Here is a 137,733-nt window from a genome sequence, read left to right as displayed (position 1 = left end):
CCAGGTTGTTTATTGTTCTATTATGAGGTATGCAGGATGCATCTTCTTCAGTCTTCTTTCTACTATTGTTTTATTCGTTTCAGCAACCAGCTGATTTGGGTGTGTTGCAAGTCTTTCTTTATACTTTTTTGCATATCTGGCGATTTTCTCTTTGACTGTTGGAATTTTTAAATCTTTTCGTATGTCTTCATTTCTGACGTACCATGGAGCGTTAACTATTGTCCTCAAGATTTTTGCTTGCTCTGTTTCTACTTTATTTTTGTGACTCATTGCTGCCATCCCCCATAGTGGGACTCCGTATATCCAGATTGGTTTGATTATTGTTTTGTATATATTTAGTTTATTCTTTATGCTTAATTTAGATTTTCTATTGATTAACCAGTACATCTGCTTCATTTTTTCACGTATTCTGTTTGTTACTGATTTTATGTAATGCTTCCATGTAAGGCGTGTGTTTAAATGTATTCCTAGATATTTGACATACTTTGTTTGTGCTATGTGGACGCCATTTAGTTGGATATCTGGAGTTTTTCCTTTTCTAAGCGTAAATGTTATGTGATTGCACTTACTGGTGTTCACTTTTATTTGTTTGCTTTGCAGCCACTTTTCTATTTTTGTAATGTGTTCTTGTAGTAGTGCGGCAGCCGTTTCTGGATTTGCGTGTCTCGTTAGTAAGACCGTATCGTCCGCGAACGTTAGAGTTTTGCTGTTGACAGTTGTTAGTATGTCTGCTGTATAGAGTGTGTATAGTATTGATACTAGGACGCTTTCTTGCGGTACTCCTGCCTTGATATCCTTAATTTCAGAATATGCATCATTTATTTTTACTACAAAGGTTCTATTGTTTAAGTAAGATTTGAGTAATTTGTAGATTTGTTCTGGAAATTGCTTTTTGATAGTTTCAAGAAGTTTTTCACGCTTAACTTTGTCAAATGCTTTTTCGATGTCCATAAAGAGTGCCGTGCAATATTGTTTTGTTTCCAATGCCCGTAAAATTTCATTGACGAGTCTATGCATTTGTTCTATTGTGGAGTGTTTATTCCTGAATCCAAATTGATGGTCCGGTATTAGTTTTTCTTTTTCTATTGTTGGCTTTAGACGGTTATATATTATTTTTTCTAGTAGTTTGGAAAACGCAGGTAGTAATGATATTGGCCTGTAGGATGCAGTTAAATGTAGGTTTTTGTTTAGTTTGGGTGACATTACGATCTGTGCTATTTTCCATAGTGCAGGAAAGTACTGTATTCTTAGAATTGCATTGAATATTATCGTTGTTAGTCTTATTGCCTTTGGGGGGAGGTTTTTTAAGATTTTTCCATTGATCAAGCCAAATCCTGGTGCTTCACTTGTCTTTGTTGCCTTAATTAAGTTTGTAACTTCTTGCGCTGTTGTGCTGAGTATGATGCAGCGTTTGTCAGTTGTGTTATTGGCATTTTCCACTTCTTTATGTGTTTGCCATCTGGGAATGCTGTTATTAATTTCATACGGTGAAAATGTATTTTGTAAGTGCTTCGAAAATTCTTCTGCCTACTCTTCGTTACTTCTGGCCCATGAGTTGTCCATTTTTTTGATTACTGGGATTGATTTTATTTTTTCTTCACTTTGTTGGTGACTTTCCATAGGGAGTAGTTGGTATTTTCATGCGCGGATAGTGATTCGATGAATTTTGAAAATTCGTTATTATGAAGTTCCCTTACTTTATTCTTTAATTCCTTTGTAAGTTTATTTAGGTTCTTCTTGTTTTCTCGTGTTTTCTGCTTTTGCCATTTTGCTTTCGTTTTTCTTTCTTCCCTGATTTTATCTAGGATGTCCTGTGGAATAATTTTTGATTGCCTGCTATTTGATTCATAGATGGTTGCTCACGCTGCTTTCTGTATTATTTCTGTCAGAGTTGCTACTGCCTGCTCAATGTGTTCAGGTGTCTTCAACGGGATATTGCAGTTGATTTTGTTTTCGATTAGCTCTTTAAAAGTTTGCCAATTGGTGGTTTTATTGCAAAGCGACTCTGACTTGTTATAAAGTAGTGGTTTGCCTGTATATTCTAATGTAATTGGTGTATGGTCGTAGTTAAGCTCAAGGATGGTTGTTACTTTTAATTTGTATACGTTTAGTCCTTTTGTTACTGCAAAATCCAACAGGTCAGGTGTTTTATTGAGGTCTGTCGGCCAGTACGTTGGTCTTCCTGTAGATAGCACGTTGAGGTTGCTGTGTCTAATATATTTTCTAGTGTTCTAGCTCTTGGTGTGTTAGTTCTTGAACCCCATAACGTGTGCTTTGCATTAAAGTCTCCTGCTGCGATATATTTGTCGCCTAAGGATTGGAAGTACTCTTCCCATTTTTTAAGCGTCATTTTGTGTCTCGGTGGTGCATATACTGCTGATAGCTGAAAGTAATTGTCATTAGTTTGTATTGTGACAGTTGTTGCTTGTAGGTGTTCTTGATTTGTTTGACTGCTGCATTGCTGGGCTTCCCCTCACTATCACTAATCGTTAATTTTACTTAACTCTGAAATACTTCTCTAAATCACTACACCGGAGCACACGTCTGTTTACCTCGGTTGCCCGGGCAGAACTGCGCAACAATATAACAAAAAATAAAGAAAATTATATTTTTCGATATCATATCGAGTTACGTCAATGCAACACATATCTTACGCTGAGGTTTGCCTCGAGAATGTCTCGCGGTTGTGTCCGGACAAATTTCTGGTCACATATTCATGGTATACATATATACACAATACATTTGTGTGTTACGCGAAGGAAAATATATATTATAAAATATATATTATAAAATATATATTACATCTTATATGTTAAAAAATTTCATATTTACATATAATTGTAAATGTAGATTCATACTTGAAATTTTAATTGTAGATGAACAAATACAGTACATATGAAGTGAGTTATTGAAACAAATTTGCGAAAAAGGTATTGCCTTCTCACAAGCCAACATGTTAGTGCGATTGCTACAATTATTATTCAAATTGTTTCTCTGTAAATCAATAATGCAGGATATATTTTTACTAATTTTTTAGGCCAGTCTAATATTGAAATCATCGAGCCGTTCCGAACCCGCTATTCCGCTGTTAATTATTACTTGTTAGTATTTATAGTAACTAAAATTTATGAAAATGGTTTAAACGAAAAATTTAGTAATAAATATAGCAACTGAACCAATTACAGAAAAATTCTCAAGGAAAGTACTATTTATTTTTAAATAAAATTTGAAATAATAAAAATTATCATTGTTATTTCCTTGATTATTGTTTTAGAAAGCACAAGTTTTGAATATTCAAAAGTCATAGCAAACGATATTTTTAGAATAACATCATAAAGAATAGACTTTGAAGTAAATTAATCTTGTAGAGCAGTCATTCTCAAAAGTTGCGCCCTGACGTAAAATTATAGATGCGCTGTAAAAGAGCAAGGCTTTATTTTCTTCTTTTTTAATCGCACAGTCATATCTGCTATTGTAAATTTTAAAGTTTGTATATAAAGAACGCCAAAATATCTGTACCTTCTCTAAAATGTGCCATGACTAAAAAGAAGTTGGGAACCACTGTTGTAGACAAAGGCAAGGTGTTTACTTCAACATAGAATTTTCGGTTTATATCGACAGACCTTACTTAGTAGGACGCTAGTCCAGAGCTGCTATTCGCAGTGTTAAGACATGCAGCGAAGAGTGTGGTGTCAGCAAACATAGGTGCTGAATTGTTAATACGAGGTATGGCAACCAAAATTAATAAGCGAAGATAAAGATTAAGAAGAAAATATTCTACATAGTTTGAAAACGACGTGATAGAAAAACGGTAACGACGGCATGTGGCATGTTCTTGCAAGTTCACTTATATTGGTAAATTTTCCATATAAAATCTAAATCAGTTTATATCGATTTACACGTACGAAAACTGTAAATTCGAAATATTGATTTTCAAGTGTATATTGAAACCGATTTGTCCAACGCGTATTTAATTTTGTTACTTTCAATGGACGGTTCTTATAGACTTTTGTAAGCTAAACACGAATCTGCAAACCGTTTTTTCCTAGAATTCATAGTTTTCGGAAAAATTAATTTTATAAAACATTGCAAATCTTCGAATTTGCAGCCATAGTAGTAGTAGCAGCCATCGAATTGCTGTTAAGATGAAAAAATTTTGTGTACTCTCCCGAATGAAATGATATATTTTGCTATTGCATTATAACTATTTAAACATGTTTAAATAATGATCAAAGCGAAAAGAACACCTAAAACACATCATTCTTTGTTTACATTTCTCAATTTATTTAAAAAACTAAAGGTCTAGGAGAAAATCTCACCTTAGCACGCGGTAGAGCAGGCATTTTTGCTAAAGGAAAACACCAAGAAAAGCTAAAAGGTTATGTTCTAATTCCAATGTAAAAGCGAAATAGTGTGGCAAAACATGTAGCGGTAACTAAAGGTCGCACGCGTTTAATGGTTCCGTTGTGTTGAGCAACAGACAAGGCAACCGTAAACATTGTGTATCATTTCCATCGTCACGTATTTTGCCAAATTTTTTCGCTTTACGTTGGAATTAAAACATGATCTTAAATTTTTCCTCTCGCTTTCCTTAGCAAAAATGTCTACCTTCTCACGTGATATGGTCAGATTTTCTTCCAGATTTTCAGTTTTTGAGATAAATTGGAAAATGTAAGCAAAACATGCTGTGTTTCAGGTATCTCTTTCATTTTGATTATTATTTAAACACATTTAAATGGTTATAGTACAATAATAAAATATGTTATTTCATTGGCTGTTATCGTAAAGATCCACAAAACATCTTCAAAGTTGAAAATTTGCAATTTTTTCCAAAATTGGTTTTTCTAGAAACTGAGAGTCCCAGGAAGATACGCTTTGCAGATTTGTGTTTAAGTTATAATATCGTACGAGAGTCACTTACTGAAGATTGCAAAATTGAAAGAATGGTAAAATTTAGTGAATGTTATCAAATACAGATTGTCGACACATGGCGACACTATCGACCAACGAAAAATAGACGCACAACTCGCACAAGCACGAGGATTTCTATGCATACGTAGGTAAGCGTCCTTTCTTTGAAAGTATACTTTCATTGATGGCATAACTGATTCTCTTTTCTGATCGTGAATAACATAAGATGATTATGGGATTGAATCATGTTATGAATAATAAATTATATAATTGTTCTTCAATATTCAATGGATTGTGCCATGTTCAGATAAACAATGTTTCTTCTTTTAATTTTCCATGAAATTTAAATGTACATATTCTGAATAAATTTAAAAAGAATTACTCATTTTTAAAATTTATATAACTCAAAAACAAATACATATCGTTGTTTAGTATATATTGATATATATTTGAATAAGGTCACTTTCAGAAATATTATAAATATCGGTTAATCATAAAAAAATTAGGTTTACCTATTGTTTTTTATAAAACGTTATTTATTGTACTTTAAAATTACAATGCTGCCAATTTAATCAATTTTTGTAATTGATATTGTAATATACCATAATTGCGAACATGTTCAATTATTACTGCCAATGTAATCAAGGGTATTTGGAAAAATTACACACGATAAAAGGATCACATAACTAATTTATTAATAATGAAATAAAGTTAATTATGTAGTTATGCTCAATTTATCCAGAATATACTAAAGCACATACTATGTTTATTCTTCAGCATCTGCACAGCAATCCAATAGTCTAACTTTTTGTGCATCAGAAACCATACACACTCTGCTTAGATTACAGACTGTCTTATTTTAAATTAATATATAAAACTATTAAATGCATAAATCATATGTATTTTCAACACACCTTCTTGATTTTATATTTATAACCTTATGAACATCTTTACACGTTATCTAGTCCTAGAATTTTTGAAGCTTTGAAATTTTATAACGATTTAATAAGCATGTCTGCAATCTGATCATCAGTAGTGATTTTCTGTATATCAATCTTCTTTCTCATAATCAGAAACAGAATGGTAACTGATACTTATATGTTCAGAATGTTTAGAAAATTTTCCCCCCTTTGTTAGCTATTGCTCTAATATTATCCTCACAGATATTTATAGGTCCTTTCACATTTACATTAAAAATTTCTTTACTAGGCAACATCTGTGCAATTAACTAAAGCATAGCATTCAGTATGAATTGAATCTCTGGAGATAGTCTTCTGTTTCTGCGACCTCCATAAATCTATATTTCCAAATACACAAACAAATATTCCTTTTGTGGATTTTTTGTCAACTATACCTGCTGCCTACGCTTCAACCAAGGTCAGTCAGTGTTTACATAAGCATCCATTTCTTCATTATAACTTGAATTATACATTAATTTTATAGAACTAGTGTAAGACAAATATTTAAGAACACGTAATGAATATTTGTAGCGTGTACTGCTTTGACTATTCTGATGAGTTAAATAATTTACTAGGAAGGATACATCCAGGTAAGTTTCATTTGCTACATACAGATAATGAAGTTTCAATTGAATTTCTATATATGCTTCAATTGTTTATCTATACTTTCTTTGAGTTCTAGTTTTAAATTTATTTCCATACGACTATCATGATTTCTGAATTCTAATTGCATATTTTTCAGCACAGCCTTTATGTAATTTTTCTGACTTAAAAGCATTTTCATTTCATCTTTATAATATCCCACTTCAATTCCTAAACATTGATTTACTAGGCATAAATCATCAACTTAACATTAACTTAACTTTTTTATAGTTTTTATATTAGTACTAGAAATCAATAGATCATCTACATATAAAATTATGGAAATCTTATTTCTATATATTTCTTCTATATAGAAATAATAATCACAGTTCCATCTTTTAAATTTTGAAATTTTATAATTATTATATAGGCTATAGTTTATATATGAAATCGTGAAAATGACAGCATTCATGCCAATCATGTGGACTTTCTCTGTAAGAAAACATACATCGTTTGTTTTGATTTTGTAATTATCAGGAGAGTAAACGTATACCTTAGACTTAACTTTAGAAATGGCGTTCGAACATCCATTTGCTTGCAGATTAGATTGGCATGAATTATTACCTTTTCGAGTAAATATTTCATGTAAAATAAATTTTGAGTGCTCCTTAAAACCTTTTTCGCGGTCTTACAGATTGTAATGACTCCTTCTATTTTGAGAATTTTCATTTTCATTATTGGTTTTAACAGAAAGTATTTGATTTTTTATCCTTATCAGTTTAGATGAAATTTCATCGTTCTCTAACTGTAGCACACAGTTAACTTCTTTTTCATTGTTCTAACTATGTAACCAATTGCATACATAAGAGATTATTTCGGCGCTATATTTGCGGTATGATCATTCGTTGAATCCTACATAATCATGCTCAAAAGAAACAATGCTGAGAAAGTTTTTTTATATTTCCCTTTATACTTTTCTATGTCTATTTTTAAATGATTAATAGTGCGCTGTCTGGCCTTACGAACATTATGTTCAATATTCTCCGAAATAAGAAATCCGGAGATGTAAAACACGAATGCCATTATTCCTTGGGAGGTAATTCTATTTTCAAAGAATTCTCTAACCATCTCCGTTGTTATTGATGTCAAGCCGTGTGCATTAGTGTGCAGTCCATCCGACTGTATGTAGCGATACTTCTCGTTCTCTTGAATCAATGAAATCAATTGATGAATGATTTCTCATAGATCGCTGTTGTGATCATTACCATAAAAAATGTAGCCCATTTAATATCGGTTTTGTGAAAGTCAAGCGAAAGTGGTTCTGGGAATCTTTTCCCTGATGGGTAGTCTTATGAAGTCGTAGATTATATTTAACTTAATTCCGGAGTGACTGTACTTCAGCTGTGCCAATGCTGCTCGTTTCCTCGCGACAAAACTGTCCATCGGCGTGGAAACATATTGTTTTGTGGCGAAAAATTTCATGTAAGTCTGGTAGGTTTCGTTCCGTGGTACGAATGCGGTTCGAAGACGCCTTGTTTCACTCGTCGACGTCCTTCTTGGCGCCTTGCCACCAGATTGTGGTTTCCCTTTACAGTAGGAGCTGCAAGCCTCGTAGGGAGTTCTCTCCGCTAATATTTCCGATATCTTCATATACTGCCACGCTATTGATAAATTCTTCCACAGTGACGCGAATCTTCTTTTGTATTGCGCAAAGCTCCCTTACTGATTCCGGGTTTCGGATTGGAGTCTGGAGAGTTGCTCTTCCGTCATCTCGATAGCTATAACTCTTCTTGGGCTGATCCGTGTAGGTGCGGTTGGTTCCCGCGGTTTAACTCTCATACTCTCTTTCGTGTTGGCGGATTTCGCGGGTCTTTAGTTGGGCGCCAGTTATATAACGTTATCACGGTAGTTCGTGGAAAGAATGGAGAAAGTGTTGCCAGCATGGAACGTTCGGTTTACGTTTGAAAAATATAAGAAGTCGCCGACTCCCACTTTCCTGTTTATAATAAAATGAACTGAAACATGTGTAATATTTATTAGATATAGAAAAAGACACAAAATGTTCTGTATTTGCATAAACATTATGTATTTATGCACTTATTTTGCTAAAGCCAAGTAATATTTATCCTATTATAATATAGGTATAAATACTACATAGAGAATTACGTTTTATGGTGATATAGTTTTATCACGCAGTTTCTTCTACGTTGGAAAATAATCCGGGAAATGTGGGTGATTAATAAAATTATTTATTTCCCACAACTATCCTCTATTTTTGCAAGTCGGTGGATTTTTTTCAAAGAAGGTCTTGAGGTAGTTGTCGACAGTTTCTACGGAACCAAAACTCTTACGTTCAAATTATTCTGCAGAGGCCAGGACGAGGTCGATAAGATAATCATTTTTTATATGAAGATTCTGTTCCATTATTTGAATTCATCGAAGAGGTTTGTACTATGATACCATTATTGAACGCCTCTGTATCGTAAGCAGCCCGGACAGATGCTAGCGATTGTAATTTTGCAGACTTAATCGGTTCACTACCTTCTTGACTCATGTCTGATGTTTCCACCGATCGGCTGTAGCGAATAATCTCAGAAATCCTGAGCTCGTCTGTATGTACGTACACGATAAGAGATTAGGATGTGTGTCCTCTCTCAGAGGATAAATATCAGATTTCGATTAGGTCATCCCATTCGATAATTGGCAACTAATGCAGACGCGCTCGCTACCGCGGATGTACAATTATTGGTAGAATGTATAGTAGTAGTACGATAATTTTTGCGAATTTGTTGAAAACTATAGTCGCTCGATATTTTCATGTATAAGAAAAAGATGCTCAAATCGTTAAGTTTTGTAGGGTACTAAAAAATCATTAAAATCGATGAGAAAGTACCTTTTCTACAGTTTTATCTATATATATTTTTTTTGCAAACGCCAAATGGGTTTACATATTTTTCTCGCTTATCACGGCTTTTTTTCTTTCTGTACTGCTTTAAAATTCATTTTTTTAAGAGTCCCACATACGGTCCAATGACTGTAACATACTGCTACATTTTCTATTAATTTTCTTGCTATTATGGCAGAGTACTTTTTACACCTTTCACGAGCTGAAATTCCTTTCTTCAGTAAGAAAATTATCGCATCTCGTTACGAAAATTATTGTATTTCGTAATAGATTACATTGTGACGAAGCTTTCAACTTTGATACGTTGTCCCTAACGATTTACTTAAAATTGTTGTTAATGTCCTTCTTACAATATATGCTTGACAAATATAAACAAGCTTGATCTTTATAGGTATAGTTTTAAAATTTGCTGGCCTTGATAAGGTCCCATAATTTGATCTACATCTATACTAAATGCTGAAGATGTTCTCCCCATTTGTTTAAACAAATCCTTTAATTTTCTGATAATAAATCTTGTAATTGTATAGATCCTTTAATTTTGTTAATGGTATTCGAGCGTTTGGTTTGCGAGCGTTTCTTATATACCTATCTCTACGAGGAACCGTCAAATTGACGGGTAAACGAAAATACACATTTTCTTTAAAAAATTGATTTATTCAAATTAAGTCTGAATTGAACAATATTAGTCTTCATGTTTAAATAAATTATTAATAAGTGATAAGTAATAAATGATAACAATAATATTAACGGTATAGAGTAATCATATTTATTGAGCACATTTTTTACAAATATACTGAATTTTGTTTGTGCATTTTCCGCATACGATCTTTTTTGTAATATATGCAACAATTATTGCTTCTATTTTTTATGCAGTAGTCCACTTGGCAACTTTTTCGCACTTCTGACGTTGAAGATGACAGAAATGAAGTGTCTGATCTTTGGCAAAATATGAACTCTGGATATTTTCGATCTGGTGCACTCTTTACATAATATCCACGTGTTTATCGCTGCCAAATCTAAAATATTGAAAAAGAACTTGAAGGAGACTTCGTCTCGGAAACTTCGTGCTTTCACACTATATTTGCGTTCCTTCTGGTCAACAACGTCCACACCAAACTTTGTTTTATTATAAAAAGCAAAAGCAAAAAGTTTGGCAATTATCAATTCGAAAGCACTAGTTACACAACCCATAATATTACCTCCCCCCCCCCCCCGACACAAACCTCCGACATAATATTTCTCTTAGGATAGCCAGTAGGGCCTGTGATATCCTTGAATATTATACGAACGGGCGTCCTACCCCTAGATCCGCCTGCTTTCAGTTTTATCCACTGTGTCCTGTCAATTGCAATTTCAATTTCACCCATTACATTTTGGAATGTGCTTGGAATACTCGTCCTTTCATCCTCGGAGTCAGAACTAGAAAAATACTAGAAAAAATAGAAAAAAATGAGTCTTTCGATAATTTTCTCATACAAGGATGCTTATCAATATCTCTTTGTTTACATGTTACATACCTCCTTATATATTTAAATCGTTGTGCGGATTGTTTTTGTCAACTTCGTTGTTCGATTTTGATGCTTCAGCTCATTATGTTTATATCTAATGCAGTTTGTAACACTTGTGGTATTTGCTACTTTTCCAAGACCACCACAAGAAATCACTAATTGATATTAATTAATACTTATTATACTGATATCTCCTTATACTGATCTTCTTCTATTTCATCGCAAAATGTCTAAATACAAATAAATTTTCTTCTCGATATAATAGTAAGAATCTCCTTTTATTTGCTATATTCAGGGAACAATTACACACGAGTAAAGTAAACAGAACAAAACACGAATATTGTGCGATTGCCACCTTTGGCCTTTTCCATATGATCGTATATTCGTCGGAGACTACAAATGACTCCACGTCCGCTTCCAGTCCACGTGTGTGCCAAACAATGTGTATCATTCCGTATTGATAGGTTGCTTGCTATTCTGTAATTAATTAAATATTAAATATATTAAATATATATAATATATAATAATAGTAATATATTAAAATAGTTCTCCCTTTGTAGTATTCTCGGTATGGCAACGCAGACTTTAATCACGATGACCGAAATTGCACTTCTCGATATCTTAAAAAAAAAGCAAGTTGTCTGAAGGTCGCGCCGGTTGCTAAGTACCCAAAATGGAAAAAGACGTCTTTCTTATTTCACAGGAAAAAGCGACGGCGGAACGATGTAATTCGCAAGACCAATTCTATTGGGAAATGAAGAATGTTGGGTGCCCGGTTATGGATAGGGAAAGGTGGACATATTACGAAGTACTCTTCTTCTTGATAGACATCGTGATATCAGTAAGAACGGAGGACAATTTCTGTATTCAACGTAGTCTTCAAGAGAATTCCGGAATTTTGCGACTCGATAGTAATTGATTCGACTGATGATGTTTGCATGGGATAGAATAAATCATCACGTCTCTCCGTCTCATTTCTCTCCCCTGGGATCCTTGGAATTCATTGTAGTATATAAATACGTTCCGTTCCCGATTTTCTAAGGGATCGATAGGGAGCGGTAAGCTACGGCACTTTCGAATTTCCAGAAACGATTATTGTAAGTGAGGATAGGAAAACTTTCCAAAGATGTGAATTGGACGAAGTCATTGTCGTCACTCGAGTCGTAAGTTTCATTCGCTCAGTTAATTCGCGGCAGTTAATAATGAAATGCTGAGTAATAATATGTAACAGTTTATTATTATTATTACTTAGTCCGTGCCTTTCGGCTTTGGACGAGCTTTCGGTTTTACATCCCGTTTAGCTATTACGCTTTTTACATTCTATCAGTCTTATGGCGTTACCACCTTATTGCCTCCTCCCTTGTATCCATCTACACTCTTTTCCTCGTCTGTCTTTTCTTATATATCTACCTCCCCTCTTATCCACTCTATTATATTGCACTCCATTATATATTCTGTCTCTAGAACTATGGTAACTTTTGGGCTTTTGCCTCCTTGCTGTGCTTCCTTATTGTCGTTCCTCCCTGTCTTGTACTGCCCTTCTCTTCTCCATTATTGTTTTCAATTCTATTAGTTCTTCTCCAGTCTTGTTTAGTATTTTTTCTGTGTCCTTTGGTCCTCCCGTTATTTCGCATTCTTCTATTACGTGTCTCAGGTCTTCTTCTTTCCTTTTACATAGCCTGCATCTATTTTCTCCCTTTTCTTTCCAGTATTCCCTTGCTTTGGTCTCGTTTCCACATCTGAATCTAGCTAATATTTTTCTGTCCTTCCACTTCATCCTCCCTTCTAAGTATTATCTAAGAAGTAACTCTTCTTTGGCGATTTTTCTATAATATTTGTTGTATTTTCATCCCCTTATTCTTTTCCCCCTCTTTTCTGGTTCTCTCTTTCTCCTTTCTTCTATAATTTGGTCATCTGTCTCCCTTTTTTTGCACATGGAGAAATCCTCATGGACACTCTGCTGCTGCTAATAATCAGCAACAGCAGAGTAGTGTCGGACTCTTACCGACGATGACCATTTTACGCATGTGACAGGAGTGCCTCTAACGAATTATCTTTCCGTTGCAGTCCCTTCTCACATCCTCTTGATCGAGCCAGTCCTAAAAATTTCCCTAACTGTTGAATTTGGCGCTAGGGGGAGACCATTGCTCCTAGCGCCATCCCCCCTTCTAGTCATGGTCTGTTGGGACGACGATAAAACGGCTCTAGGTCGCCTGACCGCCATCTCCCTCCATCGCGTTACCCTACAAGGGTTTTTTTTTATTATTTATTTAAATTTTACAATTTGTTCAGCAGGACATTTGGTAAAATATTATAGCTTAAATATACATAGCATGTGGATGGTTACCCCCAGCGAGGTACCATCTTCGTGTTTGTTAGGTTATATCCTTTGTGAGTCCTACAAGGGTGAGAGTTTCTCTTCCTCTCCCTTTCTGCCCCCTCCTCTGGGAGCATAACTCGCTCGCAAAAGAGGCGGACAGCCTCGTATTCCTGCGGTCCGCTCAGCATCGCTTCTACGATTGCCGAGGGGGTCAATCTCTCGCGTATGACGTGACGCAGGGTGTAGCGGGACAGCTCCCACGCCGGACAAAACTCCAGCGTGTGCTGCGCTGTGTCCCTGCCCTCCCTGCAGTGGTGACAGATGTCCGTCGTCTCTCATCCGATTTTCATCAGGTACTCGCCAAACACACCGTGTCCCGTGAGCACCTGGGTCATCTTGTAGGTAAGCGGAAGGCCGCGGCGTCATATCTAAACCTAAGATCCGTTTCACATGTCTTCTTTGTATTCTATCCTGTCTTTCTTCCATGTTTCAGTCCCATACCTCTGCTTCAAACATCTTTATTCTCCTCTTGCAATCCTGTTTGGAAATTCTTTCTCCCATGCTCCATGTTTTCTTCATTGCTATTGTTGCTCTCATTTTCATGTTTTGTATGTGTTTCTCACCACTGCCGTTTTTCTGTAGTATGTATCCTAGGTATCTTATCTCATCCACTTCTTCTAATTCTCGCTCTCCCCATTTCCATTTTCTTTGCCTCCTCTTGTTCTTTCTTTTTTTGAAAACTACTATCTTGGTCTTTTCCGTGTTCAGTTCCAATTCGGTTTCCTTTAAAAATTTTTCGAATCTCTTTAGCATTTCCTTTAGCTCCTCTTCTCTATCCGCCATCAGCACATTATCGTCTGCATATGTCAATGACCTTCCTTTCTCCTACCCGACTTGTCCTTTCCTTAATTCTTCTTCCAGCCCCGCCACGTAGATGTTGAATAACGTCGGGCTCAACAGGCATCCTTGTCTGATGTAACAGTTTATATTTATGTATATTTGTAAAAGTTAGTAATGAAACAATTACGATATCTTCTTAATAGAAAATTCTTCTTCTTTCTATCGTTGAAATGCTTTTTCTATTGTTGCTGGATTTCACGCTTGACCCAACGTTTTTTTTTTTTTATTATCAATGCATACTTGTATTTTGTTATTTTCTTTCCTGGTAGTATAGGCGTAGCATTTTACTTGATATTGGTCGAGTCAGTTGTAAAGCGCGTCTCCCTTATGGTTGTGTATTCGGTTGTTTCATGTTTCGTGTTTGACGTTCAAATTATTCGGTTTATGCGGTTCAAGTTGCTGGGAGACTATTTTGAATTCATTCATGAATTCTTTCTTGCAGCTGTTAGTTGCATACACTGCTATCGATTATAACTTTTTATCATCCTGTATTTTGATTTACACAATGCTGGTTTCGAATGTTGTTGCTTTGATGCCCCGTAGCTAGACGGTTTCGCGTTTAATAATATTTTTTATCGGTATTTTAATCCTTATAGTTTATTTAGCGCTCGGCTCGCTGGTCCATATATAAACTTTTAAACATTTAAAACTAATGCAGTATCTCGCGTTTAATTTGGGCCCACAAAGAAAGACCATATGTGGATTATATTTTTCTAAACATTTTTATTATGTTGCATTTTATTATGTTTTATTATGTTGTTTGCTGTAGGAGGTTTTTCCTCGCCCCATACCCATATTTCGCTCTCTCCTTCGTTGTACTAGTCATCTATGACCGTGTCGTTTGTGGGATGACGCGGCATATGCAGGATCCAAGAAGTTTGTTGGTTTCAATTTCATTACCTCGCAGGGATGATGGTTGCTTTTTCTTTTGTTACTGGATTTAACGCTTGATCCAACGTTTTCCTTTATTGTACTTTCGACCATTTCTAGCATTTTCGTATTTTCTTTCCTGGTAGTATGGGCGCTGGATTTAATCTTTTTGCGTCTTTTTCGGCTTCGCAAGTAATTTTATATTCTGTCACTGTTTCGTGCCGGTTATTTCTTTGATCCTATACTCATATTGCATGAAATAGGTTGTTCTGCGCTTGCTATACATTTCTGTTGTTTCTCTGCACTTTGACTTGAGATTACATAGTTGTTTATTGTTAATAAAGAAGCTGCTGTGTTTTTCTTGATTATTTTTTGCCTTAAGCATTTCAAATTTTATCTGATTGTTCACTCTATGGTGATATACTTTTTCTTCGCGCATGCATAGCTTACTTTACAATATACTAGCTCTTGATGGTTATTACAGCGCTATTGTTTCATCAGTGTACAAACCTTCAAAGGTCATGAGAGGAATGGGGTACTAACCGCTATACTTCCCAGTAGCTGTGCTCTTTTCAGCCCATTTAATACTTGCCCAAATTACGCTGCTGTATTTACACGATCAAATGGAAATGGAATTGCTTTCGTAAATGCTTCATCAATATATGAACCTAGTTTTGGCTCTCGTCCGAAGTAGTTGTGACGTTGTTTCCAATGGTAATGTGACGTCTTAAATGACTTTTGGAAATCATTTTTTGTAGAAGATGAAATCATTTCATCTTCCAGCCCTGCCACGTAGATGTTAAATAACGTCGGGCTCAGCGGATACCCTTGTCTGACTCCCCTCACCTGTCCAAAAGGCTTTTGTGTTACGGTTCTTGAATCTCACCACATTATTCGTTTCTGTGTATAGTTCTTTAATTCTTCTGGTTAGATTTTCGCTAACCCCCATCTTTTTCATTTTCTCCTCCAGTTTCTCTCTATTTAGCCTGTCGAGCGCCGCTCTTAAGTCCGCAAAACAGGCAAACAGCTTCCCTCTTTCTCTACTCAACTGTTTGTCAATGATGTGACTTATCACAAACACTGCGTCGATTACTCCTCTTCCTTTTCTGAATCCGAATTGGCTCTCTTTCAGTTTGGTTTCAATCTCAGCCTTTAACCGTTCGTCCAGTATCCCTGCATAGATCTTATATGTTGTGTCCATTAACGTTACTCCTCTGTAACTCTTCGCTACTCTCTTGTCTCCCTTCTTGTATATCGGACATATTACACCTTTTTTCTAATCTTCCAGTATCCCTTCTCCACTCCAGATTTTCCTTAATAACTCCCATAACGCCTCCCCCACTTCCTTCGGTGCATACTTCCATACCTCATTTTCTAACCCGTCTTCCCCCGTTGCTTTCTTCCTCTTCAGTTTTCTTAGTTGGTATATCACCTCTCTTCCTTCTCTATATTGTCTTCCCTCTCCTTTCTTATTTCCTCCTCCTCTCCCTGCTCTTCCGTTTTTCTGTCCTCTTTGTGCTCTTTTCCTTCTAGGATCTCCATAAAGTGATTTTTCCACTCTTCTTCGCTTATTTCTTCATCTATGCCCTCTCTTCTTCTTCTATACCTGTTTATGTACTTCCATGCTTCTTGTTCTCTGCTGCATTTTCCTTTCCTGAACTTTGTCATCTTTCTTCTCACCTCTCTTTTCCTCTCTTTCCACTCCTTGCCATACTACACTTTCTCTCCCATGCCCCATTTCCTTATCTTTACTTTCTTCTTTGGTATTGCTTTGTTTACCTTGTTTCTACTTCTAATGGCATGTGATCCGACTCTGTTCTTTTTCCGACCTTCATGTCAATTATTTCTTCTGTCACCTCCTGGTTTCCAATCACATAGTCTATTACTGAGTTTCCTCTCTTCCCAATGTAGGTCCACTCCTTTCCTTCTTCATCCCTGCCGTTAATTATCGTCCAGCCTCTCTCGTCCAGATACCTAAGCAGTGTTCTTCCTTCCGTGTTTATTGTCTTGCCTTTTGATCGCCTGCTTCTTCCAATGAGTTCATATCACCAATTAATTTTAGAGGCGTGCGATGAGGATAATATAGTATTTGGTGCGCCTTTAATTTTTTTTCGGTGGATATAGACCGATGGAAAAATCGAACAATAGCTCTGCGTTTCTTTAAAATTCCCATTAACCTTGCCGAATGATTTGCCGCACATTTTATTACCAATTGAAAATAACTTGTTACATTCGGATGTGAAATGTCCATATTATTTATTTCGATATTTGCAGGTATGAGCGAAAGAGACAATACGTTTCCACGTATCAGATAACGGTATTGCCTTTTTACTATGTTTGCATTGATTATAAATTGGGTACACGTTAAAGTTAGTGTTATTGAAACCCCATTCATTAAAGGTGCAGAATATTAATTCTTAAAGTACCTGTAATTCTTAATATTAAACGTAGCTTTTAAATAGCGCACTGTTACCGATATGATATATGTGAGTAATTCTGTGTGCGTTGTCCATTTATCCCTGATGAAAGCGCATGAGTTTATGTCAAAACAAAAACATTAAAAAGATGTTCGTAAATCCTCTAGATGAGCGTTTCGGAAGGTTCCCTTTTTAAATAATACAGAAGATACTGGTAGATATCGTCAACGATATTACGTTGAAGTAAGAATGGTGGAGTATCTCAGGAGGGATTAATGCTATCACAAAAATGTTTTTGCAAAAGTTATTTCGCATTAGTGGGGACATTATGAGATACGGATGAAACGATGTGTAGTGGATCATGGGATTCATAAGAACGTTATTATGTTACGTATAAAGAAACGTAGAACGTACGAATTTATTTATTTCTAGTACTATTATAAACGGGACAAACTCCTATTAGTGTACAAACACTATATATCTATATGCAAGCAGTTGAAAGATTCATAGTAAAAATACATAAAATTAAACTGGCAGGAATATTTTAATTGTTAATTTTTAGAAATAGAAAATATCACGTGCATAATGATTTAAATATGCACAAAACATATTCGCTTTGATACAGATGTGATTTAGGAGGTAAGAGTTACCTAATATAAAAGAATAGCAAATCGGATGAAATGCACGCGTAAATCTCAGCGTCGAAGTTCGTATAACAAAAATCTATCTTCGATGGAAGTTGCGAACAACTCACAAAGCCATTCATCAACTGGAATAAGAACATCAGGTCAGCATTTACGGGTCAGTAATTCTTCGTGACTCAAGAGATCGCATGTTAATTTTTTTCATGATGGGAAATAATCATAATCTGCTACGGCCATTTCCGGACTCAGATTCAAGGCTGCAAATCTGAAGAAGATATGTTGAACTCTTTCGATCGACTGTTTATACGTGATCGGATGATAAAACGGAATGGCAGATATATATTCTAGACGAGGTCACGCGAAAAAACAATATAGCATTTTGATAATTCGCAAGCTTCGAAGGTACACCGTACAACGCTTCACAAGTCCGATTCTTTTAGAGGTCTCGCCAACTACACGCTGTCGGTGAAGTAGGGAATTTAACAGTGCTGTAGCGGACACCCAAATTGCTTAATTTCGAAAGCTGAGAAATGACAGTGTCACCAAGTAATATTTGTCTAAAGTGAGCGACGTATCGTTTGTTCCGCACCAGTTGTCAAAGTTATCAAGGTTCAGTTGAGGCGAAACGCAAGTCATGAAATGATCAAGGGATCAAGAAGTAAACCCTGGAGGGATACTTGAGTAACAACCGACGACGTGAAGAACCTGCTTATGATCGCTAAAGTAACTTGTCAACCAAGAAAGCGACTGATTACAAGACCAGTGCAACAATTTTGAACTCATAATATTGTGTAGTACTATGTGAAAAGTCTTTTTAAAACAGCTGTACACTCTATCCACTTGGTTATTCTCTAGACTGGTTGAGACAAAATTACGGTAAATAGAGAGATTAGTTACTGTGGACAAAGCTGGCGTAAAGCCACGTTGCTCGTTACAGATCAGAGACGTGACATGAAGTTTAGCAATGTCAACAACTACGCTTTCGAATAACTTTGGCATTACATCGATGATGCAGACCGGTCTACGGTTCATCGCATCGCCAGATTTAAATGTAGAAGTAATTGTATTAGTCTTCCAAGCATCCAGAAGAATTCCTGTCGTTAACGAGTTGTTAAACATGCTGCAAAGCACGCGAAATAATACGGAGCTACGTTTAAAAGCAATTGGGAGAATTCCATGGAGATCCGATCTGTGTCGAGCCACAAAAGTATAGATGTTGCCGCATGCTGGCTGCATCCCAGAATAGAGATGGTCACGGATTCACTTGATGTGAAACTGAGAGGATTAAAGACGCCGAATAGAAATATATGTAATATAAACATAAATATGCAACCAACTGAATACAGATCACCAACCTCAATAACGTTGTCGGTAAATTCATAGTATAAATGCGGTATTAGCATACAGATAGCACGAAGGTAGTAGTAAAGGTAGTATGAAGACGTTGGTGAAAGGTATACCGCCACCACAACGGTAAACATTGAACAAACATTGAATCCTGACGAATTGGTGTTCAATGTGCGAGATATTAAGACGAACACATGAGCTACAAAATTGACTTTTTACGCCAATAAGCGCAGCACTGCCTCTAGAGAAGTTAGGCCAAATCTGTCATAAGAATAAACATTGTAACCGAAGAAATCCAACTCTGCGGAAGAGATATCTGAATGTAACCAGATCTCCAGAGAAAAAGGAAAAAGATGATAATGTTGTAGTCTTGTTGCAATTATACTATCCCGCGCTACAGATGTACATGTAATCTGTAATCATGTAATCTTGCTTACAGATATTGGTGCGAAGGCTTCTAATATTCTGCTAATACACCAATGGTGAGATTAATCGTCTTTTGGACTTCGAGTGATACAATTCTTGGCGCGCCACGAATGTATCGAATAGTTTTCGTAGCGTCGTTCATCGCACTCAACTCGGATCTTAAATTACTTTAAAGTTACACGCTGTTTGTCCGTCTGTGACATTTGGTCGGGTCTTTCACATTTGCGTTTGTTCTTCGATATTAATAAAGGAAGATCTGAAGATTTGAACGTAACGCAAACTAGTAACGTTCCATTAAAGAAAGACTTTCTTGATTTTGAAGCCTTTACTATTGAAGTCTCCACTGATTTACCAACACGAAAATTATTTATACATCATAATGTCCACCTTCGTATTAGAAACAATTTTTGTAACAATGATTTGTTAACTTCAATCTCTCGTAAAATATTCCATCGCTCTTATATTTCACGCAACATGCTGACTTGCTATTTTCATATCTTTCATAACATCTTCTTCATTTGCAGGCATCTAAAATTTATAAATCTGTAACAGCCCATTATTTAAACGATAATTATACGATAAAGCCTTTGGAAATTAATGTTTTATCCGAGGCGAATCAAACGAGTTACTGAAAAGAATCTTAGATGAACGGGGTTTATAATGTGACATTTTCTTTTAAGAATTGCACAGAAAGAAATAAAGAGTAAAAGATATTTATAATAAATTTGAGATAACATGGAACATCCGATCTTTACTATGTTTCAAACGGAAGTATATATTATACTTATCCCATTTTTCCCAATCACTCTAGCATTCCTCATGTAATTCTATTCGTCCGATTAGGACGACATTTAAATGGATATAGTTGATTCTATTATTTCTCTTTTAACTGCCCTATTACGGAGTTTTTTTATAGTTTGCTCTACGGGAGTGTTATGATTATTATTATTGTTTATTTAATTTCGGTTTCATCAAGCTAGAAATGGATTTGGTCTACAATGTCTTTCACTCGTCGTTCCTTAGTTATCGTACTTGCCTTACTATCACTTCTTAGCTCACTAACTGCCGGGAGTTGATATTGATACTTCTATTGATTCTTCTATCCTGTTTTTACCGTTTATTAGAGAACTGAACGAGATACCTGGTCTTATAAACTGCGGGCTCTTGCCTAGGATGTGTGACCTCTTATAACTGATGTAATTTACATTGCAGTTGGATGTAACGTGCTTTATTCTCAGACAACACATGCAGGAGGGGTGTTTGTCGGATCTATATCTTTAAAAAAAATTGTAGATTCTAATTTTCTTAAGGCGATCTTCTAGTTGAACGTCTTTTTACATTTATAAAATCTATGCATTCTATTTGTTTGGAGAGCAATGCTCCTAGTTCTTCTTTGCAAATAATTTTTGCGAGGTAACCGGTCCATCATGTATAGCGGAGTGATTCTGTATTTGACTTGATATTGGTCGAGCCTTCTTATCCTAATGTGTAAATAATTACTTCTGATATAGTAATTAATTCTAATCCTAATACGTAAATATCGGAGTATCTTGGAATTAATTCCCATTGCATAAACATCTATTTGTTTAAAGAAAATCTCTTAAATTTATAGCCTCTTCTAATATTTCTCGCGCCGTATATCTCAAAGTACCGACCTAATTTCCAAATTAGAGGCATAATTATTAATTATTTAAAATGTTTTATATTTTTTATGCTTAAGATATCATCTTACATCATCGATTGATTCTATCTCAGTATGTTCTGCTTTTCCGTTTGTATAGTATTTAGAACCAGAAATTCGAACTAACTTGATAATCCTAAATCGCATACACAACAAATACCATCAGCTTTGATTAATTAATTAATGTCTCTCTGTGCAATGCACGGCTTAAATTTATCTGTAAATTTTATTAATTTTTTAAGAATATTCCACCAATTTGAGGTGGAGGACGTACAGTGTGGCGAACTTCTTCAGGTTCTGGTAGAACTGGGACGGCGCCCTATCTCCCATGTGTTCGCCCTCTAGTAGCTTTAGCACTCTGATGGAGTCCCAGTCAGCTAGTCTTTTAATGAGTTTCTTTTTCAGGTCTTCGTATCTGCTCTGTCTTCGGCGGGTCGCAATACGTCCCGGACTAGCTGTATATACCGTTCGGTAAGATTCACGACGGTGGTGTGGAATTTTGCCTTGTCGCTTATAATGCGGGCATTTAGATCTGATTATTATTTGATAATTTGACAGATGTAATTCTAGTAACAAGAACCACAGCATTACATCGTGCGGCCAGAACGGCGGTATACGGAGCGGTGTACACACTGCGTTTACGCTGTCGTTCGTGTTCGTCGCGTGCTCAGTTCCGTTGGTGCTAGTCATTTCGAAGATCGTTGATTCGTGGAAACACATTTTACAAAATGTGGTCCAATCAATTACATACGTTTCTAAAAAAATCCGTTAAAATACCGCATGCTGCAGAACTACGTACTGAAAGATATTCACTATTACCTTCCGTACTGTTTTTTCATCAACACCTAAATGGAGATTACGTATATTTTTCAATGTTATGTTTAAGTAAGTAATACAATATCACTCAAGAATAAAACAGAATATCAACCATAATAACATACAAGAAATGGGTGTTCCATAAAGGGAAGACAGAAAGTATCTCGTTCCTATTGGATAACTACGATAATGGGAAGGAAATATTTTTACAGCAACATCTTGATCTTCCATGCTGGCTTGCCATATCGGTTCACTGCGCCCCTTTTCTGAAATTATACAATGTATTATAGCCAAAAATATTTATTTTGCTTGTAAATTCAATGGTTTAATTAACAAAGAACATATATTTTTTTTTGCACGTGGAAACATCCTTGTGGACACTCCGCTGCTGCTAATAATCGGCAAAAGCAGAGTAGTGTCGGACTCTTACTAAAACTCCACGATGACCATTCTATGCGTATGATCGAGTCCCCTCCCGGGTTCCACACTCTCACGAGGGCGTGTCTTCTCTTGAGCACCAACGTCCGAAGCTCCCAAGGGGGAGACGCGGCCAGAACAGTCGCTGACGCGTGAGACACCGTTCGGGATCAAGACCAGAGTGTCGTTAGCGTAGCACACCATGGCCGCGCCCGGAGGCAGCGGGCAGCGCAGTACCTCGTCGTACGCGATGATCTACAGGATCGGCCCTAATACCGAGGCCTGCAGAACGCCGCACTCGATGGGCCGAACGAGGTAGCTGGGAATCTCGGCCACCACTATCTTGTCCCACGGCATAGAGTTGAACGCGTTGACGATTCCCAGAGACATCACCAACGCCACGCCGTCCCGGGAAACCATGTCCAGGCAACCACTATTGCGGCCGCTCGAAGCAGATCGTCGTCCCTTTCCTTGATATTCCACCTTGGTGGTGGGTGTGCGCGTCCTTTTCTCGGCGGGTCGCGACCATCACCCGCGGTCACCGTTCTAGGTCCAAGTATGTCTTTCACCTTCGTGAATATGTAGAGGTGGTCCGAGAGTGCCTCGACCTCCTCGGCCACTCTCCAGCCTGAAATCCGCCTGAGTGTATCGGGGGAGGCCCGTGTGATGTCAACGATGGAGCTCCCCTTCCACGCCACGCAGGTGTTGGCCGAGCCCCTGTTCACCAACAGGAGTCCAAGTCCCGCGGTCTCGCACGCGGCCGCGCGCGGTGTTTCTGGGGCTTTCCCATTCCGTGGAGTGTGCGTTGAAGTCTCCTTTGACGAGCATCTGCCTAAGAAGGTGCCGCTTGACGCAGTCGCCAACCCCATCCAGGAACTCCTAGAACGCTGCCCATCCGGGACGTATCCGTTGCCGCGCTCCAGCCGGATTCCGTGGGCGAACGCCCCCGGCGTTGATGTCCAGCTGACAGCTACCATTTTGTCTGTATCTCTGGCCCAGTCCGGAGCATCCAGAACTCTGTATGGTTCAGCCACTACCGCTAGGGCGACCGTGCTCTCTCGAATGGTTTGGTAGAGCAGGTCTTGTGCTCGTCTTGACGGTCCCAAGTTGGTCTGAAGGATGCGCATTTTCTCAATCACCTAAGATCATTACTTCCATATTCTCCTGCATGCCAGCCTCCTTGCTCGCCGGCTTAGGGTCGGGGATTCCCTGCGGCGGCGAGCCTTTTTCGTTGCCACTTGCAACCGTCGATCCGCGGGTGGTTCCTCTTGTTTCTTTCTTCGGGGGGGGGGGGCAGGCCGGTCTCTTCATCCTGTGTACCGATGGTGCTCCGAGCGCCTCGCAAAGCAGGCATTTCGGGTTCGCGACAGTGCATGCTCTGGCTTGGTGTCCAGAATAGCCGCATCTGTTACACAGGTGCCCCCTGTTCTCCTTGGAGGTGCATATCTTGCTTATGTGTCCAGTTTCCAGGCACCTGTAGCATTGCAAAGGTCTTCGCTCGATGGCTTCGACCTTCGCTATCGACCAACCTATGGCGACCTTGTCAGCCTGGGTCAGTTTCCCCGCTGCACCGGCCAGGCCTCGTATCCATACAGATCTAGGACTGTCTCGAACGAGGCGGATCTCTCCCAGTTGGACGTCCTCCGCCTTGCAATCGCTCTCCTTTGACAGGGTATTCCTGATTTCCTCCTTGGTGGCCGAAATGTCTATTCTGGTCACCCGTGCTTCCTCATCTCGGACGGGTGTCGCTACGCGGACCTTGCTTGAATCCAGAGTCTGGGCCAGCCGTGCTGCGATTGCAGCGGCCTTCTCCTTCTTCTGGTGCCCGGAGACCTCCAGAACGACCATAATTTTACTCCGGTCATAGTTTACTCCGATCATAGTTTTACGCATCCTTATCGCGTTGATGCCTACCTCGGCCAGAGAGACGCTGTCCTTGGCCGCGGCCAACACCCTCGCGTAGAATTGGCCTGATCTATCCTTCAGCGTAATCATCAACGTCGATGTTCGCGGTGTATGTGGGGGGGGGGCAGTTTGTCTCCCCCTCTTCGTACGTTTTCCAATCCTCCCTCTGGGGCTTTTCTCGAGCTCTTCGCCCCTGTCCCGGGAGTTATCTTCGCCGGTTGTTCCTCCGCTGGCTCCTTTTTCTTCCTGTTTCATCTTTCGACGGTCTGCCTTTCCATGGTAGCCGCTTGTCCTCCCTTGGTCGCTGGAGCATTTAGGGCTCCAGGCTCTACCCTTCTCGTGGTCTCGTCGGGGACGAGACCTCCTTTACTTTTCTTCTTTCAATGTTTTGGAAGTGTTTTTCTATCAGCTGGATCAGCGAGGGGTCTAGCACCTCCATCTTGCGTTCAATCGCGACGAGACGCGCAGTCTCGCTGCTCTTTTTTGCTGTGGAGCGCGAGGAGCGTGCCAGCTCTTTTCGGAGCGCCTTGTTTTCCGCCTCTAATGCCGCTATGCATCCTTCCATTATCGCGAAGGCGCCAGAGGCGGGATCCATCCTCCTCACTATCTCTGTTGCACCAGAGGCGATGGACCTCGCCGCTTCTCTGAGCGCCTTCACATGTGTGCCCTTGAGTTTACGGGATGTTTCAGCAACCTTGGTCACTTCAGAAGCTCAACGGATTAGTTCCGCTCATATGTCCGCCGTAGTAGATGTTGTCATCTCTTCGGTCAGGTCTGTGGAGAGCTCGGAAGATCCGCCGGCCTTCAACTGGCGGCGGCGACGACTGGTTACGACGAAGGAGGAGCGGAGTAAAAATAAATTATAGCGGATTCTCCATCCGCTATAACCACATCGGGGTTATATTATCTTTCTTTACTTCTCATATTTCTTGTTATCTTCATATTCTCTTCCCCTTTCATTACCTCCACCCCTTTCTTTCGTGTCTTTATAGATGGTTTTTCCTCCACGGTACCATCAGACGTCGAGAGTTGTTTGGTTTCCGCAGATCATTGGACCGTTACTCAACCAACGGTCACTACACTACTTCTTTATCCATGCTATTTAGCATCATTTATAGCGTATTTTTCATGTATTGTGAACATTTTAAAGAAGGCGCTATGCAAGTGACACGCGCCATTACATGCAGGGAATACGTTCCATTGCATGGCAGGACTTGATTCCTCAGCACTTCTTGGAATGCTACATTCATCCCTGGCATAATATGTTTTTTAAGCGTCCTTCTATTGACTTTTCCTTTTTTTGATTTCATAAATTTCCTTGTTATTGGTTCTGGGTTCAAGTTCTATTAAGAATAATGGTAATAGTTGCTTCGTATCGTATCTTGTTATATTGTTTATTGCTTCTGTTTGATGGCCAATTTTTGCTAGTTTATCACTTAATTTTTTTGTGCGGATTTTTGGATGCAATCCTCATATGGGCAGTGTATTGTTAAGTGATTTTTTGCACATTTAACACATGCCGAGCTTCTGTTACAATAATTTTTTGTGTGACCATACTGTTGGCACCGCATGCATTGCGGTATATCTTTTTTATAGCGTGGTGGTTCCACTGTTACTATTGTGTTTAGGATTTTTTTGATTTTATAAATTTCTTTGTTGTTGATTCTTGGTTCGAGTTCTATTAAGAATAATGGTAACGGTTGTTTTGTATCGTATTTTGTAATATTATTTATTGTTCTTGTTTGGTGTCCAATTTTAGCTAATTCATCACTTAGCTTTTTCGTGCTGATTTTTGGATGCAGTCCTCTTATGACTATCTTGTAGCTCCTTTCCGTTTTTAGCTGATACGTGTGGTATATAGCATTTTTTTCCTTTAATGCTCTTATCACATTCCTATAAATTTCAGGGGTGTTTGTTTGAATTTAGCTTGATCTAATTTTGTTTGTTTCATTGCATAATTATCCTTCTCTACTAAATTGTTTAGTAGTTCAATAAGCTATTATTTGGGCCTCGACAAATATTGGTGGCGGTTTTGTAATGTAAGTTGAATGAGTTGTGGCTTTACTTGTTGGATCAACGTTTCTTTCTTCCATTGGTAATGGTAATTCTTGCAGCCATCGCTGCTTTTCTGTATCCAGGTTTCCTGTGGCACTTGTGCCTGGAGTTATTTTACGTTTTTAATATCTTGCTGTTGTTGCTTTAGGCCTGGTAAATCTACCGACCTATTTATATAATTAACCATGGTTATTAATATAATCATTGTTGGATTTCCCCTCACTATCACTATTCGTTAATTTCATTTCACTTTGAAACACTTCTCTGAATCACTTCACCGCAGCACACGATTGATTACACACGTCTGTTTACCTCTGTTGCCCGAGCAGAACTCGTCTCTCCCTGTGATGTCTTATCTTTGGGCCTAAATTGATATTTCCTCTGAAGAGAATTCTTCCAAGGAAAGAATTCTCCTAGAATCTTCTTGTATCTTAACTGTTAAAGTTTGAATATTTTTCTCGTATCTTTGATCATTGATTACAACTTACCTATTGGGCTGTTTATTGACTCTGCTTTGTGCATCTTCCACGTGCAAGGTTATCCAGAGGCAATAAAAGCAAAATTATTTTTGTCCTTTTTTCCTTGCAGATACTTCTGCCCATACCTCGCTATTTCTTTCGTTGTACTAATCATCCATGACCGTGTCGTTTTGTGAGATAACACGGCATATCCAGGATGCAAGAACTTTGTTAGTTTCAATTTCATTTCCTCGCAGGAATGCTGGTTGCTTTTTCTTATGTTGCTGGATTTGATACTTGATCCAACCTTTTCATTTGTTGGCCCTTCGTTCATTTCTAGCATTTTCGTATTTTCTTTCCTAGCAGTATGGGCGCTGGATTTAATCTTTTTACGGCTTTCCCGGCTTCGGAAGTAATTTTAGATTCTGTCACTGTTTCGCGTCGGCTACCTCTCTGTTTCCATACTCATGCTGCATGAAATAAGTTGTTCTGCGTTTGCTGTCTCGTTTTTCTTTGTGGTTCCCCTGTGTTACATTTTGAGGTTCTATACTTGTTTATTGATAATAAAGAAACTGCTATATTTTTCTCGATTGTTTCTGTATTGGCTGTTCGCGCATAGACGCGACCGCGAAGAAGTGTGTCAACGGGAGTCGTAATCCGGAAGTCGTACTCCAAACATACCGCTCTCCTTGAACGGTCCCGTTAAAAAAATTGCTGGTAGTGGTATATATATTTTAAATAATTAAATAAATTAATATAATATCAATATATATTAATATAATATAATATAATTATAAATTAAATAAATTAGATAAAAACGTCCATCCCGTGACCGTAGCTACGTTCACGCGAGATTTCTTTGCGCTGGAATTCCTTACACTCTCAAAGGCTGTTTAATTGACAAAGTTTTGTAACGACGAATTACGAATTCCATCCAGTAAAAATTCTTATTTCAAAATTCGCAATTCTTTCTCGTTAACGGTATTCTTGCTATTCATTGTTCCATAAGAACCTGATACGAACACATTAAAATATGTGGATTAACGAGAAGCGTAATATAAAATTTTCAAACTCCAATGAATTTTTAATTAAACCTCTTTAATTTGTTCTGTTGCGGTCTGAGTTGGCCAGCCTTAGGCCCAGTTTCCGTCTGGTAGGTGTCACCATGCTGGAACTGTGCAAGGAATGCACTGGTTCGTCCTTACTAGCGAGTTCATCTGTGGGAGTGCTGATCGAGGAAAAACTGCTCCTGGATAGTTTGAACATCGTGAATTTCAAAGCATCTGCCGAAGGTTTCGACTCGAGATTGATTTTGTTGTCCTGGACGATACTCAGCCTGTTACTTTCTCTTTTCTTTTCGTGGAGGAAACCTTCATAGACGCCCCGCGCCCTCCGGGGAGCGGGCGCTGGGTAGTGCCGGATTCGTACCGGCTAAAACCTCCACGGTGATCGTCCTGACGATTGGTAAGAGAGCCCCGGGATCATCTATTTCGTATTGTTGCTGGGGCTTCTCCCTGATGGTGTAATCGGGAGTACTCCTTGGTTGATTGGGCCGTTAGGAGGGATCACTCCTCCTAACGCCAAGCTGCCTAGGCCGTCGTGCAAGTCCGAAGGGGAGACCAGACCCTCTTCGCCGCGACGGCACTCTCGATGGATGTTGTCTTCTTACCCTTTCTCTCTTGGCGCGCTCCTTTGTGAACATGACTTGCTCGCAGTAGGAGCGGACGGCGATGTACTCCTGTTGTCCCCTCATCATGGCTTCTACGATCGCCTCGGGGGCCAAACTCTCGTCGATATCGAGTCGTAGGACACGGCGCGGTTCCTCCCACGCCGGGCAGAACTCCAGCGTGTGCTGCGCCGTGTCTTGCTCTTCCTCGCAGTGGTGGCACGTGTTAGTTACCTCCCGCCGAATCCTTAGCAGGAACTTCCCGAACATTCCGTGCCCGGTGAGCACCTGCGTCATCCTGTATGTCAGCGGGAGCCCGCCACGATCTCTCCAGGCCTCCCAGTCCGATAGGACCGCTCCAACGGTCCGATGAGGCCGCACCGTATCCTCGGCGGCGAACTGAATGCGCCACCATTCCCAGGTCTCGAGCCTCGCCTTCCCCCGGACGTCGTGGACTGACTGGCCGGCAGAGGGCGCATCGTCGCCCGAGCACAGACCCCGCAGTTGATGGTACCCCCGTCGGAGCGCTAGGGCCTGGAGCTCGAACGGATATCGTTCGGTATCCCCTTACAATCCTGATAGCGGTCGTCTTATGAAGCCTCCTCAGCAAGAGTAGACTGCGTCGACTTTTCATCAGATCCTCTGCCCACAGCGGAGCCCCGTACAGGACCCGAGAATCAGTCTCTTTATCGTTGCGATAAGCGCCCCAAATATGGTCAATTTACCATCACTTCTCCTGTATTCGAACGAGAATATAATTGAAAGTCTTTTACATCGCCTTGGTGTATTTGTAAAATAAATCGTCCTTTTCACAAAGCTCAAAGTAAAGATGATAAAACTCTCTTGTCCAAGTATCCAATACATCCATGTCAGTGGGAGTTCCTTCATCATTATTGTTAGTATTAAATTCCGTTTCTTCTGTTTCTTTCCCTTCTTTTTCTAATTCGTCAATAGATGCTGTGATTCTCATACGCTGCGACTATAATTTCTTCATCGTTCAAAATTTGACGACATATTTCTACCAATTCCGATCCATTCTGTGGTGTCCTTTGTTTCATAATCTGCATAAGAAGAAATGCATCTCATAATTTGATGAATATCTGACATTTCTTTTCTATCGTTATTCCTTTCCATTATTTCTTCTTCTATTTTCTTGAAACAAAGGAGTTTCCTCCATGCTTTACGAAGATTTTCCGCTGTCACTAAATTCATCGGCGTTATAGGTGCAATTTTTTAAATAATTTTGGTTGCGTGTAAGATCGTACAAAGTTTTCTCGAATGCTTTAACACTGTCTTATTTTGCAGAAAGATTTTTAACATAAATGTTTAACATCCTTTCGTGCTTTAAACTTCTGTAGCCATCTGTTGTTAGCTCTAAAATCTGTATTGCATCCCATTTTTTTTTATTGAGGTACAAAACTTTTTCTCATAATGATGCCGCCAATTGGCATGCTCATGACACGCTGTTATATAAACCATCGGAAAAATGCACTATCCAATTCAAAATTCCCTCTTGATATTTCCATATTTATCATTTCAATATTTATCACGTTTAAAAATGAAAAACATAAAGGAATTCCCGTATACGTAATTCGTTCCCACGCTAATTAATTTCCTGCAATCAATGCAAACTCATACTCCTCAGGCCTTCTTCGATTAGAATGGTGTAACCCAAGCGCATTTGTTCTCTTTGATAACGTTCGCTTTTAATATTTTCTGCAACTCTTGCATTATGGTGCTGATGCATTAGCGGATGTCGTGTCGTATGTATCACGTACAGGTTGTTCGGAACCATTAAGGTGGACGAGTTTGTCCACGTGTCGCATTTCGCGAGATCGTACATCGGAATCAGTAGTTTGTCGCCCGATATCTGGATCATGCATATACATACGTCGGTGTTCACGCATGCGAACGCTCAAATCCGCAAATATTCGTTCCAAGCGATCCATCGCCGGTCAGTTTTTGTTGAACCAATCATTTTTTACTTTCGCGTATATGTCTGCTTCAGGCATTTTCCGCAACTCCTGTTGCAGAAGCATCTTGCTCTCCATTGAAAGGCGATATGATGAGCAACTTTCGGCGAAAGGTTGCCTGTATCTGTTCCTTCTACATGTTCGGCATATGTCGTTCAGATGTCCGACGGATTGGAAGACATTGAATGAATCTCCGACAAATGTGTCTCCAGGGTCTCTCATTGAACGTTCGAGATGCTGGATGTCCCTCCGTTTTATTTATTTATTTATTTATTTAAATTTTACAATTTGTCCAGTAGGACATTTGGTAAAATATTATAGCTGCAAATATTTGGTAAAATATAGCATGTGGATGGTTACCCCCAGCGGGACTCCATCTTCCAGGTTGTTTATTGTTCTATTATGAGGTCTGCAGGATGCATCCTCTTCAGTCTTCTTTCTACTATTGTTTTATTCGTTTCAGCAACCAGCTGATTTCCTCTTTGACTGTTGGAATTTTTAAATCTTTTCGTATGTCTTCATTTCTGACGTACCATGGAGCGTTAACTATTGTCCTTAAGATGTTTGCTTGCTCTGTTTCTACTTTATTTTTGTGACTCATTGCTGCCATCCCCCATAGTGGGACTCCGTATATCCAGATTGGTTTGATTATTGTTTTGTATATATTTAGTTTATTCTTTATGCTTAATTTAGATTTTCTATTGATTAATCAGTACATCTGCTTCATTTTTTCACGTATTCTGTTTGTTACTGATTTTATGTAATGCTTCCATGTAAGGCGTGTGTTTAAATGTATTCCTAGATATTTGACATACTTTGTTTGTGCTATGTGGACGCCATTTAGTTGGATATCTGGTGTTTTTCCTTTTCTAAGCGTAAATGTTATGTGATTGCACTTACTGGTGTTCACTTTTATTTGTTTGCTTTGCAGCCACTTTTCTATTTTTGTAATGTGTTCTTGTAGTAGTGCGGCAGCCGTTTCTGAATTTGCGTGTCTCGTTACTAAGACCGTATCGTCCGCGAACGTTAGAGTTTTGCTGTTGACAGTTGTTAGTATGTCTGCTGTATAGAGCGTGTATAATATTGGTCCTAGGACGCTTCCTTTCGGTACTCCTGCCTTGATATCCTTAATTTCAGAATATGCGTCATTTATTTTTACTGCAAAGGCTCTGTTGTTTAAGTACGATTTGAGTAATTTGTAGATTTGTTCTGGAAATTGCTTATTGATAGTTTGAAGAAGTTTTTCATGGTTAACTTTGTCAAATGCTTTTTCAATGTCGATAAAGAGTGCCGTGCATTATTGTTTTGTTTCCAGTGCCTGTAAGATTTCGTTGACGAGTCTGTGCATTTGTTCGATTGTGGAGTGTTTATTCCTGAATCCAAATCGATGGTCCGGTATTAGTTTTTCTTTTTCTATTGTTGGCTTTAGGCGGTTATATATTATTTTTTCTAGTAGTTTGGAAAACGCAGGTAGTAATGATATTGGTCTGTAGGATGCAGTTAAATGTAGGTTTTTGTTTAGTTTGGGTGACATTACGATCTGTGCTATTTTCCATAGTGCAGGAAAGTACTGTATTCTTAGAATTGCATTGAATATTATCGTTGTTAGTCTTATTGCCTTTGGGGGGAGGTTTTTTAAGATTTTTCCATTGATCAAGTCAAATCCTGGTGCTTTACTTGTCTTTGTTGCCTTAATTAAGTTTGTAACTTCTTGCGCTGTTGTGCTGAGTATGGTGCAGCGTTTGTCAGTTGTGTTATTGGCATTTTCCATTTCTTCGTATGTTTGCCATCTGGGAATGCTGTTATTAATTTCATACGGTGAAAATGTATTTTGTAAGTGCTTCGAAAATTCTTCTGCCTGCTCTTCGTTACTTCTGGCCCATGAGTTGTCCATTTTTTTGATTGCTGGGATTGATTTTATTGTTTTCTTCACTTTGTTGGTGACTTTCCATAGGGAGTAGTTGGTATTTTCATGCGCGGATAGTGATTCGATGAATTTTGAGAATTTGTTATTATGAAGTTCCCTTACTTTATTCTTTAATTCCTTTGTAAGTTTATTTAGGTTCTTCTTGTTTTCTCGTGTTTTCTGCTTTTGCCATTTTGCTTTCGTTTTTCTTTCTTCCCTGATTTTATCTAGGATGTCCTGTGGAATAATTTTTGCTTGCCTGCTATTTGATTCATAGATGGTTGCTCACGCTGCTTTCTGTATTATTTCTGTCAGAGTTGCTACTGCCTGCTCAATGTGTTCAGGTGTTTTCAACGGGATATTGCAGTTGATTTTGTTTTCGATTAGCTCTTTAAAAGTTTGCCAATTGGTGGTTTTATTGCAAAGCGACTCTGACTTGTTATAAAGTAGTGATTTGCTTGTATATTCTAATATAATTGGTGTGTGATCGGAGTTAAGCTCAAGGCTGGTTGTTATTTTTAGTTTACTTACACTTAATCCTTTTGTTATCGCAAAATCCAACAGGTCAGGTGTTTTATTGAGGTCTGTCGGCCAGTACGTTGGTCTTCCTGTAGATAGCACGTTGAGGTTGCTGTGTCTAATATATTTTCTAGTGTTCTACTTCTTGGTGTGTCAGTTCTTGAACCCCATAACGTGTGCTTTGCATTAAAGTCTCCTGCTGCGATATATTTGTCGCCTAAGGATTGGAAGTACTCTTCCCATTTTTTAAGCGTCATTTTGTGTCTCGGTGGTGCATATACTGCTGATACCTGAAAGTAATTGTCATTGGTTTGTATTGTGACAGTGGTTGCTTATGAGTGTTCTTGATTTGTTTGACTATGTAGGTGATGCTTGATGTCATTTTTTTGTTATTACTGCAGTTCCTCCATGTGCTTTACCTGAGGGGTGTTTGGTGTCGTAGATGGTGTAGTGCGGTATTTTTCTGTAACTTTTTAGAGTGAATGTGTTTCTGAGACAAGTAGTATATCAACATTATTTTTATACAAAAATGTTTTAGTTTCGTGGGCTCGCTGTTGCAAGCCATTGGAGTTCCGGGCTGCTATTTTCAACATGTTCATCTCTATTTTTTATTTAGCAAGTTTGTAAGTAGTTGTAACATGACTGTTGTTTGTTGTACTTGTTGCCTTAGTATTGTGTTTGGCTCACTTATCATTTTTTCCTAATATCTCCGTACTTTTAATGGATTGTTTGAGCATTCCTTTGATTTCTGTAACGCCTTCGATGTTGTTGCTTTGATTCTGATTTTTTATGAGCATTGCTGGGCTAATGTTTTGGGTTACTTGCGCATAGCTTCGGTTACCTTGGGGATTAATATTTCCGTTTATAGTGTTTGGTTCATATCGTGCTATTGTCACGTAATAAATGACGAGGTTTTATAAAAAAAAAAGGCGAATGAGCAATAGCCCGTTCGTATACTTTATTAATAGGATAATGTTACACTTCAATAGCGAAACACAGACTGACTTACTGACTAAAGGACTGGAATCCTTACCTCCTCACTATCATTCGCATATGCCACGGGTGGGAATCCGGCAACCGTCTGTTCTCATCGCTATCGCATGACCAGGTGTTATCTACATATCCTGAGATCGGCAGATCCCCGGTTTTTAGGTGACGTTACACTATCAATGTTGTATCATTATCCGTTATATTTTGTTGTGGTTGGTAGTTATTTAATGATCGATTGCGAAGTGGTGGAAACAGTTTACGTTGTAATTTTTTTCCTGATTTCACATCCTTTATAGCTGGCTGGGTGGTTTCCGTTACAGTTATAGCATCTATCTTCTTCTATTTTTCCTGTGTATGGGCAGTGTATTGTTAAGTGATTTTTTGCACATTTAACACATGCCGAGCTTCTGTTACAATAATTTTTTGTGTGACCATACCGTTGGCACCGCATGCATTGCGGTATATCTTTTTTATAGCGTGGTGGTTCCACTGTTACTATTGTGTTTAGGATTTTTTTGATTTTATAAATTTCTTTGTTGTTGATTCTTGGTTCGAGTTCTATTAAGAATAATGGTAACGGTTGTTTTGTATCGTATTTTGTAATATTATTTATTGTTCTTATTTGGTGTCCAATTTTAGCTAATTCATCACTTAGCTTTTTCGTGCTGATTTTTGGATGCAGTCCTCTTATGACTATCTTGTAGCTTCTTTCCGTTTTTAGCTGATAAGTGTGGTATATAGCATTTTTTTTCCTTTAATGCTTTTATTACATTCCTGTAAACCTCAGGGGTGTTTGTTTGAATCTTTACTTGATCAAGTTTTGTTTGTTTCATTGCATAATTATCCTTCCCTACTAAATTGTTTAGTAGTTCAATAAGCTATTATTTGGGCCTCGACAAATATTGGTGGCGGTTTTGTAATGTGAGTTGAATGAGTTGTGGCTTTACTTGTTGGATCAACGTCTCTTTCTTCCGTTGATAATGGTAATTCTTGCAGTCATCGCTGCTTTTCTGTATCCAGGTTTCCTGTGGCACTTGTGCCTGGAGTTATTTTACGTTTTTAATATCTTGCTGTTGTTGCTTTAGGCCTGGTAAATCTACCGACCTATTTATATAATTAACCATGGTTATTAATATAATCATTGTTGGATTTCCCCTCACTATCACTATTCGTTAATTTCATTTCACTTTGAAATACTTCTCTGAATCACTTCACCGCAGCACACGATTGATTACACACGTCTGTTTACCTCGGTTGCCCGAGCAGAACTCGTCTCTCCCTGTGATGTCTTATCTTTGGGCCTAAATTGATATTTCCTCTGAAGAGAATTCTTCCAAGGAAAGAATTCTCCTAGAATCTTCTTGTATCTTAACTGTTAAAGTTTGAATATTTTTCTCGTATCTTTGATCATCGATTACAACTTACCTATTGGGCTGTTTATTGACTCTGCTTTGTGCATCTTCCACGTGCAAGGTTATCCAGAGGCAATAAAAGCAAAATTATTTTTGTCCCTTTTTCCTTGCAGATACTTCTGCCCATACCTCGCTATTTCTTTCGTTATACTAATCATCCATGACCGTATCGTTTTGTGGGATAACGCGGCATATCCAGGATGCAAGAACTTTGCTGGTTTCAATTTCATTTCCTCGCAGGAATGCTGGTTGCTTTTTCTTTTGTTGCTGGATTTGATACTTGATCCAACCTTTTCCTTTGTTTGCCCTTCGTTCATTTCTAGCATTTTCGTATTTTCTTTCCTAGTAGTATGGGCGCTGGATTTAATCTTTTTGCGTCTTTTCCGGCTTCGCAAGTAATTTTAGATTCTGTCACTGTTTCGCGTCGATTACCTCTCTGTTTCCATACTCATGCTGCATGAAATAAGTTGTTCTGCGTTTGCTGTCTCGTTTTTCTTTGTGGTTCCCCTGTGTTACATTTTGGGGTTCTATACTTGTTTATTGATGATAAAGAAACTGTTATATTTTTCTCGATTTTTTCTGAGATATAGGAAGCTCTCGCCTACTTTAAAATAGTTGTTCGTTATGTTATTTCCAATTGTACTGTAACGTCTCAAATGACTTTCGGAATTCATTTCTTGCAACTTTATCAAGTACCCGTTGCGACACCTCTTGTTCCTTTTTCACGCTGCCGAAACATTGCCCCTTTCCTTTCGATTTCATTTTGGGAAATAAAAGGAAGTTACCAAGGGCTAAATTTGACGAACGTGGAGGATATGGGACGACCGTGGTGTTGTCGGTTAAAAATTTTCGTGTTTCGTAAAATCGTAGTTGCGGGAAAACAAAATCTGTGTCCTGTAACACGACAATACTGCTGTACACACGGCTTACGACTTCAAAAACATATAATTTCGTAGAAGATGGTTTGATATCTAGATTAAGTGATATGAAAAATTACCATACCAGTCTCTGATCGATAATTGAAAACTCCATCTGTTTCTTGAGGTTTCTTTTCGTGCTGCCGATTACATCTTGCAACATGCAGTTTTCCAAAATGAATTAAGAATGAACCAACGACTGCATCTGCGATTGCTCGATCATCAATTACTTAGTCGGAGTCACTTCCATTCTCGCTTTCCACTAAATTTCGATTTCCCATTTCCTGACTCGTCGAGGTAATACTTAATCGTAAGACGACCACTAGAGAACTGGACTGCCATTCCAGAAAAAAATTCGAAAAATCTGATCGATCTCTGCACAGTGCAGAACGTTACTGTGAGCATCAGCCATTCTTGAGAGAATTCGCGAAACGTAATAGAGCGTCTGTACGGACTTTGGTTAGTGGGAACGAAACAAGAGTTTGTACAGTGCATAGACGTCGTTCCTGATTGGTTACAGGATGGCATTGCATTTTTGACGACTTCGAGATCAAGTGTGGATTGCTCGAAAAATTTTGTTTCTTGTATTCGGGTTGTTTAGAACCAGAATTCTTCGGTAGAAGTAGTGCGTCTAGCAAATAGAGAAGAATATAGATATTATTACGTTCAACTCATTGTCTTAATTTTGCATATTGCATGGAAGATCATAGTGAGACACGGCGTCGCTAATAACGGAGGATAATATATCACAATGTGACACAACCGTGTCATAATCTGATGTCTCATTATAGTTCATGGAAGAGCATAGCGATGATGATAGTATTAACGCTGATATGATTCTTGATGACCTACCTAACATGAAATTAATGAACTATCAACATCAGTTTGCTTCTTGGAATTGTATGCCATGAAATATTTTGCTGGATATATGGCTAAGAAAATGACGTTAAAAAATCGCCATGTCGTAAATGTTACGGCAGATTCGCAGATAAATGTGTCAGTTTTTGTCGCAATGAGCAATTTCGTGCATACAACGTCAAAGAGAATTGTCAAATTTTGAACGCCTATATGTAGCAACCAACGAACAGATTTCCGCAAATTTTTAGATTAACATATTGCGAACCAATCGTTTTATTGCTATACCTAAGCATCGGGGAAACTTCCTTCTCTCGTGTTATTTTTTTTTTTATATAAAATTCAGGTATTTATCCCGGCTAGGTATAAGATATCGAAAACTACTTATAGAGGTCATCTGCGAGATTTAGATTTTATAGCGTATTTTCTGAGCATATCATCGGTCATATCTATACCGAATTTGATCCGTATGCATCGAACTAAGAATCAGTACTTTCTTAGTTAGTATAGTTTTGTAAATTGTCAGAATACAGTTATTTAAACGATATAACAGTAAATCTACAGCGACCGGTCAAATGATCGATTTTTAAATTCCGTTTAAAATTTCTTACGTACAACATTGTTACACCGCCTTTCAACTATAAGAAACTTTACGACGTTTCTTGTAGTATACTTACAATGAATTTTTTAACAATAGTGTAAATAGATACAGTGTAGTACATGTAATGCGTAATTTTGTAACTAATGTAAGTTGATTTGTCTCGGAAGCTACGTGTTATTTTTTAATTAATACGAGTTTAATGACAAACGATAAACCGAATGCATAAGACGAAGAAGAGAGATATCCTTAGAAAAAAGAAAATTTGTATTATTTTCTTGTTTCATATGTATATTATTGTTTTAAAAATAAATATATCAAAGTACATCAGGTTTTACAAAACTGAAAATAACAAAAACATACAATTAAGGAAAAACAGTTTCTTAATTTGGTAAATGCCCTACTTAGATTGAGTAATCTCATTGAGATAATGTAGTATAATTCATTCAGTAATGTAGTTGGGATAAGCAACCAATGAATAATTTATATCCTTCAGTTTAGAAACTAGTACCACTACACTTGTTTATTTTAGGTTCGTAATATGATAGTAACCATCGCTTGTCTATTATAATTAATGAAACATTCGTAATTAAGAAATTAAAATTTTCAAAAATGTCAAACAGCTATTTGATGGTTTGAAAATGTATAAAAATTATTTTCAGATATCTTACATCCTTTTGTATGATGTATCATTTTACATATCTATCAAGCAAAGTTTGAATATAAAATTAATCACAAAACTATAATTCTTCTTCTCGATAATTAATTTGTGTAAATTGCTCCGTTTATGTTAACAAGTATTCTATAGATTTGAATGAGATAATGAGATATTACGTTTAATTATTTAATAATAATCGTTTATTAATCTTTTCTATTTAATACATTTATCTGTATTAATAAATTTTATTTAAATCTTAAAAACGGACAAAGTTACGATATTCTATTGTCACCTTGGTGTAATGAGAGACGCTTATGAGTTACTTGAAAAGTTTATAAGGTAATCGGTGGGTTATGCTCAAAATACTAACTGCTAACCAATTCGTTCAAGTTTTAATGTACGTCATAAGTAAGAAGAAATGTAAGTTTTTATTGGATTTATTTTCTTTAATATAAGGTACATTCGACATGTACATATTATCATCGGCGAGGTACAGAATCTCCTCTTGGTAGCTGTACCTGTACCTGGTATCTGATCTATGGTGTCTGTACTTCGCCGGTGATATTATAGCGAGTATTGAGTTTCGGTTGATAACGTAGACCAGTCTGACCTATTAAAAGCCGTAGCAAGTGCTGCTGCGTCGATAAGTACTACTTACGTAAGTATGTACATTGTACATATCTGCGAAAATTGAGATCGAATATAAAAAATATACACGTTTTGTCGCATTTCGAAGGTATTCAAGATGAATATTGAAACGTTGAAATTACTTGAAAAGTCAGTTAGTACCTGCATACAACTATTTCTCGTTAGAGATCGTTAAATAGATTTGGAACTGAAAGTTTTAGAACAGCTACAGAAATTATTTTTTCACGATTTGGAAGCGGTAAAAGATACAATACACAAGCTGCGTTATATTTCCATCGCGCTATGTAGGGTAGAAGTATTTGAAGTTATACGGAAATTATTTCGAATAAAGAAGGGCAGGAAATGGAGCACGGGTGTGTGTAGTTGTAGACAATATATATACAACGTTCGATCGCATATTTTTATTTCGAAACATCGAATTTCCTGACGTCTAAATATCCGCAACGCTGATACCAATGATAAGATGATTGTGAAGTATTATTATCAACGTCTCGTTAAGCATTATTAGGAAGGGCCAAGCTGCTTCAGCGTTTCCAAGTCTTGTATTTTTGGCGGTGCGTCGTTCCATTGATTCGCCGATTCATAATCGACGTTCAGCAAAATCAATTGCAAATCTAAATGGGCGCATACATTGACAACATCCATTGATCTAAAAATGTTTTCGACATTTGAAAGTAGGAAAGGGAAATAGGAAGATGTGGAGAACGCGAGCCTCCGTTTTATTTCTTTTTTCTTTGGTTCGCTGTTTCTTATCATTCACACGGACATTCAAATAATTCGAATTTTCTGCTTTTTTCTTTCTTTTTTTCTTTTTTCTCGAATCGAATACTCTCTTTGATTTTGTATAGGTTCAAACATACGCGCGCACACACGCACAAACATTCTTCCTCTTTTCTTGTCCTTTGGCACAAAGTTATCCGGCACTCAGCTTCGCGGTGACCAACAGCAGATGCCTTCTTCACCGCGGCCACAGTAGCACTGGTACAAACAGACATATCGACAAGAAGTGTGATAACTTCTTCCAACATCCAAACAATCGTCTGCCGCCGCTATTAGCGCCTGAACTTTGCGCTGCTTCCGCTAGACCTAAATAAACATAATCAACGTTATTCCATTCTCCTCGTTTTCTAAGATCATTGTGAGAGGAAAAGGATTAGCTTACCACCGATTATAGATACATGATCCTTGCCGCGCGACGATCTATCGAAACCAATTTTTATTTCTAAAAACAGATGATATACACGTGAGTGCACTGCTATTATTTTTGCTGCAATTATTTTATTACTATCGAAGTATAAGAATATACGTGTACCATATATGTATTCTATGTACCATATATGTAGATTCAAAGTGACGTGTATGGGATAATTTAAGTAGAGATGGACTATTACGAAAGACGAATTATGTATTTTCTAAACAAGTGTGTAGAATACGTCGATATTGTTATGCTAATTGCAATGGAACGTATTTGTGAAACGAAGATTGAAATCGCTTGCAAAAATGTAGAATCCATTACGATTGTTAACACAGCAACGATTATTTACATTTATTCAGTTTATCACGTTATTCTATTTCATTTTAGTAATATCTCATTATTCATTTATTACTAGGTCATAGGTTTAGTAGATTAGTATTTTCAAGTCCTTAAAAAGAGTATATTTGTACGTCCATTCCTGCACTCGGACATCGAAGAAAACGAGTGTACACGTAAAACGTTGATCAAAATTTCATGTCGATCGATTACTATTTTAAGAAGATTTTGATGCACTTGGAAATGTTTAAGAAAGGGAGCGGCTTTGAGGAAGAAAGTGGCAGCGGAAATGTGCAAGGAAGAAAGCGACTTTGAGGAAGAAAATGACAGCGGAAATGTTTGTGAAAGAAAAGAGACATTTTTGATCAAACCTTCGGTACGAGAAGTCAGAAATGCCCTTGTTGATTTCATTATAAATATACGCTATATGCATTTATATATTACAGATACACGTTACAACTTGCAGTGCAAGTTTTTTTTCAGCAAAGTAAAATTGAGATCGTAAATTGTGTACGTAAATGTGAAAAAAAATTAGGGATACTGAGATAATTATATTTATAGTAATTATATTTAGCAGTCTACTCTACTGATAACGTATTGCTTTTTCAGATACTACTCGTAACATTTGAATCTAAAGAAACCACAGGCCGATGTCCCAACTCACTGCAATTTTACGTTCGAAATGTTGCAGCGGCTTTTAGAATGCAGAGATTTAGAAGATACTTGTAGATTTAGAACGCGGAGATTTGTAATGGAAATTTAAAGAGGCCTTTGGCGTTAACGAAAGAGGAATGGACTACGATCCCAGATGCATACATATAGTTCATGGACTGAACCCATTAAATGGAACCACGCTAAACTCACAGAAAAATCAGTTATTTTTAGAAGACTTTTATAAATAACGGTTAGCTTTTAAAGCACATGCTATGAAAAAGGACTGGAGCTGAGTTTATAAAAGTTTTATTAAATCAACCAATCTAAATTTTGCTTCCACTCCCTTGAAAATAATCCTTTCCTGCAACAATATAGCGATCAGATTGGCTTTACCGTAGCCCCAATGATTTCTGAAAGCAAAATTTAGATTGGCTCACTTAATAAAACTTTTATGAACTCAGTCTTTTTTTATAGTACCTCGTACAATTCAAATCGATAACTTGAGATACAGCTGCGATGGTATTTCATTACTTAAACAATAGAAAAATACTTATAATACTAATTATTAGACGGTTGGTCTCAGAATAAAAACTAAAAGAGAAAAGGCACATAAAAACAGGTAAAAAATAACGTAATAATGTAATTTTGTAAAATAATATAACTTGCGCATTAATCTGACAAATATTTCAGTCGATATAAGAATTAATGAGCTAGAAAGTTAAGCCACTTCTACGTTCAGTCGCAACGGAAAAACTGACAAAGTGTCGCGTACAGGTGACAGTTCTTCCTTTTTATCGCATGAGTCTGTAAGAGAGATGGAAGCGAACTCATCTTCCGACGAGGAGTCGCAAGATCTCAGCTTTGAAACGCTTGGTAAGGTATATAAGAAGATCGAAAATGAGAAAGAAAGGCGTATGAACATTGATATAGAGACAATGACGAAATACAAGAAACGTGTCATTTTATATCTAGCAAAATTAGCTTCCATGGTACAGTTACGCTCTTCCTGCGACGCAAGTTAAACGAGCTTTTTCAATTCCGAATCTAAGTGAACGTCTCGAGAGGTAACTTATCTTCACAAAATTAATATAAATTTATGTTTCTGAAATTTAACTTGGATTTTAGGCAATAGTTATATATGTACAAATATAAAATAAAGAATGGAGTTGTAATAACTTTTGTTTTATTCTATGCTTTAACATTTGCATAAGTTTTTTGTTTATTAAAATGATATAAGTCTTATAATTCATTTTATGTCATTGATAAATAAAATGCATCAAAATTAGACTCCATTGTTTGATATTTCGCAGGAGACTTTAGAAGAATGTTTGAGATTAATATACTTGTAATTTTTATAAATAAAATTAAATGAAGAGACTCTCTCATTTAGTTAATTGTAACACGCAAAGATTATTTCTCGCTACAGACTCAACGTATCGAAATTTATTTCTGTTAATTATATTTATATTGTAAAACATACATGTGTTAAAATAAGTCTTCTGTTACATACCTGAAGTTTATCTTAATGTACACGAAGCTTATTTTAATATTTCTAAATAATCATCCATGTTGAATAGCCTGAACTTGCAATAAAAAAGTTCAAATGTTCAAACTCGTAGCATATTTATAAGACCACCATTTTCTACACTTCTTCCTATATTAGCTTCCTGTAATTTTTTACACGTTTTCAGATGGAACTACCTTTCTGGTAACTAGCTTAGGAATAATTTTAATAAGATACGAATCGTGGGTCTGGCTTTTTTGCCATACTTTTAGGTGTTGATTCTCAGTAATGTAAATACAAGTTGAGGATGATTGAAATCAGAAAAATGGCTATCGGTAGGAAAAAATCTCCTATTACTGATAATGGTTATTGCACCAATATATTTTTATGTCATACACTTTGGGAGTTGTAGAACCTCTTTACTCCTTATCATTTCAGCGTTATTTTCAGCGTTACTGATTCAGTTGAAATTGTAACTAAAAATATAAAATTATAAATAAAGTACAAGACAGTAAACGAAGTATACAGTCCGCGTAATGATGTATTTAAAGCGAAAGAACATCAAAGTAAGAAAATTATAGAAGAAATGTGATATTCGCAACTTGAGTTAACATATATAATCGATATACTGTGAATAATATTAGTTTCCATTCTTCCCTTTAACTCGTGAAGGTCTATACGCGAAACGGAATATTTTCTCTGTCCACGATGATAAGAAAAATATTTCTTACGTAATTTAAATGGTTTCAGGAGACGAATCAGACCGAAAAGATATCTTTTTATAAATGTTATTTTTTAACATTTCTTTCAAACTCGGTTTTAATGTTTTTTTACGTATACATGATTTTTTTATACGTTATACCGCAATATCAAATACGCAAGAGTATAGTATGTTCACCATCGTGTCATACAATTTTTGTCGTGTTTTTCGAAATGTTTGAGCGATTCGAGACCAAACACACTGTATATGTATGTATATATAATAAAATACTGCTTTCAGTTTCCATCTTGCAAGCCCAATTGCAACGATTTGATGTTTTGATAAAATTGATATTTGTCGTTTACCCAACCCTTTAAAAATCAAAATCGCGCACGTGAAAACCGTAGACCGAAATTTCGTTCTATTATTTGATGAGGTGGCAATCAAAGTGTTTAGATTTCCATTCAATTTCCTTCCTACCTTGTCTGTATTATTGGTAGTTAAACGAAACATTCCAATATCGATACCGGTGAATCTTTTTTACACGTCATCTAGTAAACTAATTCTTTTAACTTATTTAAAAAAAATTCGTTTTAAAAAAATTATTACAATTGTACGCATGTCCATTTATAAGCAATTACTTGAGGAATTGCTTCGTTAAAAAGGGAGATATTATACAGAACAGGAAACACAGTGAGTGATTTACGTGGCGTAACGACGTAATGTAAGACAACAGAAAGATACAGAGGGAGATGTCTCTTATTATTTCCACTCGACTTATATTTTTTTCAAAGAGTCAAAAAACTTACCGTATAACCTTAAGGTTCCATCGGCCTTGCCAAGACTATTCGTCGATACGCATTTGTAACTGCCCACATCTTGTTCGGTAAATCCTTTGATCAACAACCACATCAGAACTTTGTATCCGGATCGTTCTTCTCGTACATTGTACTTGAGCCTGTGTAATTCGATGACAATAAGTTTTACCAGCCTTTAGGAAACGAAGCAAGAACACACGAGATTAAAAGAACACATAATCTCACCCTTCGAGCAGCATTTCGTCGTCTGAGCCTCGCCGGTTCTTTACCCAGTAATTAATTGTATTTGGAAATGCCTCGACATAGCACTCGAGCTGCACATCCGTGCTCAAAGGTGCTCCCAGAAGCTGATTAGGAGCTTTGACGACAGGTGCAACTGTGAAAGCGGTTTCAAATTAATTAGCCGATATTCATCGCGTTATACGGCTCGCCAAGATTTTAATTAACGTCCTTTTACGGACAACATAGGTAACTATAATTCGTTTTTTCCCTTTCTGATAGTTGTACGCACGATTTTTCCTTAGAGTTATCCGATTTAATGCGACAACTACTGTTCCACTGTTTGCTAACATTTTGTTTCTCGAATGGCTGCGTGTAGAGTATTCGCGTTTATAGACGTCGTTCGTTGAAAATAAATTTATATTCAGTGATCATGTACACGTGTAAAGACCGCCATTTACGACGTTTCAATGAGTATTATCCTGCCATATATACATAATATTATGTAAAACATTCTTCTAAATTTGATTTTAGATTTACGCAACATTTATTTATGTAGCGATCATGTACACGTATAAATGCTGCATTTGTAACATTTCAGTGAGTATTATTGCGCCGTGTATGCATAACGTTATATAAAAAGATTCTTTTAACTTTAGTTTTAGATCCACGCAGACAGGTAATTTATTATTCAATCGCGTACTTGGAAATACGTTGGCTCATGAAAGTATTCAAACGTTTACTGTACAAAACTTTTATCTCGATATTGTACGTGTTATGCAAAACATTTGGAAATTTCATTAATGCTGCAACGAGACACGATAGTCATAATTGTATTGGTCGAATTTGAAACCAATTTGAAAATGTATATACAAGTTAGAAGATATTCATTGCAAGCACATATTTAGTACAAAATTAGTACACAGCGTAAATAGCGATCTTGACCATATGGTGTTAAATATGGTTCCACTGAATATCGAAGTTTATTAATACGCGTATAATGCATGATAATCGACTGTTTAAATACTTTTGCGATCTCTGCGAAACATATGCATAATTACATTAAATACTTCGTAATTTCTGTATATATTTTCAAATTCGTTTCAAACTTTACCAATATAACTACGCGATAGTCGAGTCTTATAACGGTGCTAATGTTTCAAAATGTTTCATACGCTACGCACAATATATTCATAAATGGTATCTAAAATTGTTCGAATATCTCCGTGAACCTGTGTATTTTATTTCGGACAATAGTACGCGCAAACAATCAGATACGAGTGGTATCTATAACAAGTTAAATCATATTTGAAGATACCGAATTGATAAACATATTAACATTTATTTTTCTACTTCTTTATCATTTTCTAGTGAACGTGTTTTAGCGTATTCTTCTCATGCAGAGATAACGATATTTTAAAGAAAATAATACCGTGTATTCGCTATGACCAAGTAAATTATATGATACAACTTGTTATTTGGTTGTTTTGGATCATTATGGATACATTAAGGATCATTAAGGGAAATTTACGACTTTAGAAATATATATATGTATAGATTTACAAGAGTATGTAATTACATCTTGCGTATGATAATTTCATGCGAGCTTTCCCGCTATAATATCCACTCCAGAAATAACATTTGTTACTGTATTATTACGTTTGACACTATTATTAAAAAAGTAGCAAAGTTAAAATACAGTACTTTGTTATTAACTTCGGTGAAACATGTGAAATTATGCAATCTACGTTACGTTATGAAAATTGAGGAGAATTAATTCTCGGCTGGTATCTTTTCTTTTCAAATAATTTAGTCAATTTAACCCAATTGCGGGATATTGATTCAAATCATTTTGTATTCGAGAGAAGCCACATTTGCATCAAATTTCGAATTTAAGATCAATAAAGAATTCAGTGACGCATGCAAATGAACACGTAACATACGACGTTAAAATTACGAAGTTCCAGATACATTAAGTTTTCCCAAACATATCTTCCGCTTTATAAATAAATAATGGATGCGCGATATTTTGTTTTACGTCGTGTTATTGAATTCTGTACAATCCATGCTGATCTATTACTTTCCTGCATCTCTCCGGAAGCCTCATAATGTCATTTTTCCAGAATTTCTGGCGTTTGCTAGCAAAATGTTGTCTTTTATATCATTTATTTTTTTTCCAATTTTTATATCATCTATCGATCCTATCACTGCGAATACAATTGTTTAACGACAGAAATAAAAGATAATCACGCGGAGCAATATCCGGAGAGCACGGAGGACGAGGTAGAGCATCCGGATCGAACGTAAACAATTTGTTTCTAACGGTTAAAAACGATAGAAAATGACGCCTCGTCTGTTCATCTACTCTTGTCGTTAGAAACAAATTGCGAATGTTTCATTGAGATCTTCTAGCGTGACTCAGCCGCTGTGATTGTTATTTATTCCTTTGTTTAAAAAAATTTGTTCGCGGTGAGAGATTCAGCTCGATAAATGACGCGAAAACGCGCTTAGAATAACATTTTGCCAGCAAGCGCCAAAAGTTTCGGAAAAATGGCGTCATGCGACTTGCGGAGAGGTGGAAGAAGGTAATAGACCAGAATAGATCTTACACAAGTCGATGACACAATGTAAAATATTGTGCATTCGTTGTTCATTAGTAAAACGAAGGGAACTTTTGCAAAAATCTAATACATTACACATTCCATGTTGAAACGAAGGCAGAAAAGCTACCAATATTACGACAAAAGATTGCGAGAACGTAAATTTTTCCATTGTAATTATCTCTTTCAATTATCTTTGTAAAGACGAGCATCAGCGAAACTCATATTGCATCAACGTTATGATCTGCGCTTTACGATTTACGGGAATGCAAATCTGCTTAAGTATTACGAGAAAACTTTTTCAAGGAATCGGGTTAAAATTACTTTCCGCTTTAAAAACAATGCGAAACGAGTATTAAAATGTTTAGCCGTTGTACGATTTCACGACATAATGAAATTAAATTGCGAACTCTACAAGCGAGTGGAACGTTATTGCGCAAGGTGATAAATCCGCAGACGACCTGCTACGTCTTCCTTTATCCTTCGGTTTAGCTCGCTCCGATTGTGCTCACTGATAAGCAATCTCGAATCTCTTTCGCTGCTACTCCGTGCAACAGAGAACAGAATTGACTTACTTTTTCGTAAGCAACGACATTATAGAATCACTTGGAACGCTATCGACGATCGTATCAAAGATAAAAGCCCGTAGATAAACCGTGAATCATTAGCGCATCTCGTTTCGTTCGCCTTTACTTCATAGTTATGCACGATTTTACAGCTGTTCAGGGGTCTATCAGGCGCGGCAAAAGCTTCAAAAGGAAGGCAATTATGGCAATTATTCGAGTGATTCGTGGATGCGGAGGGCGTCATTACGTTCGCAGCGGTACAGTCGCCTTTTGTCGTTGGTGGAAGCTTTTCCGCCGGCTACAATCAGGGATTAGAAGGAAAACAAGACTTACAATTCACGGCGAGTGTCACTCGCTTGCTAACGGCGGGCGGCACGTCGTTGCTAGCGATGCACAGATACGCCCCCATTTGTCGCCTCTCGACACGATGGAATTGCAGCAGCGAACCGTTGTAGGTCTCGTGCTTCTCGAAAGTGCTACCACCTGCGCACCGAGAAAACGTTTTCTGTCTGCATATTTTCTCGAAAATTGACCCCCTCCTCCTGGCACACACACACACACATACACACACGCGCGCGCACACACACGACATCCATTTACTCGCTTCAAGCAACGCCTCGCATTCTCTCGTATCCGTCGTTTTTCTATCTTCCTCGCGGATCGCTTTTCATTCAAGAACCTCAGTCGTCGACTTCTTTTTTCTTTGTTTTTACGTTCTCGATTCCGCGAAAGGCAGAGACGCGATAATACATATTTGTGGGAAACAGCGGGCATGCGAAGATCGTTAGCAAAGGACGAAAAATTCACTCGTCACTGCGCTCCGTTCTCTTCCCTATTTTCCCTTTAGTTTTAGAGACGCGTTTTATCTCGAATCATCGCGACAAGAACATTACGGTTACGGTTATTGTTATTACAGTCAACGGAACACGGTTAAATATTTGTGTCGCGTTTTCAATTTCGTTATCGACACCCCCTTAAGCAGAAACTCGTTCTGCACGATAACGAGCTGCTGCTTTTACGTGCTTTCAAAATATTTTAACGTCCGCGATAAATAGAATGCGTACGAAATTGAATTATTTGCAATTCCGCTGATACGTACAAACTAATTTTGGAAAGCTGTCGAGTGTTCCTGGCGGAAAGCAAACTTAAATACGCGATACCATCCAATAATTGTTACCTATACTTGAGCCACGTGCCGGACGATTCGCTCAAGTTTACAACGCGTTTACAACGCAGATGAAAGAAATTAAATATGTATACACTCGCAATACCTATGATTAACTTTTAAATAATGTTAATTGCAGTAAAAATAACTTAAGAACGTAAAGAACGTCGAATTTCGACGACTATGATTGTCAAAGCTGATCATTTTATTTCTGATGGCGTTACGTGGCAAAGATGAGACGAGTGAGAAATACCGAAAGATAACGCAACGAAAACGCGATGAAAAGCTCTAGTGCTGCAAGCCGAAAGGACAGTCAAGGATGAAAGATTGCCGACGGAAAGCCGCGAAATGGAAAGAACATTATTTCTCAAGACAAGAAGTTGCAACTTTTCGGATTTAAACGAATCCAGGTAAAACTTTTAACTAGGTCGAAACCACAGACTAATGCAATTGAACGAAGAAACTACCGTCAAAGTGGAGTGGGTGAACGGAGGTACGCCGCGCGTAAGGGAAAGGAAACAAGAGAGAGTGAGAGTGAGTAGGAAAGGAAGAGAAAGAAAGAAAGAGAGAGAGAGAGCCCGAGATAGCCGGAAGCTTGACGCACAACGCAAGCGAAAGAAGAGACGAGAAGATATATGCTTAATTCACTACTTAGGTTGCTAACGAGTTTCTTAAGTGAGCGAACGCTAACGAGTTTGTAAAGCTCGTAAGAAAAGCGTCATCGTCAGGTAGGAAAGCGACACAGGTTGCACGCGAGCAATGTTTTTGTGTATTTTGAAAAAAAGCATCGATGCAATCTAAATATGCTATGCAAATTGCACGTTTCGTCCCATTTCACAACTTTAACAATTCTTATTTGTTCAAAATACCTACTTGTGTATTCTTTTTATTTCATTGCAGATGATTAGTCAAATTCTATTTGCGATTTAATATACGTGGTTGATTATTTATCGATGCATATTAATAACGGCCAATCTATTGTGGATGAATTTTCTTTAATAAAGGACCATCCAAGTATTAATATCATTCTCGCGGTAAATGTCATTAAAGAATGATTCAGTTTCGTAGTAAATTTCTGCTTACCCCATTAACTCGTAAGTACGTTCATTCGTGCGTTGGGACGAACGTTAATAGCGGTCTTCACAACGACAATCGTTAACTGCTTGTGGATGAAGAAAAATATGCAAAGTAAAAAGGACAAATACTGCGAGTCTTGAACGTTTCAGCCTAAGGGTAAATGGAAGGAGGTAGTGCAACTACCTCGGCCAAAGTTTTGCCAACTCGAGGCCCTGCGGCAGAAACTACCACGTGCCTTCTACTCCATGTGTGTACAAACGATGTTATACGTACACGCACGGTATATATACTCTCCTAGGCCGTACAAGCGTAAGCTCCGTGGTTCGTTTTACGTGTCCCTACAGCGTATGTAAGTACACGGACTCTAACTCTTGCCTTAGATGTGTGTGTCATACAAGATACCATGAAGAGGATTCTCATCCTCTGTTTCTTTACACGCGCATCCGCTGTTTCTGTCTTCGAGTTCAAGAGGTGAAACTTGTTTCAACGACCTGCCTCTTTATACCCACTTTACCATGTTTTTATGCTCAATCTGTGTGCCTACGGTCGAAAATTTTTCGGCTTTTGATTTCGTATTTTTCGCTTCTTATACGATGCCATCGAAAAGAATAAAAACAGTTCATGCTACTTATTAATCGTTCTTTACAGCCAATATTGCAAACTTTATTTATAGTAGTTTATCTAATGCTGTAGCTATTACCTTGTGCTAATTTATTTGATCTTTCTGCAATATATTTGTCAAAGATTAATCTATTTTCATGGAACGAACATATATCTCGTCTATATTTGTACAAACAGCAGTAAGCTTCGTTTTCTTACGATCATATTTCTCTTTGTAACCAAATAAATATGTTGATATATTCAATTTATATTTAATTTAATTTATATTTAACGGTAGGTGTAGATTAACCTAAAGTGCCAGTGAACATAGAATAATATTGTAAAATAGTTATCTTTTCAAATAGAAGAATTATTCTGAAATTAATATTTTTCCATTGGAAATTACTGTGAAATCCGGCAATAAATCGATGTCATCAAACATGTTCGCTCAATTTTCTCCACCACGAATAAAATTTATTTCGATCATTAAATGAATACAGCACATACTTAAGAAAGTTGTATAATCGTAAGAGGGACAAACATGATGGTAATAATTCTTTTTGCAGACGAAGATCTACGTTAATTTTAGCGATTCGAAGGTTAATTTTGCCTCCTTGAATGGAATGCTCAATTTTGCATAAGATATTCCACGTTGAATTCTACTTTCTTTGTAAACAATTATTTATTTCCCGAAGGAAAATTGTATATTGACAATTTTATGGGAAGTTTGTAAATGTTAAAAGATCAAAAATCTATCGATACTTATTAATTGCATTTTTAGAAGATAATCGTTGTCCAACTATTTGCGAATTATACTTTGGATCGGCATGACGTTAAAATGTTCAATTATTTCCTTATGCTTCGTTTCTGCGTATCCTAACAGATTTTTGCCTGAAACGTCATCTCCATCGTCTCTATCTTCTCTATCAGTCCCTTTGATTTTTATAGTTGGATTGACTTCATCAGTAGAAGAGGTCTCCCAAAACCGGGAATATTTGCATTATACGATCCAGGTCTGAGAGAATTTCTCGGCTGAGAAGCTAAATTATTCAGAAGTGATGAAAACGAAGACAATATGCGCACTTGGTACAAGAAATGATATAAAATATCAAATTCCAAGAGTAAAAAACATGCTTAAAGGAATGTTACGACCAGACGGCTTCTTCTTGTTCGCGAAGTGAATTGTAGAAACGAAGAATATTATGAATGGTTCCAGATTATGAGTCAGTTATTTCAGACACAAATCTATTGCAAAGATTTATTACGCAGAGAGGAAAATGTCAGGGAACTGGATGTTTTAATATAATAACTATCCGAAATAAAATATTTAAATGGTTCAACGCGGGTTATCTGTTAGAAATTGTAACGGCTTGAAAAGTTGATAACTGGTCTGCTCAATCTCCACATCTGAATTCGATTGAGCATTTATGGCGGAAGCTGAAACTCCGTATAGACAGAATCAAACATTCAAACAAGCCAGAATTATTTAAAATCATAAGGGAAGAATAAAATGAAAACCTTTCAGACTTCAGATTTTTAACTGACTTCGTATGTCGCCGTTATGTCACTGTTTCCGGTCCAATATAAATGGTGTTATTTTTTATATAAAATATATTATTTAGTATTATATCATCGGATGAATCACACGTTATTTCTGCAAGACGGCACGACCGCAAATTCTTAAGCTCATTAATTTAACAATTTCATCGATAAGTAGCTAGGTAATGAGAAAATATTGTTCCTTTGTTGCAGCTGTTGTTTCTTAGATTGCATTATATCCTCGTACAGGTATCCCTCGTACAACACGGTAGTTAGGTTGCAAAAAATGCCGTATTATGCAAATCCGAGTTGTACGAAACAAAGAACTGTTAGATTAACAAGAGTATATTATTATTTTATATCTACGAGAAATATGTTTGTTAAAATAACTAATAATTGATTAAAAGTATTATTTTCTAATTGCTATTACAATAAACAAATTTTCGACTACAGAGGCTAAAGGGAATTTAAAATTTCCATATTCTGAAATCCTGTATGAAAATTTCACAATACACGAGTTTACTCGAACGAAAATTATCGAATGACGATGGTTGCGTTTAAAAATTCTGATTACGTGCCTTTTGTACGGGGATTTCCTCAATTCTCCAACAGTATTCAAGCGGATCCGTGTCGTTAGAGTATTGTGCGGACGCGATACCAATATTTCTAGTATTTAAAATTTCTCCAATATTGTTTTTTGAAGTTTAAAGCAAAAAGATTCTCTAGATGAAACTTTTTGCATACCGCTGTATCGTTGAATACGTTTTCCAATAAGATGGATCAAGTTGAATATCTCAGGAGCAATGAGATTTAGAATAAACGTACTTGTTTCATTTTTATCCTTTGATCAATCAATTAACAATTGGATATTTCATTAGAAAAAAGAATATTTCCTGCAAATATAAAAGCTTTCTAATTTCTTGATCGGTATTTAAAATAACCGAGATATTTGAAGCGACCAGAGCTAGTGGAATATTCTGCCTCCTACATCAATGGAACGTACAAGTATAGATATATCACTCGTGGTATTAATGCGAACTTAAAAATTGTCGTTTAAATTGACTTTCCTTTGGACTGATTCTACCATGTGTATACTAAATGCGATCCCTTCTTTCGATGAAACATACGTGATTTACGTAAAGTAACGTATATTAATTAATCGATTATATATTAAACGATTACTAATTCACAAGCGTATAATTCGTTTAGTTAAGTACTATGAGACACTTGGAATTTCCTTATGATAGTAAGCTATTTGTGTGTACATTAATATGTATATATACATATAGTCATAGTCTTAGGTGTAACTAGGTACGCATATAAAATCATATTATTCTAGTAAGTCCTCCTTTTCGTGCGAGCAGGTCTTCAACGTAACTAGGATATTAGTTTCGTCTAATTACCCTATTAACATGAAACTAATGTAAAGTCACATGGTGCTGAATAGCGAATATCCTTTGGTGTATACTTACGACATCGAACAGCCTAGCAGTTATGTATGTTTGAAACTGCTATACGCGTACTATCGTGCAGTAAGCAGCAGGGCATTGCACGAACAGTGGATATACGAACGTTAATACTCGAAATCATGTATAATTTCAAAACGAGTCTAAATTTCATAGCAGAATAAAAGCTTTGGTTTGAAACGCTGAACTTTCACGATGTTAAAAACTTCACCTTCGCTCAATATCATCTACGAGATTATCCACCTTCGTATCATTTTATACCGCGCGTGTTTCAAAGCCTGTTTGAGCTATGAATATCAATTCGATAATTTGTCTTTTGTCATTTTTCTTTTTACTCGTTTAACGTTTAACGTTCTAACTATTCGAATGATTGACAAGTGACGTTTATAGGTTTCCATCGATGAACATTTAAAGTACACAAATCTGATAGAAGTTTCATGAGAATAAAGCGCAACAGTTCAAATGCAGTCGACAAAATTCGATTAAGGAAATCCGATTGAAAAAGCGATACCTTAGAAAGGAGAAAAACAAGTTGGAAGAGCTGCGAACGCAGACAAGACTAAGTTTCATCTGTTTTGTTGTCAGATTTGAAGCTCCTGTTCGTAACACGTAATCGATACTGCGGAAATAATAATAAAGCAAAAGAAACGGCAGTGCCTTCGTAATATCTTACGAATGTAGACGTCGAAAAGTTCCTGTAAATATGCGTGACGTACAAAAGGAGCAGAAACGAAAATACGTTTATCGAAAATAATATGTAGGGATTGGAGACGCGTGTAGCGTGTAGTGTCGTTTGGCGTATGTCGTCAAATACGTTTAAAATACAAATGTAACTTTAGATACGCAACGCTTCGATATTGAAAACGTTCTTATAGCGAACGAGTGTTACGTCGTATGAAATGAAACGTAACAAAATATGAAACAGGCAAAACAAAAAATGAGGAGAGAAAAAAAGAGGAAACATTACATGCATCACCAGCCACAGTTGCGATATTAAAAATACAAGGGTATTGGAAATACATGATTGAAAGCATAACGCAATGTGATAAAACGACCACTGAAAGCCGCAAAAACGACAAGTTCGAATGTTACGCGTTCCGCATTCCGTTATTGATTTTAGCGACATAAAGCAGCGAAGCAGCGATTACCGATCATAACCATTGTAATAAAGCTGAGTTCGGGCAAAGGAGAGAGATGAAAACAGGCAAGCGACAGAAATGCGAACAAAGGAAGTAATGGGTAGCAAACGAAATTAAACCTTCGTCGTCCCTCTGCCTTTCCTTCCTTTTTTTTTTTTCTTTTTTCTTTTTCAGGAAGCGGTAAGTGAAAGAGGTCTGTCCGCGAAGATACCCACGAGTTTTATAGTGTCATTATGTACCAGCAGAAGAGGCCCTTATGAGAATAGGTTCTCCGTCTTCCCTTCGCCAGGACACTCTTGGGGTTGGCCTTCCCGTTGCACGACAGCTTAGAGTTGCATTGTCACCTTCCGAAACTGCCAAGTCGGCGCTGGTATCACCTCCGTAGACGATATCCGGCGGTACTGTCCAACAAATGTCAAGAAGATATACAATCATCATTTTTTCTGTTATTAGAACAATCACAGTCGACGATGATACGTCTCATGCAAAAAGGGAAATTTCTTTGGTTCACTTCGTTCTATCTCACGCATTCTTCGTTGAGACTGAGGATACATAAGAAGTACTTCAAGATTCATCTAGACTTTTAGCAAAAATATACAAAAGCAATGTATAGCAAAAAATTACATTTCCTTTCCAAAATAACAAGAGATATTTTGTGCGCCTTCGTTTGATATTTATGTATTATCCTCACATGCGTAAACTTCGAATGTACGCGTATACAGCGGCTCGCTAAAATATTCGTATATTTTTTATGAACATGTTAGACATGTATGTTATACGAAGCGTTTTAAAATTTCGTTAGCTGAAATGACGCCCAAATATCATGTTAAATAATAAAGTAAAAAATAAAATGTATACATTTCTATTAAATAAGATATTTAATAGAAATATTATAGTATTTTGCAGCTGCCATGGAAAAATCTAAAGAGACAATTGTGCACAAAGTTAATAAGTCTGATGTATTTATATATATACATATATAACGTATATGTAATGATATGTATATGTAAGTATTCGGTGGAATTATTTTTATCATTTGTTGTAAGATTAAAGTGACTATGCATACTGAATATTAGTCTTTTACTAAACATTAGTTTGTTAAAAATAATATTCCATTTGCACACTTCAATTTTTTTTTAGAAAGTTTACTTGTTATTGACAGCATTTTGTACTTAAATGGTATAAACGGAATCATTATAATCAGTTTGACGATATTTTGTATAATTTACCTACATATACAAGGTAACGTAATGCGAATATGAATAAACGAACATAATTTTATGATTCACTCGAAGATAATATTACTGACTTTATTTATTCTTGCCTCAATTGAGAATATATTCCTGTGAATATATAATGTAAAGACAAAAAAGTAATTCAAAATACTAGAGTTTGAAATGAATATACTTGAACTAAATTATATATGTAATTATATACGTACATACATATGTATCTACATATATAATAATTTATTTAATTTAGTATATAATTTTTAAATGTAATATACATGTAATAAATAATATAAAAATGTATAATATGTAATAAGTAATGTATAATAAATATAATAAACAAATGTAATAAATAAATGTATGATAATATAAATTTATAAACGCCACAAATTTTCAAGCTTTAAATTACACACATACATATAATTTTTCTAAAGAAAATTTCTTCGTGTTACTTTCCTCTCTTTATTTATAATCATTATCTAGAAATCATTTAAGAAAATTGTTTCGATAAAGTGAATGCATTGTCGGATAAATGTAACTTATCCTAGTACGTGTTGTTATTTATATGTTAACAAATGTAAATCGATTCTTTTTTTTCGATAATGAAATTGTATTGCTAAACTTGTAGCAACAGTGTATTCTCGTAAGTCAAAGAATAAGATATTTTACATTTTGATGGAAAGCTCCGTGAAACCGATTAATAATTTCCTTCTTTGACGTGAACATATTCCTTTAATCACAGATTATGTAGAAGCTTTTGAAAGGTAAACGAGATGCAGTGTAATATTCCATAGTAAAAAGTGGTAAAACTAAGGAAGAAAGAAATTATGTCAAAGTTCGAAATTGATGAAAGACTTTTGTAGGTTAAAGTTCTCAAAAGATCCTTCTGTTCCGTAGGCACAACCCTAGGCGAAGGATATTATAATGAGACGGTCTTTAATGTTTAGTCGGTATAGATAACTAGACTCGATTTAGGAGTAGTAAGAGATAGAAGCGGACTAAGAAATTGCTAATGTTCGAAACGTTGAGAACATAATAATTATCCCTTCAATGTACGCCTCTCGACGTTAAATGGCGAGAAAAGGAAATTGAAATAATGGTGGAAAAGGAAAAAAAGGAAGATGTGCGTTTCATTGCTCGTTACATTGCCGTATAATATATTCCATCCAATGCAAATTGGAATTTATGTGGAAGAATAGTAAGAATATTTTATACGTTCCAATAAAATACGATCGTTTATTATCGCATCAAAAGGTATACGTATAATCGTTTATTAAAATATTGCAACGATTCCAGTTTAAAATCCTGCAAATTACTATTGATTGATCTTTAGATTTGATTTGGATTATTTAAAAAAACATGTTTTTTTTCTTTTAAATCTTGATCATTTATCCAGTTTATTTACCGTATATTGTAAGATGTTGTATACAGTTTTTGCATTTTTGTATGAAACTTTGGTTAAAAATCATATAATTTTGGAATCTTAAGAGATTCCATTTTGGATTAATCTAAGTCCACGTTCCTTCTTACTCTGATTCTTGAGTTTGACCAGTTCTCAGAAAAAAAACCCTGTAGATATGCTTGTCGATTTTCGATCAATTGGTAACTTAGAATACCGGTCTTCCAGCAATTAGCAACATCTCTGTAGTGCATCCAAATCCGAGAGTTACGATCCACGTGCTAAGGGTGTTGATTCTCCAAGCAATATTGTAACACGGTGTAATTGCTATTGAGCAGGCGACGATGAGTCCCTAATTACTTATTAAGGTTCGTTCATCGACCCTTCGGATCGCGAACCTAATAGCGTACCTTCCATCAACACACAGCCTCGAAAGTAGCAGATATCCGTGTTTGTGTTAGAAAGTTCGCCAATTATAAAAATAATCCGAACGTCTGAGAATACACGATTTTCTCATGCGGAATTGAAACGTGTTAGAAATTATTTTGTACCATTAAGAAATGGATTCGTCACGAGATTCTTTCGCAATTCCATCAAGTTCGAAATCTTTATTTTTTGCATTCTCACATTAACTGTACCAAACACACTACCAACCATAGCAAGTTCTAGAATATATTTTTGATTAACGTATCATTTCATTCGCACGACATGTGTTTTATAATGTAAAATGATAAATGAAGTATAATTTATTCGAGTTTTTCAATAAATGTAACGAGTAACAGTAACTAATATTTAATGGCTAGCACTGTATATTAATTGCTCTTTTTATTCTACGTAATTCGTTGATTAATAGAAGGTCGTCGGTTTTAGTTTCGAGAGTTGTTCAATTATAGGACTTGTGTGGCTATTTCTGTGGGGAAGGAAGCCATTATTACAGTTTCCTTTTTATTTTTTAGTTCCCACTTTTATGGAATTCAAACGTAATTAATGGTACTATTTGCAATCTTGAAATGAGTTTGCCTGAGATCATTTAGAAGGTTATTATTCAATATTACTTTCTCAATGGCTTTCCTCTTGTGTCGGTTTTTTCTGGATCCTGTAGCTGTAGCAACTGGTTTAATGTAATTAATTGGAAGTTTTATTTTTATTTCGTTCCGATTGTAACAATTAAAATATATATATATATATGTTGCAACAATATATGTTCTGAAATACATACAATTTTAATGATACTATTTCCAGGTTGAAAGCGATTTTGAAATTATTCATTTGCGACTAACGAGTTTTGATTTCTAACGTATGAGTGTTACTTTCATTATTTGTTCGGGTTTAAGATTCGTTTCTTGATAATATAAAATATCCGGCCGACATTTCTCAAGTAAGATCTGCAGTTGTGGCGGTGTGTCGAGATAAGCGAGAGAAGAAACCATTTAAGCCCTAACGAGGTATCGCTATTGTCATTCTCGGTTACGAAACATACGTACTTACATACACATATATGTATTAGCTGTATAACGATTCTATAAATTTATTTTCCGTCTCTGTGTTACCAAGTGATTTACAATCAAATTATACTATTATATTTCTGTGTGATGTGCATATTATAAATAGGATAATGGATTTGTGCAAGACCATTATTAATATGTGATTACGTGTTAATACATTTGGAAGATCATTATTAAGTTCTTTTGGAATGGTTGGATTTCGAATAACATATTAATTAATTTACATATCCAGGTACTATATATATATATATTTTAGCGAAGTTATCAGATTGGGATACCACAGAAAATTTGATTGCGGAATATTAATTTTGCTTTTTGCTGGCTAAGTTATATCGCCAATATTTCAATGTGGACATTTTACAATTTTCTGCATCCGTTACATTTATATATTAATGATTTACATATTAATAGAGTATGCTCTTCCGCTACCAGTAACGTATTTGTAATTTATTATGGAATTTCTAGTTGTAACTCGATTGTAGATGGGAGCATGCCTGTAGGTTGTGTGCAATAGCGTTTCTGAAATTTAGTAAAGTCGGTAGAGTTTACGTTATCTGGTGCTGTGTCGAGTAGAATCTACTTGTATGACTTTTCATTGTAACGAAATAGCTAATTTTGATGGTAACTGTGAGTTTTCCGCATTAGATTTTTTCACAATATGTGATACTGAAATCTTGTGCATCAATAAACATTTATCGCCTATAAATAACGTAATAAAATAAGAGAATGGACTAGTTTTTAAACATCAAGCCGTAAAAATGGCAAGCTCAATGCTCTACTGATTTGATCTTCCTTTTTTTCTTTTTAAATTTCTTAAACGAGTTCATGCTGGTGATACATTTGATGAATCGATGTACATCTCCGTGTATAAATATCAGGTCGCTTGCTGGTTCCATATAAAACGTAGTAATCGATCTAGATTATCAGGCAAAGCAAAATTTTACATTGACAGAAGATAACTATTTGAAATATACGATAAAAGTTGGCAGACACTTTTTCAAACAGTTACATAAAAATAGTGCATTGCGGTTTTCCCATTCTACCCAAAATCTGAATTTTATTTATAGAATCATTTGCAGTATTCGTAGGATCGGATAACGATAAAAGAATATAAATAAAAATTTGACGAAACAGTCATCAAAAGACACGGCGGGTAAAAATGGAACAGGAATCTAATTTAATTGCACGTATGTATAATCGTTGAGATTATTGTAATATCGAGTATGTGTGTTATTCATAGTATAGGATTTTAAACGAGATAATAAAACTTCTTAACTTTTTGATGATTTGCTAATGATTTACCTAAGGCAACCTTCCATCTCAATACCTAGACTTTTGCAGATTTACATATAACGATAATACGTGAAAATATATTATTGCTCTATTGTAACATTAACAATATATTTATATTGCTAATTAATAAAAATATGTACATTGCTATGAAAGAAAATTTGTCCATATGCTTTTGCAAATACTTTTGAAGAAACACTTATTGTAAATGAAATACATGCAATTTGTATCGTAAGACACAAGAGTTGTACGAAGACAGACAAATAGGTGGATCGATTTATTGGCAATGGCCCAATGACATTGGTTTTACTTTTTTTCCGGACGTGGAAATTGTGTCTAGCGAAGCAACACAGAGTGCGAAAAAGTCGTAAAAGAAATATTTCTTTTTAAGAGCGAGAAGAAGCTTGTACTTCCTTGACATCGGATGGTTAGTCGTTATAGTATTCTATTTAAATCAATAGCCACGAATGCGTCAAAAACTATCGACGATATTGGCAAATGTTTCGAATAAACGTGTTATTATGGGAAACATAATTTGGCGTGAGTTAGCTATTTCGTAGATGGATGCATAAAGTGCGCTATACGAGGTCAACTCTCTATCTTCTTCATTGAAATCATATATTTTTATTGCATTAATAATGCAATAAAACCATTGATGTAAAAAGGACATTGAATCTCAGGTGATATTTCAACATCTTCCTTGGAAATTTTCGACTTCTATCTGCAACATCTGATAGTACTATTAAAAGCTTCGAATGTATTCACGAAGGAATCGATTTAAATAAGACATTTTGCATACCTGTACAGAAGTATAAGGAACGAGAAAACGAATTCCTTCGATTGCATAATTAAATCTAGTGATTTGAAATCCTAATTGTTTGATAGATTATTCTAGGTAGAAGTCCAGTTAGCTTTCTCCATCGCTGGATCGGTAAAGATTTGATATATTTTTCACAACACGGGTAAAAGAAATATTTACGTAACATCTTGAAGATTTTTATCTGACTTTGGGAAAATGACACGGTTATCTCAATTTTCGATGACGGAAATATGGAACCATATTATATGCATAAACTCTCACGTACAGACGAGTCACTTAACTTTACCCTTATCTCTGCCACTGTAAATTACTTGTACGCTGTTTGTTAGATGAAAAACATATTTTGACTAAAAACCGTATGGTATCAGGGCAAAGCGTATAACGTAATATTTGATTAAATTTTTATTACGTTGCTTTTTTATTGAAATGCCAGTTTGAGTTTATCAAAAATAACATATGTCGTTTAGTTCCGCAGTTAGGAAGAGTATCGAACGCTGGGTAAAAAATTATTGGGGCGTATTTGTCCAGAAAACAGTAATTACCGAAGTATATTGTACGTCTCATTTGGTGTCATACAAGTTTGTGAGAAAAATTTTTTCATATAGCAAACGTTTGATGTGTAATTTAAGGTAGCAGAGTCAGGTAATCTACCCTGTACATCTATTCAAGTAAACAAGAAATATATTGGATTTAATTTCTACGTCTTATATTTATTCTATATAATTTTTAATAAGATTTTTCGTAAATATTACCGACCTAATTAGATTTTTTTTTAGAAATATGTGTTTCATAAAAAAATTATACGACTATACAATAATAAAATAAGATATACAAAAATAATACAATTAAATATTGTATTTTCTAACTTTTCCACGATATTTCAAATAAAGTGGTGTACAACGAATTTGTATCGCTTATATTAGTAGCTTTATGACGAAATTATTTAAAGCAACAGTATAATGATTCATAAATTAATGAGATACAATGTGATCCTTTTTAAATGCTTCTAAATTTGTATTTATTTGATTATACCATTTCTTTACTTACTCTTACAAAATTGAAATATTTATTATATCGTATTCAGTGTTTAAATAAAACCATTTTCAAAGTAACGCCTTTCATCATCAACATTTCAACATCGATTTCAAATGGAAAAGCTAACTGGTAAGGCTATTTAAATAATTTTCCAAGCAAATATTTCTAATAAGGTAAAAGTTTTATCATTGTAAACAGATTCGAGAGTCTACCTGCAGAGTAGTTTCGATAACAAGATTAGCTAGTTATTAGGATTTCTTTGTGTCTCGATCGCGACAATTTACTACCACAGTAATTTAAATCGCGCCGGTATTTGAATAGAAAGACTAAATGTTCGATTACCATATTAACCCTTCGTCATTTTGCGAAGTAACATTCATTACAGTCTCCGCTAATTGCAGTATATTTCATTGCGGCACCATATATGTATAATTTGTACGATTTAAACCCTGTCCAATCCTATTGCGTGCATTAAATAACATGAGAAATTGTGGAAACCGTTTACGTCATCACGATCTAAAACGCAATACAAAATCTTTAAATTAATATAATTAACCTCGTTTATTTAAATATTTCAACTTTTGCGTAGCTTATCATAAATTCCACGTTTCATGACATTTTTTTGCGCGTTTTGCTTCGATGGAACGAGAAAATATGCCAATTAACAGCAAAAATTCTTCGTTGATTTTAGTTTTTCGACGTAGATGCGGTGTAAAATCCTAATTAATAGCAATTATATTCGTTTACTATTTATGGTCTGACTAGTTGATACATATATCCGGTCTTTGCCCGGGACATTATATAATGTATAATCTTCTATAAAAAAAATTTTTAACAATGAAAATTTTGCGAATTTCTACTGGCTTGGCAAACGTTCTGTAGTTCGTGAAACGATTGTTACACAGCGAAATTGTAAAGCTTCTGACCTCTCGATACCGTACAACTTTCATTTGAAACGTTTTTCCGTATTTCTGATAGTTACAGAAATAATCGCGTATAGATACTCAAACAGATATACTGTACGTATGTGCGTTTCGGCTTCATCAATTATTGTTTTCGCCGAACGCGTATACGGATTTATAGGCTAAGTTGATAGTACACATACAACACATACATCAATCATTGACATGCGTCAATCGTCCTCAAAGAAATAACAAATTAAATATTAAAATTAAATAGTATTTAAATTGCTTCGTTTCAATGTTTATATAAATTTATCTCAATTTGAACGTATATATTTATATATTTACAATACGTTCTGATAAGGCGTGATACTTCACGCTGAAAAAAAGGCATTACTCGGAGGGTGAGATCATATCGTCTCGCTAATAGCGAGTCGCTGTACATACCGTGACAGCGGTTCATATTTTTTATAATTATTATATATATTATGAAGGTTTATAATTCAGATTCATATTTTTGACACCTGCCTCCTTTTGTCACAGGTTAATGTTTCACACACACAAACCTTACTCGATAAATGTTCCTTAAAAAGGCGAGAACCGTATCAAAATCCATCCAATGTTATTTTTATCATACTATTTTATATTATTTTATTATACTATTATTATTAATTTTATTTTATACTATGTGTAGATACATGCAATGATACATATAATACATATAATACATATAATAATAGTATTTGTAACACAAAGAAAGCATTTGTTACTAGCAGACGTTCTGTTGAAATAAAAGAATATTCGGATGGAAAAATGTTTCGATATTAGAATATTCGAATAATAGAGAATATTCGAATATGGGAAGCCGTACGATGTTAATCAAAATAAAGAAGAATTGCTTTGTATGGAATGTAAACAATTCTTACCTAAAATGTCCAAACATCCGAGTTCTGATATCATCGGGCTGGTGTTAATCTGACACATGTAACAATCTCTATCCGACTCCTTCAACTGACGAATGTGCAGCCGCCACGTGCCGTTGACGACTTCCTCCGTGGCTTGGCTACTTCCTGTCACCCCGAAGGCGTTACCGGACGCTGCGCCGGACCCGGAACATCCGCTGGTCTCATAGGAGACCGAGATACGTGCATTGTGCGTTACCGTTCTAGTGTGGACTGAGAGAATCGTTTGGTCCGAGGCACGTAGCCAGCCAACCTGGAAAATCCATTGTCATTTCCTTACCTTTGCCGTGCCAGCGACCAACTCTTTACCGTAACAGAAATTTCATATAGTTGCTCGAATAATCTTAATACTAATGATTTTTCGATACATCCGCATATTGCATCGATCGATACTCTTTTCTGTTCTTTACGTATTAGGTTGTCCGAAAAGTGTCTTTCTTTCGCAAACATGTTTTTTACAACAACTCACCTTCGTGAAAACGTGAAACCAAATTTGTGGAATGTCGCAGTGTTTATCTCAACAGAACAAAATGGATCGTACGTAACTCGACAAAATAATATAAACCAAAAAACGTGGTGCGTTTATTATTTCTTCATAAAATGAAAGAAACCTTTCGGACAACCTAATATTTCCTTTGCTAATACTTTCTTTCGTACATGGATTTCATAATCGTATGCTTCGTCACGCTTTTCATTTCATTTTGTCTTTATATACCGTTTACGATAAGCATGAGAACGATATAGAATCGATCACATTTATCATTTTTAAATTAACCAATCATTGATTCAATTATCGACTTAATTTATCATCGTAGATTGTTGTTCGCCACCTTGTATTTCGTAAGAATTAATGGACACGAAAATTAATCGAAAGCAGAGGAATATACTGGGGAGAATGGTGAGAGAAACGAGCAAAAAACGAAATTCAACGAGGACGATCGATAAAGTAACGAAATGTAACATCTTCGCGCACGTAAATTAGGCTTTTTTTTTAGAAAAATGGGACCACAACGAATGTGATATAGAAATATGAAAGTGTTACGTGTAATTAATTTTAAAGTGAAAATTGATCGTTTATTCCTTTTTCGTTAGTTTCCCTTCGTTTCGGCAAATACGACATATTGATCGACGGGAGAAAATATTCCACACACAGAAATCGCATTAATTTCTGTCGATTTTCGTTATACCATAATCCAGTCATCCTTCGAGCATTCAATTTGAAAATAATATGAAAGTAAAACAACGTTTATAAGTTTGGCTGGCATTTTCTCTCATAAAAGATCTCCGGGAACTATTTGGATCTGACTGGGGGCCGAGCTTATCTTAATCCATCCCTGCCTGCCAAGCTGCCTTGAGTGGCTTTCTATAGACCGAATATTTCATCTAGGTGGATACTTTACGGGTGGAATCTGTCGCCAGGGAAAATGTGTCTTCTCCGTCTCTACTTACTCCTCAATCCACCATCCAGTTCCGATTCTCTCTTTCTCTCTTCTTCCCAACACATACACACATATTACCGCCCCTTTCTCTACTATCTTCTTCTTCACGCTTTCTGTGCTTCCATTTCCCACGATCTTTCCCTCTTCCTCTTCGAATATATAGATTTCGATCGAAAAACTTATTACTAAATATAGCTAACCCTGGAAGGAGGATAACTCTCGGTTGGATTAGGAACGAGAGGTACTCGAGGGAAAATTTTTCGCAGAAGCGTACACAAACGTTGAACTGCAGTACCTATCGCTAGATGAAATTAATCGTTTTTCTTTCCTCTTTAATTAAACGATTTGTGCGAATCTAAGCACAAATCTGTTTCTCTGTTATGTGGTTACGCGATTTTTAACGACACATTACATTATTTAACACGTTGTTACACGTTTTTAAATACGAGACATTGGAAGAGAGAGTGGGTAATGAGAGAAAAGGAAGAGAGGGAGAGAGAGAGAGAGAGAGAATCTGTCAGCTTCGGTGATTTAATTTTGTCGCATACTTGTCGTTTTTAAATTCTGACTGACATTTTTTAATTTGACACTTTGCCCGTTTTGAACGAAGTTTCGTACAAGATTACTCATCACCGGACGTTATTAAAATTCGTTGTACCTTTCAATGCACATTATTCCTTGATCTTCTTTGATACAAAAAGAAAACATGTGCACGTCGGTGATTGTAACGCTTGCTATACGTGTAATATCGTCACTTTCATGTTACTTTTTACGTATTATTCATAAAACTGTATTGTGAATAACATTACTTTGTAAATAATTGAATATATTAACAATAAAACAAAAATGGTAAGATGCATTTTAGTTTAGCTTACTTCATTCTTGTTTGGAGAATTCTTAAACTGTGCGTAAGATCTTAAGAGTAAAACTAGCGATTAAAAAATTCTATTAAACAATATTAAACCTGTTAGACTAGGTGATAGAGATTAATTGAATCTAGCGATACCAAAGAGGCTTCCATTATTTTTATACTTTACGAAATAAATACAAAAATTATCATATAACTCCCAGTTTTGATTTGATTTTATGTGTATATTGAATTAGAAATATGTGTATATATATATACACTTTTTATACAATGAATGCTGTATTTCGCAACATTTTGAATATGAATAAAACTAAAAATATTAAGTTAACTTTCGTAATTTTATAATCGTAGATATCTGCGAAATATTTTTGTTTCGCTTCCATGAATCATTACCGTAAAGTAGTGAGAGTTTATTTATATTCAATTACCTTATATTTTCCAATATTGCGAACACAGCAAGAAAAAACGACTTCACGGCCGATTGCAGCTGTTTGATTTCCAACTGGAGCGATAAATACAGGTCCCGTAGCAGTGTTTGAATCTGAAATAGGAGGAGATATTTTTTTATGAATTTATATATTCTATTTATAAAACAAAGTACGGCAAATAAAAATTATGATAGAAAATGTGGAAAATTTATGTACGTGGTGTTCGAAAATTATTTGTCACGACCATTATACACCTCTAGATGAGTGAAGATATGTACAAAAATGTAGCTGCAAAATTGACATTAACCCAGGAATTCAGGGCCAAATTTCTGTATTGCCTCGTATCCTACTCATCGTGAGGATAGAAGATCTCAACGGAACCCTGGATTGCAATCCGACCGTTTTTTTTGGGGGGGGGGGGGAAATGTTTAAAAACAAAAGCCACTTAAACGTATATTTGCTCCACTCGCAACGACATACAAAAATATTTCATATGTAGTTTATATGATATTAAATAATGAATATGCGTATTGGCGATAATGCGTAATGATACGATGATGAATATGCTCAAAGAATATTTTGCCCGAAGGTCATTTGTTCGAAGCTGGTATTAGTTTGCATATAGATCAATCTTTTTCTTTTCTATTGCGTGTTATAGCTAGCATTAGAATATGAATTTATTTACATCGACACTGGCGGACTCAGCATAAAACGCGAGAGAACTCGATGTAAGTAAACATGTTTACTTAACATGTAACACTACAAATATGTATCTAGAGGACCTGATCGCTATGAGCTTCCTAAGGTATCTCCGCCACTCGCTTTCCTAAATGTTATACAGATAAGTATTTGAAATGATGTTCCTTTACTACAATGCCAGAAATGGAAGTAAACAATAATGGGGTTAAGATCACAAGTTCTAATTATTCTGTCATATTGTCTGTCATGTTGTAAGTTGTTCATTGTAAACGCCTTGCTTTAATTTCGTCAAGGAAAATGAGCGGCGCTTCGAATAAACTCGACGCTATACTACGACACGATTTTAATTGAAGTTCAACGACAAGTATGACAGATACAGTACGTTTATAAAAGATACATTAGTCTTGGCGTTAAGCGTGATTAAAACGCATTGGCTGAAGAATACTGAGATATTATCGAAAAGGCCGCTGCTGAAAATCACCGTGACAATCTGCGTTCTGCTAGAAGGCGATGTTCTCGGTGCTGTGGCATTGTAGTTAAAGCCGGCAAAATTAATATTCCAATAAATGTTTCTAAAAGAAATCTGGCGAGAAAACGTGGTGCGATAGTAAATACGGTAATGTACAGTCACAAAATTATCTTTGATCGTCGGCGACGTGTACAATCTCGATAAAAATAAAGTTCATGCTAAACTCTAATTTTGCGAGTCGCTGGTATTCCAAGGTCATATCGTTACACGTACGCTTTGAACGCATTCTAATGTCAGGTACAATATGTAGAAGGAAACTGATACGCACTTAAGTATAAAAGCACATCGATAACCTATGAAAGATAATATGGACATTGGCGCGATAATTTACTTTTTGCGACATATTGTGCCTTTCACATTGTTCGAATTGTATGTAAAATATTCTTTGTTACATCAGAATTGAAAGAGATATTTAGATAGCCTGTTCTAAACGAAACGTCTGTACATAAATGCATGAAAAATGTAATACGATCAATCGTTGCATTGTGTAGGTACGTATTTTTAAATTGTAGAATGACAAATTACCATAACTGTTTTACACTTCAACAGCGATACAACCATAAACTTTTTATGTTTAATCAATTGATTCATTGTTTGTTTGACGATTTTTCGCGATTGAAATCGCTGTTTTTAATTTTTATTGGATTGATCTATGTCGTTTGTTATCATTTTCAACTTCGGCATTAAACATTTATGCTTATATACCGTATATTCGTTGAAATTATTGAAAGATTTTTAAGTTTGAATCGTAATATTATCTCAAATATCATAGTCATAATATCATAATCTGATCTGAGTGAATTTCTTTTTTCTTTTTTCTAGTTATCAAGTATATTGTAATCAATTTTCGTTGAGAATTATAGGCAAGTTAGGCTGGCATGATACAGTGGCATGCGGAGTAATTTGAAATTACTCACAGTTGGCTTTTATGCGAGTGAATGTTCTACTTCAGCTGAATCTATTGTGTAGTTCTAGAGGCTAGTGTCTTTTTAGTCTGCGGATGTGTTCTGTACTGTCCAACAGTTGGGTCACCGGTGGGTTCGGGTGATTGCTTACACATGTATTATATCTATTGCTGTACTTTAATATTTCTCCTTTTATTATGAGTATCTTTAGGTCGCGATGCATTCTTTCCCTGGTTATATTTCACAAAGCGTTCATTGACATTCAATCATTGAAATTTAACTTAAATTGTTATATTAGTAAAAAGCAAACACGATTCCAATAATTTATGATATCTTCGGTTGTTGATCTTTTTAATTCAGTTATTGGTCTGGGACAAAAGCAATGTGAAACTTCTTAAAAGCAAAAATTTTTTCTATCCAAATTACATATTAAAAATCTTTTAATTCTTCGCATCTTTCAAATGTGAATAGAAGTAGTTCTTCGTTTCTCTTAGATATGACATGTTTTTTTCTTTCCTAAGATTCAACTAATTGCTGCAGAAAGTAGATCACCTCCATTTTGTCGTCAAACATCGTACAGTTAATTACAGATAACGTGTTCGTAATTCGATCGATATATTTGAATATATATGTCATTATGTGCCTTTGTATTATATTCTTTTGGTTCATTTTATAATTCCTGATAGAATAGAGGACGTTGATATCGTCTTACTGAAACCTACCTGTATTATCTTCTTAATTCGTATTAAATCAGCGCTATAATAAAATTGCAAAATGACAGGAAAAACTTCTTTATCAATTAAACCTAACAAAGTTACTATTTATTTTAACATTGCATGAAATAAATTGTTCGTCTTTTTTTATAAACGGAGTTTCGCTGAATTAGACAATTTTTTAAATATGCAATAAAGTATATAAAAATATATAATATACAAATATACGTATATAATGCAAAAATCATCATTGCGATATTATTCCTCGTTTATTTATTCGTAACTTTCTTTGTAGGATGTAAAACTACGCATATCTACGTCACAAACTTGTAAAATATTCTGCCTTTGCAGCAAGACATACAATAATGAAACTGCAAAGAGCTTGAGCATAAGACTCAAAGAGCATGAAATATACACCAGATTGGATTACGTACAATCGACCGTAACAGAGTACGAAAAGAATGAAGTGGAGAATGTAAGACTAAAACTACAGTCTAACATCAATAGACATATTGATCATTGTCAGCTCACCATCATCTGAGATACGTTTCTCCAATTTTTTTAGCTATACTACTTAGACTCTTCTTTTATACTTCTATTCAATTGGCACTTTTGAATATCTTTAGAACCGTAGAATAACACTCGATAATCGTTGAACGAACGATGAACTAAACTATTGACGACGCAAACAGTAAGTACTTAAACTGAAAAGGTCATCGAAACACGGGTGTATAAAGTTCTCGTCTTAATTTTCTCATAAAATTCAGGACTTGTCTGTTTTTTTAACGTTAGCTAGAACGTTACTTGCTTTTTCTCTCTGCCATATTTCTAGAGGTTTGATTTAAAATTAAAGTAACCATAACTCTTTATCTCTCACGCTTAAAATTCATTGCAACCAATCCGGCCCCTGCTGTAGTTATCCAAAGAATATAAATTGGAAATGGCGATTAAAAATTTATTGTTTCGTTATTCCTATCCATTAGCGACAACCGATTATTATTACAAACTGCTATTATGACTTTAGTATCGTCGATACGACAAAATTATTATTTTCATGTAGTTTCTCTTAAACGCGAATTCTTTCAAATCTATCAAAAAACATTTACTCAACTGACGATTATTTTTAAATCTAGTCGCACGATTATCTTTGCATTTTAATGACGGTACGCCACTTGAATAATCAACTGCTCTTCATTGATTTGACGTGCAGCGTACCGAGGCCATTGTTACATCGTGCGATCGTTGCAATATATTAGTGTCAGATGTCGTTTGCGAAATATAATTTACTGTTCTATCAGTTTAATTATATTTACAGGAGATGCTGAAAATAAATACTTTGGATTTTAAGCCATGCCTACAGGCTATTAATCATTAATTTGTCCATACTTCCTTGATTGATTCCCAATACGTTGGAAGTTGTTGGAAAGCCTGTTCAATACTGTAATGTAGTATCACAACGTTTTTAACAGCTGTTGCGTATTTATCGAATTTCAAGCGTGCGTTACAAGTAAAAATTCGATACAAATTCTAGACGATTCTAAATAATAATAAATTCTAATCCACATCCAGTCCAATCCACGTGTTTAAATAATTGCAATAAACCATCTGTTCACATGTACGAACAAGATTTTCAACAATTTCAAACAGTACCAGGAAGTACCGAAAGTACTTACGATTAGTACAGAAATCAAGTTAATGACAAAAAGTCTGCGGGATATTTACAAATCAAATAAAACATACGTATGTTCATCGTTGAATTAATTCTTGAATTGGGAAATATTAAGCAGTCACCTATATACATATTCAGTATACATAAGAGGATCGCGCTACGTTTACAAGACTCAAACAATTCCATCGAGTGATTCTAATAGTTAGAATCGTAACAGTCTCAGAACTTCGATTTATATATGCAATACGTTGATATAGCTGACGATGAATTGTAAATTCGTTCGACGTTTACGGTATATAGTATGACGAATTGTAATATTCTATCTCTATTACACATTAGCATAAGGATATGTTCTTCCGATGCGCGAATCTGCTAATAAAGGTTCAAGCTTGAGTCACGTTCAGTGGAAACGTGACCTAATGTACGTATGTTGACAAGTTAGTAAATAGATGCTGTAAAATATCTTGCACGCAAGTATCTTAGTATCGAGGTTACTGACAAAACGTAGTAAGTTATACATCATTATTATAATATATAAATAAAATAATACATTTGATCTATAAAACAACCAATCTTATATATTTATTTACAGTACATAGAGCAAAGAAGCAAAATAACTACTGAGATAAAAGTTTATTTCTATAATATCCAATTCTTGGTAGTGGCATCGATGAATTGTATTAAAAGTATTTATACCTACAGTGACTCGCAAAGGTATTCTTACACTTACCATAGAACATTTTTATACGTATATTGTGCGTGTTGTATACAATTTCATAATTTTATTATATATTACAGCCTTGTAAAGTTTTTAAATTTTGACATTTCATCAGCACTATAATGAGACTTAACTGCTACGATTCTATTGGCAAGATTTGAATGCAATCTGAAAATTGTACACAAAAGTAGCAAGACATTTACTTATATCTACTAAGAAATATTAGTATACTATGTGAATAGTCACCTCTAGTATACAAAAAGTATGAAAGATGATCCCACTGAATACCAAGACTTATTAATATTGTGGATGATTGCTTGTTTAAGTAATAATATAATAATTAAGTAATAATTTCTGTACATTTTCAGAGTCCATTATTTATATAAATATGGCAATCCAGTGTCTCTACGTGAAATTTCAAAACGTTTCGTATAATAGAAAAGATGTCGACAAGTGAAGAAATACTTCTGTGAGCCACTGTAAATGATCGATGTTTCAAAGGTAGACGATAAGGTAGACTGTACGGCGACTTGGGACAGCGTGTCAAACTTGGTCGACTAAATAACGAAATACTATTGTAGGCGTGATAGATTGACAGTCTGATAGAATGTTTAAAGCTGTTCGACACGATTGTGAGAAAAGACGTCTGGCGTAGCCCGCGGACAGAGGCGCAGTGAAAGCCGGCGGTGACGTTTTGGCTTCACCAAGGTGAAGTAAGGAGTAACGTGATGAGACTATAGTCTCATAGCTCTAAGTCCTATGATTAGGTGAGCTTTGCGAACCGTTTCTCACTACCGGTTACACTTTTCAACATGTACTGTACGAATGAATTTATTTGCGTTTGTAAACACGATGAAGCTCTTGAATTATTAATTGCTGAAACATCCAATATTCTATTGAACATTTTTCTATTACAAGCTGGTATATCAAGAATTTTTTTAGAAAAGGTCGCATTACACATCGTACTTACGGTATTTTGTATTGGACATTTAGAAAGATTGTCTCGCAAGAATTTGGCGTTGTCACAACATTTAATCGCTAGTATCGATTATTATGAACGATTACGTTACGTTAAAATAACGAATAAAAATTTATCGCTGCGAACGATTTTGGACAGTTCTGAATAACGAAGAAAATATTTTTGCGACAGTTGCAAATTTTTATCGATATCTGTGTATCTTATCGTTAACTACATAAACGAATTCTTCGCTTTGTTATTTTTAAGCAATATTATTCATACGCGAAATATATCATTCAGTGTAGACTAGACAACATAAATCTTCCTAATAATATTTTTATTACCACGAAAAGGTACTTTTCTTTCAAATGAAAAATTTATATTTGTTTTGTAATTTCCCGAGTGAGATTTTTGTTATCAAAAGCTAGAGTAAATGTCACGTTCCCATAATATGTATTTATCTTCTCTTTCTAGTTAATTTATTTTTGGAGAAAACAAATCATTCGAAGACAAGGACGTATACGTATGCACATGCTTTTGGAAAAAGGGTAAAATTAAACTTTTCTAAACAAATCATACATACTCCTCTTTTTTACAGAGAAAATAAAAAGAGAATAAAACAATATTTCATTTTTATAGCCTTCAGTAGTTCCATATCTATGTTATCGGGCATATTTCTTGAGAATTTGATCTTTCCAACTTTATATTCTACACAAACACGTTTATTGCACTATAAATATTTTCTATTTTACTATTCATGTGATACCATACTGGCTATCGTTCATGAAATTTTTATCACATTTATTGATAATTTATGTGAAAGGATTACATTCTATGATATACACTAATGCTAAATATACCCTGTAACTTCTATATACATTTTCAGCTTTCTTTTAAACTCTACTAATGTAATCGTGTATCTCATTACACTGTTAATGGAACTTTGTATAATCCACTTGATAAGATTTCAGCGAAACGTCCTTCTAAGTAATATGAAATTACCAGAAAAATTGGAATTCTGAAAGAAAAACTAGTACAAAGTGCACGCAACGATGTAAATTGTTAGAGAATTGAAAAAGCTAAAAAATGTCAGAGAAGTATAAAGGAAGGTATAAAAATTACAATAAAGTGGCAAGAAAATCATCTTGACTCTCTCGGTGGTACTCTAAATTTGGTAGTCAAACACGAAAATTTCATAAAAACGAAACTAATACAGCGATGAATTTCAAATTAAGCTGCGCTAAACAAATTAGTCGGTTAAAGGTATTTTAACGGAGTAGTTGTTTCAGGATAATAATTTTCTCCGCTAATTGTGGACGACTTCTTGTTTCTACATCGTGCTTTAAAAGATAAATGGAACAGAAAATATACAGATAGGTGAAAAAGGCAAAAAATGATGAAATAACACTTTAGTGGGGTTTTAATTAAACAGTATCAGTGCTACTTTTATAAAATATAATAATGTGTTTATCTTTTTATATGTTTGAGTCTGCGTTTCTTATTCTACCGTTTCAGAAAACTCAAAATAAATACAAAAACTGATTATCACGATGCAATCAATTATAATACGAGTCTTTTTTTAATGATAATACATTTTCGATTCTTTGTTTTCAGCAGTCTGGAAACAGGATATTGCATCTTCATATTTTTAATTAAATTTTCCATTCAATTTTATTTATTGTCTATATATACCTATCACATTTATTCCTAACACAATGGCAGACAGTTTTCGAGAGACAGGAATCGACAAACTAGTTTTGTGTGTTTCACAGGAGAAGCTATAATTAAAATTTGCCAGAGAAGAATCGCGTTAAATATGTAATATTGAACGCAATTTTTGTGACGAGTGGTATCATTTGTCATTGCAAAATATCAACAACGAAATTGCTTTCATACTTAACGTATGTGTAATTGATTGTGAAAGGGATTAAGAATGATATAAACACATGCGCATATTAATTGCAACAATAATCTACGAATAGTACTAATTTCTTAGCAAATTCTTCATTTCTTATACGCTGTATTGTTTTAAACGTCTCAATTGGATATTCGTATCTCTTCCATTAGAATTTACAAACGTAAGCATTGCAGTACTTCCACGTATGAACGTACTTATACGTAATGAGTGAAAAGAACAGCTGTTCTTGAAATTTCAATTATGTCGTCGTTATATCGTTATTATCACTGTTATAGAAAATTTACCTACGTTCAAAAATATCTGTAACTTTGGTGGAAAGGATAAAACAACGTGATAGACAGGTTTAGGAGAGAATAATTAAGAGTGACGTCATTAATATTGAAAATAACGTAAGGTCAGTCGTGAATGCGTACGAAATAGAAAATGAAAACGAAAAGTTGGTTTATTAAAGGTTGTTAAATCGTCGCGCATCGGCGCATTCCTGTGTTTTCTCAACGGTAGAAAATATTTCACGGGCGTTAACGGGACAGTACGACATTACTCTTGTCTCGCACGTTTCGCTCCGAGATTTCTCCGTTCTCCGTTCGTATCTTCATCTCTATGTGTCTTTATCCTCTTGCGTTTTCACGTTCCTTCCATTTCTTCTCTCGAGCCGTGTTATCTTTCAATCTTCTCCTTGGAAGGCAGACAGCCTCACCTTCCTAGCAATCAAGCATCGAGAAACGTGTTTGCCGGAAACACTGAAAATATTCAAATCGCTCGCGCGACTTTTAATATTTTCCAATAGATTGTGAAATGGAAGCAGGGCATAGGAAACGACAAACGATAAACGGAAAGCGATAAACGATAGAAACGATAGAGAAAGGAAGATTGAAACGGAATTGGTGAATTGAAATCTATCGCGATATCCGCTTCAGTGTGACGCGCCATCGATATATTGACACGTTTCGCGAAAGACTCGCAAAATTTGAAACGATTTGCCGCGAACGTTGACATTGAAATGACGGGCATTTAGCGGTGGCGGAACATTCAAACATTGCGACGTTACGATGTATTCGTTTTTCCTTCCGGTGCCATTTCTTCTTGCTTGGAATACCTTCTGTTTTCACTGGCGTTCTCATTTATGCGGCTTTCTACCTCGCCCCGTGTTACTCTTTTCTTTTTCTTCTCTTTTCTTTTTTTGCTTTCCGCTCCCTTCCGTCCGCCCTCTTCTTTTTCGCAGACGAGCACCACCTTTCACGTCTTATTTTTTTCACTCTTACCCTCTTCTCGAGCTTGTTCGTCAGTTCTCTTCAGATAGCACAGAGAACCACTCTCGACGTAAGTAATATCTAAATTGCTTCCGCGGTTTCAATTTTTTCTTCGATTTCAGGCTTATTCGGCTAAATTGGGATAAAATTGTTGCGAAACCATGGGATCGCTGAGAAAGAACGGCAATACTGCAAAGCTTCTTCATTTCCTATCCTTCCTTTCCCCGTACTTTACTTTGATTCACTGGTATGTGTTATTCGTTTGCATAAGTCATATCGTATTATTCTGTATGTTCTTAGCATTTTTATAGGATTATCATTTACACGAGATGGTTATCGTAACCAAAATGATGAAACATTTTTTAGTGCTTTCCGGTAACTTGAGAAAAAATGTTACGGATAAAAATTTGTGAACATGTAATCAATAACAAAGTGCGCTATTAAAAATTCGCCAAAATATTTTTTCTTCGACAAAAAATCAAAATCACGTTTACTCTCTTATGACATTGTCATAATTTATGAGGCATGGAAACGAATTCAACAACATCGGATGAAGCTATTAACAAGCGAAAAGTCGAATTACGACGAGTTTATTTATTATTTTTAGCAACTAAAAGGTATCTTTGAGTTACATTAGTGTTTCTCGGGTAAATAATTTTAAAATGATTTTCCAATCAACTTACTGAAGAAAAACGACTTAATCTGATATTGATGATAATTTTTCCTCAATATTTATCATACCCGATGAAAGAAATTATATAGCCATATAGAAGGATAAAGGTAATCTTAAATCTTCTATCGAGAAAAAGTATTTTGACACTGTTCACTATTCTACTTTCTTATCGATAGAGTATTAAGTAACTTTTGTTCACAACGCTCTTTTATCAGCTTATAATTCTCATTTTAAAAAATCCTGACATACGTTACGATCAACGTTTGCCAGTCCACACGAGCTTAACACTGACTGCCACGCCAAAATCACATGTTTCGCTCAAGACGTCACGGGAGTATTTTTATTATTCAAAGCATATAATGGCAAAATAATAATAAATTGATGATGTAAGACAACATTCTTCTCAAATGGACCGTTTATCCTATTGGTGACCACCGTGGCGCCTTGGTAACAGTTGATAGCGACATATTATAACAAGGCTTCGTTTATTTCAACAAACCATTCGCATTCGTTATTTCGTCGTAAGCAAAACGTCCAGAATATATTGTTGAAACGTGTAGAAGGTATTAGTAAACGGTATTTGCTCGTTCTATATATAATAGTAAGGTATGTGCACACTTCTAACTTCGATTATATGATTATAAAGCGGCATTTACGATTATTTTCTAAACTGTGTTTATAATAATATTCGTAGATTACCCCTGAAAGATATGAATACAAATACAGTACACTGTTAGATGCAAGATTTGTTCTCATTTTCTTTTTTATTGATGTTCTAACAAAAATGTTTAATTGTTGAATGGGGAACTTTTTATTTCAAAGTATCTTCTATTTATCGGTTATATTCAAAATGCCCTGTCAATTTTCAACTGTCAATTTTTATACAATTTTTACAATTATAAGAAGTTCAAGCGCTCCGGTCAACAATGACAACTGTGGCGTCACGGGAGAAACCGTGGCCGGACCAACGCGGCAATCAAAGTGTTAAACTTCGCTAGGAAAGGTAATTCGATACAGTAAGAATATCTGCAAAGATATATTGGTAAATTTTCATTCTGAAACTGTTACCGCTACAAGTTTTTGCGTACAATATCTTTTCTCCTCGGCGCTTGAAGCTAATGAGAAAAGTTTATATAAATTATCTTTTATGCGATTCTGTTTACGAAAAACAGCGAATTACGTGTTTTACCATCTTATATCTGATCACTTCCATAAAAGATCCACAGAATGATTCAATTTTGAATCACGCCTGTCTATTTACTTGTTAATTCATTCGCTTTCAATACTGTTCCACTCTATAATGCAATATTCTAAGATTATCGATAGGTTCAGTATGTTTCGTACACGAGCGGTTTAAAGTATTCTTACAAATAGAAATTTGTACGAAAATACAGTTTACAGTCTCTCTTTCTATGAGCAAGAAATTAACTTGGAAACAATAAGAATTGAGGTTTCGTAAGGTTATCTTAAATGTCTTCTTTGTGGCACGATAGATGTAGAGAAACGTTGCCGTGTTTTCCTTAGTAAACGATCATAAGTTACGATAGTTAGCGCAGTTAGGACTCCGCGTGAATGTCCGGACAGTAAACTGCACACGTGCGACGAGAAAATCCAAAATTACGATGTCCCAACTAGCCGAACACGAGGAAATCTTACTGACTGTAAGTTATGTTCCGCGTAACGTTCGGGAAGAGCATTAATTCCTTCCACCGAGTTTGTTTCACAGTATTTTCTGCTACAAGCAACACAAAGAACAACGAAGTGGGTGAGAATGATCGAAAGGAGAAAATTGCGAAATGTCGAGGATGATCGATTGTTTTCCTTCGCTTATCCGCCAGCGGTTGGGACAAGAAAAAGAAAGGGAGGGAGGGAGCTAAAGTGGCAAGGTATATTATTATTTGAGCTGATAGAGTGTGTCAAAGAAAATGTCTCATAGATAAATATACATCTAAAATAATAACGACAACGTCTCCCTACAGAATGGCAGCGTGAACGACTTGTAATGTCTGTTGTCGAGAGACTGAAGTTAATTGCAATATCATTATGAAAATCGGCGACGTGTAACGTTTGTCCTAGTTACGTTCGACACGAAGACCTCGTACAATATCTACACTACGTTTGACCGAGTTAATATAAGGAAGATAAATGTATATCTTTATGAAGAATTTTTCTTTGAGATTGATGTTACCATTAAAGTAATCAGGTCCTTTATCCGAATCGTAAACTTTCGTCTATATGTGTGTGTGTCTGTGTATTCGTACGTAGGTGTAACCTCTGGGAATGAAACAATGACAACAATTTTAATCGGCCTTTTTCCGCCCAAATATTACACGTACATATATTTACGTGTAATACATTTCATTTAATATGTTAATACCATAACGTGTCGCAATGCGATAAATCACATTAATTGTCTGAAATAAATAAATTGAATTACAAATGTCGTATATAATGATGGTCGCAAATTACGTGACGTCGAAACGACTAGTATACGTTCTACTTTCGGTTAATGGTTATAGGAAACGATCCGACGCAACCATGTAAATAATTCCTTAATTCCAGTTTACGGATATATATTTTATACGTTGTTACGTGTGCAAATCACAGATATACGTGTAACGAATGTAATGTACAACGAAGTTTCCGAAGTTTCATGACAAAAGGAAATATTATACCAGATATATTTGTAACTTAATATATTTCTGAAAAGAGGTACACAAGGTACACGTGTTAATCCGCGGAAAGAGAAACGTCGTCAAAATTGGAACACACGAGCGGTATAGCATTGTCTAGTTCTGAAAATGGCCGATCCAAGATCACTGTCATTACGACTAGGGGGGAAGGAATATCCATGCTTTAAGGGACTCATTTTTTTTCACGAGGGGTGGAAAAAAAGCAGCTACGTTGCTCTTAATCATTGAAACGATCCCCTGGTACACATCGACGCACCTTCTCTACCATGCGTTTCTTTTCCCTTTTTTTTTTTTTATTCTCTGAAATGCGGGCGTGGAACAAGAAGGGGACATGAATACGATAGTTGGTTACTAAGAAAAAGAAGCGGGAAAGCAACAGACGGGGACAGGCTGGCAGCGAGAAGGGGAGAGAAAGGATCAGCTCGGTGGGGCAGAAGAAAATCCCCTTTCGGGAATTCCTTGTTCCCGACCTCGATCGATTTTTTCCCTCGCGAGCTACAACTTGTCGGAACACGTCTCCTGCTAGAAATGAAATCGAATCTTCAAGCGGTACATAAACCTATGCGGGGGAAAGACAATGTGTGCCCAGCCCGATAAAAATAACACGTTCCAAGCTGCCGTTGGAATTGTGACTCGATTTCGGCAATGATGCCAACAATATCTGAATGACAAGATTATAATCGCGCAATTGTTCCTCGAATGTCGGCAAAAATAATTCCACTTCAGCCGCTTAAAGCTTTTTAAACTGATATATTAATGATCGATATATTACGTATCGTATTATATTTCGCGATTATTGATTTCAACAAATTGGACGAAATCGAAATCCGTGAGATGTATACATGTAACGAGATAATAATTTGAAATACGGAATTAACTTCGCGCTATATTTATAATTCTTTTCGCATAAGAACGTATAGCGATTTTTAATTTACTCTCTGCTATTCCAATTAAATAATTAATTTATAGCGCTTAATTTAAGGCACCTTCTTCGCTTGTAAACATTCTTAATTATATGGTTACACGTACAACATTAAGTGCGTCATTCTTTCTACCTGTTGCTGTAGTTTCAATCCCCAGAGACAGTCAAGAGGGAAATAGGAAAGGCGACAAACTATCGTAGAGGGTGTGAGAAAAAAATTAGTCACGTGCCTATTATGTATGCGTACCAACGGTTTCTAGTGTATTCTGCCAATTCCTGAGTAAATGAGTAAAGGAAGTCGTGACGATTTTAAATACAAGATTCTCTTAAATGAAACTGGTACGTGACTGGATTCTTGGTTCCTCTTCTCTCGCAAACGTATAATTCTGTAGTCGTGCTATTCGAAAGGAAGCTGCCGTAAGAAAGTGGAATCTGGTTACACAATACTTCGTACTTATTACAAAATACGTGAGCATACATATAAGCGTTGAATATTTTATAAACTAAACGTATTGTTCGTTTAGACAAGTTCTTCGGAATAATTCCACAAATGAAACGAAAGTGGATGGTTTTAAACAGTGAGCGCCTGTTCAGTTGTGTACGTGATATTTTCCTCGAGCTTAGTACAGCCAACAGTTTATCCCTTTTTTTTATTCTTTCATATAAATTGCATCCGACGTTTTATTTTATCAATATACGTTGGTGCTTCATCGTAATTTTCCTTTGCTCTTAGAAAAATAATTATAAAGGTACGAATTTAAAATGCGTAAGATTCAACGCACACTTATCTCGAATAATGTCATATGTATACATATGTATTATAATCGGAGTTCTTTATTACAGTATTTGAATATCGTTAATTCTCCTTAATACACCACGATAACTTTGTAATATTTTAATAGAATAGAAGGGCCAATTGTACCTAATATATGTTTGGTTATTATAAGATTTAAACGATTTGATTTAAGATTGAGTCTAATTAATTATTATTCGTTGGCAATAGATATTACGCTGGTAATATTTTACGAGTTGTTGCTTTTCTGCATTTTCATCGTTGATTGATCTACAATTAATGACAAAGTTAAAAGATAAAGGAAATATCAGTGTTAGCGATGATTTATCATAAATCTTTTGTACTTTTGCACAGACCAAGGGCCACTTCATCGAATAAAAATCCCTTTAAAATTAACGACCTCCGAATGTTGATCAGTTGTGCATTGATTAAGGCGAGAGAGACCCGAATGTTCATTTCTCATTGTCTTCTTTTTTGTCATCGCTTCACAAGTTAATTTCTCTTTCTCTATTATTTTTTACCCTATATTGTTATTTCAAATCAAACAATAAGAATATTTGTAATCATTCGTTTAATACCCATTTTATACAGCAAATGAATCAAATAGAATTATTAATAAAAATCACATCATTTTTCAAACATCTATATTCCGTTCCTAAATAACGTGCCTATCGGATTTGAGCAGTGAATTACTTAAAGTATGTGTGAAGGAGTTTAAAAATTATAAAAAACTCGATATTGGACTTAGAAACAGAGACATCTTTTCGCATGAAAAATTATTAAAATTTCTAAGGCACATTGAAATATAAAGGAAAAAGTCAGATTATTTTGAACTTTACGCGTATTGTATATTAGCAGTCTAACGATAAGACTAACAGATGATGACCTGTAACATAAATTAATGAAAAGTCAATTAGCCTTGTAGATGATTAAAATTTGCGACTCAATAAGGGTAAGCACAAAACTTGGTCCTTGTCGCTGTGTAAACATAATGAATACATGACGGTAAAATAATGAAAACGTGACAAAATTAAATTTAATCTAGAAATTAATTTCCTAAAAAATTGCTTTCACATCCACTTTCGAGGAAATTATATTAATAATAAATAAATAAGTTAACTTCTTTTTTATCATCTGACAATATGCAACGAAAGAGCGACAATATAAAAAGATAATTAATAAAATACTCTAGAACATAGCTAAATAAAATTGCATACAAAAGATGTTTTATGGAAATACTGAATTGAAAGAAATTTACGTAAAAGGGACGACGGTTAATAAATAAATAATAGAATTTGGAAGCATAAATTGGAAAATAGAACGTAACATAGAAGCAATTCAGAACGTAGATTGCTTATCGGTTAGATTGCTTCTATAGTTTTGCTCAACTAAGTATGCACGCATACGTATAATATGTAAGTGACGTAGCGTCGACTTTGAATTTCGCGCAACTGGAAATTATAGTTATTATTACGATTATTGTTATTATTACTATTTGCATTAGTATTGTTTCGTGCGTGTATTTGGCAGAATACAGGCGAAACGAGGAAACAGAAATGAGAGAAATGGAAATGCGAAAACAAGTATGCATGAAAGAGAAATGCACCTTTTCATAATTTATAAATATCCTGATAGGGAAGCACAAACGGGTGTTGGGAAAAATTTCAACGGGGATCGAGATTATCTTGACAATTTTAGAGGAAAGCAGCGAAGGGACGAACCCTCTGCGATTGCGGGTCTCTGGATAAATAGCGACGGTATAGTTCAGCCTTCGGGGTGAAACGACAACGGCAGGAAGGAAACAGAGTTGTACAAAGGATTTTGTTGTGCACCTGTAGATTCCTCTTTAGACGTATACATCGATTTTTCCGTGTGTACAAACTCTTCGACAAACCTGTTTGTTTTCAACTTTTAAATTATACAGTGTAGAATCGTCTTTTGGTCTTTCCACAATTTTACTTTTGTCTATTCATTGTTCGCTGTTTCTAAAAACTTCCACTCTACGCTTTTATTCTTTTCAGCTGTCTCTGCGATGATAAATTTTTCACCAAACGTCGAGTTGAAGTTTGTCCAATTTAAAACGAAAATGTCAAAATTAAAATACGGTTCACAAGTACGTATATCAATTTTTGCTGAAGTAACGAAAACAAACATATTGGTTTGAATTATTCTCTGAAATAAAATTTGTCTAGTTGATCGAAGAACAATTTAACTTTCGCGTCACGTCGAATAGAATTCTCTCTCGGTCTTTTAGTTGTTTCGTGCTTCGCCAATGTTTCATTGTTCCTACACTGTTCTCCACAATTTTCTGTTACCCCTCTGGCCCGAACTTTTATCTTTATTCGTTTTCCAAGTTTTTTGTGTCTTTACACGTTGTTACATTCGTACGAATGCAAACTCAGTACTACACGAGATTATTTGCACGCCAGTTCTTACAGAGAAATTTTGCATGTTTATCCGTTTTAAATCTCCGTGATTGTCGACTCATTTTTGCTATATTTTTTTTATAGCTCTTGCAAACATTTTCCAATATTTATTAATCGAGGTGCGCTTGTTTTTTTTATTTATTCACAGAATTTTTTGCACTTTTCTGCCACCTAATGTGTATTATATTTTTCTTGTTATTACATAATTATTTTTGTTATTAATTCATGGAATTCTTTATTACTTACCAATTAACTTAGACGCATCAGTACAAAATTTAAATTATGTATTATGTATTTAAAAATTATATTATAAATGTTCTGTATTATCTTTTTGGATATTTCATCGAGCTATTTATTTAAATCTCAGTTTGACTTTTAACAATCATTCTCCTTATTTTCTCTATTTATTATTTATATACAAATTTGAACGCTTATATTATATACTATCGTTATTAGTATTAGTGTACTCCAGTTATTATAAAACTTGATTTTCATTATTATAATATGTTCTCGTATGTTCGAGTAATAATATGCGTAACGATGAAAATTCGATATTCAAATATTTTAACACTCAATATTTAAGAAAGTGATTTCATGGTTACATATTTCATTAAACGATGTAAACATTTTTTACTTTTTGTATAAGTTTTACTTATTCTAATAGAATTTGTACTCTCCTCCATCTTGTGAAATCTATCTTATCACTTTATGTTAACAAAATGGTAATTTTAGTCGCCTGATAAAGCGACCGCGTTAATAGAAATTTTATATCTTGTACTTTTTACAAGATATTTTTATTATGAACGTATCAAGATTTTCTCGGCTAAAATAAGTTTCAACATAGTATGATGCAAGTTTATTCTGAATTATTATACGTACAGAAGGATAATTTAACTTTACATTATTACTAATGATTATTTTATTTTATTTTATATATTATTATATATTATTTTATTTTAATGATTATTACTAATATCGTTAAAATAAAAATAGACAAAATAAGAATTGACAAAAGAATTAGCTAAAAATTGGGATAAAATTTATAAAATGTACGAGCATATTTTACGAATGAAAATAAAAAAACACGATACAAATACTTTCTGTTTAAAGTCATAGCAAAATTGTGAAATAATGGCGGATTGGTTTTTTATCCGTTAAAGTGTAAAAAATAAATTTTGTAAATTTTAATGCATTACCCGAATATTACATAGAACGAAGATATGATTCCAAATTCATAATCAATATTTATGATATTTTAAATTTATCTACTAACTTACTAAGTTTTGTAAAGTTTGTTTTGTTAAAGTAAATTTTGTAAGTTAATACTCAGAACGTATTAATTGTTCCCTCGAAAATTTTCCCTTTAAAATCCTCAGCTTCGTTTTAGGGATCAAAGAACTTGTCTTGCTAGACTCACATTTTTTAACAAACGAGAAATTAATCCGTTGTTATTTCATGATTTTTGCTATATCTTCTCGATAATGTCGTCATATGATATTTGTTTTTCATTCTTATTCATGAAATATCTACTACCGCTTGGCGGAGGAAATACGAGACACTCTACTTCTATAAGACATAAGATATACCCTGACGACAGTGTAATACTCTCTTGCTTATTCAATTACTTGGTGTGACTACCAAATAACCTGAAATCGGTGCTGTGATTCGCAACGATGAAAAATCGCGTAACAACAATCTACGTACAGAATGTTTTGTACGTAGAACGAAGGCAGGCAGAGACGATCACAAATTTCACGTATTGCATCTTTTGTTTAGAAATACCCGAGTTTGCTTACGGTAATTGTTAGTCCGAACGCGAGATTACAAGAAAACTTTCCGTATTAGAGAAGATCGTTATCGGGATCTCGCGGGTCCGATGCAGCAGACAAAAGGTTGTCTATAGTTGCTATTCACGAGTTTTTATGTGTGCACATGAATAGAAGCGTTTCTAGGCCAGACTGTAAGAACATCGAGATTGTGGCAGCCCTCCACACTCGCCATCAGAGGGACGTATACCAAAACACAATTTCTCGAAAGTCCTCGCTTCCGGAATCCTTGCTTTCATACAAATAATCCGCTGACCTGACCTGCATTATCCCTGCTGAGGAAGCCTTGTGTCCACCAGCAGGCCTCGCAAATATTCTTCCTTCCTTTTCATTCTTTTTTCTGCTCTCTTTTTCTCCTCTTACATCGCGTTACGAATGCGTGCATTGTTGACTAATTGTGTGATAACACGTGCGAGCAATGGCACATATTCGTAAGGTGTTGCCACCCGGAAGCAACACGCTCGCGTTTTCATTGAATTCAATTTCAATAAATTGTTGCTGCATCTATGCAAGTTGGCGACAGAGAAAGGAAGAATGCACCTGGGACGCGAATGTAACGACAGATCCATTCTTCGCGTAATCCGTTTGAACCGAGTGAAGTCGAATTTGAACTCGTTTTTTTATAAGAATCTTGGCAATTCGTTTGCGATAACGTGATAAAGATTTAACGGGAAACATTAAACTCTAGAAATCTGTATTCTTCACACTTTTGAAATTATTGTTTTCATCTGTTACTTTTCAATCAAACTCGTTACTGGAACGACATTTTACAGCAAGACAGTAATATTTGATTAAACATGATAGCATTACGAAAATTTAACCTTTTACAAATGTTTAGTACGAAGAAATATTTCTCAGTTAATTACTTATGCGAGAATATTTCAACACATTATATCATATCGTAGTTTATTTAATATTTATCGTCTTTATGCACGATACCAATACAATATTAGTACTATGTATATATATAATAATTTTCACTACTTCGATTTTAATATGCACAATATTCTATAACAAAGTACTAACTTGTCATTACTAAGTATAACTTGATATACGAATAATGTAAATCCGGATGTTAATAACAGTGCTGCCCAGTTTTATACTTTCAACGAAGCATACTTTTTAGAACACAAAGTTCTACGTGGGAGAGGTACAACGATCTAGTTACGACAAATCTATGCGGAATACAAAGAAATCGGTTAAGAATCTTTCGAAACACATGGTGTTTTCCTATTTTTTCTAGAACTCCAAACTCCCCCGACTATAGATTCGTAAGATATTTCAATCTAATGAACAAACCCGATTTTTCAAATTACAAAGGACAACAGTATTAAAGTAATAATTTGGATTTCCATTTAATGCTTTCGCTTAAAAATCTTCAGGCGTAAGAATACCGCAGCTCGAAAGTCAAGAAGTAGCGAACCCAGTGAACGAAAAGCTCATGTGTGGTGAAGTGAATGAAGAAGATACAGATTCAGCAGTCGTCAAGCTGGATGATCCAAGTTGGATGTTGATTTTTCCTCTGTCCAGATAAGGAAAGAGGGTGAAGAAAGAAAGCGAGAAAGAAAGAGCAACAAGCATGGCAAATAGCCTCTTCTGACCTAGCGCGTACTGTTCCGCTAGGGAATAAATGGTCGAGATGTAGATCCTGTGTTTTCGTCTTTTTGCATATATAACTAGATAGTATGGGAAACTCTAATTTCCTTGATGCCACTGAACTGTCACCGAATGAAAACCTGACTTTTCCTTGACAGTCTAATCATTAACGCTGGAGTGCAACGTACAAGGAATTTTATTACTTTCTGTGCCTCAATACCAATCACTATTCTGATACGTATTGAGATATGTATAATTTTGTGTGCTAGACTAGATTGGCCGCGGAGTAGTGACACGCGTATGTGAATATGAGTGTGTGAAAGTATGTGTGTGCGCGGCGCCTCGAAAAACAGATGAATGTAACTGTACCGTTGGCAGTGTGGTATGAAAGATGGTGAGACAAAGAAAGTGCTGAGACGCGTGTAAATGTATATCGACAAAGATCCTGGAAATCGTTTATTAAGTAAATCTAAAACTATTTTAATAGGAATTCTAAGTGTAACCTTAGTGTTCCTTTACTTTTATTTCGGCAATTAAGATCCACAATTCTCAATAATACGTACATGCATTACTGATATGATCAAATTAACGACACACGCATATACCATATACATGTTACAGATTGGAGAAAGACCATTAAATCGAGTACCAATATGTGTAGAAAGGATTTTTCAGAAATTGAATGCAGGCTGGTTGATAATTCATGGTACAAATGGAGTCAGGCAAATTCCATGGTTCGAAGTAGGACAAGAGTCAAGGATAATAAAATTGCTTATGAGAAAATCGAGTTTGAAGATGGTGAATTTAATCGATGAATACACAGAAATAGACAAAATAGAGAAGTTACTCTACATGAGAAGTCTTCAACGCAATTTTCTTAGTCCTGATTTTAGTATTATTTTGAGTCACAGAGTCTGCCTAACTCCGTTGAATTACGGATTATCCTGTATGGACTATTTAGTTAGCATTGATCTAAATAGAGCTTGTAATGGGCCATAACACCATGGATTACGAGAGAAATTGAGAATATTCAACTATTTCTACTGCGTATTGCATAAAGTCGTTATAGATATCGTACAAGAAAAGCGATGTTCATTAAAACTGACAGGGCCTATCGAAATTATTTAATTATAGTTTCTTCAGGATTCCTATAATGGTCTCTCGCTTATCATATCAACCTTCCACTATTTATAGAAATGATATTACTAAAAATTTGAAGACATCCTGTTCACGAAGAAGAATTGTCTTGGCCTCGAGTTACATTTTCGAACGTATAAATATATATTCGATTCCAGAAAAATCTTCTTTTCTCGACATTTGTCGAACGTATGCGTTAAATTTAAACTAGAGATGAGTAAAGGTCGTGTAGTCCCGTATTCTTCGTGTCTCAGTGGAGGAATCTGTCCCCGATCGAAGTTCGACAGTTTCATTAATTTGTCTTTTCTCAGCGTGAAGGCCATCAAAACCATATACAGCCGTAACCATATCGGCGTGTAGCTAAGTACGCATTTGAGATTGAACGATTAAATTTAAGATCTTACAGTGTTTTACACTTTCGTAAGATAACATCGAATCGTAACTTCAAAGTAGAAAATATTGTAACGTACTAATTAAATTTTATCAACGCTCGTTAATACGTATTATTATGCATCTAAATTCATGAAAGACTAATTATTCTAAAATACGAATATTCAAGACCGATAGTAAAATCCACGTATTCTACAAAGTCTACATTTTCTCAAAAGAAACGAGTTATTTTTAAATCTGGTACTCGTTTAATCTTTATGTACATTGTACACATTATACGTTTATTTCTTTGTAGCTCGTTTCTACGTACAGTACAGAGAAAAGCCTAACATGTCCAAAATAAGCTTCTTAATTGTTTAGCGACGTGCCACGTACATAGTGTGCGTTCTTATCGTTTGTGATTTGCTATTGAAAAATGACGTGCGTTATGTCATATTCGTTTTTAGAATGATTTCTTGTAGAGAATTTGTCTATTTATTTATTGAAATGCGAAATGCATCTCACTCATAATATTTTCTCGTAATGATTAAAACATTTCTGAAGAAATTTGAGCGATATCTAACAAATATTATTCAGTGATAAATAGACTAAAAATGTGGGTCATGAAAATCTCTTCTCTAAAATTACTCGAATGTTTGGAAACAGACTTTTTTATTTTTTTAACTAACAATGCATACCATGGATATTCACGTGAAATTTAAATTGTTACTGTAAAATATAGGCATTTCATCACTAGTAGAGGTCAAAAGAAAAGGAAAAAAATTAACTACTCTTTTCTTTACATGTACGTTATCCTTGTATACGCCATCTTTTATTCGTCTCTTGTTACTATTAGCAATAAATCTGCTCTATTCCATATTGTAGTATCTACAAAATATGTGCATATTTTCTTTAATAAATTCACGATATGTTCTAAAAGACAGAAAGTTATTTTTGAACACGAATACTATCACATTGTCTGCGGCCGTGTACGGCAATATATTCGCAACTTTTACAACTTTCGTTCTCAGTTATCGTAAATATCATAAAGTCGGTATTTTCGAAAGATCAATTTGAAACGCGTGTTTGGGAGCAACACATAGAAGGGAATCTCACAATTTTGTTAAAAGTCATTCAAAACCTCACGTTTATCTCTATATCGTCCACTTTGCCCCCAGCTAAGATACGTTGGGGAAGGATGTTCGCGATATTCCGCAAGTATGCTAATTAAATTAATATAATACGCTTCCTTCAATAAAAGTAACATTTTTTGGGACTGCGTTCGAAAAATTCCCAAAATACAAATGTTTAGGTCTGTTAAATCCAAAATCACTTCGAATCGTTTGGATTCTTACTATCCTACTATCGAGTCGTAACTATCGTAACTATCGCGCAGAAATTTTTAAACACTGCAGAGTTTTGAACGACGGCGTGCTGATTACAAAAAAACCTTCTCGAAGGACCAAGCTCGTGGTGAGATACGAAAATAACTTTGCTCCAAGCTAAACTATACAAAGTCGTTTAAAGCTATACTATAGAGTAGGGACGTGCTTGCAAACTATGAAGACCTCGTGTGAGGTACCTTTACAAACTGTTATTAAAACAAATCTTATGAAACTTCTATTCGAAGAATTTAAACGTTCGTACGTGTTCCTACCTTTGTACTAAATAACCAAACGTAGACGTTTACGTAATTGACGAATCAGTGGCTATTTTATCTCCTTGTACAGGTCGTTTAACTTTTGACCAACCGCACACCGACTGATCGCTAGTATACCGAGCTATGAGTTTATGATATATCACTATCATTGAGGACCATATAAAGGCGAGGATCTGGTTGCTCATCTGACCCGTGGACGTGTGGTTTCACGGCTGTAAAGTAATTTCTCAATCTCCAGTTTCGTAAGCAAAAAGACTAGGCAATAATAGATCCAAGACGTTCCTCGAAAGCGATGATTAAGAGTCCGTGTCATGAACCTAGAAAGCAAGCAAGACCTAACAATTCCAATCAATCTCTTTAACGGTAATCGGTCAAAAAACAAAAAAAAGATTTGGCAGAAACTTTCATTCGAGTTCGTACTTGGACAGCAGTTGGCCGTAGTCAATCATATAAATTAGTACATCGCTTGGAACTAACGTAACGTCTACTCCCTCATTCTCCGCATTCGAACAAATTGCCACAGATTAATTCGGCGTTCAACCGGTCGTGAAAGAATCGTTCCAGTTTGGTTAACTTGAGGTTTACGACTCGAAGAAGGGAAAATTCATGTGGTTCAATCGTGGTGCTACGAAATCGATTCGACGACACGCAAGCCAAAAGTGATCCTGATCACAATAAAACTGTCAACCGAATTGGGTCACATTATGCGTTCGAATCGTGTTGTAGTCTTCGAGATTTGGGACCGTACATTCCCAAGAGGAAAATCTTACATCGATGTAATTGCACATTGCAATCGCGTCGCTTCTGAAAAACGACGATCGAGCTTAATTGGCAATGCAAAATTTTCCTCTACAATTTCTTTTTACCTATAATCGGAACAGAGTTGTAGTTCGACCCAATTTACTTGACTCACTCTGTATAATTCCCTGTACAATTCAGATGTTAGCATGTATGGCTCTGACACGGTTGAGAATATCGACGAAACTTGTTCGAAAAAAGCGAAATCTAAGGTATTTGCATTTTAGAGAGTTTGCGACTAGGCGACGGATCTGGTCATTTAGTTTAGTTTAGCTTCTTCGCCAACCATTCTCAATGACCCGAACAACTGACATAAACTCGAAGTTTCCAAGAAACCAAGACCATTGTAATGGGTCATCAGGCACTGTGTCTGGCAAATGTAAACCGGAGGAAATTCTGTATAGTCAAACTTCCATTTACGTAAGACACGGCTGGTAACTATCGCTCCGACCTTGAGGGTAACGCACCAAAGAAGAACCGTGACAAATAATGGATATTCATCAGAACGAATCAATCGCCGTGCCGTAAGATCTTCGTTGATGATAACAATCTTGAGGATGAAACATTTCAACACGAAGCGGTTTGTAAGTACAAAAGAAAAGGAAATCGGTGCGTCTGAAGCCACGAGCTCCAAGATTCGTTAAGTATTCGATAGTTGTGAGTGAAGATATTGCAGTCTGAGTAATGGGTTTTATTGTGGGTTTGGACTTGTGATTCTTCGCATGTAGCGGAGTTCTAACTTTATTTAATATGATTACGTAAATAGAAAATTTATCGACCTCGGAGAAACACGTGATACGTACAGATCGATTCATTACAAGAGGTTAACTACAATACATAAGAAGAAATATTATCGTGTTTCTCTCGCGCTTCTTTGTGCGTGGTACATTCGTAAATGTAAACGACATTTTTCGCGCAAGTATAAAACACGAGGATCTCCGCACGTAGCAGATTTAATTCAAATAACTCACTTTCGATCCCAAGTAATTTGATAGATGTTTCATCGGTGTATCAAATGGCAATGTTACACGCAAGAGCACTGTTCGTTCGCAAGATCACTGCACTGCGGTTTAGATACAGAAATGTGGTGCCTTTGATGAAAACGGTTTAAGAGATATAAAGTCCAATAAAATGTAAATTAATCAGTTAAGCCGATTATTTTAGCTGATCTAATGCTAATAATATTATTATCCATTGTTATTCTAATGCTATCAATATCTATTATCCCAATGAAATTTCTAAGTCATTTTAATATTTAAATCACCACTTACTTAACAAAAAAGGAATTAGGGTTAAATTCCGAAAATAATTTATCTGTTAAATCTACTGAATCTGTGCAAGAAGATGTTGAAAATTTTATTTCGAGATTTATCTTACTCTATCGGGCTGCTTTTCTTAATAGATTTGCTGCAAATATGCAGTGACTTGCAAAGCTACTGATGCGTGTTATATAAAAAGAGTTTTATCGTTTAATTATCAAATACAAAGATTATATTGGCAAAATTTCAATCTAATTTGAAAATATACGTAGAAGTTGCAAAATATTTGCTGCATTCTTATATTTGGTAAAAAAAAGTAGTATATTGTGGCAATAGTTACCTCAAGTATATAAAAGGTATTAAAGATAATTCCACTGAATACTGAGACTTATTAATAGTGTGGATGATTGCCTATTTCAATACTTTTGTGATATCTGCAAAATATACACATGTACTAAATATTTCATAACTTTTGTACATTTTCAGCGTCGTTGAAAATTTTACTAATATAGTCGTGATAGTTAGCTGTCATTACGGTACTGATGAAATTTCAAAATACTTCGAATAACACACGTCAGACGTTCATAAATGATGTCGACAAATGTAGGAATATTTGCGCCAGCCACTGTAGATTTTTTAGATGCAAATTCGTTAGATTGGATGAAAATTAATGGACAGAATTGTACTTTAAATGAAGCTGTCCAAGCACACGTATTCACATTTTTCGAATGGAGATTTAATTGGACTTTTTAAAAAGAGGTTTAAAGGAAGATTAAGAATCTGGTAAATCGGCGAGGAAGTGTTGAACCTAAAGTAGGACAGTTACAGGGTATCCTACGTAACTGGGTTAAACTGTATCTTCAAAATAAAAATGGAAAAGGAACTGTCATAACGGAAAATAAAACGGTATAGAATGAAGTCTTTCCTGGATTTAATTTTATGTAATTTTATGCTTCGGTACATCTAAAGAGTGCAGCTGCACCTGTCTTTTAAAGTGGAATTCCATACTTTGATTGTATTAACCGCGACGTAGATTTTCACACTTTCGGTAAAATTATTAAGACACTTATACCTTAAAAGTACTACTTTATGACTTATCGTAGTTTGAAGTTTGTTGTATTATTTCGGTGTATTGACAAACATTATGAGATATTTTCGTATTCAAACAAATCTATGAATTGTCATCTATTGCATTCTACGAGATTTTTCTATTCTTTTCCACACATTAATTAACGTATAATATTTCTTTTTTGTTTGTCGAAGAATATTGTTCTTAAATGTGTTGAACATACCAATGAGAATGCAAGCGAATATTTTTTTAAAGGATTGAAACGCAGAACCAGACCAAACGATATCGAATTAATGAAATTAAGGCATTCGAAATGGTGAAATCGACTGTGTAATATTAGATGTGAAATACGAATTCTTTGATATAAATAAAAATTATTAGGACAAGTCGTTAAGCACGATATATCTCGTGCGATGCTCGGTGATTAATCGCTTCTTCGGCATACTTGCAGTCTATGATGGAATACAAAATTTTAGTTGGAACATTAAACTTGCCCTATTACACTTGCTACCAAAGGGATCCGTACAAACAGAATTCTTGAAAGTTCTAACCTAACTATTCCGTTCATACAAATACGTCTTGCGATCTAGCCTCGACTGTCTCGGTATCTAAAGCACGGGTCAGCTAGGAAGCTTTTGTTGACTCCACTGGATGGACTCAAAACTTTCCCTTCGTTCATTCATCTTTCTTTCTTCCCCCTATTGCAGCGCCTCAAGAATATTTCAAGCGATAAAGATGTCCCTGCCTGTTCCAAGAGAAAGAATTTAACTTGATGAGAACGGTGCTGGCAATTAATTATCAGTAAAAAATGCTTCCATTTATAAATTCTTTAAACAAAATTTTAATCAATCTATATTTTAATTCTCCAAATTCAGTGGAATTATAACTTGCGTCATTTTCATTTAGCATAACTAAGAAACAGAACACGTTATTGACACGAAACTATTTATCTTCATATGGTTTTCTAACCTCAAATTACATGGCTTTCTTCAAATTTCTATAAAAGAATGAAATGAAAGATCCTTTTGATACGACAAGCTTACACGCGGATTACTATCTCTCTAGGGAAAATCAAGCTATGCGCAGTATAGTTATCGTTAAAAAATAATAACGATTGGCCAGCAGCTTCGTAAAAGTCGTATACAAGAATCCTGGACGTCCCAGAAGACCTTATAACACTTTATTTAAAAAGTCGTGGATCAAGCATTAAATCTCGTTGCTTAAAGAAATCCACAGAGGGATAACAAAATCTACTCTAAGAGATTTTCAAGTGGAAAGGATTAATGTTTCGACATAAGTCTACCCATATAAATAATCCAACAACCATATAATATATACCACGAAGATCAACAGCACAACCCACATATGATGATGAGCAGAAACTTAAATAACGACGATAGGTTGATATTAAAATGTCTATGTGTCTATATGTTTATAAGTTTATTTATATGTAAAGTGGATAATTTATCATATATACTTTATTATATGTTAGTACGTTGTTACGACTTATGGTATCATGGATAGAAAGATATACGGGATTATTATATTTTGCACTGTAATAATTTCTTATCTCCTACTGCTTTTAGTCTCTTTGATACATTTTCTTATCAGACTATGGATTATTTCTAGTCCAATGTTATATCATACTGCTGGTGTCCTTGTACTTCCTTTTCCAATAGGCCATACATTTCGATTAGGTTTAGATGAAGACTCTGAGCTGGCCATTCCAATAGAGGAAATTTCTTATTTGTAAGCTCGCTTCGTCCATTAATCTTGTTATATGCTTTACATCTTGGTCTTGCTAGAATATAATATTTTCGTCGTATGAAATTTATGTAGAAATTTATTATCTCGTTCATTCCCATTGTTTAGGTAAATCTTTTGCTATTCAGCAGAATAATGAAAATAGCAAACGAAGTTTGTAAGAAAAATAAATAGTTTCGTTACATTAATATTAAGTACTTTTGTACGTTTCGTACCCTTTTATTCGGATGAAGTAAAATGTAAGGAAAGAATAAAAGCAAGATAACGAAGGAAACTCTATCATACTTTCTATTCTTCTCTGTTATAAAAAATTTAATAAAAGAAATTAAATAATTATACAGAAAATGACAATCATTATCTACTATTCCATATTTGATAAAGTTTGTAAATGCTGTCAATTACCTAGACAGGAACTCTTTGGTTCAAACATCTATATCCAAGATTTTTTCCCTACAAAATACTTTTACGAAATGACAGTTATTGATTTTTATCGAACTTTGTGCCACGTTTATCGCTGTTGGCAAGATTTCTAACACGATCAGGATTTTTGAAAATGAGAACGAATTTTATAGAGTTTCACATTTCAGATAATTTGGTGATCAATCGAACGGTTTGCTTATTAGGTTTCAACTAGCTTCTTATTGTCTACCGTTTCCAATAGAATGAGAATGCTTCAGAAATCTAAAATTTCAAAATGATGAAAGCACGTAATTAACATTAACGATCCAATAAAAGTCAAATCTTGTCGTGTAAATGGAACAAATTCCGTGTTGTAGCTAACCCTATTTCTGCGTTCCTGTGCACCTATTACGTATTATTAGAGCCACTAACGTTACATTTTCTCCTTACACAGAAGAGGATTTTTATAAGAAGAAATGGTTCGGCTTATCGGAACGAATTGGATCTTCAAGGTCTTCATCAGGAAATTCTTTTGGTTAACAAGGGTGAAGTACTCAGTCTCGATATTCAGATTGCTTCAAACATTGATGGATCAAGCTGACTTCAAAGAGGATTTTGTTTCAACACTGCAAGATCAAGGTTGAAGTAACCAGATCCAGAGAAGTTCGAAACACGGATTGGTCTTGGATACCAAACCAATGTTAAGATAACGTATTCCAAATTGAGATTTCTGTTAAACAGCAATTTGAAGGATCAACTATGCAGACGTACTAGTTTGTTATATGAAGCAACAAGCTACTACATTTACATATAACGTAAATTCTGTTGCCATTTGGTACGAAGTAACGTTTAGAACGATTACAAAATTATACAGCATAAACTATACGATATACGTGTAAACTGCTTACAAATCAAGGCAACTTTTTGTAATCTTTTATAATTTTATGTAAGAATTATCAATATCAGTATTTACAAGGTCGAGATATTAACGTTTAAAGATATGTTAAAATATTTACCGTCATATAATTTTTGACACAGAAGTTTCTGCCGTTTCGAATCTCATTTCTACTACAAAACGTGAGAGTAAAAGCTTGTGCCATTTGTGTTCTTTTTTTTCATATCGACTTCAATATTTTTCGTGGGAAGTTTATTTTATAAAAAGTTTCGACATTTACATATACAAATGACATTACAGTTGTTTCTATGTAGAATTTGAAATTGTCGTTCTTTATATACCATATACAATTGTTTACGAATTCAATACCGGGTTTAACTCAGTTTTGAAAAAAATATGACATTTTCTACAGCAAGCCATAGGATTAATTGTGTTATCAACACTTTTTCGTAATTCAAACACGTATGTATAATTTAGTAAGTATAATTAAATAATTCTCCTAATCCAGCATTTGCATCAAACTGAAATGCAAATACGCAAGGCTACGATTAGGGAATAATTAACGAAATAATACACTCAACTGTGCATTTTTCTGCACGTTAATTCGTCACTTACTTTTTTAAAGGTGATTGTAGAAGCTATTCAGGTCAATAGTAACGAACCTATTTAATTCGTATCGTGGTAACAATTAAAAACAAATTGGTTAAAAATTTCGTTTCTTTGAACAGCAAATAGAACGATATAAGCAAATTTGAATACGTTTATTTATTATCTATTTTCGCATTTCGTGTGTGTAAATGACAAAGTATAACGAAAAATACGGATAAAAATCGCAATTTTATACATATGTGTACGAGGAAGAGTTATTACATTCAAAGTTTGCTTACACAAAACAAAAATTGTGCGAACAAAAATTTATCAACAATTGATCTTAAAATAAAATATCGTTCCTGTAACAAGAGAAAATATCAAAGTCATACACGTCTATTTTGATAACGTTTATATAGAAGGTAGTTCATGAAAAAATATTTGACACGTATTTTTTTATCGACTATCGTTCATATTGAAGAGATAAAAACAGCCCTCGAACCTATGGATTGGAAATATATTTTTTAGAATATTTCGTGAAGTAGGCAAAATAGAAAAAAAAACTTTTGCTCTTAATTGATATTTCTAAACAAAGGACTCAATCACATAAGTTCTTATCGTTAAAGCTAATTTCTTTCGATATACGATATATTAAAAACTTTAATATCTCGGAGTAACTTTTCTTGCCAAATAATCAATTGTATGCAGGTTTTTTAATCTGCAATTTTTCTGCAATATTCTGCAAATTTAAAACTTCTTGCGATATTTTCGATAAAGATGTTACATATACGTTTTAGTTATTTCCGAAGACCATTAATGATCAGTGTTTTCCAATATTTAGCGAACGTAGATATCGTCGAAATAGCTTTAACACAAAACCTAAATTTCGTAATAAGTGTGTTATTATACATCATTCAATTTATTATTCAAGTTCTGGTACAATATGGTTTAATAAAAAATATGATTAGTATAACATCGCACGCTTAAAAAAGAATAACTAATTATTCCGTGCACTGTATTATAAACCTTAACTTTTCTTGTCTCACTTTCCTTAAATTCCAGTTACTTTTCAAGGTGTCATTGAAATAGCGGAAATATTTTAGGTAATTTCGTTAGAGGTCATACGCTTACATATGCACATAATTATTAGACATACAATAAATCTTCAAAAATAATTTTCTTAATTTTACAAGAAATCGGTTAACATGGCCTTAATAATCTCAAATGGAAAACTCAAATAGTATAGGTACATAACATCGGGATGAGGTCATGATAAGAGCAGCATGGTTCTGGAATATTTTAGAATCAGTAGAGCGTTACAGCATGGTCGGCTATGGTATTCGTGCAACATATATACGCGTCTCACCAACTAGCCGTCTCTAGTTTGCAACAGGTCCCCGTCAAAGCTCGAAGTTTCTCTTGGTTTTCGTGGAACACAACGAACGTAAAGCCAGCAGCGAGCTACCGTAAGGAGCTCATCCTATTCGGCCAATCGAGTAATTAAATCCGATCGATAAACCTCTTATGATAATTTCGTTTGTTGGTACTTCGATGTGCTATAGGATCAAATGTTTGTTTATCTATGTTTGTTCAGTGCTGATTACAAATCGGATATAAGGCGGATTAATTAGACTTGCATCCACTCGTGAGACGAAAAATCACTCGATTTTGCTAATGCATTAAAAATTATCAACAAAATATCGTATTTATTAGAGATATCTCGGTAAAAATTCATTTTCAGGGTCGACAAACAATAAGATTGTTTAATAAAAATATTTACTTACTATGACAATATAGTAACGCACTTTGCTGCACTAATCCTTTGCTAATGTAAGCAATGACATATACTTAACGATAAAATAGCAATCCTTACAACGAGAGGATGTATTCGTATCCTTTCAAAGTTTGCGAAAACTACAAGGCATCCTGAAAGTTATACTAATTCGTTAAACACATATCCCTTTCTTTTTATATATTTCATATCGTGGTAATTTGTAATTTTCGGAATAGAATTGGAATTAATATCGAATTAAAATACAGTTTCGACTCGTACACGTGTAAATTCGCTTATACGCATTCTTACTGAGTTCGATAAGTACGCCGATTTGTATTCAAGTATTCAACTGCATATTTTTAATTTAAATGTAATTAAAAAAATGAAATCTGTTTGTTTTATCAAGCAAGATATTATAAAAGACACTACGCTTCGAATATTTTATATATTCTTTCGTATTGTATAGATACTGTGTAATTTTCCACTTTCAAGTCTCGCATGAAGACGTAAAAATCCGCGGTCCAACAATAAGTAGCGCAACGAATTTAGTTGTGTGCGTCAGTAGGTCAGCAGTATGTATGTATGTATTAAGATATAATATGCTTAATGGATTTTAACAGTCGAGGTATTAGCTTCATAAGAAGAGAACGATTTGGGAGAAGCTGCAGGCAGACGATGAAAAGTAGGAAGAAAAAGGAAAAAAGCAAGATGGAACGAGTAAGAAGAAGCAAGACTGACCAGATGAGAAATGGAACTGGGAATGAAAGAGTTAAAAGAAAAGAACAATCGACGGAAGAAAGTAATCGCTCGTTCAAGCTTTCTCTCTTTAGCGCCTGTGAGTAGTCTGTCTTAGAATGCTTAAATGGAAAAGAAGTGCACAGTGAGGATGCGTTGAACGGTTGTACGCGCGACGACAGAAATTCTTTCACGTTTCCCAATCGGAAAATCGGGCGATCGAACAAATGGAAAAGTCCGATGGTGCGCGAATTGAGAATAACTGTGAAGACCATAAATCAAATGCGTTTCATACGACTCGATACGAGTTGACACGTACGAGCTTCAAAAGTTTTTACTTTTACACATACTATATATTGGGTTGGAAACTAAGTGATTGCGGATTTTGTCAATACTATCTAACAACAAAATCCGCCATCACTTAGTTGCCAACCCAATAGCTTATCCTGCATTCAGAATGTTTTCCGTGTATTTGCGAATGTTTTCCATACTGCTGCAGACAGGAAGATTGGATGAACGCGGAAAGGTGGTTAATAATTCCAAAAAGTAATGCTATTATCGGTAACTGAACGACAAAAATCTTTGAAGTTAAATTTTTATCGATTTGAATTTTTCAATATTCCAAAACATTGACATTGCGTTAAAAGCTATTTCGCAGAATTCACGATACTGTTGCTTCGTTTCTATTAAGTTTGTTTGAACGATTTTAGACGATATTGTATAGAAAAATATCTCACGTATGATGGGAATTATTGATAATTAATCGATTGGTACAAGTAAAATAATTACCAAGTAACGATTTAAAAATTTTATTTGAACATCGCATGATAACACACGTGCAGTTCGATATTGCCTATAGTTAAGTATCGCGAAGAGACTTTGCAAACAGATCATTGTACGATTTTCTGTAAAAACGGTCGGGCTACGGTTAAACAGAAGCTTGGCTGTAGTCGAGTGGACGGTTCGTAGATACGCGGAAAATAAGAGTTTCTGCAATTGCTGGCCGGTTGGTAAATACAAGGTTAACTCGTAAATAACTCCAACTGTACTAAATGGTATGTTGGGCAAAAGCCTCGCCCTAACTTTTTCCACACAACCAAGTTGTCAAAAATAATTCCCGTTTCATGCCCGAGTTACGCCAGGTGACATTTTCCTCGATACGTTATCGACGACAAATATTTATTTCTTGAAAAGATATTAATATATCACGCGATACGATATTGCAATTCCACGTAAAAGTCTCGTTAGGAAAGTTTGACGTTTCTTTTTACGTTTAATCTGTATTGCTAGTTATACCAGCAGAAATTAAGTTTCGTATCTTTATTAGATCTGAACTTGATTCGAGCCAATTAATAGGTAAGAAACGTAGAAATCGGGCCTGCTCGAAGAGACTTTCGAGATTGCTCGGTTAAGAGCGGAACCTCTTGAATCTATCAACTACGTAATTGTCGATCGATAAAATTAAGAAAATAAAACGCGTGGCAGGCTCCTGAAAATAGACGCCTTGCATCTCGCCTTTATCATCATTTGATGCACGATATTACGTAGGCGGTATGTACTGTATGAACGGTGCAATTTAACTATGATTTTAACAATTTCCATAATACGATTGGATCCTTCAAATAATCCGCGTTTCTAACCTTTGGAATATTTTTAATATTTATCTGTTGTTTGTTCCTGTTATAAACAATTGTCATTTCAATAATGAACGAAGAAAAATTCGCTATAAAAATTGTGGAAACGTTGGCTCGTTGTACGTATAGTAGAGCGCAGTACTAACGATTGCGATGCCGCGAACTTTGAACGCGGCAATGAAACATTTATAAAATGCATAGGAAGAAACTTTTTGGTTTAAAATAGTATGCATGTCTGGCAGACCGACCGAATGTCAGTCCTTAATTAATTTCCCGTGCACGGCCTTAATTAATCTACGCGATTGAAAGGAAATTCGAAATCAAAGGAGAAAGCAGCGTGTAACTTGTTTATTGAATTCCTACGTCGTACTGCGGCTAAATGCGAGAGAATGTTTAAACTCGCAGAAGTGAATTAAGAGTATCGTGTAACCAAAGGAAGTTTCAGAGTTTCAAGAAATTAGCAAAGTTTGCACCGCGCAATACCTTCCGCTTTCCCTTCAACCCTTCTTCACTTTGTCGAACACGAAAGATATCGCGGTTCAATGCTTCCAAATAAGGCCGAGTCAAGGCAAATAAAATTTCCTTGTTATTTCTAGCTGGCGGAGAACTTGGACAAACGTAATATTTTCTCAATGATAGCTCATGAGATACTTCTTCCCTATGGTTATTACACGTAATAGCTCTGAGCACTGAGTGCGATTTACCTACTCGTATCAATGTTTATTCCTACGAAATTGTACGTCTCTTTATACGACTAACGAAGGAAAAATACGTGAAAATGTTATTCATCCTACTTTATTATCTGTGGCGATATTTATAATTTGTGAACACGCCTGTATGTATAATGTGCAATTCACAATTACATGGACTTAATGTACATGCGTTTGTTCGCTATTAAGTTGTGCATAAATTTCGGCTTTATGACAGTAGATATATACGGTATATAAACAGTATATATTTTAATGACACAAAGAGTTCAAACATTCGACCAAGCAACTATGTACTTGCCATGTGTTCAGAACTCCTGTTTAGCAGCATAAACTCGGGAATTGTTGTATCCCATCGTACACCGGGAGCCTAAGCTACTTCAACTCTATCCAGTCGAACTTCTGTACCTGCGATTTTCTCTTTCTCAGACCGATTTTTCGTTAACGCCACCATACCAATTACCAACTTATCTATCTTTTCCGATAAATAACAAAATTTGTACGGGTACTGGAAATCTTGAAACAATTTTGTATCGAAACGTATTTGGCAAGTCTTTTGAGAACATCATCTTGTATTGCTTAAATTACACGAAACATTGTGCCGTAACCAAACAACCAACCGAGGCAACGCGAGAGACGCAATAATACGACTCTTTGTAATTTTCTGTTATAAATAACTCATTTAGCGAATTGGCCTATAAAATACAGACTCGAAATAAATAAATTTTCTAATATCTTTTAAATGAAACAAAGAAGTTCCGATCAACTTGTACGGTACATTTTAGCCTCATAAATTGTGCGTTTTCATTCGTCAAATATGACAATATATTGTAACTATAACATTTGATATTGATTTATAAATTCATAATAATTCACGTTTCTTTAACTTCAATGATTTACGTGACATTAACAAATCTTTTGCACGATCACGAACATGTTACATATTCCTATTACTCTTGTAATTGTTTTATCAACCCATATTATGCGGCAGGCTATTGTTCTTCACTATGTCACGTCGGAATAAAGGAACAATAATACATGATTTTTTTATTATGAGTAATAGCACTGGCACGGCATTTAATTCTCTTTCGTATTTTCGCTATTCATTGTATAGTATGTAGTACAATATATATATATATATATTTTTTTTACAATTTATATAAAATTAAAAGTAAGTAAGGTTTCGAAAATGTTTTGATATCGACCACAAAAATATGAAATAAAAAAGATATAGTTCCCATTTAAAAATATAACCACAACCATCGCAGCTTTTCAAGACCATTGCAAGGTAAAATAATGTTGTATCATACATAACTTTCGAGATATTTACGTGTTTCCAGATAAAATGGACACGCTGTATATCTCTCATAGAAAGAAGACTAAAAAGAAGACACCTTACTGACCTTACTAAAAAAATAAAATAGTCAAATTTGAAGATGGTATCCCGCTGGGGGTACCCATCCACATGTTATTTAGCAATTAAGCTAGAAAAATTTACCAAATGTTCAGCTGGACAAATTGTAAAGTACAAATTAAATAATAATAATAAAAAAAGAAAACGCTGTATATACATATAACACAGATAGAAAGGTCGATTGGAACCTTTCCTGCAAGATTTTATTTTAATGATTTGTCTATAGGATGGCACATATAATTCCAATTATTATTCCGGGAATATTTATCGGCAACTGTTGTACCTAACTTGGTTCGTTTCCGTCTGAAGTTTTACAAATCTAAGAATCTTCATCCTGGGGAAAATAAGTGTGGAATTAATAATTTGCAACAGAAAAGTAACTCTTGCCTAAAATATCTTTTTACGAGTGTCATAAATTGTAATCGTTATAAATTCGTCGATCTGTAACATATTTTTCAGTTTCAATTTGAGTTTCGAATAATAGTAATTAAAGCCGTATTATAGTATTAAACATTATGTTCGTAGTATTTTAATAAAAGTTGTGGACAGAAGTCAATAATAATAATAGTTAACGCACTAAGTTTTAAGCTTGATAATTACTGAACAGCAATAATACGACACTCTGTACATACATACATGTGTGTCTAAGTACGCACTTACTACTGAGAAGTTAATAAGCGCATATATAATATTCTAGTATAATACTATCGTAAATTCAAATTTTCACAATGACTTGGAAATCTTTCGTTCTGATTCCATGAAAGTTTCCATTTCAACTTGAAATACGGTGTGACTTTGAAATAAATACTATAAGATAAGTAGTAAATAAACTATAACAAGTAGTATAAAGCACTCACTGCAAATATGCAGGCACACACATACACACATGCACATGGACATCCGTTTTGGCCTAAGCCTACGTGCCTCACAAGGATTGCACGTGACTACCAGGTCGTCATTTCCTGCTGAGCTTAATTCTAAACAGAAAACTATCGGTGGTCGGTTCTCATCACCGATAGCTCTGTTCCCTTAAACTACCTACAATGTAACGCTTATCCTAACTTATACAACAACATTGCAATATCGTTATTTTAATTAGCGCATACGAGGTTACAATTAATATCATCCATCTTTCCAAAAGACTAGTATAGGTACGCAAACATTCTGTATTATTGTGAAATAATACAGAAAGAGAATTGAACTTGTTATTTAAACATTATAATATGGAATAATATAATATATAATAAAATAAATGTTATTGAAGTATTATTGAACTAGGAATGTCACATTAATTCTCGATGTAAAGATATCAAGTAAACTGTTGCATTGGAAAGAAGAGAAGGCGAAGCGGAAGCAATAGTTGTGCCCGTAAATATCTCTATAATAACGGTATAATGTAATAGATGCTGAAGCATAAGCTAAACGTAACAGAAAATGGAATAAAAGATCAGGGTGAGTACTAACGTTATTGGTCATAGGAAGTGAACAAATGTTACGCGTCCATGGTGATATTGCGCGTATTGGCGACAGTAACATCTTTTAATACTTGCGATGAACGAGTGTTTTTATATTCCACTAGAGTTTAATATCTACGAATTTACTTGCGTCGTCGTTTCTCTTTTCTCTTCCTTCTTTTCCTTTTTTCTTCTCTTGTTTCTGCTGCTCGTCACCGAACGGCCACTCGAGGTACTCGTAAAACGGATAAAAATCGTGGCGCGATGCAACACCGGTAAAGCATTTCCTTTTTTTTCTGCTTCCCTTCCGATCACGAGAGCCATTAAGCTTTTCCACTAGACTCTGTCAAGTGTCTACTAATATAGATTCCACTAAATCATTCACGCTTCCTGCGTTCGTAAAAAAAATGTACCAATCCACGCACCCTGCGCTGTTTGCAGCGCCTTAAAAAAAAAAGGCAAAAATACGTGTCGTACGCGTTGTATTAGCGAGCGCACGACATTTGTTTCGCGTTACGGATTTACTTGAACAAAAATACGAGGAAATTATGTATACCCATATGGAAATATACGCGAGATATTAAGCTACAACGAATAAACGTGACAGGAAATTTTTGATTGACGAAAGAAGACAAACGGTAGCGAGAGAACCAGGAGCGCTTCGAACGAGCGATATTGCAAATTAAATAATGCTATATATATATACGAAAGAAAATTATGATCTCACAAGTCGATATTTGTTATAAATACATAAAAAAGAAAACTATGTTTTTTTTCCAACGTTGTCAAAATTCATTTATTTCCTTTTCTACAGCTATTATTAGCTTCATATCGGTTATGTTTCGCTAATTTTATATTTACGTTTCCTAATGTCTCTTTCTACAATCCTCGTTTTATTATTCCGGACTTTTAAGAATCGATACTTTAGAATGGATAAATTCTTCGTAACTTCAAAGCGATTTGCTCATTAAGAAATTATCTGAGCACTTGAAAAGACTGTACCATATTGAAAACTTCAAAAATTGTTTCAAATAAAGCGTATCTTCCATCGAACGGGATAAAATGCGATGGATACAATCTTTTGTAAATTGCTATAACGTTTTTGCAGTTTTCACCTTTTCCAAGCATTTCTCAGACATTTTTACTCACCTACGACACGCATCTGTGAATACCATCCGTGACTATTAAAACCCTGCGTTTGCCAGCCGATTGTAAGCTACTATCAGAGATTTTCAATAGATCATGTTATCATAGCGTATAATCTAACGAATTGTGGGCTCGCCAAAACTATTAAACGCGTGCAGATCAGCGAGCCATGGTGTCGTTACGCCCGGCGTTTCCTAGTGTGTATAGACTTGTTCAACTACAACATACATGCAGGGGCCAGTAGCATAAGTAGTTACTGCTGAACGTATTCGACGTTTGGAGAGGATTCTCAAATATACTCAAGCCGAGCCGAGTCAGATTTTTTCATCGATGTCAAATTCATCATTAACGAATCAGAAGATTAAGTTGAACCGAATCATACTGGGTTGGCCAACATGTAATGCAGGATTTTCCCATGAGAGATCGTTTTTGCTGTTTTTAAATCGAAAAACTTCGTAACATTTAAAAAATATACGCGTGGCCTAAAAGTTGAGACTTTAACGTGTGATTAGAAAAAGACTTCATTTCATTTGTTTAAATATTTTTACTCTTTACTTCGATTCGAAGATGAACAACAGGAAGACGTATTTTCGTGCAATTATGATTTATTATTTCACTTGATTATTTTCATTATTCTCATTTTTATTGTTTATTATTTTATTAAAGATAGAAATATGAAACAGCGCAAAAGATTGCTGATGTATATGGTGACGGTGATGTGAACAAAAGAATGGCGCGAAGACGATTCAAAAAGTTTCGTGACGAACATTTCGGTGCTATCGGTCATAAACATTCCGGCTGACCTATCGAAACTGGCAACGATCAGATTTATAGACCAGTTGAAAATAATCCACGTTATATCGCGCGTGAGTGAAATGTTAGAAACACTGAATGAGGAATATTGAGAACAATTTGTATCAACTTGATATAGTCTCATATCGAAAATTCTCACATTACTTTTTGACCAACCCGATATAAAACTTCAGTTCAACTGACCACTTCCATAGCATGCGGATCAGCCTAGCCTTGGCGTATCACGCGCGAGGTATAAAAAGAATTAACACGTTCTTTTCTTTCTGATTACATTTTCATTACCCTCTCCAATGGCCGGTGTATGCTGACAAAGAATTTTCCTTTAAATTTATTTCTATATCGTAAACCTTTTTATAGAAGTATATATCTACAATCGCTATAAAATTTTTAATACATTTTCCTCAACCAAGTCAGTCAGTATCATATACAATATGACCATACATTGGAGACTGCCATTTAAAACATTGTTCAATTCCTAACGTATCTCCATTTTTAGATTGTTCGTTATAAATCGCTGATTTCGAATAAATCCGTAGCTACAATTTCGTGATTTAAACACGTTTTTAATGTAGTTCTTTTAATGAATCGCATGTATGATCCTATAGAGTTATTTTCTCAGCTGTGATGAAACTAGTCGTGATAAGACAAGGTAAATAAATTCATCCTTTTTGTATGTGTAAGTTATTTGTTTAAGTAGTAAATAATAAGCGATTATAATAGTATCATAATAAATAATACGTAATTTTATAATTTTGTTGGTTATCGTTGAATGAAAATCTAAGAAAAAGAATAAGTTAACTCTAATTATATGCACATCTTACTTTGTGCTTACTTACTTACTTACCTTCTCCTTTGGCTCTACGTAGAAATAATTGGAAGGTAAAGCTCCATTCGTGACATGTTATTCTGATAACTATGCAAGTACTCGAGCACGTTACTCTGTGAGCTCTTCTCCGGTGCTTCACATTGATTAACAGTGGTAAAAGAGTAAAACAAGCGGAAAAATTCTAAAAAGCTTTGCATGAACAAACACAGGCAAGAGTCATTGATTGATTCGAGAGCTTCGAAGAGATTAATGATCGTAAAAGTGTGCATTTCGCTTAGAAAAACGAAAACTGTTCCTCTTTTACGCGTACAACATACGCACATTTATTATGTTATTAAAATCCGTGCTATTTAATTATCTGAAATATCTATTATCTAAAATAGCTGTTTTATCTCTTTTGTGGGATTTAATTCTATCGTGGGATTTGTGATGTATATAAACTTGTTACTTCATTTAAATATGTATTTGATTAGATTTCCCGAAATCATATGCAGTTAACCACTTTCTATCCATTTGTATATAATAATCATAATCTTCTCGAAAATAGACTAATTAAATAATAAGAAAAAATATGTTCCCTCTCTTGTATTACTTATGGCAAGATTACACGTACTTATTATATGTATATGTTTAATTATCATGTTCGCTTAATCTGCTAACGATATATCTCTGAAAAATGCAGGTATTTTTTTTATAAAGACATTCTGATGGTTGTTAATTGAGCACGGGAAAAAGTTAGAGAGAAAAAAAAGGCAAAACAAGTGTGAGGAAACAGATAGGTACGAGTGTATATTAAGCATATATGCAAAAACGAACATACATACACGCTACCAATCTACATGGCATGCCACAGAGGTTTGTACAGGTATATATAAAATGCTTCACGATCGTCAAATAAAAAGCAAAAGCATGTAGCACGAAAACATGCGCCATAAAATTCGCATTAAAAAAAGAGAAGAAGAATATGCACGCACAGTAAAGAACGCAACGTCCTGTGACGTATTTCACGAAGGAAAAAACGGTACACGGAGAAGATCGGCGAACAATGAGACTTTAGAATAAGAACGAGCCGTACGTAGCATGTGTAGATTGGCAACGTTCAATCATTTCTATCACTTCGAGTAATCGTACTTTATCGTGCAATTTCTTTTTCAGATTTCTAAAATGTGTTTCTGACATCACAGGAAACTTGAAATTTGCGATTTAAATTTAAATATGTAAATTGGCGAAAAATGTACTATACTGATAAAATTAGAATTTTGCAGCTATACAAAAAGAGCTTATATCAATCTCATGCTACACTTTGGATGTCTCTGCATCCTTTTTTTTTTATTTTTTTTATTTTTTCTAGATTCGTTGCACTTAATTAACATTGAAAACAAGTTTGCGCCACAGTAATTAATTTCGAATTCCCGTAAAAGTTTAATCAGAAAGTTTTACCGGTTGCACGGAGTATCATGAAAGTGTCTTTTTAAGACGCCGTAAAGGCCGAAGCGACGAGTGAACTTAAAGATATGGAGGAGTAGATGCCAGCACCTTAATCTTTCCTACGGAAAAGTTTCTCTCGTCGCAAATCTTTCCTCGCACTTCGTCTTCTATTCCCCACCTTCTCCGCAGGGAATACGGCAACGAGCGTGTAAATCAGGAGACATTCGACTTTTTAAACAGATTACGCTATTTTCCGGGAATGCGATAAATGTTATACCATACGTTTGCTACAGCGTTCGAGAAATTGAAAAATTTCACAAAAGCGGTCGCTGTTTCTTCGTTATTGTATCAATTTCACACAGCGATAAGCCAGCCGAGACACAGATACTATTTACAGGAACATGTTTTTGAGCCATAGCTCGAAATCAAGTCTTGCACGGATGGAGTCATGGTATTAGCTAATAGATGGCAGAAGATTATTAAACAGAATATTGCGTAATTGCTTGAATTGCATTATCGTAAGATATTGGAATAAAATTCGCAATTTATATTGGAGTATGTTTACGATTTAATCTACAAGTCAGGCATTTTTCTCGTACAAAGGCGAGATAATATCGAATGTTTGACGACGTTTGAAAATATGTTACTCCTAATGGATAAAGTTTGACACGTCTACTAATCATAAAAGCCACAAATTTAATGATCTAGTCGCTATATTTATTGCCAATCGTATTTCAGTTAGTTCTATCTGTTCGTTATAGTTGGATTATAGATTAACGTAAATGATGAAATACATAGGATTGTGATATATCGTACGAGGCTACGCAAATGCAATAAATGTAAAATATATGAGCGTTGTTCAATAAGTTTTACCAAATCGATAATGAAAAATAATTATGTGTAATTATGCAATTATGTGCAATTATGTATTAATGATGGAAATGACAATTTCTTTGATAAAGTTATTAAGAATTCGTACGAAAAAGTAGAGCGAGAAAAAGAAGAAGATGGGGCAACAATTATTCGATAATGAAGAAAGATTTGAAATATAAGTTTGATGTAAATTAAATACTTTCCGTTCGCTGCCTGTCAAAATTCTATAGCCATAAATTATGCATAATGTTAATGTTGCATCTTCGAGGCTAATAAATCTTTCAGCATACGGCGATCTAGGTAGTCGTAAATCGTCTTTCAAATTGTCAAGTCCGCCATCCCTTGCACCCCAATACACCCATTGTTCACCACTGGTGAAGCGCACATAACTCCAGAACCAATTGCAGAACCACATCCCAACGTCACTCTCTCGGTCAACTAAACGGTTACAGACTTTCGAAAATCGCAGAATGTCGCCCCTTATTCTCTTCTGTGTTGACAACATGTTTATCGTCCACTTGTCACCGTATAAGAAATTTTTCCAACTTTTCACCTGATCATCGAACGTCGTATACTCGTCCCAAATTGTTACTCAATTTTATTGCGCTAGGTTTCACGATAACGTCACACTATCGTTATCGTGACACAACATCGATACTAGGACGATGTGCAAACTACCATCGAATCATAGCAACGCTCCAAGTAACTTGCACACCGTATAATTTATTCTCAGACATCTGATCTGAGGGTTTATTATATAACATATGCGCGAGTTTTAAGTGGAAATATTTCATTTTCATAAAATCACGGAGCAAGAAGGTAAACACAAAGGTAACGGAGGATTAACTGATGAAGGAAACGAAGAACAGGTGGAGAGCCGAAAATCCTTCTGAAAAGAGGTTACTCAGAGGATTTCTCAATTACCAGAGTGGAATGTGTGATGAACTGAAGAACAGAGACGCTAGCAGGACGAACGAGCGACCGAGCCGAAAGTAGAGGAGTGACAAGCAGCCCGACGGGATTTTAAGCTCAAGACGTCACGGGAGTTTAGTGAAACGGTTAAAGGAGCGACCTAACGAGAAGTCCCTTTGTCCCAAAGGATAACCTTCCTCTCCATTAACTGGTCCACGCGATAAAGTCCCTGATGTATCAAGGAATCCCCAAAGAACAAATTAGGCAAATCCTATTTCAGATCGAATTTCCCCACTACGCTAATTGTAGAAACATTATGATCACGGCGTTATACAGAGTGTAACAGAATTCTCGATACAAACGAGGACGAGGCGATTCTTCGTACAAAGACAAAGCAAAATTGTAAACTTTTTTTGTACGATGTTTATATAACTTATTTTATAGTAGAGAACTATAAATAGAATACAAATCTATTTGCTTATTAGTAAGACAATACAAGTTTATTCTAAGATTTTAATTTGCTTTTGTATCATGAAATCCATTGTACTCCGTACATTCTTACGATGAATAATTTATATATGTATACGTATCTTATCTTTCTCTTTAAAACGATCTTGAATCAATATATTGAATGGAACTGAATGTACTATAAATGGAAAGAAGCTTATTTGCATTTTTCAATGAAATATAATTTTTACCTTTAATTTAAATTTAAGTTCATTTAGAACACTATAAGTAACTCTTACTATATGAAATTTTAAATTTCTATTAATTAAATAGTTGTTACAAAACACTTGTAATTATTACACTTTTTAAGTGCAAACAATGTATTAACATTTCTTTATGGGATCGGACAGTGATACGAATTTTGCTGAAGAGACGTTTAACGATTCTTTTCTCTAACTGTTTTATATGATATGGCCTTCGAACGTATCAGAATAATCCAAAGAAAGAATTAGGCAAGCTTGGCGCAAATGCTAAGAGATTATAGTGGAGTATGAAACCATCTGATATGAAGCACCATTTGTCTCCTATTCCAACTTCAAATCTCACGTAGTTTCTATTCTTATCTCTTATTAATTCTATTATTTATTTCATTTATTTACTTTTACTTTCCCTCTTCCATTTTCACATTTCCTTTAGTTTCTTAACATTCGATATACAACAGTTTATAAATATCCTTTAAATTTATATTCTCCTTGCTTCTCCTGCATTTGTTACATTTTTTTACAATATCTCTCCCTTTCCTCCCCCTTTCCTTCTTTTTCCTCTGTACATATACATTGGCTCGCGAAAGTATTCCTATACTTGTCATTCACGAACATATTACGTTATGCTATACGAAACATTTTAAGATTTCATTAGCACTATAAGTAAGTTATAATACATATAATTATTAAGATTCTGGTAATGTATACAGAAGTTACAAAAGTCCCAATGTTCGGTGGGATCATCCTCAACACGTTTATGTGTTTAAGGCGACCCACACCGTAGGTGTTAGAAGAAGTAGGGAATAAAGTAATTCACACCGTATACTAATTTTTTATTACATATAAGTTTGCAGTAAATATCTTGCAACTCTAACGTACATCTTCAAATTTTCCCATTATAATCATGGCAGTTGCATTCTCATTATACTATTGACCAAATACCAAAATGTTTTATCACAATTTTCTACGCTAAGTGTGCAACCACTTCTATGGGCTACTGTATACACGTTCATACGTATGTCTATTTTCGCGCAACATGTGCGTGTGATTAAAGATTGTTCGCTAGTACGGAAATCCGGTATTTTCATAGCAGCAGCATCTTGCTTTTGGGCAAAAGGAGGACAGAAGAGGCCATTATATCTTCCGCACGAATAAACGTAGGTATCCATCTAGGCGTTTCCTAGAGACCCAGGAAAAGCACGAAAGAAAGAAGACGTGGAATTAATTTTGATGCTGTCAGTTCTCTACCCCATTTCCTTCGAAGCTGAGTTATAATTTAGCATCATACCGAGTGCTAAGCGAGTGGATAAGACCGATGAAAGTGCAAATCGGAATGTAGTATTTTAAACTGACCTGGATTTTCTGTTTCACTGATAGGAAGAATATTTCGTTTGCTACTTTTAGAGTTTCTGAATGATCGATATTTAAATGAGTAAAATGTTATAATCAGGTTGTGAAGAACCAATGTGTCAAAAAGTGGAGCAAAGATTTACACAAGGCTAGATTTAATTCTTTAATCAAAGCTATTTAAATATTGACAATTCAATTTTGATGGAAGAAATGTCCGTAGCGAATAATACTTCTTCGATATATTTCTTTCCTACACATGTAATCCTATTGTTAAACTTGTAAACACTGATCGATCAAATTCGATAACTCTAAATTCTGTCGGTCAAACACTTTCTCTTCCTTTTTTTTAAATAAATAAAAACTTGTGTTATTTTGTTGCTATTTAATTTATGTCATATCAGATTTCCTTTCTCATCTGTTCCAAGAAGATATATATGTCTGCTTCCAAAATATAATCGAGTTTGATCGAAATCTTCCCCTATTTTGTTGTGGTATTACGAGAATGAGATGATCAGCTTGACTCAAATCCGATAGAACATGGGTACGAAATTAATTAACGAGAGGAAGTTAGAAAATAAAAGTAAGCTTCGAGAAGCGATAAAATTATAATATCGTGGAAAGAACTTTCAATAAGTCGCGGAAATCTTGTAACGTCAATGTCACAACGCGTTAAGGCTGTTATACACGGAGCAGCAAAGATATCAGACAATATAAATACTAAGTAAAAAATTGTTTGCTCCATTTACATTGACATTATCGAACACTTTTATTTCTGCCAATAAAATACTTTTTACTTTCCCATTGTCTTACTTTTACCGATAAATAAACATTTTTAGGATCCATATTGGATAAATTAATCTCCCCATATGTTTTATATTTATGCAATTCCTATTAACTTTTTATGTTTTTTATATTTTTTATATTTTTTTTATATTTTACTTTTTTATATTTTATATTTTATTTTTTATATTTTTATATTTCGAAGACAAGATGATATCTCCTTTTTGTTAATACAAATTTAGTGATGTTATACGTGTCCATGAAGAGTAATGAATTTTTAACAAACTAATCGATTCGGAAAATATACAGAAAAATGGGAAAATTGAGAATGCCTGCTCGATGCATTCTGTATCTTCTTATCACCGTGTATGTTACGCGTAATTCACAAAACGTGTTCGAGCAATTTGAATGATTCTGTAACAGTAACAAGACTGGCGCATCAATCACAGTGCGAGTTAAAATTAGGCGCGCAAAACCAATGGCTACTATAAATTCATAAACGTCGCTTTGAATGAGATGAATTTCGGTAACAGCGGTTAGAAGCATCAACGAAGCGGGAGAAAAATTTTGCTCGGCCGGAACCGTTTTATAGTGTCGTATACGCAAGCTACGACGGAAATTCGTGAAATTGGTTTCGCGATGATACCGTCGTTACCAACACTGTAATAAAACGGTGGTGGCCGACAGTAGCAGGCTCGACGCGACACGAGACGACGAGATGCTGCTAAAATTTCAGAGACGACATAACCCAAATCAGTCAGTACTGCAATTGCGACAATGCCGATGGCTGTGAGTCGCGGAAGGAGGACGACAGACAGCCATGCTTGACGACAGAAATAAAGAAGAGAAAAACGAAAAGGAAAGGAACGTGAAAAGGCAACCAAACGTTATATCGGACGAGCGAGAGAGAACAGGCGGAGAAAAAGAGAACACTCCGGGCGAAACATCACGTTCGACCTCACATCGAACCAGAAAATTGTACGATGCGCAAAACAGACTCGAACCAATTTTTTTTCCTTCTTCCTTCTACCTCTTATCTCTCTTTCTTTTTCTATCTCGTCCCAAATGCAAGCCCTTTCTCGCTTCTCCAGTGGCAGCCTAGCGGAACTAGCGAGCTTCAAAACGAAAATCTATGCAATCACGGTTATCGCTGTTTGCTCACCCTTACCGGAATTCAGAATCGAAAAATTGCACTGGGGATCAAAGAGCCACTTTGATCGACGAAATAGATAAGTGCGCGATCCCTTTATGCATCGTTAATAAATTTTGGATCCTCGACACGAGAAATCGAGGAAATCGCCCGGTGGAAACTTTAACTCGAATATTATGATTTTCAAACGTCGTTATCGAAAGCGGTACTAACAAATTCCATTACACGGACATATTTGTATAAAGCGATTTGAACGCCAACGGATACAATCGCGATCATTTTAACTTTTCTAGGTTTATTCTCGATAAAATCCTGTAAGACGATCTGGTACATGTAGAAAGATATAACGTAATCGCATACTCCTAGTCATAATTTATGATGGCAATCTGCCAGCAACATTCCATTTATAGCACTTTATTTATATTTACATTCCTGTTGTTTAATTTAGCCATGGCCCCTTATGGAACGCCTAAGAGCTCATTGTAAATAAATAAATATCCACGCATAAAATTATAACAAGAAGCGAGCGTTAATGATATTAACAAATTTGAACTATTCTAGATTCTAATTTTATTTCATTACATCGTACGGTACTTAACCAAATCACAATCGAATATCGCGTTAGTATAATACAGAAAGCTTTTTACGATCCATAATTTCGTAAAAAATAAGAAAAAGATCCATTTGTAATTACGTAATAAGAATATTCAGTCTTCGTATCTTTAATTCTTAACGAACTCATGTTTACTTAAGTACATTGTTATTAACGACGAAACGAGATATTCTAAGTTATCTTCTTAAGAATTAAAATGGTGATCATCGAAGTTAGTAGTTCCCTTCGGCACTAACACATAGACGTAGATATTTTTATCATTCCTGAAAGCAGAGCTAGAAATATTCATCCTCCGGAGAGTTCGATTGATCGGTTATACGTTTCCGAATGTTTCCAAGTGTATGAGAATAGCAACTTCGCTAATCTTGAGAGATAATAAGCGAGGTGAGAAGACCAGAACTACGCTAGAACTTCTTCCGCAGAAAAATTCGCTGTGAGATAATCCAGCACGAAAGTGGTAATGGAGCAACCGCATAACGTCCTTGTTGAAGATATTGTTGGTTATTTAATAATTACCTCGTATCATCTAACCTAATTAAGATGCATTTAACCTGAATATTCTAATACGGCCCATGGATGGCATTGCATACATAGTTTACTTATAATTTGTCAACGCTAGCAATCTCAATTATAAAGTTAGTAGTCTCATTACTTTTGAAATAGGCGGCGTATAGTTAGTTTAATACGTTACATACTCGACATATTACACGTTATATGTATACTGTGTACGATATACACACGCAGGATGTCGTAGTACCGGTAGTATAACCGAGCGTAGATGGATTCCTTGTGAAAAAATAAATCGAAAGTGTAGAATAACGATTATTTGTTTACAGCTTGGGTCTTGAGAAAATGAAGCTCGAAAATTGGTCGCGTGCTTCCTTTGCACTTGTCGCGCTTTAACCGCGCTATAAGCAATGCTATTAGATTGCCTTGTACCTGTATTTACAATCGAGTAAGCGATGTCACGCTTGATCTTGGTGAAACAGTGATCTGAACTGCAAAATTGAATCTTTTTTATGGGATTGTACCAAAGAATTTGTGTATGCCAAGAGTATAGAAATCGTGAACAATTAATAGACGTAGAAATAATAAATTCTTCCCGACTTCACACTGACTATCCACGAATTTAAACAGAAACCGGGAAGAATTAATTTTTGCATCTAATGTACGTCAAAAGATTATACAGGGCATTTGAGCAAGTGCGAATTCAAAATTCATTGGCAACAATTTCGTGATCTCGTGACTTGACGAGCAACAACTCTTTCGCGATAAAATGTTTTATAATATTGTCAAAATAGTAACGTAGAGTACGATCGGTTAAATCGAAATTGTGGCAAGTGATCGAAAAATGTTCAAACTGGATTTTCTCGAAAACGAAGCCGCAAATAAGAAATCGCTAATCTTTATTTTCGATTTATTTCCACCTATGTCCGTTTGTATCGGGTCGCAAAAATTGCAATTGAATTTCGAAGATCAAATACAAACCGTTTTTTATAATACAATAAAATTAATCCTTCCTACATACAGTGTGTCCGTTTTATCCGAAAGCACGCAAGTATCCCGAAAACTATGGACGATATAACAAAAAGTTTACAGCAAATGTACAATTTCGATGGGGACATATGCCGATATTTATTTCACCTTGCAATAACCTCGAAAAGCTTGGTGAAAGGAAAGCTTGGCGGTTATATTATTAAATGGGAACCACACATATTTCCGTTCCATATTCTTGTGGACATCGAAATATATTCAAAACACTTCTCACTTGTATTTTTGCATAAATCACTGTCGAGATATGGAATCTCAAACTTGATATACCGCGATTCTGCTGACATTGGCGTGATCCAACGTACGCCACGGTCAGGTTGCTCGGTCAGACTTTGTAATTCATCGTGAGGCACTGAAAATAGCCGATTGCGTCTATACGTGTGCTTGTATTAACTACTATTCCCAAAACGATTAGTCGCTTGTCCTTCTATACGTTTGGAAAAGAAATTTTCCATTCTTCTAAAAAATTAATATCCCTATAGTAATTTTTTTACAAAAAATACGAGTAGTGTTTTGAAAATGTTTTCACGTCTATTAGAAAAATATGGAATGAAAAAGTTATAGTTCCCATCTAAAAACATAACCGTGACCTTTACAAGGGCTTTTCAAGAGTATTGCAAAATATTGTAAAATAAATATCGGCATATGTCCCCTTCGAAATCCTACAACATTTGTTTTAAACATAGTTTTCGAGATATTTCCGTGTTTCCAAGATAAAACGGATACATTATGTACATAGTATAGATTACAGTATTGTTATTATTACAGTACAGAAAGTAATTCTTTCTGTCGTAAATAAACGTACAAAATTAATATTTAACTGTATTGGTTGATATATCGTTTACGATCATAAATACGAGGGTAAATAGAAAAATAAAATTGCACAAAATATAACAAAGGCTACTGTATCGTTATCGCAACGAAGATAACAATTGTTTTTAATTCTCCCGCTTTCCGGATTGACACTATCGATCGGAAGGAAATTGAACAGCCCTATAAACCTTAATTACAATAACTTCTGCTAAAATAAAACGCTCTTTGTGCGCTTACCGTTGCACGTAATTACTTTTGTCCACTGCATATTTTTCTACGTGCACCTCGACGTAGAATTTCATAAACAAATTTTGACTATAAAGACTTCATACATTGTTCTCTTGCCACTATGTATTTCGTATGCATTTAAATAATCGAATTCATTAATTTTCTTTCACAATTTCCAATATTTAGCTTCATTTATCGAAAACTGAAAACAATTTATAGCGATATATGTAACAGCAGTACTGTAAAATGGTAAAAAAGAAAAAATTACGCGATTACTTATTTTTCTATTTAAGTAACTGGAACGCAAGTGTATGGTCGAACAGCGTAAATAAAATTCATTTTTTCAAATTACAATTTAATTGTAGCAATGTATTAAACATTTCTGCTTTATTCTATTACGCTTTTCGAAACGAATTAGTAACTTTAATTGCTCAGTGTGAAAATGCTCCAATCGAACCAAAGACTTCACAAGTCGGTAAAACATTTATGTTGTGCATTTAAGTATATAATATGCATGGTACGATTACAGCTACATTTCACAAAAATACAATACAATAATATTGATAGTTCTCTGTGTTAATTTTAGTTAATTTGTTTGCCAGATTTAGAGAAACGTGCCGATCTGGGCGACACGAGTGATTACTGAAGTGAACTAGTTTCAAAACTAGCGGATTCTTCTGGCTTTCTATTAATTGTTTCGCGTGACAGTCGCTCAATTCAGTCATTTTTCGTTTTATTATAAATATCATTAAACGTATCATGAATTATTACATGTAACGCACAGAGTCTCTAACTGGAAATGTTCTAGGGCTTCAAATTAGTCGTCATAACTTCCATTTGCATTCTACATCTCCAAATAAGTTTAAAAGTAATTTTTTATGCAAAATTTGCTAGTATTAACTCAGTGACGATTTAACATTTAGTTAAATAAAAAACATATATCGCTTCGCGTACAATCAAATTAACATACTTCGACTTGTCTTTGTTTACTCAAGTATCCCGTTTGTTGAGCCACATCGTCATTTTTATGTACCTCCTGAAGCGTACTACGAGAAGTAGCTATACATGTTTGATAATGCAATATCAATAATATAAATAAGGCAAAGAATCAGAATATATGCAGTTTCATATAGAGTTGTTGAATTGATTTAACAAGCTGATATTATTGATTTAGTATTTTCCAATTGATTTCCAGTTTCTTAACACATAAAGAATATCATATGTTAATCTTCTTCAAATTCAATATTCATAATGAGATATTACTGTTTCTTCCTCATATTTGTGTAGCTGCTGCAATATTGATGTTTTATTATATCGCAGTGCAATTAGTGCAAGTTAAAAGTGTTCCACTCCAAGAATAATTTTTCAGCGAAGTTAGTGAAAGGTTAACAGGTGAATATGAAATCACCCTGTAAGCTACTTTATTAAATTTATTAGGGAATATCATATCAGAAACTTTTAATTCATTGGAAAAGTAATCGATACATAACACACCATCAAATATGAATATTGTAAATATTGAAACCACCTTTAATCAAACTACCGTTACTCGAATATTTTACTATTCATGGCGAGAGATAATGTAAAAAGAGCTATTAACAGTAACAAATTACACCAAATTTATGATACAAATGAAACATCTGATATTTCTAAAAGCCCGAAAATCGGCAGAAATGTAGGACAACTTAAATAGCATTTGAAGCTTCTGGCGTCCGACATTTAAACGAAGAAAGGAACCCATGAAATAATAAATTTTTTAATCATCGTTCGTTGATTGAGCATACACAGAAACTATGGTAACTGGAAAATCCCTGTTCTTTTGTAAACTTCGTATATTTGCTGAGAATCTCAATGATAGAAGTATTGGGTACTTTCTCTTTTTACTTTCCGGATCTCCACGGAAAAAATATCCGTTAGAAGCTAATCTGTGAATTTTTATTTTTCTTCACATCTGAAAACGAATTTGATTTCTCCAAATAATTTTATGCAAAAAGGAAAAAGCAAAAGAAGGCAGCGTTATTCACAGACCGCATTGTCGTCGCTATACAAAATTTCGATTTTCTTGTTAAGTGAAAGGCTCTACGGAACTTTCATTTTATACTCCAACTCGCTGGCGTTTCTGCTTTCTTCGCATATACAAATTTGATTCGCAAGGATATTTGTCTATTCAGGACAGGATGTTGAATTGTCTCGTTCATTCAAACAATATTTGAATTTATGCAATGCATATAAATGTTAAAATAGCAAGACGAGATCATCCTCAGTGAGAGTATCGTCTTTGACGGTCTTTGTATCATAATTGTATCTAGCATAACGTCGTGTAAAGCTATTTCTCGAGAATTCGGGGGCGTATCAACTATAGTTGAAATTGGCAACGATGTAATTAACATACTACCATTGTCTACTTCGTTTACTTATACCATTTTACTAACTGGATTTCGCTACTTATGACTTATAAAGGATAATATACAAATGAACGTGAATGACGACAAATGAACATAGTTATGACAGAAGAATTTAATTTAAAGATTAAAATTTCTAGCAATTTCATTCCACAATTTTACGCGTTTAGCTTTCACTCGAACGATTTTCCACTTTCACACAATTTTGTAGGAAGATAGTATCTACGTGTAAAGACACGTTTTGATGCTGAAAAAAAGAAAGCAAAAATCATTTGTCTAATACTTATACCGAGATCCTCTACAAATCTGTAAAGTTAAAAAGAGAGACTGAAATTCCCGGGTTACTGAAGTTCTCTTGTTAAGCGATCATACAGGGTGCCGAATGATCAGAAACGCTCCTGAAAATTCAAAAAACTCGCTGAAATTGATGATATATTTCCTGACTTAGTTAAATTTCAACACAAAGGAGTACCACTAAAGACGAATGAATAAAATATAAAGGACGAGACAGTTAGAAAGAAAAAGAATTTTCTCTGGACTTATGAAAAGAATTTGTCGCTGAACTTTAAAATTAGAACTTTACCAGGCTTCTTCTGTGGACTTTAAAAACTTTCTGAATATTAACAAACTTTGTTATAACTTTGGACCTTACAACTTCGAATCGCAATCGGCTTGATATTATCAAATCGTGTGCTGACAAATACGTTCGTTTTCTTTGACATATTCTCGATATGTTCTGTAACGTTTAAATACGAGTAGTAACCGAGCAACACGGGAGTCATAAAAGTATAATTTCATTAACGAGAAAGCACAATACGCGTGTGTAAGTTGATTTTTACGGATATCCTATTTCTACGTAAAAATTTAAACCTGTCGTTCGAAACTATCTACATAAAATTAATTTTCTTCAAAGAGTCTGATGATGATGAGGTTGTACAGTAATAAAACAGAGTACAAAAGTTATGATAATGTTGAAGTACCACAGTACTTTGAGCATTTTGGGTTGTAGAAAAAAGAGCGAGACACGCACGTAATACGGAGATAAAAATTTAATTTTATCTAATAACGCCGAGTAAAAATATTGTATAACTCGGCCACGCCACGAATTTAATGTAAATCCTTAATCAAATCAGAGTCAATTTAATTTGATTCTACCGTTTTATTAATTCTACCATTAATGGTTCTGCTCTTTTTTCCAAAACGTACGAAGATTAACATCACGGAAGTAAATCTATCAACGAAAAATCTACTTAATTCTCTTCTTCCTATTAGCGCGAATGAACGTTTCCATTGTATTATCGAAATGCTTTTCTTAAATGCTTCTCACGAGACTTCTTGGAATGTAAATCGAATTTAAATCTAATTTCAGTTCTTTATACCCGCGTAAAATGTTTGGTATATGGAAGAAGATAATTAACACTATAATGTGCTATTAAAGTTTCATTTCTAGAATTGGAGAAAAAGTTAGCGTTTCGGCTGAAAGTAATTTGAATACTTCAAGAAAATAATTGTCAAGAGATAGTAAAAAATCAAGCGAGACTCGTAATTATTTTTTCTGGCGTTTCTTCTTTTTCCATTTTTCTCTACATTCGTTTTCTTATCGCGTCGTATTCCGCCGTCAAGTCGTTAAACCTATAAATTAAAGCACAGACTCCCTACGAACTAATTTATCAGACAATGTATTTTCTGCGACTAATCTATCTTTTAGAATTTGTAAATGTAATTGCTGTGCTCCGGTCAACGCTTGTAGCGTTGGAGTCATCGTCCGTCAGGAACGTATTCCCCAGTCTCACGAAAAACACGACAAGCTTTTCTTTAGAGATCCTCTGTATTGGAGGATTTAGGTGGGCACAGTAAACAGAAGATTCATAGTGTTTTAAATTAAACTTTATCATCCCATAACAATACATATGTTCCGCTTGGACATTGTGTTGCGTACATGCAGATACGTTGAACATTACAACCTCTATACCCATTGTCCCTTATTTTGCCTCAGAAATATTTCCTTTAACCTGTTAAATATCGTTCTTTTTATCGACTATGTAAAACTATTTCTTATTTAACGCCTTAACTTTTCCAACTATTTGGTTAACTAGCACCTGAACTTTTTCAACTATATAGAAAGGATACAGAGATTGGAAGCTTTTTCGTATTATCAGAATCGCTATCAAAAATAGTGATTTAGTAGATAACACATGTATTTGTTCTTGGTTTATGGGATCTATAATTAAAGTTAATGTACGTATATCTCTTTTTGAGGATATTGCGTAATTGGTAGGAGGATCGCTCTCAGATACACCATTTCCTATGGAAATGTTAGACAGATTTGAGTTCTTATCGTTAATGACAAAGTGCAAGACCATTTCGTACGATAGAAATTGTTATCTACCGTACCATACGTATGTGTAGTAATGTTTCTACTTATAATATTAGTACATTTTTGTATTAATCAATTTCTGCTTCTTCATCTAAAATCAACGAAAAATAACGATAAAAATGTACAAATTCGACTATATTTTATATTCATTAACTTCTTGTTCAACAGCCAAAGATTCATCCGCTCAATAGTCATCTAAATTCTGCTGAACGATGTGTGCCGTCTAGAATGACACTACATAAATTACGTATGATGCAGTGCTTTCAAGATTTTAATTATCATTCAACGTTTATTCATATTTTTTTATGTTGTTCGTCAAGGTAAAATATTCTCAGCTTCTCAGGAGTTCTCGAAAGTTGAGACTTTAGGATATTTAAACGTCGACAAGATTCAAATAACACCGAGTCGAAACTCCATGACGATTGATTTAATCGAAAACTTGCCGGCGAAGGCATTGAATTCCCAATACCGGTCGTACCAGCGGTACCATTACTAATGAATCATTTCCAACTTTGGACACAACGGCAGTTGGAACATAGACGAACGTTCCAGTTACCACTGCCGATCGTACAGTTTCACTGGCAAAAAAAAATATGATCGATCGTGGCACAGTCCACGCTGTGCTTGGAACGACGAAAATAAATTTGGCAAACGATCCATTTCCCCCGAGAAACGTGGAAATTCATATCGGTGGTTTGCGCGTTTAAGTTTTCTTAATAACAACAATCGAAACTTTTTACGTTTCGTCAATTTTCCACACGTTATATCCATTTCTCTAATATCTTCTGCTACGATTTACCGTTAAATTTCAATCGCTGCATTCCAATGCTGCAAAATATGACATTGTTTCCTAAACAAATTTTCATTCGTCAAAATATCATTAAACGTCAATTAATATTATCATATCAAATAATCAGTATAAAATGAAACCGAGTTTTTTGATCACTGACTCAGTATAATTTCTTTAAATCACGTTTATTCTTCTATTATCGTTTAAACCCGCTGAATTTATATTATAACGCTATTCTTTGTTACGAACTTTTTGAATATTCCACTAGTACTTCAAAGAGAATACATGCCGCGCACTATGCGTATTCAACGGGCGTATTCCTATACGATACTCTTGGCTCGCAAAACTTTGTGGACATGACTTCCAATGAAACGGTTTATAACACTTCATTACGAAACTTTATTGTAATACTTCATTTCATTGAACACATATTTAATACGGCCCGACATATACATATGGTAGTAACAACTATTACGTTTCAGGAGTTCATTTCATTTATCTTTTGGTTGGATTTTATTTCTCTTTCAGTCAGAACTTCGTAAAATCACAGATTATACACATTTGTCTCGCTATGGATTGCTTTCTAAAGGAAATCAATGGCAACTATAAGCAAACAACATCTCTTTGCTTTTAATATCATCCTACGTATTCAAATTTTTAATCTTGAGAGACTTCTCTTTCGTCGTGATATTAGATTGACCGTTTCCTTTCAACGTCACTCGTCTTATTTATATCTTTATTTCTTTTATCCTAACTGTCTATATCCTTTATTTTTGAGTACTTCGTCTTTCGTTGTTTATTTTTGCACACATTTCTCTTTAATATTAAATTTCATTTTCTTCTTCTTGTAGGCTTTACATTAACGAATTCGCGATTAAAGCTTTTCGAGTTTGGTTCAGGCCAAAAAATAGACAAAGCGAATAGGAGTAGGCGAGAGAGTAGAAATTTCGTCGCGCAAAGTTAACAACGCATGAGAGTGATCATTTACATTGGAAATAATAGAATTTGTATTCTCCATCGATTAAAAACGTACAGTTCAAAATAATTTGATCGGGTTTGTACCCAGACCCGTTCTAATCGGGGAAATCTAAACAATTTGTTGCAACACGTTCTATCGAGAGAAAATAATTCATATATATATGTTACTACATTGTTCGTCGGCTGCCAGCAGAGGAGACGCGATGTCTTTGTTCTCCTATCCAGCTTCAGCCACTGTATTTATTTCGCTAACCAGAGTTGAGCTCAAAAAACAACGGTACTTCGCTTCAACTATCTCCGAGAATTGTGAACAGAGGGGCGTAACGGAATCGCTATTAACGAGCCTTTTTCAGCTGATATTAACGAAGCATTGTTGTATTTTAAAGCCCATATCTTTAGCGTAAATCGTATGTGGCGGTAGAAAAATGTACAAAAAAAAAAAAAAGAAAAAAATAAGAAATAAAAACATAATATCTTCAGTTGCAAACATTTTCGACCGATTGCGGAAGGAATGTCGAAAGTTTGATTTGTTACCAGTTGCAAGGAAAATCGCTCAATTGCACAGGCAGATCAGCTATCACGTAAAGTAATTTATCGTCGCATATCTAATCGTTCTTGTGTCGTTAAATGTTACATTCGAATCAGCTCGGATCGAAAAGTAGCATTTCCTATATAGCATAAAAAGCTTTCATCTGCTTAAAAGCACAGCATACAAATGGGGATAAAAATCAGACCGATGTCAACGTATTTACATTATCATACGTAGTTTAAATATAAATTCGTTCACATATCCATAACAGCAACGAGTATCGATACACTGCTGCGCGTTGTCTGCACAGAGATGAGATTCTCGGCATAAATGTTTTGCCGATCAGAAGATGATTACATGCTGCTCATACATGTGGCTAACGATGTGGTTATTCACAGGTAACGTATTGCCTTCCGTGTGACAGATAACGAAAAATTAATAGAGTTATGTCGTCCAATGTCAATATGTTAGGTGTGCGGTAAACAGCATCCACGCGTGAGCAATTGGACATCTAAACGTCGCCGGTCTGATGCAGTACTGTTAAATGGATGTTAGCCTTAAATCTTCTAGCAAACGCTCTAACAAACACCATGACTCATGCATGCCTAGTCAATTTCGCTGTCCTTCCCTACATCATCCTTCTCTGCATCGCTCTTCTCTATCGCGCTACTGTATTTGCTCATGACAGTTCCCTCGATTCGACGCCTTTCTTCTCTCACAATTTCCCTTCAATTTTCCACGATTCTGTAATTAAATGCTTTTCCGAGTAATTAATATTCGTATCTCGTTGTCTTCTCTGCAAATTTTCAACATTCATCAACCTTCGACATATATCGCCGAATACATGGTATATACCTTTTACACATACGTCAACAAAACAACATATCACTATTCAATACAATGTTAGACAATCGTTCTGCCAATTTTATACTATCGCAACGTTTGATTATAACGATTACAACGCCTTCGTGTAGTAGTTATTCACGATACGATATCTTGGCAACGTGATTTTGTGAAACATATATTTTGGATGCGTATTACGTCTCTACTCTCGTTATAATTTACTTTCACGAAACAATATAAAAGTATAGTAGCATATTGCTTTTAAAAGAAGCGCTCGATCGAAGATGCGTTCTAAAATTTGGATGATATAACACGATAACGTCTTAGGTTACACTTTTCCAGGTATTGTTGTGCTGATCTTACAATGTATTGTTTCATTTGGAAATATAGAAGCGTAGCATAGTATTATAGAATACATCCATATCATAATGATATTATTCGAACGAAATTATTTAACAGAAATATTAGAAATTGTACGTAATTCTACTTCGCGTATTATGCACAGATTTAGCCTTGAAAGGTGAACAAAGTCAGGTAGTGCGAGATTATGCGAATTGCTTCGAATGCCAGGAGTAAATTTGGGAGCGGATAGAGTTTCACTGGCAAAGGTGGAAAGTTCGTAGCCTCGAGGCTTGCTGGAAATTTTCCTTCTCCCTCTAAAGTGTAAAATAACTTCCACGTATAAGTAACTAATTTACATCGTCTTGGCGAAACATAATAATATTATTTAATAGGAGATTGAAATAAATGCAGGAAAGGGAGAGCGAAGAAATATAAAAAGTATAGCGCGTTTAAAAAGTAGGCAGGGAAATATATTTATAAATATAAAGCGATAGAAGAATTACCAAATACATTAGACGCGTGACGAACATTTGAAACTGGTAATAGTACAATAATTTTTAATTAAATGTAAACAAATTTCAATTAAATTGTATCGATATATTGCATCTCTGGCTTGAATCTACCATATTAAAAACTGCAACATCTTATTATTTCAATTATTTCATATTGCCGCGATATAGAAAATATTACAGTAATTCGTTTCTTATTGCGTTGACAATAGGATTTAAAAGTATGTTCGTCACGAAGTTCAATGAAATTACCTCGACGGAATTAATAAACCTGGTTTCTATCGAAGTGTACAGAATGCGCGTTATCTTTAACATGCAATTCCCTGGACAAGGTTCCTTGTATGTAGGCGAACCGTAATACCGAGCGATATTAAATTTCTTCATCAAGCTTCTCATTAAGTAGTCAGCCTCAATTCACTAACCGATTCGGTATTGTAAAAGAAAACGTTTCAACTTAATAAAACAATAAACAATGAAATTTCGGATATTTCTAAAAAAACTAAAGCACGTAATTTATATTAAAAAAGGGAAGTTATGGAAGGAACCAGTGAAGAAAAGGATTTACATACATACGACGAAAAAAGGAACCTATATTACGGTAAATTATACTTGCAACATACACTGGTTCGCGAAGATATTCGTACTAGAAAACTTTTACGTATACACATGAGACATAAAACATTTTGAAATTCCATTAGCACCAGTACCATTATACTAGTAATGACACGCGATTATCGTGACTATATTCGTAAAACTTGAAAAGAATCTACAAATGCATACACGTAGAAGTTGCAAGATATTTGTGGAAGCACACACTTGGCGAACATCGTCGAAGTATTTGAACAGTCAATTGTTCGTTATATTAACGAGCCACGATATTTAGTGAAATACTTTTGGCACCAATTGTATGCTTCAGATTATTATTCATGTTGTATAATAATTTTTCTTCACGTGTATGTTTGCGATGAATGGCTTAATTTTAATCATGTCGTAATTTCTACATATACATTTTCAAACTGTACTATTGTAATCGCGATAGCCGTATCCCGTTACGGTATTAACAAAATATCAGAAAATTTCGTACGATGTACATTATATGTTCATAAAAATTTTCTTTGGCGAGTGTTCGAATACTTTCGTGAACCACTGTACGTCGAAGGCATTTAAGACTTTGGCACGTTAAATTCTTCTGCGTTCAAATTTTCAACTCTTACGCGTACATGCCTAAAACACGCGATTTGTACCGTAAAAGAAAAACACAGCTTCGTACCAAGTATCTAATCTTGCGACAGAAGTAAATTCGACAATTTAGGAGTTTGCTCGTAAGATCTGGAAAATTCATGCTATCGGTCGGCACCGAAGTTTTCTTAATAACGAATCCCGAATTCCGACCGTTTCACGAAGTAGGTCGCATTGCATGCGATTTCCTGTAGTTGCGTTTCGTGTGTTCTCGCCTTTTCTATTTTCTAAACTCTCTCCCTTCGCTCCTTTCCCTATACACACTTGCCGCTGCTCTAAGTAGCCTCTGCAACGTAGCAAGGTAAACCGCGCGCCGTCTTACGATACAACTTGTTCCCATATGCAAACTACGTACATGTGCAAAAACACGGCGGAAAGTTACCCTATGGCGAGGCGACTAGAGAAAAAATGCATACCGCGCGCATGTGGACAGAACTGTGCGAAAGGTGAATGAAAAGAGGCTTATCTGTGTGTGCAACGACTGTATCAGGTGTGTTTTAGGTTTATGCGTGATTCGGAAGCTTGTTTATTAAGAATGTTTTACAATTGTTTGGTATAATTGCTGTTACCGATAATTTGATATAATTAAATCACTATTTCCGATTTTTCGTGTAGAAAAACAGGTTCTGATGTAACAAAATAGGAGCAAACGAGCTTCGTCAGTTTATCCACGTTGCCTGATTGCTATATTACATATATTACATAAAGAAGATCTACTTTTCCTCTACGCAATAATCATGACGTGATATGATGTTTGAATGAATTTTTTAATGTTTTTTTACATAGTAGCTATTTGTTTTATATGTTAATGTGCAGTAATGGTAAACATATATCAGATAAATCGGAATATACAGTATATATAAGGAGATTTATGTAAATGGGAAATAATTGTAATTAGGAAAAAGTATTAGGGAGAAATATTAAGAATGCTCGTTCCAAAGCGATTAAGCGACGCAATTTTCTTGGATGCATAATTATAGCTATTCCTCTTTCCGCATCCGTTTCAAGCGGTAACATTCTCAAGTTATGTGTTCCAACTTATATGTGCTATCTACCTGTACCTATGTAGCTCTCCGATTGGAGAAATAGATAAAGAATGAGAAATAAACAAACATAAGTCTCGCGAGGTTATGAAGTTCAGAAATCGAATAAATAGAAGATATGGCCAATCACATCTTTCTAGTGGGAATTTGAACTGTCACTAAGAACTTTGTTATAGAACTTCAACTCGTCTTCGCAACGATAAAGCTTAATTTTCTACAAAAGTTTTCTTGACAACCTGACAAGCCAACTTCTATTATCTGCATCTCCGCACGCGTGCATGCTAAACATGGGAAATGTGAGTATGCGAATGAGTAGGAAAAGAATATCTATACTTTTGCCAAACATTACATATAATTATATTTATATATATATAATTATATATACTGTAATATCACTCATTCGAAAGAGAATTATTCATAACGTTCTCCTTTAGTATCTCTATCTTCGGTTATTGTTTGTTTATTGATTAATCGTAGAGTGCACACGTGAACAAAAGTCACATCAGTGCGCACGCCAGGTCTGTCAGGCTTATTGCCCCCTCCTCCTCAATTTAATTATTATTCTATCAGTAATCATCCAGACTGAAAGATATATTTTTTATTACTTAATGTTAACAGTTCAAAGTATTTTAGTAAAAAAGGGTAGTTAAAGAAAATGTGTATTTTATAACATGAAACATACAGCATATACCCGTCAGGCCCAACGTGTGTTCTGTGGGGTTGATAATCTCGTGAAAGATTTCAACAAAATGCACAAATTTAATTATAAGCGAAAGCATTTTTAGTTAACTGTTACAACAATCACTCGTGGTTACTCTTTACGTTGTTTGGAAAATATCAATGCATATCGTAGGCAGAATGCAACGAATGTTGCTTACCGGATACGTTTAAAACAAAACGGATAAGAGGGTGAGAACGGAATGATACAGAAATAAAGGAAAAAGAAAGAGGGAGGGAAGGGAGACGCTAAAACTTGAGGAAATACGGTAAGCAGTGGCACATGGCACGTCTTGTTTCTGTGGTAAAAAGTGTAGCGGCTGTGAAATGACTTTTTGCCCGTGGGCTCGAAACGGTGAAGGGTTGAACGATCGCCTCCAGGCAGTACATTTTGGATCTTTTTTGGCGTAAGTTGACCTTACTTGTTAGAAGCGAAAGTTTGGATCGTTCGTTAAGATGAACGCTTTACGTACTGTGGATTACGACACTTGCCGTTCGTAATTTTCTACTCTTTCTTCCCTCTTACTTCAGTTTGCTCTTAATTAACCACGATCTTCGTGTTTTTCTATCTGACGAAATTTTTCGTACTTCTCTCTTACTTCCTTCTCGTCTACGCTACACACGTTATATCGAAATCATGATTTTCCTTAGATAAACTTGATCCTCTTTATAATATTTTCTTCAATGTTGGCAAAGATTCAATATATCAATAATATCGTGCTTACTTTCTTCTTGATTTTCCATTATTTCTACCAATATCATACATAGGGAACACGAGATTTCCGATTATGATACTTGTCTAACGTGTAAAAGTAGCAGGTAGTTAAACGAACGTTTAGGTTGATGAAATGCCTGTAGAACAACAATTGCCGATATCCTGTCGATCGAAGGTACTTGTCATGAGGTATGCAAGTATAAATAGGGATTTTTGGCGCGGTTTCTCTTACGAAGCCATCGAAAAACTGTCGAACTAGTTGAGTAGCGATAGACATTTACCGATGGCCTGTCAAAAATTCATTTTCGCGCTTTTCACCTGTCAATACGCGTTACTGTATGCATTCCATGCGCGTTCTCATTCACAAATCATATGGTAGGTACGTTGACTTCCTGTTGCAAACGAAACTGCTCTATTCCTACTAAACTAGTCTCTCTATTGTATATAAAAAGTTGACGATCTGCTACTTTGAAAAGCACATTGCGTGATTCGCTCGTTCGTCTACAATTAAATGTTGCTGACATTTGCGTGTAAAGTATTCGGGTTAGTTGATTTTGTCATGAAGATCTGAGGTGTATATATATATATATACGACGTACGATACATAAATACCCGCTTTTAACCACGAAGACATATCTGGGCCGTTAATTTCTATTTAGTGCTTATTCTTGTGCCTTGTCTTGTCTTGTTTTATTACATAAATTTACATGCTTATCGACTTATGCGTTGTTTCAAAGTTCCATCGTCACATTATCGAAACATTATACGTGTCATCGAGGAGTCACATAGCATATAAATCGATGTTTCGCGAATGATTAACGATTAATTGAAAGTTCGACGACGTTCGTTACTACCAACGTTTCATTACGATTATCGATCTATATCGATTAACCCGCAGCGAGCAACGTACGTGGCAAACGGGGCAATAATCGATTTCTTATCGATAAACCATTTACTCTGTTCGTCCGATCGCGCTTTCTTTCTCCAACAAAAAACAATAACAGAGAAAGGGCTAACGAGTAAAGGTTGGAAAGAAAGAGAAAATTATGTAATATTCCTGTACACATGATACGTGACACCGGCGAGGCAAAGAAAAGAATAGTTGGCAAATATTTTTACCTTGATGAAGGCCAGAACGATCAACATTGTGTCCATTGACGTGTCCCATGCCGTCGATTCCGATAAACGTCAAAAGAGACGTTAACGAAGCGATCATCGAGATCGTCCTCGAAGCTTTAACGGCACGAGCTGCTGGCATTCCTGCTTGCCGGTTCTTTCTCGACGAAAATCGTAGATCGTGTCAGTGAAACGCTGCTAAACCTCAGATATAGGAGAATACAAAGACGTATCGTGATGCAACCGTTCTATTAATCGTATCACTTTGTTTCGCAAATCGGTCCTCGATTAGCGCACCTGGTGCCGCTCGGAGCGCCTTCTGCGTGCGAGGCACGTGCTCCGAGCAGTTCCCGGCCGAACGACTCCGCTCATCTCCGCGTTCTTTCTTCTTCTCGGCTTGTTTTTCTCTCGGCCACGGGTCCAATAATATGTTCGTAGATCCACAGATCGCAACGTTAATGATCACACTAATAGTATTTGTCTAGAAACGCAAGCACTGAGGGTAATGTTTCAAGAATAAATGGAGACGCATTGAATTGTCATCGAATAAATTATTCTTGCACAGATGTTAACCGTGAAGCTTGTAAATATTCAAAGTTAACACTGACACTGAACGATACGTTTACTCGTCGTATATCGATAAGGAAGAGGGTCCACGACAAGCTCTCCTTCCCGAGGCTGGTCCTGGTCCCTCTGTCCCGGGCCGTAGACTGTCTGCTACCTGGAAATCCTCGGTGTACGGAGTATGCTCCTGCCTCCACCTCCACCTCCACCTCCACCGTCCACCTACAACCCCTCCTCCGAAGGCACCACTTCCACCCACCGCCACTCGCCGCCGATAAACTTCCTACGGGCACCCTCTGACATACACCCCCTCGCTTCCCTACTCTCTGCCGCCTGCAGCCCGCACCAGGAACCGTCTACCGGCTAGCGCCTGCGCCGACCAAACTGTGCCCTGATGCCCGGGCACTGCTGCTGCCACTGCTGCTACCTCTGCTGCTTTCTCGTACCTTCACAAATCTCTCCTCCTCCACCTCTCAACTCCCGTTACCACTCTCTTGCCCCTCAACCCCGTTTGCGCGCTTCCTTTTCTCTATCAGTCCATCTCTCCTTGTCGCTTTTTCCGGGCTTTCCTATCCCCCGCTACACCGACTTCTCTTTCTTGGTTTCTTCGTTCCTTCGTTCCTTCTATTTCCCCGTTTCCGTCTCTAACCGTGGATATTTCTGCTTTTCGCCCTTGCCGGGTTTTCAGCTTTCTTCTTCTTCAGAAGTTCTACGGCTGGGAACCGTTCCCTGTTCTTCGTTTCTTCTCGAACACATGCCGTTCAAGTTTCTGTTTCTTTCTTCGTTTCAGCTGCTTGGTCGACCGGTTCGTCGCATCCCTCTTACCTGAATCTGGATGACGCCGGTATCAGGTATAACGAGTTTCGCCGGAATAACTTCCAGGGGACCGTAATCGGTGACGTCGCGAGCCTATAATGCTGTTTAATTCCGACAGAGGGTTGGAATTTTAGGTCTAACCAGGAACATGACGAATAATAATTGAACTACTTAGCGGTTCCCGATATCAAACGGTCGACGAGGATATTGTTCCGTTACCAATTTGAAAATCAAATTACTACGAGGTTCGGGATTTTTGCGTGTTTTTTAATTGTCGTTTTGTTACCGAATCATCGATTTGGCATATATTACGGATACCTATAATCAAAGGATGTACGTCACAATTTATCTAACCGTAAAATCGTCAATTTTCCAGAAGATTTGCTGCATTTTATTTTTGTCACGTTTCAGTTGAAAATATGTTGTTACTTTAAAATGTAACGCGAGATAAAATATTTGAAAGAGAAAGTACATATACAGAAAAATTCAAAAGATTGAAAAGTTTAAAGAAAATAAAGTTGAAGATACAAAGTGAATTGGAATGAAAATTCAGCAATATGCGATAACGACGCGCAAAATACACGCAATTCCGTATAAATAAATTTTTATTTAGATATGATTTTAAACGTAGTTGACGAACACCTGTCGCCTTCTATTCTCTGGCATAGCGGTTAGAAGGCTTGTTCTGTTTCTAGACACGAGATAACGAGTTTCGTTGCGACAATTCCACGCATCTAAGAAGATCACGACCTACTACCGAGGAACTACGCGAAGAAGGCGATGTAGAAGGTAGGTCGAAGCAGTCTGAGCTGACGTTATGAGAATACGAGAGACGGAATTTAGAATCACGGAAGTGATTGCTCCAAAATTACGACGTGCGATCTGTACTATTGTTAGTCGAGTCAAGAAGTCAAATGTTTTCGATTTGTATTGCGAATGACGATTAAATGTCTTTAAAAAGATAGCGAAATTTTATTCTACCACTTTTTCATTATTTATCCCATTATTCCTCAGACTTTAGAATATTTCTATTGTTTTCTATAAATATAAATATTTTTTTTTTACTAAATATAGATACTAGTCTTTCAAATAATCTTATCAATTATTTGGAATTTTTCCAAAATGGATAAAACTTAAAAACGCAGAATCCGCTAATTTTTGGAATGTATCGGTAATATTTCATATCTGATTGCATCCTCTATAATGTATCTATTAAAATTCGTAAACCGTGTTATCTTCGTTAAATTTAGTTTGAAGCAATCAATTTTTGTCTCTTCCTGAGGCATTTTAGTTTCTGGCGCAAAAATTACAATTATTGACTGCACATTAAAGTATTACAAACAATTATAACTCGTTATAAATTATAAATCGTTATAACTGCATTTAGACGTTGATGAAATTAATTTTGTAATTTTTCGTTTTACCACAGTCTTCTTTGATTACGGATTAAAAATATGTTTTTAAGAAGATTTTAAAGTTTTCGACTTCCCTTCCTTTTGCTTTATTTATCTCTTTCTTCCTTTGCTTCTATTATTTGCTTCTTCCGACTGAAAATGCATTAACTACTGATGTAGGTAAAGTTGACTGGATTATGTAAACGAATTGAGGTAACATTTCAATTAAGATTTAAGAAACACTTTTAAAACGGGCAACTATTCTCTTTATATCAGAGTGACGACGAAAAATTATTGAAAAGTTTTAAAAAACCCACTACGTTATAATTACGCTGAAATTTATTTTTAACTGCTTAGCGTCATAATAGACGTTACACTTTGAATATTTTACATATTTTTGCATTTAATATAGATGCTGTGTATTTTTATATCCTCAGACATCCCATGGATGCATAAAAATCTGTGGTTTAGTTATAATGGACTTTTGTAAGCGATTACCCGGATTAAATAACTAAAACTAGTTATGTTTTTTTTATTTCTTTTGTTATGACTACTTCTATCCGTGCTAAGTTGAAAGTCATGTTTTTATGTACCAAGCGTTTCGCGCAACTGGGCAAGCTGTTTCTTTAAAATGGTTAGAAATAGCAAAAAATGCCATAAGGCAAAACAAAACAGCATTGAGTGAAGTAAGTCCTAGAATTCATTTTATGCATTTTCGTGCATCGGTGCATCTGAAAGATGCAATTAAGTGCGCGTTTTTTAATCATTCTCGTCAATCTTAATTATCTTAGGCACACAGATCATTACAATTACAGAATACATATGTTTATAAATTATTTATCATACAAATACATTGCACGTTATAAAGGTTCGACAGGAATTAATTTATATTTCTATGTTCTGGAATATCAGAAAAAGAGGTTTAAAAGAGAAAGATTTTGAAAATTCTTCGTAGATATAACGCCTACATGTGCATTATATAATTGCGCAATATTTTTAAGTAGAGTTGCGCGCATGTCACTTTATACAGATTAAATCTGCTTGTAATTCCGCGTAAAAAAAACGCTAGAATAATATAATGAAGCAAGGCAACGTTCAAATGCTTCTTCGTGGCATTTGAATCAGTTCACACGTCATTTTCTCATAATTTTTGTCACACCTATAGTAATATTTATTTACTGTTGCGCAATGTATTCTGATCCGTATCTTTAAATTTTCTATAAAATCAAATGTCGAATATGCATAAATATATTGTCTTTATCCGCTTACCATAATCCCACAAAGAAGAGATCAAGCGGTCTCAATAACGGGAAATATTTACAATATTTATACAGCGATATTTATTTTAAATGTCTCGTATAGGTCATTCCTCTCTATGGTCAAAATTTTGCTATTTTACGCTAATATATGTTTTTACGCTATACGACGAGTGAGTTTATTTTATGTGAAAAATTACGTATCTACTGCTCCATTTATGAAAAGAACGATTCTAAGAGAGTCCTCTTTGAACCATTCATCCTTTTCCTTCAATTATCCTCCTTCTAATTGCAAGCAAGAAAGAACTTTAATTTGTGCCAGTTACGTAAACAATTTTAATTATGTATTACGCATGTACGCGTGCAGCACGAGCATTTGCTTAATATAACATAATTGTTAATATATCTGCTTCGGGCAATGTATTTCCAACATCCTACGATCGAATCCAGTCTCGAATGCAAATTTTGAAACACTGAAGAATGCTCGGAGGTATTTATTTTAATGCCGTACATATTTTGCTACTGTAGCTGCAGAATGCTGTGATTTTATATTTTCTCCGCGTAATATACATATGTATATATTTAAGGATTGATCGTTTCTATAAAATGTTTAAAACAAAATTATTTAATCGTAGGAATCTCGTATAATAACTATGTACATGTATTTTTAATTACCTGTTTTCATTATTTGATTGCTCGGATTAAACGTTAAGGTACAGGTATTCGAATATAACTTTAGTGCACTATAATAAATCTTGGAAAAAAAGAATTCAAATTCCTTTAGTTTTCGAACTCACTTTATTTGTAATGCGCTTACATTCTGTATCATAATTCCTGTACGAATTATTTCTATACGTTTATACATACATACCTACGTTGACTGTATCGATTGTAATAATGGAACTTATTGCTAGCGTGTTTACACTACGATGCCACTAATTTAACTTCAGTATTCACTTTCACAGTATTTAGCTCAATATTCACGGTACTCTTACTTGCCTTAACTTCATTAAGTTCCCCTAACATCGTCGATCTCGATGTAACAAGCAGTATGTATATTAAAGCGCAAGATCTGTACGTCCTCGTACGATCTTTGATTAAACTACGTATCATTCGTTCTTTTCTTATTTTTTAATCACGAGCGATATTTTGTGCTGCTACGCGCGCACGTAATAATATCGCGTTCCTTATCAATTTGTATCTCTTATTTTTGATAATTGAAATTTTCGTACTTTATATAGGCCGTCCCTTATCTCATAGCAGCTAGCAAGCGCTGTTAGGCGAATGAAAAGGCAGCCGCCTTATAACGCAAAGGAAAAAGTACGAAGGACAAAGAGAGGAAAAGAGCGAAAGGAGAATGTTGAGAAGTTAAAGTGCACGAAAGGTCGTTTTCGTGTTACGCGACACAAGCGTGTAGAATAACCGACTGAAGAGGATAAAAATGTAAAAGAGAAAGTGTCGCGCTTTTACATTCTCGTTAATCCATAACCCGTAACGAAATTGTAAAACGTTTCACGATTCAATTTCTTTCAAGTAACAGTTAACACGTCTCGATATGTATGTTTTGTATTCCGATCAATTGCAAAACTGATTGCGTATTCATACGATATAGCGTGTATTATAATTAACAGACGACGGTAACGGGATCGTGTGAAAGTAATTAATTACTGCCGTCACATGCGGCAAGGAAACAGGCCAATTAACCTTGCCACTTGCGAGTCAAGGCAAAAGTGTTTAATTTCTAATTGTTTCCCATGCACTTAATGCCCGCGTCAATATTCGATGCCCACGCTGTTAACGAGTTTCGTTAACGATGCTTTGTTCGATTGGATGGTTAGTGCGCTGGTTATTACCGTGTTTACCCTGTTAAGCACTTTCTCCCTTCATTCCCTGTTTTCCAATTTTTCTACACTTTATCCTTCGTGTTGGTACGCACACCAACGGAAGCGTTTAAAAATGCATCCAAATGAAATACAAATTACATACGACGACAGTACTGTTCAATGTTATAGAATTCATTTTCATTTGATCAATACCACACGAATTTATACTGCTGAAATGACACGAACATCTAGAAAATGTAATACCATCGATCAGGACTTATTTCTCTGCAAAGATAGTAAGGTTAATAATATTATAGAGATTTTATTCCTTATGAAACGATATGTTCGTTCAATAATTTCTGTCTATTGGTGTTTACCTACATGTGTACGTATATATATAGTACGAATTATATCTGATAAAATTA

The 137,733-nt window shown here is 35.3% G+C and overlaps 2 protein-coding genes and 4 long non-coding RNA genes across 10 annotated transcripts; 4 read left to right on the top strand and 2 right to left on the bottom strand.

Annotated features, from left to right (window-relative positions):
- The first annotated feature begins 3,655 nt into the window (after window positions 1–3,655).
- LOC122571497 lies at window positions 3,656–6,456 on the top strand. Of its 2 annotated transcripts, none has more exons than XR_006318094.1 (4): window positions 3,656–3,726; window positions 4,977–5,060; window positions 6,121–6,288; window positions 6,402–6,456. It is a non-coding gene; the product is annotated as an uncharacterized LOC122571497 (long non-coding RNA). The 2 variants fall into 2 exon arrangements; XR_006318095.1 differs by having other exon boundaries at window positions 3,676–3,855.
- A 16,636-nt stretch (window positions 6,457–23,092) lies between these two features.
- On the bottom strand, window positions 23,093–23,830 carry LOC122571717. The gene has a single exon (XM_043735779.1). The coding sequence runs from the start codon at window positions 23,828–23,830 to the stop codon at window positions 23,093–23,095; it is 738 nt and encodes a 245-aa protein (XP_043591714.1).
- A 15,819-nt stretch (window positions 23,831–39,649) lies between these two features.
- On the bottom strand, window positions 39,650–132,187 carry LOC122571493 (lachesin-like). Its single transcript, XM_043735307.1, has 9 exons — window positions 131,459–132,187; window positions 66,719–66,831; window positions 63,948–64,236; window positions 55,081–55,242; window positions 48,189–48,338; window positions 44,696–44,846; window positions 44,462–44,610; window positions 40,426–40,485; window positions 39,650–40,349 (listed from the first exon to the last, which is right to left on the bottom strand). The coding sequence occupies exons 1-9, from the start codon at window positions 131,595–131,597 to the stop codon at window positions 40,222–40,224; spliced, it is 1,341 nt and encodes a 446-aa protein (XP_043591242.1). The 5' UTR covers window positions 131,598–132,187; the 3' UTR covers window positions 39,650–40,221.
- On the top strand, window positions 40,499–42,944 carry LOC122571494. 3 transcript variants are annotated; one of them, XR_006318089.1, is made up of 5 exons: window positions 40,499–41,170; window positions 41,241–41,304; window positions 41,404–41,698; window positions 41,923–42,067; window positions 42,139–42,944. It is a non-coding gene; the product is annotated as an uncharacterized LOC122571494 (long non-coding RNA). The 3 variants fall into 3 exon arrangements; XR_006318090.1 differs by having other exon boundaries at window positions 41,404–42,067; window positions 42,139–42,321; window positions 42,421–42,944; XR_006318088.1 differs by having other exon boundaries at window positions 41,404–42,067.
- On the top strand, window positions 71,519–73,599 carry LOC122571496. Of its 2 annotated transcripts, XR_006318093.1 has the most exons (5): window positions 71,519–71,740; window positions 71,826–71,947; window positions 72,032–72,452; window positions 72,533–72,718; window positions 73,384–73,599. It is a non-coding gene; the product is annotated as an uncharacterized LOC122571496 (long non-coding RNA). The 2 variants fall into 2 exon arrangements; XR_006318092.1 differs by having other exon boundaries at window positions 72,032–72,718.
- LOC122571495 lies at window positions 77,298–78,955 on the top strand. The gene is made up of 4 exons (XR_006318091.1): window positions 77,298–77,356; window positions 77,445–77,753; window positions 78,244–78,636; window positions 78,730–78,955. It is a non-coding gene; the product is annotated as an uncharacterized LOC122571495 (long non-coding RNA).
- Window positions 132,188–137,733: the final 5,546 nt, after the last annotated feature.

This window comes from Bombus pyrosoma, linkage group LG10, assembly GCF_014825855.1.
Source record: "Bombus pyrosoma isolate SC7728 linkage group LG10, ASM1482585v1, whole genome shotgun sequence".
NCBI lineage: Eukaryota > Metazoa > Arthropoda > Insecta > Hymenoptera > Apidae > Bombus > Bombus pyrosoma.
The sequence above is the reverse complement of the archived record's forward strand: the minus strand, read 5'-3'. Positions and strand labels throughout refer to the sequence as shown.

What these genes read in the sequence shown, in the direction of transcription:
- LOC122571717 (XM_043735779.1), bottom strand. Translation starts at nt 23,830, where the DNA reads ATGCGCATCCTTCAGACCAACTTGGGACCGTCAAGACGAGCACAAGAC.
- LOC122571493 (XM_043735307.1), bottom strand. Translation starts at nt 131,597, where the DNA reads ATGCCAGCAGCTCGTGCCGTTAAAGCTTCGAGGACGATCTCGATGATC. An exon ending in TCGTTCTGGCCTTCATCAAG is followed by an intron (nt 66,832 to 131,458) that starts GTAAAAATATTT and finishes CTCCTATTTCAG; the next exon opens with ATTCAAACACTGCTACGGGA. An exon ending in GCAATATTGGAAAATATAAG is followed by an intron (nt 64,237 to 66,718) that starts GTAATTGAATAT and finishes TGGATTTTCCAG; the next exon opens with GTTGGCTGGCTACGTGCCTC.